At 39.3% G+C, this 128,945-nt stretch overlaps 6 protein-coding genes across 7 annotated transcripts; 4 read left to right on the top strand and 2 right to left on the bottom strand.

Moving 5' to 3' along the window:
• The first annotated feature begins 21,238 nt into the window (after positions 1-21,238).
• Positions 21,239-28,620, top strand: LOC121864278. The gene is made up of 3 exons (XM_042363365.1): positions 21,239-21,343; positions 27,742-27,816; positions 27,917-28,620. The coding sequence occupies exons 1-3, from the start codon at positions 21,239-21,241 to the stop codon at positions 28,454-28,456; spliced, it is 720 nt and encodes a 239-aa protein (XP_042219299.1). The 3' UTR covers positions 28,457-28,620.
• A 4,050-nt stretch (positions 28,621-32,670) lies between these two features.
• Positions 32,671-34,029, top strand: LOC121864215 (ATP-dependent RNA helicase glh-2-like). Its single transcript, XM_042363260.1, has 2 exons — positions 32,671-32,725; positions 32,959-34,029. The coding sequence occupies exon 2, from the start codon at positions 32,959-32,961 to the stop codon at positions 33,847-33,849; it is 891 nt and encodes a 296-aa protein (XP_042219194.1). The 5' UTR covers positions 32,671-32,725; the 3' UTR covers positions 33,850-34,029.
• Positions 34,030-39,471: 5,442 nt separating this feature from the next.
• LOC121864214 lies at positions 39,472-41,560 on the bottom strand. The gene is made up of 3 exons (XM_042363259.1): positions 41,374-41,560; positions 40,446-41,132; positions 39,472-40,385 (listed from the first exon to the last, which is right to left on the bottom strand). Exons 1-3 carry the CDS (start codon positions 41,454-41,456, stop codon positions 39,650-39,652), a joined length of 1,506 nt encoding a protein of 501 aa, XP_042219193.1. The 5' UTR covers positions 41,457-41,560; the 3' UTR covers positions 39,472-39,649.
• Positions 41,561-47,943: 6,383 nt separating this feature from the next.
• Positions 47,944-49,667, bottom strand: LOC121864293 (41 kDa spicule matrix protein-like). The gene is made up of 2 exons (XM_042363379.1): positions 49,599-49,667; positions 47,944-49,284 (listed from the first exon to the last, which is right to left on the bottom strand). The coding sequence occupies exon 2, from the start codon at positions 49,282-49,284 to the stop codon at positions 48,337-48,339; it is 948 nt and encodes a 315-aa protein (XP_042219313.1). The 5' UTR covers positions 49,599-49,667; the 3' UTR covers positions 47,944-48,336.
• An 11,784-nt stretch (positions 49,668-61,451) lies between these two features.
• LOC121864213 lies at positions 61,452-89,891 on the top strand. Of its 2 annotated transcripts, none has more exons than XM_042363257.1 (12): positions 61,452-61,579; positions 63,763-63,865; positions 66,101-66,202; positions 69,136-69,228; positions 70,770-70,862; positions 72,212-72,320; positions 75,357-75,526; positions 75,925-80,850; positions 82,014-82,143; positions 83,521-83,673; positions 85,642-85,797; positions 88,886-89,891. In XM_042363257.1, exons 2-12 carry the CDS (start codon positions 63,779-63,781, stop codon positions 89,086-89,088), a joined length of 6,222 nt encoding a protein of 2,073 aa, XP_042219191.1. In that variant the 5' UTR covers positions 61,452-61,579; positions 63,763-63,778; the 3' UTR covers positions 89,089-89,891. The 2 variants fall into 2 exon arrangements, with proteins under 2 accessions (XP_042219191.1, XP_042219192.1); XM_042363258.1 differs by lacking the exon at positions 61,452-61,579 and adding an exon at positions 61,643-61,783.
• Positions 89,892-92,928: 3,037 nt separating this feature from the next.
• Positions 92,929-126,045, top strand: LOC121864212 (histone-lysine N-methyltransferase SUV39H2-like). The gene is made up of 12 exons (XM_042363256.1): positions 92,929-93,145; positions 96,121-96,267; positions 98,302-98,467; positions 99,115-99,431; positions 107,585-107,733; positions 110,017-110,212; positions 111,342-111,551; positions 114,946-115,080; positions 116,730-116,964; positions 120,463-120,575; positions 120,812-120,986; positions 121,770-126,045. Exons 1-12 carry the CDS (start codon positions 93,020-93,022, stop codon positions 121,931-121,933), a joined length of 2,133 nt encoding a protein of 710 aa, XP_042219190.1. The 5' UTR covers positions 92,929-93,019; the 3' UTR covers positions 121,934-126,045.
• Positions 126,046-128,945: the final 2,900 nt, after the last annotated feature.

Raw genomic sequence — 128,945 nt, 5'->3', positions numbered from 1 at the left:
GTCAGTGAGGAAGAGGAGGCTGGATCAGTGAGTGGGAAGGAAGGAAGGACAAGAGTGAGGAAGGAGGGTTAATAAAAGAGTGGGGAGAGCTTATTAAATGAGGGGGTGGGGGAGGTTGCGTCATTGAATAGGAGACGGAGATTTTTTTTTTTTTTTAGAGAAAGGAGGAATGAAGGAAGATTAGAGGTGGGGGAAGGAAGTTATAGTTCGGAAATTGAAGAAATTTAGGAGGAGGTAAGAGAGGGTGGTCTGACCGCCTAGCTAAGCTAAGAGTGTGTTAGGGTTGTGTCATGGGTTAGTTATTGTCCGTCGGTACAGGCACTAGACAGCCTACCCTATCCCATATATGGGTGTTTTGAGGGCCTTATTTCATATTCCGCCGACCCTACTGGCGGATGCTGGTCTAGGGAGGTTCTATTGCCTGGCCGTGTAGATCGGGGGTGGTAATGGACCTTTTGAGATTTGGTAACTTTTTGGGAACCATGTATGGTTGTTGTCGTTATCTGGTGGGAGTCTTTGAAGGAGTTCTTGCTCTGATCATTCTATCTTTTGCCAGACTCTGCTGGCCAGGGTGTAGGGGTGAGGAAGGGAGGAGGTTCGAGAGGATGGTTTAGGGGAGATGGGAGGAGTAGGGAAGGGAGGGAGGGAAGGAGATTCGGTGGATGGTTTAGGAGGGATGAGGTGGGGGGGGGGAGTACGGAGTGACCTTGTAAGGTGAACAGGTGTTGCTTCCACCTTTCTAGTTGTCCCATTTTCTGTGTCTTTCTCTTCCACTTTGTTTCTTTCTTATCCTTCATTTCCTTCTTCGTCCCCTTTCCTTTTCTCTCTTCTTTTCTTTCTTTTATTTCTTCTTAACTTCTTTTTATTCTTCTTAGTTCTTCCACTTTCTTGTTTTATCTTATTTTATGCCACATTCCTTTGCAATTTTTCTCTCTCTCTCTCTCTCTCTCTCTCTCTCTCTCTCTCTCTCCCTCCCTCTCCATTCACGATCATCTCATCTTTATTTTCACTCCTTACGCTGTTTATTCTATTTCTCTGTGTTCATTTTCCCTCAATCTTATTCCTATTAGCTTCCCCTCGTCATTATTACCGTTTCGTCTTCCTACCGTTTCTCCTGATTCCTACGTTCTTCCAGTCTTTAGTTTCTTCCTGTTTTTCTTTACCAACTCTTTCCTTCTAGTTTCTTTTATGTCTTGTTCTTCTTTTGTCTTGTTCTACTCTTCTCCAATTATCTACGTTCCCACTCTCCCTACCCCTTTTCTCCCTCTTTACTCCTTTCCTCTTCTCGCTACTTTCTGGTAAGAGCAAACGATAGATGCACCCAGAAATATTATCAACAAAATATACTAATAATTAAGAAAATATGACAATTAAAGATAAATCTACACCTAAAAATAAATAACAAAAGTACATCATTGACACATTATTTACCTAGTGGTCACCCAAACCCTTGTTCGTCATAGTTTAGCTAGTCTCGGGCTATTTTTTAAAGTTCAGGGCTGTTTTCGATTCCAAAGCTTGTTCTGGTAGACTGTTCCATAAGTCTACATTCCTGTGTGTGACAACGTATTTCCTTAAATTCGTCTGCATGATATCTTTGCGAGCTTGAAGTTACGTCCTCTCGTGTTTGCGGTGCGTGACATCACGAAACAACGAGCCCAAAGTTCACGCTGATCATCCCTTTCAGGATTTAGAATGAGATCTGCCCTAATATATCTTATACGAAGAGCCGTTAGTCCTAAGATCCTCAGTCTACTTGAATGATCGTGATGATTTAGTTCAGGAATCATCTTAGGCGCTCTATGTTGCACCTTTATAGGGATGCTAAGTCTTTCTGGAGGTAAGGTTTGCACACCTGTATACAGTAATCTGACCTGGAACGTACGAGAGACTTACCCTACTTAAAGTTGAGGGAATACTTTCTTATCTTTGTATTTGAAGGTACGACTTTTTTAATTCCTAAACCTCGGGTGTTTTTTTTACACTTGCTGCGGGGCATACAGGGTAGGTGAGCATGACCACCGGCGGGGCATACAGGGCAGGTGAACACGACCACCGGCGGGGCATACAGGGCAGGTGAACACGACCACCGGCGGGGCATACAGGGCAGGTGAGCACGACCACCGGTGGGGCATACAGGGCAGGTGAACAACACGCATACAGGGCACCGGCGGGGCATACAGGGCAGGTGAGCACGACACCACCGGTGGGGCATACAGGGCAGGTGATCATGATCGGCGGCGGGGCATACAGGGCAGGTGAGCATGACCATGGCGGGGCATACAGGGTAGGTGAGCACGACCACCGGCGGGGCATACAGGGCAGGTGAACACGACCACCGGCAACAGGGCAGGTGAGCTCGACCACCGGTGGGGCATACAGGGCAGCTGAACACGACCACCGGCGGGGCATACAGGGCAGGTGAGCATGACCACCGGCGGGGCATACAGGGCAGGTGAGCACGACCACCGGCGGGGCTTACAGGGCAGGTGAGGCTGCACACACACACACACACACACACACACCAAAAACTACTCAGAAAAGCGCGCCATCTGTTGTAAACAGATCAACATGTTTATGAAGCTTCAGACTCAAAAGCTTAAAGATTCAATGTCCATATTGCGCCAGATCGGTGTCTACGAATTTTTTCCGCGACTGTACATTGTTTGTATACCTGCACTGTCTATTGTATGTACATTGTTTGTGTACACTCTCCCCAAAACAGTATAGGCCCCTTCTCTCGTCGATACAATGTGTCACAATGGACGAATATTTCCGATCACTAATTGTGATTCCTGCATTATGTTGGAAGGTCTGCCTTCCTAGTATCAGTGAGGTTACAGTTATTATTTCTAGCATTTTTTTTAATTATGGTGAATGACTGTGCTCCATCTTTAGTAAAATATTAAACTTATATTAATGTAGCGAAAATATATCAACGACCGTCAAATAGTGGGTGTTTTCTGCTGGAAATCCGTCCCCAACACTAGTACCTGAGACTCGTGAGAAACACAACTTGCACCGACAGACATCGTCTCGTGGAGTGTATCAGACAATGTTCCGTTGCCACATGAACCATGAGATGATACGTTATATTCATAATTGTTACCTCATCATTTGAAGTAGAAATAATATCGAAATGTAATAAATCATAATGTCATTGTAATTGGATATGGCATCATAATACACATGTAATTACTATATCATACTGTTTCATATTTCGTTCGAAGCTATTCCTTTGGAAACTCGGTTCATGAAAACATTGTAAAATTATATTCCTATTTGGCAATCCATCCCCTGGGACTGAAATAATATCTAAAGTGCCATAAATCAGCGGGGTTACTTGTGACGTTATTGGTTTTGCATATGGTATCACAATTCATCCTATTTAATTACATTATGTAGAGAATAGTTGGCATACTGCAGATACATGGTGATTATCAGGTGCTAGAAGGAAGAACGAAAGGTGTAACTCACAATCAGAAATACCAACCGAACCGAGATTGCTGTGCTCGTGTTATTGTGTTCATTTCCAAATACATTAGGCCCAGGGGGGCAGATACTTTTTTTGTGAGTGTTCCTGTACTGTCTTTGTATATTGTATACCTGAATTGCCAATATACATGAATATAATATTTATCTATCTATCTATCTATCTATCTATCTATTTGTTTGTCTGTCTGTCTGTCATTAAGGCAAGACTACGGTGGTGTGGTGTATTAGTAAACACATCACGGCGTGCTTCAAGGTGGAGGTTTACGACTCCCACTTTTTAGCTCCCGGGCCTCTCTCTCTCTCTCTCTCTCTCTCTCTCTCTCTCTCCATACCTTATCAAGACATAATTATACCAAGGTTCAAATAAACATATATCATAAACCTGGCATCAGTTGCAGATATAGGAAACTTCCTCGTCACCTCGGACGAATAAAAACAGGGAGAAAAATATGCGTAGGTGTTAAGTTTATCCTCGACAATCGTGTGACCTTGTGCGTCCTCCTCTGTGATCATCCATGAGGACGTAGGCGGAAGTCCTATGACCGAGTCTGTCTCTGAATGTGTGTATGTAAATTTTCATGTTTACATGTATATCTATGCAATTTTATATGTCTATGTGTAAATGTATGACTGCACAGATATATAAACAGTCATGTAGCTTGTACGTGTAGGTACGGTACAGTATGTATGTATGAACACATAAGGCGCCCCAGTTATCGATTACTCAACTAAGTTCTTATAGATAAAACGGACAAGACGCACAAGACGCCAACACTCATGCGTACGACAATCACGAAGTTACCAAGTGAATAGAATTTTACGGCTGCACGAAGGTCAAGGTCACAACGTAAGGCCATCAGAACGTGTCTCTGGATACAGTTGTAGTTCAAGGGTAATGAAGAAAACAAAACAAAGACGTTTAACGATTATTTTTATCTGAATTCATGAAAGTTACAAGTACAGAACGAGTGTCTCTACGTGTGGGTCAGTACAGGTCGATTAATTATCAGTCATAGAAGTGTGGTAGATATATTAAACAATGTCTTTAAATTCCATGTGACTCGTTATCTTGATATCGTCAGTGTTCAACGAGCACTGTTAAGGTTAAAACTGTCACTATGTTTACAGTCCAACTCTCAATGTTGTTAGGATGATTTACGATGCATCTCACTTGTAATTTTTCTGTGTTCTGTTTTTACCTTATGACTGACAATTTTTATGGTGTCTGAGAGTGCGTTATTGTCAGGGGCCTAATATCTATCCCTCCAGAGTGTGTTTTTTCAGTGGTCTAATCTCCATATCTTACGAGTGCGTTGTCAGGGCTCAAACTTAAAAAGGTTACCAGACTCTGTAGTGAAAGTTTTAACGGAGACATTTTTTTTTACTCGTTTGACTCATAAACATTATCATTATATAACTGACTTTCTCAAACTCGTTCAGTTGTGACATTCTGATGCTTAGTTCTCATGTTAATTGTGAGTGATGTTGACACGTCTATAATGTGTGATGTGTTATAGGTACTGATACTTTTTGTCTTTCCGTCCGCTGTTCAATCTATAATTTCGGTTTGTGATCGGTAGGTGAGTCAAGTTCCCGTGTTAAGAGAAAAAAGAGTTAACTGGATCAGAAGAAGTGTAAGTGAAGTGTAAAGAAGAGGAGAATGTGTCATGGAATTTAACATAAGCAAATGTTACTCGAACACTTTAAAAATCACCAAGTGCTCCTCCTCTGTCTGACCCTAGTGCACAGTGTCGCCTCTGAGCTGAATAAAAGCGGCGTCCCTGCAGTGAAGGGGATAGTGGAGTGTATAACAAAAAGCATTAACTAAAAAGTATTCTATTTAAGGTAGTCTTCTCATCTGCTATTTTGAATGAACTTTGACCCATTGACCTTAATCGTTGAAAAATCTTGACCCCAAAACACAGAAGTCTCTAGGGAGAACCTTCAGTATTAGTGGAGAATTATAAAGCAACATCTGAAAGCGATTCTCAAGGTAGAATGATAAACCTCCACAGTAGTTCCATTATCGTGATGGTCAATATAACAATCTTGACCTTTGACGAATGTCGAAACAAAATTGGGTTTTCCCGGATGACCCTTCCTAATATACTTCGATACTCTGAAGGCAAGAGGTCCAGGTGTTTGGCGGCTGAGAAACAAATATGTATGATGTTAAAGTAAGTGAATAAACGAACTTTACTACTAAATCTCCTATTTATGTAATTTACGCCAATTAACTACATAAGTGTGGGAAGTGAAGACAACAGACGGCCGTGAAACATCTTACCTGCCGGAAGTATACTGCCCTGCACTCGACAACTTTCACTTGGTAAATCCCGAGGGTGGCGGCGGGCAGGGGCGACTCAGGGGAGGAAGAATGTAATATAACACCACGATTAACACTTATACAGGTGTTGTGAACCTTTTGAGAAGTTCACTACGAAGGTGAGTGAGTAACAAGTGCATGGGAGGTGTGGTAGCAGTAAGCTAAGTCGGGGGAACAAACTCTGACATTTGAGAGTTTCTGTCCTGCTGAGCTATTGTTTATACTTCTATATGTACTTAATACTACAGAGGTCAGGAGCCTCTGTAGTATGGGGTAATTCGTTAACATATTCCTTTACGCTGCCGGAAACAACTCAGAGCAAACAAACAAATAATTTAAACAGTACTGTAAATATACTAGTACCTAATAGTCTGACAAAAGGGGTACGGTCATATTATACATATTGTTATTAACTGATTTGTAATGCATTAATTTGTCCTACGTGATTCCGCCTCGTGGTTATAAATGGTTCATAACACAGACAACACGGTATCCTCTCTCATGCCAACCACCTCACTCCTGTAGGAATTGACAGACTAAGTGTCCTTATATCAGTCTTTGTGTCTATATAATCATAGAGAGGAACACAAAATGGACTGTACCGAATAATCACTTACCATCAGCAAGTCACTAAAACGCCTCAGGGTAGGTACCGGGCCTTGACCACAACACCTATAAGCTTTATTGACTGCCGCCATTGCTTATATAACTTACTAGAAAATACATGATGAATCAAAATTGCAAAGTTTATTTTTTACAAAGACTCAAAATTTCATAAATATCTATACGTATGAAGAACCTCAACTCTTCTACAGCCCTTCTCCCGCCTTTAGTCTCTGGTAAGTTAGCCAACACCCCACCACCTCCGTCGTTAGCCCCACCCATCCCACCCCACAACACCAGCCTCCTCCCTCCTTACGTGGCCTCAGCAGTGTATCGTCCCAGCTGCGTATCGTCTCAGCCTGACTTGTACCTCACGGGGAGAAGAGAATGATCGATAATGCTTCGAAGGAGGACATTGTACTAGCAACAGCCTCCAGGCAGGTGTTGGGCCTCTCTGCTTCCTGGTAATTATAATGTATCATCCGGTTTTTCTTTTATATCTGTCAATGCAAATACCCAGAGTACTAAACAGTTAACTTAAAGTATATTCATAAGTGTTTACATAAGTGATAATGTACCGAAGTAATATACCTAAGTAACTATTCCTACTGTATTTGTATTGTATTCATATTTGTCTAACTGGTACCAAGTGTAGGGTGATGGTGAGTGGTGGTAATTATAGTTATGTGGACATTCTGAGAGAACAAGAAATTAATTCCAGTTCTATCCATGTCTAACTAAACTAAGACAAGAATATTAAATTTAAGTCATCCTAGACAAACTCAATCAAAAGAAACCTGAGTTACTGTAAAGCTAACCTGGTTTAACTTTTTACTTCACTTTCCTTATATTATCTCGCTCGCATATGAAGACAAATTCAGGTACAGTCCAACAGTGTCAACAAGCACGACATCACTACATCTAGCCTGTATATACAGCACATCAATAAGCGTAGATTGACTATCATACCTTAGCTACGAACGACAACTCTGAATCTAGATTTTCATATTATACGTCATTTTTCCCCTTCAGTGAAACTCTTTGACGTACTTTTACAATATCAGTTACGCGAAAAATTCTAAGTTACGAACCATGGATTAATATTTGGCGTCATGGGCAACTTAATAAGAGAGGTTGACGTTCCTTTCACCGTTCATACATTGTTGTGATTTTAATGCTGAACACGAAGTAATCTAACGTGATTACAAAAACCTCCTTCCAGAGTAAGATTGACATTTACAAGGTATATTTATGGCGTAAAAACCCAGACCGGAACCAGATAAACAGAGGGTAGTCGGTCAGCTGAGGCAACGTGTCACTAGACCTGTGTTTATCATCATCCGAGGGCATCTTACCTGTCTATATTGATAAACTGGATTATATAATATATCAATTGTATTAGATAAGAATGTTTCATATATCAAGTAGTAATATATATAGTAATACAACAACAACAACAACATGAACAACAACACTAATAATAATAATAATAATAATAATAATAATAATAATAATAATAATAATAATACCTCTGCTACTAAAGAATATCTCCATGACATATTCTTAATAGATAAATACAAAATAAGGACCAGTTGTTCATTCATACTTATCTTAGGACGTGCAATAAACAAGATCCTCAACAATATAGAGGAATAAAGTCTGATAATTGCGAGGCACTTTTATGCTATTCACAATATGATAAGACTCTTTCAGGCTTCTGTTTATTGCAAGTCCTAAAATTTAATAATTATTTAAGGTTTTAGCATACAAATAGTGACCCTTTAAAAGTACATTACAAAATACAGAAAGGATGTAATTGTACTTGGTGTATTTGTCAAGATACAGCTTTAGGATGACTGGCTGGCCTAAAGGTGGTGAGGTCAAGAGGGCTGAGTGTATGTACTTGTTGGAAAGAAAGAAAGAAAGAAACGAAAGCAGATGAAGCAAAATGAATAAAGAAAGAAAGAAAGAAAGAAAGAATATCTGCTCTCCACTTAGGAAGAAGCAAAACAAACCTAACGAAAGAGGAAATGGGAAACAGCATAAATAAGACATAAATCAAATTAAATGAGAATGGGGAAGAGGTAGTGAAGATAGAGGGCTGTAGTTGGAAGAGAGGATAAGGAGGAAGATTGTGAGTTGAGAGTGAGGAAGGAAACTGAGCAAGATGTTGTGGGTTAAGAGTGAGGAGGAGGAGGAAGATTGAGCGCAAGACAGGGAGGAAAATAGCGGAGGTAATTAAGGTCACGTGGGTTCAGGTAAGTTACTCGGGGGGAATGGATCTTGGTACCTGTGAATGTTATTTTCCATTATCCCCCGCTGGACGTGAAGATTAAATAACCAGGTAATTACAATTTGACCATGACACCTTAGAGAGAAATGGGGGGGCAGCAGCTAAAGGGATTGAGTATTCACCTTCAAACCCATTGATCGCCGGTTTGAGTTCTATGCTGTCGAAGGGGTAACTTTATGGTCAGGGAAGTGAAAGGTAGTAGGGTACAGCATCGCCCGGTATACTGTCCCCTTGTGTACCGAATACTTAAATCTTCAGTCTCCCTAAAGAGCCGCCAGACCAATGGGACTTATTTTCACTTTTAGCGCTATTTGACATCCTCGTTTAGGTCGTAACATAGGTTGATCCCTTTAAGTCTGTTTCCTCGTCCACCGTGTAACGACCACTCCGCCTCCTCCCTGCCCCAGAGCCCATACATTTCCTTGTGTGTAGCTCCAGTGACCCGGAAGAACCTGTGGCAGGCTATAGTCGTCTACGTGCGAGAGTTACCACAAACTTCAACCACGACGCTCTCCTGCCCCACACCTTCCCTCTGTCGGCTACTAAAACCTGTCCCTCACCTCCGGCCACCACAACCGCTCCTCCAGGTGTGTGTGTGTGTGGTGCCATCCGACCCTCCCACATACACTCACCTGCTCCGTAAATCAATAAAAGTACCTCCACGAATCTTGCACACGTTTTCTTCGGAAACTTTTATTAGCCGGACAGATTTTATGTATTCAGTGGTGACGCCATGAGATCAGTGGTGGCTCACAACACTACGTGACGTCATAAGGTTGACACTCACAAGGTCATGTAACGTCATAACACAGCCGACTCAACACTGTGACGTCATGAGGTTAGTGGTAACACACAACACGAGGAGACTCAGGCAACACCTGATACACAGCCACGATCTGCATAACATCACGTCCTTTCAGAAACCTAAGTATAAGAAGGCATGTACGGTATGAACTTGGCAAGGTTCCCATTTGAGCGTCTCATACCTATGGAGGGCTCAGCGCGCGGCCCTCATGATGGACGACGCTAAGGAAAGGTTAAGTGGATGAGGGTAAACTTACAACTGTTCGGGGTCCGGTTTTTAATCTTCACACATGTACAGTTCGCTCACACACGGTCCATATTTTACTGTCCAAATAAACATACGGAAACACACACCTACACAAGGGATCAATCTTTATGTCATTTATATAAATACACACCAACACTTACGGACTCAAACAAGTAAACATCCACACACGAGCACACCTACATACACAGATACACATACAATTCTTACCCTGAGGACATGTTCATTCTGCAACACACACACACACACACACAGTACGTCATTATCTTAACTAATGATTATTACTCGATTAAATGAATGTTTCAATACTCCTTTTAAAATACCAAGACGTAATCATTTTTTTTGGGCTTAATGCACAAAGTAAATAACATTCCAACACCACTACACCAGTTAGTACAAGATCGAGTTAACATCTTCCTGAACAATAACGTCAGATCTACTTGAACTTGATAATTGAGTGATCGTTCAGTTCTTATACTATTTATAAACGCTGGATGCTTCTGAAGAACATAACAGTGAGTTAATCTTACCTTTGTGAAATTCAACTTCCTACCATAAACATCAATGAATGTTTTACCATTACATTAAAGACAAGTTTGTTTTGTGACCTTGAACTAACGGATAACATTTTAATTTAGGTTTTGGGTAATTTAACCTGTGTTGAAATATCGTTTTACTTCACCTGAAGCTTTTTGTCTGAATAAATAGCGGTGGAGGTTCATGTTGGTGAGCCTTCTGTCAACTCTCTAGGATAAAGGTCTTGTTATCATTCAAGAGCGCTAGTCTAAACTTAATACCCAGGTGCTACTTTATTTCGTGTTACCGTCACCTCCAGGTATATTTGATCTTAATTGACTGAATACTCGTGATCTGGTCGTGTCCTTCAACCTGTCCTGACACACTCGACCCTATAATCACTCACCTATACCAGCACACGTTATAACATTCCAAAACATGTATTCCTTTTTTCCACTAATATTAAAGTTTAAGTCTCCATATTCAGGAAATTCTTAACGGGGAAAAGGTTACACGGTAGGGATAATACAGGTACCCTTTGTCAGTAGTAAATTATAGGGATTTTTATAGATGTGAGAAAAGGTTCAATAAGTGGATCTGACGTTGACAGGCAAACTGGAGGGAGTTGGAATGTGTTTATGTCGTGTTTATGGAACTTGCTTGAAGTGTTTCGGTGGTGGCCCTCGTTATTATTATTATTATTATTATTATTAGTTTGTTAGACATGTCATATTAAGATTATTCCACGGGTGACCAGGTGATGCAGAGTTAGGTGGGTGATTAGTGAAGCAGGTGAGGAAGCTGGTGGTAGTGTGGAGCTTATAATAGACAATGTAATCATAAGTAGGCCCCCTAATGACTCTCTCTCTCTCTCCCTCTCTCTCTGGTCTGGTCTGTTCTGGTCTGGCTCTCACCTACCCGTAAAACCTTCAGCTAGAAGTTAATCAGGTGAGGGGGCGGGGGCGGGGCAGGGCAGGTAGACGCACTTTGCTCTAGTTCTTAATATGGACAATGAGTTGAGTACTAAATTAAGACTACTTTTTATACCATCACACTGACGTAAAGAGCTGGTTTTAAACATTCGCGTGTTCAACTGCAACAAATCAACACCTGACACACTAACATTTACTCTATATCGAAAAATGTGTTCACTTGTTCATTAGTTAAATTAATTTAAATGGTAGACAACAGCTTAGAATCTTTCCCGCAAATAATATAATAATTTTCCAAGGCACCATTTTTTTTCCATGTATCTAGTTCTGATTTTTAACTGCATTGAGTTCTTCGAAAATTTCCAAAGGTTGAGAATCATTTGGTGCTATGGTCCAGGGCCTAGGCACCAAAATGAATCACATCTGAGAAAAGTGTTCACGGATGTCACCTACAGTATTGTAAACGCACACACTCACTCACTCACACACACACACACACACACACACACACACACACACACACAGTATAGACACAATTACGTGTTTAGACCACTGATAAAACCTTAAATCTTGTATACTTTTTCCTTTTAGATAGTTTGAAATATTTCGCATCGATGGGTGTAGTGAAGAAGTGTGTGTGTGTAGTATACGACAAGTGTGTGCGTAGTGAACAAGTGTGAGTGAAGTGTACGACAAGTGTGAGTGTAGTGAATAATGTGAGTGTTGTGTACAAGTGTGAGTGTAGTGTACAAGTGTGACTGTAATGTACGACAAGTGTGAGGGTAGTGTACAACATGGCAGGTTTAAGTCAGTTGGTGAGAATATCCCTCCTTGAAAACCAAACAAGTTATTCATTATTTTCCAGCCCTAAGTTAGTCTCACAGGAGGAGGGAGTCAGTCGTGCCCGCCAGCCTACACTCACACCGAGTTATCTCCACGACATCTAGGACGGTGTGTGATAACTACAGAAAATAACTACGAATTTCTAAAATACCCGTCATGAAAACTCAAGAATGGATATTAACATTTACCAAAGACACGTAATAAAGGTGTACCGTTCAATATATTCTTTATAATCTCAAGAACAGAATAATGTCATCTGCTAAAGACAACTGCCTGTTTTGATGACACCGGGCGTTACACTAGACCTCCAGAAAGAAGACCAAAGAAAAAAATCGCTTAATTAAAAAAACAAAAACAAAAAACAGGTAATCTAAACAAAACTGGATTAGCTACGACAAAATATTGAAGGTTACGTGATGTGGGCCTCTACTCCAGTCAGGGTTGATGGTTAAATAAGACCAGTTTTCAGAATTAACAATAAAATGGGATAATGAAGAATAAACAAAACTACAGACACAAAACATGTATAGAAATAGGAAGACAAGATCCCTCTGTCTACGCCCACAACCTCTACCTTGGGCGTTTACACCACGATCCTCAGAGTTCTGTGTTTGTTTTGAGTGTTGACATTGTGTTCTACGGTATCTTTTTATGGGGGTGAGAGAGAATTTAATACACACACACACACACACACACCAGCAGCAATTTAAGGAACATATCCATAAATATTGTGTTTCCGCGTGTGTTACGTCCCACATGCCGCCTAAAACAGTGTCCAGTTAGATTTTTGTTGTTTAGGACTTCCCGCCAAATACCACCTGTTTACCTTGTACCGCCTAGTATCGATCCATTACTCAGGACACTTCAGCTTCCTGTCTCGGTCACAGATCAGATGTTTCATTCATATCGAGTTCTGAATACACCCGTGGGTTAATTTTTACCCTTATTGAACGCATTAGAACATGTCTAAGTTTGTTCCTTAATTAAAATCTAACTTAGTCTCTGCCGTAAACTAGTTGTGTCCCGCCATGCTAAGTTATAAGAGGAGAAATGAATGTACGACAGGTTGAGAATTCGGCGCCTGGAACTGCATAATAAGGGTGGACCATCACGGGAAAAGGTCAGAGTTCAGCCGAGCATCTTCACTCTGTATTTGACTACGAGTGTTGAAATGTTGGTCGAGTTGAGGAGAGGACCAACACCCGGGGATGAACTCATGTGTCTAGTAACGCTGGCCTGTATTTAGGCCTATAGGAGGAACTTGAATATTCTCATTGTTATTTTAGACCTATGGACAAAACCCACCCTAACAATACCTGCAGACAATCTAACCACAAGAAAAACCCAAATATCATTGACGTAATCCTACCATTTTAACCTTCTTAGAGCTTTAGTGTCACGTTGACTAGTTTAGGATACACAACACTAGAATCGATTAACTTATAGACGTTTGACACTGCCTAAACAATGTCGACATTTCAGTTTAGCTTACCAACAGTTACCTTCGTTCCATGTTGGCACTATACTTGACACTCAGTACAGTTTCCTTCTTATAAACACGTTTTAAGTAATCCCAGTTTGTATAATTACTGCAGGAGCTGGTTAAAGATTTGCTTGTGCTGAAGGGTGAGGGATGGGTGAGGGTGAGAGTGCAAGGTAAAGGGAAAGGGTGGAGGGTGATAAGTATAAGGAGGGTGATAAGTATAAGGAGAGTTAGAGGCTGAGAGTTGAGTGTGTGGGATCAGGAGGTGGATGATTGTGGGTTGACGAAGGGTTTTTTTTTTCTTAGGGTAAGAGATGGGGGGAGGAAGAATGATAAGAAGGACAGAAGGAGAGTGATGATGAGAGAGGAGGAGGGAACTGGTGAAGGATGGATTCTTGCGTATATGTCAAGCAACAAGTGCATGACTGTAACCAACTCGGAGGTAAACGTAATAAAAACATAATAACCATAATTCTGCCCCGTGGTCGAGGTGGACTTATAATAGATGGTTGCAAAACAAAGGTCAGTGTGAGAGGAAATAAGAGAGAGAGAGATAGAGAGATAGAGAGGAATGTGTATGTGTGCGTGATGTGAGCCGATTGGACTCTGGTGTCGGTTCCTAACTTCCTACCTGTTTAACGTCTGGCAGCGCCGTCACCAGAGGTCAGCTGATCTAACACACTTGACCAGTAAGATCTGAGGCAACCATCACTAACATTAACTTATGCATATCATGTATAAACCAACTATGTCATTACTAACTGTTAGTCGAACGTTATTTCTGGTGTAAACTGTGTTAACCAGTTTACCTTAGACTTAGTAAGTGGAACTTTTGTATGATATTGTTGTTGTTGCTACAGGAGGAACTAGCTGTGTCACGCTCTGGTGAAGCCAAACGCAGCAATAATTACCACCAACCTTGATGGTGACGGGGCGTGGCGGAGGGACGGGGAGGAGTAGACTAACCGGGAAGGGAGGGAAGAGTTCTCCGTTCTCTCTCACAAATGACAATGGAATAATCTTAGACGCTTGTCGTAGCACTAGAAATTTGGTTGTCTGATTAGTGAAATTCCACTACTGGTTTACATATATGAATCAAGATTTTGAAATGCAAGAATTCTGGACGAAATTCCTGAAGAAAAAGGGGATTTAATGAAGATTAGGGGTTCCTTAATCTTCGTGAAATCCGCGAAATTATTAGGATTATACTCATGAAAACCCAACACCAACACGAGCAGGTAACACCGCCTGACGTTCTTGAATGAACACTCACTCGCCTTCTGCCAACACTGGAACTCTGGTATGGTATGAACATTTGACAACAGTAGTGAAGGAAGAGTACCTGCAGGAGTGAAGACCAGGGGCAGGAGGTCAGGATGACGACAACTATAGACAGTCATTCACTAAATAACTCCCCGTGAAATTAATGAAACAAATGACACCCAATGCTTAAAAAGAATCAATGGAGGACTGACAGCCACGAAAAACAATAACATGGGAAAATATATTAAAAAAAATAGAAATAGAACTAAAACATTTAAGGGGAAAAACTACCTATCCCGGGTGGCCCTAAAGAGGAAGCCACCAAAATAACTAGTCCCTAAATTGCCACAGACCCCGAAATAGGGAACCCGGAAGACCAAGATTTCGTAAAGGGAGAATCCATAATAGGGGAGGGGAGGAGTGTGGAATAATTACGACGAGAGGAGGAGGAGGAAGAGACAAAAAGAGAATCATTAATAACACTCCAAATTACAGTACGGAGATGGCACTGACCTAAATTAATAACGAAGTGAATACGAAATCATCTCACCTTGTGTTCTATACCACGAAAACAACGATAACTTGAGGGCATATGATGCACTTTCTCTTTCACTATCATTCCCGCTTTTCTTTTCTTTTTTTTAGTATTTCCTGGATACCTGTTGCATTTGGCTGGTTTAATCTATCATGTGGTTTTAAGTGTGAATGTTTGTCGAGTGCTTGAAGGATGAAAGACACGTTTGGTTTTGGTTTGATATACTGACCATAGATCCTAGTGTGCTTCTTGTTTGATGCCATAATTGTTTACTTCCTGTTTCGTTGTTTGTTTACTTTGTGTTTGGCGGTTTGATCTTCCACGTCTAATTTGATAACTTTCTAGGAGTTATAAAAGTTTGATCATTACGTCTACGAGTTAAAACTTTTTGGTAATATTACGTCTACAGGTCAGAAACGTTTGAGTAATATTACGTCTACGAGTCAAAAAAAGCTTAGTAATATTACGTTTCTGTACTAAAAAGTTTTTTGTGTGTGTGTGTTTCTGATTGGATTACGATGACCCCATAAGAAAAGTCGATATGTGTGTTATGGATGGCCGGCTGAAGTCACCTACTCTGGTGCAACGACGATTCCGTACAATGTTTGGCAAGGAACCACTGACCCGAAGAGACCTGTGCGCATGGATGAAGCAATTTGAGAAGAATGGCAGTGTTCTATAACAGCATGATGTAGGAAAGCCCAGAACATTGATTACCGTTGTTTTGTGACTTAGTCCGTGGTAAGAATGGTGCACATGTTGATTATCTACCCTAACGTACCCTAATCATACGTACCCAAACACCAAGTATAACTCAAGCATACTAACTATGAGCTGTGTGATTATTCGTTTGTTTGCATTATTCAATAGAGAGTTATACGGTTTCAAAGTTGTTTCATTTCAATGTTTTTCACCCTGCGTGTTCTCTCATCACTTCCCTTGCCTCTGTGGGAAGAATAAAGACGAATAAAAACAGTAAATAGAAATATAATTATCCCGGTAAAGCCTTTCAATGTTCACTAACACTTCAGGTAATGCCCCTGGCAGAGGTCTTCATGTTACCAGAGCGTATCGAGGTGTGGAGCAACCTCGGCATGGTTCATGTCCACACCGGCTGTTAGTGCTGTAATACTGACGGGGCGCCAAGAAGAGAGGCAGAGTTCATCGAGAAGGCATTTCACGAGATCCCTGGCAAAGGGTTCCCTAGTATCCAGGGCTAAGGGTCCCCTATCAACCAGGACTACGCGTCCCCTATCAACCAGGACTACGGGTCCCCTATCAACCCGGACTATGGGTCCCCTATCAACCCGGACTACGGGTCCCCTATCAACCAGGACTACGGGTCCCCATCAACCCGGACTACAGGTCCTCATCAACCCGGACTACGGGTTCCCCATCAACCAGGACTACGGGTCCCCCATCAACCCGGACTACGGGTCCTCATCAACCCGGACTACGGGTCCTCATCAACCCGGACTACGGGTCCCCCATCAACCCGGACTACGGGTCCCCTATCAACAGGGCTGCGGGTCTATCAAGCCGGACTGCAGGTCATCAACCCGGATGGGGTGCTCATCAACCGGACCGGGTCTCTAACCGGACTGGGTCCTCATCAACCAGACTATGGGTCCTCATCGCCCGGACTACAGGTCCCTATCAACCAGGACTACGGGTCCCCTATCAACCCGGACTACAGCGGGTCCCCCATCAACCGGACTACGGGTCTCATCAACCGGACTACAGGTCCCCATCTAACCAGACTACGGGTCCCCTATCCTTCAGGACTACGGGTCCCTGTCCTTGAACTGCAGAATTTTCTGTTGTAGATTCCCCATCGCTTGGCTACAGGTCCCCCATCAACCGGGACTGCGGGTCTATCAACCGGGACTGGGTCACATCAACCAGGACAGGGTGCCTGTCAACCGGACTGCGAATTACTATCAACCAGACTGTGGGTCTATCGCTTCCAGAACTGATTACCTTGGCAGACTGCGGGTCCCCATCGCTTCCAGACTGCGGGTGCATCAACCGGACTGCAGATTACCCATCGGCGGTGCTCATCGCTTCGGACTGCGGGACCCCATCAACCAGGACTGCGGGTCCTATCGCCCGGACTGGTGCATAACTGGGCTGGGTTACTCATCAACCGGACTGCGAGTTACACGTAACCAGGACTGCGGGTCCTATCAGCGGACTGCGGGTCCCCCATCAACCGGACTACGGGTCGCCCTTCAACCGGACTGCAGGTCCCCTATCAACAGGACACCACGATTCCCCTATCAACCCTGACTACGGGTCCCCTATCAGCGGACTGCGGGTCCCTATCGCTCGGACTGCGGGTCCTATCAATCCGGACTGCGGGTCTCATCAACCGGACTGCGGGTCCCCCATCAACCAGGACTACGGGTCCCCTATCGGCAGACTGGGTCCCCCATCAGCGGACTGCGGTCACATCCTTCCGGACTACGGGTCCACATCAACCAGGACTGCAGGTTACCTATCAACCGGACTACGGGTCCCCGTAACCCGGACTACGGGTCACTCATCCCAACCCAGTTACGGGTCTATCAACCAGGACTACGGGTCCCCTGTCAACCCGGACTGCGATTTTCATCAACCCGGACTACGGGTCCCCACATCAACCCGGACTGCGGGTCCCCTATCAACCAGGACTGTGGGTCCTATCAACTTCAGGGACTGCAGATTCACTATCAACCCGGACTACGGACTGCGGGTCCCCTATCCAACCCGGACTACGGGTCCCCTATCTGGCAACCAGGACCACGGGTCCCCTATCCTTGGACTACGGGTCCCTATCAACCTGGACTACGGGTCTGTCAACCCGGACTGCGATTCCCCTATCAACCCGGACTGCGGGTCCCCTATCAACCGGACTACGGGTCCTCTCAACCCGGACTACGGGTCTATCAACCAGGACTATGGGTCCCTATCAGCGGACTACGGAGTCCCCATCAACCCGGACTACGGGTCCACATCAACCCGGACTACGGGTCCCCATCAACAGACTGGGGTCCCCCATCAACCCGGACTACGGGTCCCCATCAACCGGACTACGGGTCCCCATCAACCCGGACTGCAGGTCCTATCAACCCGGACTGCAGGTCCTCATCAACCGGACACACGGGTCCCCATCAACCCGGATACGGGTCCCCATCAACCGGACTACGGGTCCTCATCAACCCGGACTACGGGTCCCCGTGCTCAGGAATACAGGTCCCCACATCTACCCGGACTACGGGTCCTCATCAACCGGACTACGGGTCCCCATCAACAGGACTGCAGGTCCCCCATCAACCCGGACTCTGGTCCTCATCAACCCGGACTACGGGTCCTCATCAGCGGTTGCGGGTCCCCGCTCAACCCGGACTACCGTTCATCAACCGGACTTGGGTCACTGTCAGCTGGAACTACAGGTCCCCCATCAACTACGGGTGCTCATCAACCAGGACCACGGGTCCCCATCGCCCGGACTACGGGTTACATTAACCAGGACTACGGGTCCCCATCAACCCGGACTACGGGTCCATCAACCCGGACTACGGGTCCATCCAACCCGGACTACGGTTCACATTAACCAGGACTACCGGGTTACAGCCAGCCCGGACTACGGGGTCCCCATCAACCCGGACTGCAGTTCCCCATCAACCCGGACTGCGGGTCCCCATCAACCCGAACTGGTCCTCATCGCCCGGACCGGGTCATTAACCAGGACCTGGGTCCCCATCAGCGGACTACGGAATTACATTCACCGGACTCGCGGGTCCCCATTCACCGGACTGCAGATTTATCAACCCGGACTGCAGATTTTCATCAACCGGACTGCGGGTCTCATCAACCGGACTGCAGGTCTGTTCTTAGGGTACGGGTCCCCGTAGCCGGACTGCGGGTCCCCATCAACCGGGACTATGGGTCTTTACATCGCCCTGACTACGGGTCCCCATCAGCGGACTCGGGTCCCCCATCCTTGGTTCAGGGTCCTCATCAACCAGTTACGGGTCCCCGTGCAACAAGGACTACGGGTCTACATCAGCGGACTACGGGTCTACATTCACCGGACTACGGGTCCCCATTCACCGGACTACGGGTCCCCCATCAACCGGACTACGGGTCCCCATCAACCGGACTACGGGTCCCCCATCAACCGGACTACAGGTCCACGCCCGGACTACGGGTCCCCATTAACCAGGACTACGGGTCCATTAACCAGACTACGGGTCCCCATCAGCAGACTACGGGTCCCCATCAACCGGACTGCAGGTCCCCATCAACCGGTTCGGGTGCATCAACCCGGACTACAGTTCCACGGGACTACAGGTCCCCACATCGGCGCCAGACTGCAGATTCTCATCAACCAGTTTGCAGTTCCCATCAACCAGGACTACGGGTCCTCATCAACCCGGACTACAGGTCCCCATTAACCAGAGCTACGGGTCTCCATTTAACTTGGACTGCGGGTCCCCACGATCTAACCCGGGCTACGGGTCCCCCATCAACCAGACTACGGGTCCCCCATCAACCCGGACTACAGGTCCACATCAACCAGGACTACGGGTCACCATCTAACCTGGACTACGGGTCCCCCATCCCAACCCGTACTACGGGTCCCCATCAACCCGTGCCCTGGTCCGCATTAACCAGGACTACAGGTCCCCCATCGCCGGACTGCGATTCCTCATCAACCAGGACTACGGGTCCCCATTAACCAGGACTACAGGTCCCCCATCAAGCAGTTCTGGGTCCTCATCCCAACCCGGACTACGGGTCCTCATCAACCGGACTACGGGTCCTCATCAACCAGGACTACGGGTCCCCCATTAACCAGGACTGGGTCCCCATCAGCAGACTACCTGGTCCTCATCAACAGACTGCAGGTCCTCATCAACGGACTACGGGTCCCCATCAACCGGACACGGGTCTCATCAACCCGGACTACGGGTCCTCATCAACCGGACTACGGGTCCCCATCAACAGTTACGGGTCCCCATCAACGGACTACAGGTCCCCATCAACCCGGACTACGGGTCCTCATCAACCGGACTACGGGTCCCATCCAACCAGACTGGGGTGCTCATCAACCAGGACTACGGGTCCTCATCAGCGGACTACGGGTCCTCATCAACCAGGACTACGGGTCCTCATCAGCGAACTCGTTCCTCATCAACCAGACTACAGATTCCACACATCAACCAGGACTACAGATTCCCCATCAGCAGTTCACAGATTTTTATCAACCCGGACTACGGGTCCACATCAATAGCAGGTTGATTCCCATCAACCGGACTACGGGTCCCCATCAACCGGACTACGGGTCCCCATCAACTTCCAGGACTACGGGTCCCCATCAGCGGACTGCGATTACATCAACCGGACTACGGGTCCCCTCTCAACTTGACTGGGTTCCCCTATCAACCGGACTACGAGATTACCTATCAACCCGGACTACGGGTCCCCATCAACGGACTACGGGTCCCCTATCAACCCGGACTACGGGTCCCCTATCAACCCGGACTACGGGTCCCTATCAACCCGGACTACAGATTTCTATCAACCCGGACTACGGGTCCCTATCAACCGGACTACGGGTCCCCTATCAACCGGACTACGGGTCCTCATCAACGGACTACGGGTCCCCCATCAACCCAGGCCTTTACGGGTCCCCTATCCCAACAGGACTACAGGTCCCCATCCTTGAACTATGGGTCCCCATCCTTGGACTATGGGTCCCCATCCTTGGACTATAGAATTTATCCTTGAGACTGAGTCCCATCGGCAGACTGGAATTTTATCCAACAGACTACGGGTCCCCCATCCTTGGACTACGGGTCCCCTATCCTTGGGCTAGATTTTCCTCTTGAGACTATGGTCCCTATAACTGAGACTGCAGATTACTATCCTTCAGACTGTGAATTTTCTCAGCCGGACTATGGGTTCCCTATCAGCCCGGACTGCGGTCCCTGTCACCATGTAAACTCTCTGTAAAATTGTTTGAAACATCGGATCCGAAAGGTTAAACACTAAACTTCTTCATCAAAGACCAGTTGAACTTGCCCTTAACTCCCACTATTAATCATTTGTCTAACCTAATCTTTAAACACATTCCAGACCTAGCTAAATCCATTTATTTGTCCTTCTCCAGGTAGAGTTAGTGTTTAATCATCAGTAAATAAACACAAATTATAGTATATCATGACCTTTAGATCTTCTTTATTCTGTATTGAATACAGTAAATATTTAACTTACATCATACGAGGTTGTTTCCATTCATTTTACCATTAATATATTACCCTACCTATGTATTTAGTATTTCTACTCTCCTCTGATTATAACACATGTGATATAATTATTACATATCTAATCTGAACACACAAGCAATATCATTATCACTCCTGTAACATAATTAAGACACTTGTAATATCACCAGCGTCACGTAATTGTGTTATCTATACCGACAAACACTCTAGCTTGTATTGACGTTCCCTGGTGTTGCCTCTGTACCAATAATAATCACCTGGTTCACTAGTTAAGTTGCTTGTGACTGTCTTTCTTTACATGGTCGTAAATCTTATAATACTAATATAAACTATCTTAACATATATGCTGTGCTACTGTACTTACTGTTTTCTTCTTGCCATTTCTGAGTCTTGGCTTGGTTACGGATGGTACTCTTGTATTGCTTTAGCTTCGGAATTGGAGATATGTTGTGGGTAGTGTTCGTCACTTCCTTACAAACTAACAACCCTAACAACAGTCCACACCTACTGTAATTAACCTCTTATTAATGTATTCGGTTTTATAACAAAGAACACACTCACACCAAGAAGTAAATAATTATTGCAAAGAATCATGTCAACGAAATTTATTACTCCAAGAGGTAATTTCAGCCTGTCTCATTTTCGTTGAGGTTTTGATCGAAATGAACATGAGCAGAACATTTCCTGCGCGGTACAATCCCAGCACGCCTCACTGGTGAACGGAGAGCGGCGTTAGCAAACTCTAATTTTAATACATTAGCTTTTAATTACTATATATAGAATCCCTCTTCTGACCAAAAATAAATAAATAAATAAATAAATACTGAAGACTCGTGAAAAAACAAAACATTACATGGAAAGTTGTACTATAATTCGACAACTTAGGTTACACAAGGAGTATCACGATTTCAGAATAGTTTTGTGAACCCGAGCGAAGGTTTAAACCAAAGATCGAGCTAAGATTGAAGATTACTGGTATTGTACGGTGGCTTGACCCAGTTCACAGATTGGTGCACCGTTAAGCTATGAGTTCAGTACTTGTGTTCAATGTATTGTACCGTTAACCCTTCATCTAACGGACTATATGGTAGAGGGTAATCCGTTAGATCGAGTTTCGTTAGATGTGAAACCTCTAACGGAGTCAAACGAGCAACTGTATATCCATTTGATCGAGGACCGTTTAACTGAGTTCGAATATTATTGAGGCAGGAGAAACTTATGGTGTCATGAGGAAGAGAGAATATATTACCATAAGGAATGTTTTTCAGGTTATTAATATGGAGCGAAGGAAGGTAGGAATAAGAGCTGAGCCTCGAGGGACTGCAGCATTGATGGGAGGAAAGTCGTCCGAGTGTGAACCAACGATAACATTATGGAGGTGGAGATGGATGAAGGTTGAGGACGTCTGGGAAGTTAGGAAAAAAAAAAAGAAAGTTGTGAGGAAAAACCCGACACCAGACCTTGTTAAATGGTTCATAAGTATCAAGAGCAACAAGGTAAAATTCCCCGAAGTTATTAAGAGCACAGTCAAGGTGTAGTCATTTTACCGTGATTTAAATGACTCGGACTGCTCGAATCAGAAGCTTACAAGCGAGTGTTATCCTGAGTCTGTTAACGTAGTGACTGCTAAGTGACGGGTCGTGTGTGATGCTATCTATAAAGTATCATGAAGGTTACGTTATGTTACGTTCTGAACTATTTCCATTAAGATATTATCACCAGTTGTACACTCATTTAGGACCACCTGAAGATTAACCACCCTGCATATGTCACATTAAGATTAATTACCCGAACGCAAACCTAACCTTACGTAACCTAACCTAACCTAACCTAATTTAACCCACTGGTGGCGTCAGTTGAAATAAACTGGGGTGGCTAATCTTTAGGTGGTGCCTTATTCCTTCTAAATATCTTCCGGTCTCCGTATCCCCGTTTTGAAAATCCATAAAAAAAATTACATTTATTGATTTATTTGGATGCTTATTCATAAAATACTTTTCAATAGTTATGTTTCTATCTGTCTTTGGAACTTTTATGGGTTACTTTTGTATGGCAACAGTGTCTTGTTTACATCACACAGGAGTAAAGATGCCTCTGTCCACAGCCTCCTGTAGTCTCACGTCTCTCTATGGTCTGCGGATGTCTGTACCTCGTGTCATCACAAAAACAAATAAACCGAATAAGGGGAATCTGCCTCAGTCTCAAACGTTTACTATATATAACGCGCCACACAATTTCCTCTGTGTGCAGGTAAGGTCCACCGAGGCGGGCACTGCCTGAGGGAGGGTGTGACCATGACCGAGCCAGGTGGTGGCTGTGGTGGGCGGCAGGGTGGTGGTGGATAAAGTGCGGGGCTTCCCAACTTTCACCTTCCTTCTTCTGTCGGGTTAGTCCCGCATTAGATTACATTAGATTCAAGGATACACAAGGAAGCTCTCGGCCTTACATGAGTGCAGTTAAAGGATACACAAAGAACCTCACGCGTTACACTACAGTTAAGGAATATACAAGAGTACTGAACCCCCTATACTACAGGTGGGTCCCATAGGCATGAGAACCAGTTATGTGCTTTGCGGTTACAGTAAAAGGCAATATGGAAGGCACTCTACTTAACCCTTATCACTTCTTCTACTGTAAAGTCGTGTACCCATTCGGAGCTGGGTCGAATGAGGATGCCCTAAGTGTGAACCAGCGACGATTAGAACAGAAGGAAAACGCTGGTCTCCTTCAGTCACCTCCCATAAATATCAATCACATCACACTACAAGACACCTATTATTACATTATACACTGTTCTTGTACCTACAGCTCAACAAGGAGTCATAATATTAACCTATACCGTCATTTGAAGTGTTCTCATCCGTCACACGAATAGTAATCTTACAAACAACAAATTTTTCAGTGACCGCCAGGAGACGTTTTCCTATCTTCTCTCTCTTCCAGGAAAGGTTTGTTTATGCCATTTAAATATCACTGCTCTACCAAAAATAATATAAAAGTTATTCTTCTGTTAAATTATAGATAATGTCTCAGTGGGGTTTTTTTTCAGATACAGTTTCAGATAATTAGTCACCGTCACCGTCACCCATACTGTGACGTAGTGTTTCGTTCAACATAGGAAAACATGTAATTTGTTTGATACGGAGAAAGAGAGAACTGGAGTGATTAATGGTTATGCCTGGAGAGAAACTAAACGAGTATAATGTGTTTCTTATTTCATCTTATATTCTCTTGTCAGTCCACTAGGAGTTTTCTTTAATCAATTCGCTGTACAGTTTTTAGTCAATTGTTTTGAAATGACTCCACGTTGATGAATGCATGACTTAACTGTCCATAGAGAAATAGCTTGCACAATATACAGCCTCTAACAAGTGAGATAAATAGAGCAGAGAATGATCTAAAAATGAGCAGTGAGAAGTGAGAGTGAGGGACGAACTGGTGGGGGAAGAGGAGGGGGAGAGGGGAGGAGTTGTTTGGGTCACTAGTCAAGGCGCGAGTACAACAGCATGTGGGCGCAGTCGAGTGTTGCTGTCACTGTGTTATGATTACTCTCTCTCTCTCAAGCACATCACCACCTATAATAAAATAACTAAGTGATATTGTTTATAAATTCTATTAATATGTTGCCCATAAATGATATGCAAAATTCTTTATCAATCTATTAAGTAAATATTTTATTCTGCTTAAACGTGACGCATTTTTTCTGCTGCTTTGGTGGTAATAATAATAATAATAATAATAATAATAATAATAATAATAATAATAATAATAATAATAATAATAATAATAATAATAATAATAATCCCTACTGTTGAAAGAGTCTGATAATCACACCAAAAACTGAATCAAAGAAGGTTATTTTTTTATGTTTAGTCATCTTAAATAGCAAGTGTGTTTTTTATAAGGGAAAATCTAGCAAGAGTAATCCGGTCAAGACACCTTGGCATAAAAACCTAATCCCAGCCAAGTGTGTAAAGCTGCAGGTGTGGTACATTTTAGCTGCAGGTGTAGTAGATTTTAACTGCAGGTGTGGTAGATTTTAACTGCAGGTGTGGTAGATTTTAGCTACAGGTGTGGTAGATTTCAACTGCAGGTGTGGTAGATTTTAGCTGCAGGTGTGGTAGATTTTAGCTGCAGGTGTGGTAGATATTAGATGCAGGTGTGGTAGGTATGGTAGATATAATCGACAGGTGTGGTACATGTGATATGTTGGATAATAGGTGTGGAACGAATAATAAAGGTATGGGAAATATGACATGCTTGTTCGCAGGTGTGGAACATGTGACTAGATGTATCACAGGTGTGGAACATGTGACTAGGTGTATCACAGGTGTGGAATACGGTTATCCCTACACTGTTCTGTGTTACTGAGGAAGTTTAATGGACATAACAGCGTCATTGCTCCACATTAGAACAGTGCAGCATTTCTTATTATATACTGCGCCATTATTAATACTGAAGCATTCCTATTTTACCATTAGAAACAGTGAAGCATTTCTACATTACAGTAACAATTAAAACAGTGAAGCATTTCTACATTACAGTAACAATTAAAACAGTGAAGCATTTCTACATTACAGTAACAATTAAAACAGTGAAGCATTTCTACATTACAGTAACAATTAAAACAGTGAAGCATTTCTATCTTACATCATAATGAAGCACTTTCTTCTTAACGTGGAACCAAACATCGCTACAAGTGAGTCAATAGTCCAAGACGTCATAAACATAACCATGATCATGACACAAGGCTTCAACCTCGAGAATCCTCAACTTTCCCTTCTGACACTTACATGTAGGTGGAAACACGTTTTTGAATGAACACTTAAGTGAACGATACTTTATTTGTTGCATTGGCACTTGAGCGTGTAACACTTTACTTATTGTACAAACACTTAAGCCTTAAGTGTTAAGGGAACAGCACTTTGTTGTATGGACACTTACTGTAGGTGAACATCATATCATTTCTCGTATGGACACTAAAATGACGAAATTTTTGTTTGCTGTATGTACACTTAAGTGACGATTATTTTATTGTTGTATGCACACTTAATTGGCCAACTCGTGTTGTGTGTACACTTACTGTAAGTGGGGGCAATTTATTGTATGAACACTTAAATGACAACATTTTGGGTACACAAAAGTGAAGACGCTTTTTTATTGAAGAGACACTTAAGTGACGACACTTTGTTTGCTAGCTGGCACAACATGTTTTAAATACAAGTGGCAATAGACGAAATCACTTCATTTAAACCATCATGTTTTGATTCTGGGCTGGAGTGAGCGTCACAATTTAAACACAAACTGCTATTACTGATACCAATAACATAAAGAATTTTGTCTCTGGAAAAGATTTATATCAGGAAAACTTAATATGTAGGTAACGAGGGAGTGAGTCAGACGAACGTAGTGTTGCATATATCGTGGCGGTGGTGGTGGTGGTGGTGGTGGAGATGGTGGTGGAGATGGTGGTGGTGGTGGTGGTGGTGGAGATGGTGGTGGTGGAGATGGCGGTGGTGGTGGTGATGGTGGTGGTGGTGGTGGTGGCGGTGGTGGTGGTGGCGGTGGCGGTGGTGGTGGTGGTGGTGGTGGCGGTGGTGGTGGTGGTGGCGGTGGTGGTGGAAGGGTCAGGTGCTTCCTGCTCTTGCCAACCAGGAGACTATTGTCAAGGGCATCCCTCAGGGGGTATATAAGGCGCCTTACACCGCGCCTCCACATCAGTTGGACACTTAAACCAGCTTGGGAAGGTAAGATGCACTTGATTTAACGACCTATTGCAAGATATTTTTTAAGTACTTTGTCTCTAACACACACACACACACACACACACACACACACACACACACACACACACCTGTACATAATTATATACTGTTTCTCTCATATATTTTTTTCAGAAGTATTTAGACAACTGCTTCACTTACATTGATCATAATCACATCTGTTAACATGATAAATCCTGCCGCATCAACTTCCACTGTGTACTGTTCTCAATAGCAATGAAAAAATAATTTATGTTCGGTTATGTTTAATTTTCACACACATACAAATTTAATATTATTTTCAGTACAGTTTCATACAAATATATTACGCTTTTGTTTTATCTTACAGATGAAGTTGGTGTGGTTATTGGTGGTGGGTGTGGCCAGTGTGGCGGCCGACAAGAAGGAGAAAACTGCAGCCAGGGTTGAAGGTCGCACTAGGGGGGCAGGGAATACAGGAGCCACGGGCAGCCAGAGGTTCCTTCCAGGACTATTTGGTGGAAACAATTTGGGAGGTGGATTAGGCGGAAATCCAGTTGGAGGATTTGGGGGTGGATCTCCAATTGGTGGATTTGGGGGTGGACATCCAACTGGTGGATTTGGGGGTGGATTTCCAACTGGTGGATTTGGGGGTGGACGCCAATTGGTGGATTTGGGGGTGGGGTGGATTTCCAACTGGTGGATTTGGGGGTGGACATCCAACTGGTGGATTTGGGGGTGTATCTCCAATTGGTGGATTTGGGGGTGTATCTCCAATTGGTGGATTTGGGGGTGGATTAGGAGGAGGATCCCCCGTCAATCCCCCAAGTGGCTGCCGCTACTGGTGCAGGACACCCAAGGGTCAGGCTTATTGCTGTGAGAACGTCAATGAACCCCAAAGCTTCGCTGGTGTAGTCAAGCCCGGACAATGCCCGCCTGTCCGTCCCGTCTGTCCACTCGTCAAAAGTTTTGGTCCCCCGTCATCCTGTTCTAACGATGGTGCCTGCGGAGGAGTTGACAAGTGCTGCTTCGACACTTGTCTACAACAACACACCTGTAAAGCTCCTTATGGGTTCGGTCGCTGATGGTACACTTACTACCAATTTTCTACCTCAGGGACCAACACCGATCCGCCACAATAGATAATATTATTTACTGTAATATACTGTCTTTGAATAATGTTATATGTTCCTATGCCTATATAAATTTTTACTCGAATTATTTAAGATAAATAAACTACTTACTCTTACAATTTATTACTACTCACCTAACATCTATTTTCATAATTATATTTTGGTTGAATACTACTGAGGCAAATTGCTGAAAGCTCTTCATTGATTCAGAAGAATGAAGGAACACGTGTTTGTGAGGCAGAGGAGAGACATAGTTATGAATTTATTTAATTTAAACTTTACTAGATTAAATATTTGGCCTTAATATTGTACTTCCTTTTGTTTTTTGTAGTAAAGATAAAGATGATTTATATGAAGCGACCAAAATATATAGATCTACAGCTGTCTACAGATGACTAATTCACTATCTTATGACTTATTCATCATAATAGGAAATGGTACAAAATAATACATGAATAAAAATAATGTCGGGGGTATATATGACAAAGATAACCCTGGACAAATTTCAACTCAGAATAAAAATTAGTTTAGAAATTGTTTTACTATACTCGCTGGATGAAGGACTGAAACAATTGACACTCAAGACTTTCTTCTCATAAAGCTTTATCCTCGGCTGGTAACTGATAGAATCTTAGGTGCTCTTGGCTGGGTCGGTGAAACACAATTCACTTTGACCAGCCAATGGAACACGGCATAAATATTGATGTTAAATGGTGTTTCTTGTGGTTATATTTTGTCTATGTTTTGGAGGTTGTTTTTTTTTGTATATCAATAGGAGAAAAGGTTAAAGTTATGTTATATTTGGGTGATTCTTGTCACATGGAATGAACCACCTAGCATTAGCGGCAATTATCCAAATATAGGTGTACAGTGGTGTCTTCTGTGTTTATATTTTATATTTTGTTATTTTATTCTAATTGTTTATAAATGTGAATAGGAAAAACAGTCATGCTATATTTGGGTTGATGTTTGCTGGATGGAATGAACTAGTGAACGTTGCTATAATCAAGTGTATAGTGCAGCATGATGAATACATGTACAATAGGATACATATCTAATATACTATAGGAATAACCGTGTGTCTGTGTGTCTGTCTGTCTGTCTGTCTGTTCTGGGCAGCCGAAACGGCACAATCGTTTTTCATCAAACTTGGTGGAAAAATCGCAAAAAATTCGTATAGTGGAACAAACCTGGTCCCATGTCGATGGTTTCTTTAGGAAGGCATTAATTAACCATTTTATTTACGATGAAAAACAATGTAAGTCTACGGACTTGGCGCACCTTCATTCGCTGTACGATGTCACGAGCGTTCAAACTTTCACCCGGCACAAAGGGCCCGCGATCACTTGTATATACTACAGTATATATTAGCATGACTATTGCTTTCTATTAACATTTAAAACACAGAGAATACGAAAAATACAAGAAAAAAACATCATGGTATAATCACAAAAAACAGTTTTTTCGGGTTTAGGTAAATGGTGAAATTGAGTTAGGAACTGAATAAAAAGGAAATTTATACTGGTTAGATATAGGTTACAGCCTGTAGGACCAGTACAACAGTTTACTGCTAGCAGTTATCATTGTCATGGCTGGTGTTGACAGTTTGGTTCGACGAGCGAGGGTGTACCTATATTTGCGGTTACCTACAGTACTCTCTACCCAAATTACCTTTTATAGCGTATTTCCTTGCAGAAAACCTTCTACATATAAGCCATCGTCATAGGTCATCAACTGCATTGTCTTCACAGAACAATTTAAAATCTCACAAAATAACACACCTGATAACCCGGTTTTCTCCTACAATGCATTATGGTAGACAAAGGGTGACAGTTATGCCAGGGAGCTATCAGATCAACATTATTATGCTCAGGCAGCAAAAAAGGCCACTTGCGTCAAGTTGACCTCCGGTAAATCATTCTCCTTCCATTATTATTGTCGATCTGCATCAACAAACACAACGCAACAGGCCAATTGTTTAGCTATAGAAAATAAATGGGTTCACCCTAAAGATTAACCACCCTAATGCCAGCCTTAACTCACCTAGGGCTAATATAACCAAACCTAACTTAACCTAACCCATCGTACCGTAACATAACCTAATCTAACCCAACCAAATAATAATCTAACTTACCTCATCCTAATAAACCTAACCTAATCCCCCAGATAGCGTTAGGGCTTTTAGTCATCAGGTAAAATATTTGGGGGACTTATCTTCAGATGATCCGGTAAAATTAACAAGCACAAACCATTACGTTGAGACAATAGCAAGTTTTTACGATGACCATAGTGCTGTTTGTACCAGGAAACACTGACGAGGAACACCCATTCCTTTTATCTCTTCAATTCAGTGGTATGACATTTGACAGTCTTGGAAACTTACATTCATACTAAAAAAAAAAATCCTTATATATTGATTTATTTATTTTCGTAATGTGAGTCAGATAGTTCTAATTTTAATTCATTATTTTCGCAGTGTTTCTAAGGATTTTATTAACTAAGTACTAAAGTAATTTATTTTTTTATTTGAATGCTTTACTTCTATATTTACGTCTCTCGTGTTGACTTGAAGTGCAATGTTTATTGTTGGAGGTAAACATTCCTCACATTTTGTAGGTATTAAAGAAGAATTGGTTCAGTTTCCTACAAGAGGTGACTTCTCTAGGGCACCGACTATAGTGGAGAAAACCGGGAAGACGGCAAATTGGTAGACAGGTTGACTAGTGGGAAAGTTGTCGTGTAGGTAAAAGGCAATCAGACAGGCATACATACAGACACACGAACAAAGAGACAGGCTGACAAATAGACAGAATGACAAATGAACAGTTAAGTAAACACACACAGGTTAACAAGTAGAGAGGTAGACAGGTAAACATGCTAGTAAACACAGACAAGTTAACACGTATACAGGCACACAGGTGAACCCAAAAGTAAATATAAATAGACAGACAGACAAACAGTTAAAAAGTGACAGGAAAAGTATAAACACCACAAGACAGTAACACTTATTTACCTATACAACTAACAAATTCGCATCGCCAAAATTTCTTAGCTTTCTCAAAATGTTCATAGGTTTACATCGACTTCATGTGACAAAAACTCATCTTTAAGAGGCCCCAATGACTACACTACGTCTTTCTATATCTGACAAGGACTTTCTTTATAGTCTTCTTAGTATATAATAACTTACTATGTCTTACTAATCACCTATGAATTGTCTACTTAGTGAGGATTTTGTGTCTTGTCTAAATTTTCAATGTTCCTACTACTTTCTGCGTTCCTAGTACTTTCTGCGTTCCTGGTACTTTCTGCGTTCCTAGTACTTTCTGCACCCCTAGTACTTTCTGCACCCCCAGTACTTTCTGCGCCCATAGTACTTTTTGCACCCCTAGTACTTTCTGCGCCCCTACTACTTTCCGCATTCCTGTTACTTTCTGCCATGCAAAGATTTTCTTCTGTGCTTCTACAACTAATAATTATATGCATTTTTACGCTATGACTATGTCCGTTTTACCTAGCCTAACCTAACTTAACCTGACCTAACCTACCCTAAGTACCACGTATAACACAGAAAAAATAGACTTAGGGTGGACAATTAAGCTTCAGTATTCCTTGAGACACTCAGTGAAATATTCTTGGCTTCGTTAAGACAAATTCTGGCACACAGTTACACCTCATGTCGATTATTTTTACTAAAACCCCACAAGATTTTTCTTTTAGTATCCTCAAATATCATGAATATATCGTATAGCGTAACCTAAAGAAAAAACATAAAATAACAACCAATTATATTCAAATTGTGTCTTAACTAAAATGTAATGTTAAGCTATAATATTTTCACCATTTACAAAGTGACAAAAATTCTTTATCCAAAATAATGGCAACGTAACTTACCTACTCACACTAATATGTCGATGACGTTATTAAATTTCTGCCAATAGTTTACATTGTCATTATGGGAATACTCAAACCTTTACCGCCATGACAGAATTCTCATTTAAGTAGTTCTGGAACGGCTCTATACCACATCATGAAAAAGTAACTTACCTTCTATGAAGAGTATAGGTCATAGCAGCCTTGCATGGACGAGGAACGCTCGAGGGGTCAGCTGCTATACGGAGGAAGGCGACCGTCAAGGAATCCAACCATAGGTACGAGTATATAAGGCGTTGCTCACCACACACATTCAGCTCAGTTGAACTCCAACACGTCCCTGCAAAGGTAAGTTGTTTATCTGTAAATAAGTTCAATATACAAGAAAATTTTGTGGGAATGTTGTCAGCTCAGTGAATTAGAGTTTCCAGCACAGTGGACGTCTGGCTTCCTGAGGATAAAAACAATTTGTCTATCAGATATACAGGTAAATTTACTCACAGTTTTGAAAGAGTATAGGAATTAAGTAGAGTTCACAGCAAAATGCAAGACATATACATCACAAATCTTTCCCGTGGCAGATGAAGCTGTTGTGGCTACTCCTGGTTACTGTGGCTCTCGTGGTGGCGGAGAATGGCGACACAGAGGATGAACTTGAAGATACCAGAGCTGAAGACGCTACTGAAGTCGCTGTAGACCCCACTGTAGACGTCATTGGAGTCGCTCTTGACGCCACTGCAGACGCCAGTGGAGTCGTTCTTGACGCCACTGCCGACGCCACTGGAATCGCTCTAGATGCCACTGAGGTCGTTGTTCAAGGCCGTACCCGCAGCAAAGCCAAAAAGAACAAGGGTCCCAGCACAGATACAAAGGGAAACCAGCGGTTCTTGGGGATCGGCGGCGGATTCGATGTAAATTCAGCATTTGGAGGTGGGTTCGGTGGCAACCCAGCTTTTGGAGGTGGACTCGGTGGCAATCCAGCTTTTGGGGGTGGATTCGGTGGCAATCCAGCTTTTGGGGGTGGATTCGGTGGTAATTCAGCTTTTGGAGGTGGATTCGGTGGCAACCCAGCTGTTGGAGGTGGATTCGGTGGTAATCCGGCATTTGGAGGTGGATTCGGTGGCAATCCAGCTTTTGGAGGCGGATTCGGTGGCAATTCAGGTTTTGGAGGTGGATTCGGTGGATTAGGAGGAGGATTCCTTGTCAATCCCCCAAGTGGCTGCCGCTACTGGTGCAGGACACCCCAGGGTCAGGCTTATTGCTGTGAGAACGTCAATGAACCCCAAAGCTTCGCTGGTGTAGTCAAGCCCGGACAATGCCCGCCTGTCCGTCCCGTCTGTCCACCTGTCAGAAATTTTGGTCCCCCGTCATCCTGTTCTAACGACGGTGCCTGCGGAGGAGTTGACAAGTGCTGCTTCGATACTTGTCTACAACAACACACCTGTAAAGCTCCTCTTGGCTTCGGTCGCTGAAGAAATCCCCTAAATTTCATCAGTATTTACTATCTACTAAAATCACACAATTTTTTCCTAGACAACATTCTTAATTAAAAATCTGTAAATATTGTAAATTGTCCTCTGTTACGAACCACGCCATCTATTGTCCTGATCTACCTACCCAGCACCACGAGCAACGTCATCTAGGGACGAAACACGAGTATGACCCGCCTTAGTTACCACTCCGGGGTTTCCCTTCTCCATATCCTGGTTGTTGCGTCACCTCCTCAAAGTCTTCTTTGTCAGCTCCAATTCGAGGAGAGAGCAGTTCACTCTGGGAAGTGATCACAGGATCACCTATCCTGGAAACCTACGGCACAGTGACTACCTACCGTCTTCTACAATACTCAGCCTTACTCGTCAGCCATCTCAGCTCTGCACTTAAGTATTTGTAATCTTATATTGCCTCCCCCACGTCCACTTGCTTCAAATTATTGTATGTTGTATAAATATGTATATACTGTTAATGTTTAGGTTAAGTATGGTTAAGGGTAAATTATAGATAGCTGAATATTTTGTTAAGGAATTTATGGTACTTTATTATACACAACAAAAACTCGCATCCTTTGTCTACCCTTTTATAGTCCGATTGTCTTTGTTTTTTTTATTGTTGTTGCCTGTTGGGATCTGGGTAGACTTTTTACTATATTCTAAATCCCCAACTCGTAACAAATTGGTGTCAGGAGTGGGATTCTTTTACTTGGCTCTAAAGAGCCAAGTAAAAGAATCCTGGACAAGACTTGTTGTGGCGAGACGAAGGATCTTATCACTGAAGAAAACAGAATTACGTGATGAGAATTTAATCTCAACGAACCAGACTCCTTCAACTGACACTGTGAAGCCCTGACACACAGTTACACTTCACACTGTTTGTTTGTTTTTTATCTCGAGACAAAGTGAATAGTTCCACAGGAGCCATAAACACTCGAGAATACATTATGATGTGTAAAAACAAATGCTCGTTTAATCTGCGAAAAAAATATTACATAAGATGGTATTTCTAATTAATCAATGACAAGGGTAATACAGTTAACTATTCCATCTTGAATAATTGTTTTAAGGTCTCGGTCCCGTAAATATTTTTTTTATTTATAATTTTCTGAATCATTGTCAGTTGGTGTAATAATAATGGTGAACTACAAAGGTTTCTTATAGGTAAATTAGGAGCCGGGAACTCCGAAGACCGTGAGACGACTGGGGAGGTGGAGACGAAAGCAGGAAGCTTTGACGGATGTACATTGTACAGTACTGACGTTTGCTTTCCAGTTCAGTTTGTTATCTATTTCAAGGCCGAGGAGCTTGGTGGATCCCACAACATGAAGTGTGTTGGGGCCCAGTGTAATGGAGGGAGGTGGGACAAGGTCAGTGAGGTTGATGTGTATAACCATGGTCTTGGTATGGTTCATGGTGGCCCAGTTTTGGAGACCGTTCACTATATTCCGGAGGGTGCTGTAGTCAGGGGCCGGGCTGTTCATACTGATACCAACGATGGAGTCGTCAACATGGGGGACACCACAGGTGAGTGACTGAAAAGTGGAGACAGCCCCTCCGAAGCGTACAGTCGTATGTGTGTGTGTGTGTGTACACATTAGTGAATTACAAATTAGACGAACATTCCACTCATCTTGTAATCTTTAGGGAGTTGCTCAGTAACTAGATCATTCAACAGAACAATTTCCTAGTTATATAACACAATGTGAAGGTGACAGAGTGACTCGGTATTGACTCTCCATAAAAAGTTTGAAACCACTTTTTCCTTTGTCTACCTGTGGCGCTCACTGTAATACATTATTACTCTCCTTAACACTGTCGGCCTTCAGGATGATAACCATTTGACCAACATCTCCCCCTATGTAAATATTGGGCGGGTGATCCTCTCCCTCCCTTCTCCTCCCCCATTCTACCCTCTTCTCTCTCCTCAAAGTAAATTAAGTACTGTGTATATGTATGTGGTAGTACATTTTGTTCTTTCTCGTCATCGCTACTGTACTGTGGTGGTTGAAGGGAAACATATTGCATTTGCTTATGCCCTCAGTTTGTATTACTTAAAAAGAAGTTCATAAATACCTCAGAGGACATTACTCAGTCGAGGGTTCGTACCTAGAGCTGGCGGATGGCCGTCTCACTAAAAGTCACAGCTTAAGGTTGAAGAAGCCACAATTTCAGAAAACTGTCAAGGAAAACTTTTTTGAGTGAGAGTTGTGAACTGTTGTAATGTCCTGCCTGAGAGTGTTTGACGGCACCGAGTGTGAGTTCATTCAAAACCAGTCTTGACCAACACTGATGCAGGTATAGATACGTTTCGGCCTCAGTACATGCCCAGTACTTGCCAACAGTGTGTAACAGATAGCCAGTGTTGCCGCCCATTGAGCGACTGTGGGTTAATGAGACCCTTACACGTAGGACTCGATTGTTCTTTATTCGGTCAAAACCTGCAGAGTACAAATTACATATGTTACGTATAAGATAATTCATTCAATCGTATGTTCCATCACTATTAGCGACTACATATAATATATTTGAGTAGAGTGGGGTGTTAAACCATATAAAACTTACGTGTTTCGGGTCTAAATGTAGGACTTATTAACTCCCTGACTTGATAGGTCACTGGACGGATCGAGACTGCCTTCGATCTAGTCAGCCGGAGACGAGGGCCAGCTGTTCACACTTCAGCAAAGCTCGTTGTCAACACTCCCTCTGTCTTTCTCCTGCCCCCCCCCCCAGCTCTCTCTCTCTCTCTCTCTCTCTCCCTCTCTTCTAGTTTATTCTACTGGCGGTAACAGCCAGTACATGCCCAGTACTTACCAAGAGTGTGTAACAGAGAACCAGTACATGCCCAGTACTTGCCAACAATGTGTAACAGAGATCCAGTACATGCCCAGTACTTGCCAACAGTGTGTAACAGAGAGCCAGTACTTGCCCAGTACTTGCCAACAATGTGTAACAGAGAGCCATTACATGCCCAGTACTTGCCAACAATGTGTAACAGAGAGCCAGTACATGCCCAGTACTTGCCAACAATGTGTAACAGAGAGCCAGTACATGCCCAGTACTTGCCAACAATGTGTAACAGAGAGCCATTATATGCCCAGTACTTGCCAACAATGTGTAACAGAGAGCCAGTACATGCCCAGTACTTGCCAACAATGTGTAACAGAGAGCCATTACATGCCCAGTACTTGCCAACAATGTGTAACAGAGAGCCATTACATGCCCAGTACTTGCCAACAATGTGTAACAGAGCCAGTACATGCGTAGTACTTGCCAACAATGTGTAACAGAGAGCCAGTACATGCGTAGTACTTGCAAACAATGTGTAACAGAGAGCCATTACATGCCCCTATACAAACTCGGCCCGGTTAGGAAGTTAGGTAAGGTTAGGTAGGTTTGATTGGTGCTATCAACCACAAATTACTAATTAATTAAATTATACCTAACCAACCAAAACTACCTAACCTTACCAAACGTTCAGACCCCCGGCATATTAAATATCTCGGTTCAAAGTCGTTTGCGAGGGAAACGTCAAAGAAGGAAAGTGTCTTAGATTTGTTTAAACTATTGTTTGCAAAGAAAAAGAATCACGAGATTTGGTTGGTGGCAGTATATGTAGTAATAGCTTAGAACTTTTCCAGTAGTTTTCTGATTTTCAAGTCCCAATATCTCGATTATGGTTTAAATGTGCCAAAAGTGACATGGATGAAAATCGTCTTGTTTTTATTTAAAATTATCATTCGCACCAAAAATAAAACGCAATATGGAATTATGCCATGTATTATAAATTGACCTACACAATGATAATCTATAGTTGAGGCCTTACAATTTCCCGCCAATAGACCTCGTGGGTTCACAAGAGGAGGCCGAGGAGGCTTGTTACACCTGCACCAACGTTGATAGAGGGCGGAACAGCCTCAGCTTTGAGAGAAAAGAAATCACGACAAAACCACGAGAGATAGACCTGACCTAACTTCCTAACTACTGGACGTTCTATTAACTTCTATCAACGAATTATCAACATGTAAGTTTATATTAAGATGTGCATATCAAGGCTTAGAACTCACCATGGCATAAATACGACAAAAGGCAGAGTAGCATTTTATACTATCTAAACCTGCCTGTATTGTGGCTGGTGTTAATATGCAGGTACACTTCAGATGGAACAATAGTTGGGCCAAATCATCTTATAGTGGTGTAGAAGAACACTCGTTATAACATGTATTATTAAGACGCGACATGATCAGTTGTCCATAACGGCTAGTAACATGGTTTAAATCTTATAATGACTTTGTTATTTATTTATAACAGGATATACCATTGAATTAGTGCATTGACTACACATTTTCTAATTATTAAACAGCAGTCATACGTAATCTTCCAGAGTTTTGATAGTGTAGCCGTGGTAAAATTTTAACTTCATTGGAGTAGTCTCTCATATTTTTCATCCGCATATTATAATGGGATCTGCAGTCGTACCACAAACTTGAATGCATAAGCGACTATTGCAAAATTCCTGACAATAATCTTCCCTCCAACAACTGTTATCGTTTTTTTCTGGTTCCATTATTACAACGTCCATGGGAATTGCAGGTCCTTGTTCCAGAAACTGTCCAGTGAAAATTATAAGAAATTTACCTTAACCTCTGACCTCTATGGTAAATTCCGTTGGCAGTTGGAATAAAGAGCTCCAAGAACCTGTAAGATGTTGAGATGATCATAAGATTCCCAGTGGCTAGAAATTATCATACGTGAATTTTTTGTTAAAGAAGGGTGACGATGCCACGTTAACCGAGGAAATTAAGAACCAAACGGACTGTTAAGAAAGATCTGTCAGCTTCAGAAGTGGCTAAAGAAATGGCTGTTAAAGTTTAATCTGTGATAAATGTTTCTGCTTCACTTTCTGTTTAAACGACAAACATCATAAATCAGCCTGTTGTATTCTTCCACTGATAGTATAGCCTAATATATTAAGTGATTGATAATATATTTCTTACAGTATACTTTTTTATATTTTTGAGCTGAAAATAGAATGACTCGAAGAATATAGTTTACAGCATTTACAGATAATTATAACAACGAATTTCATCCTCAGTCGACTTTCAGCCACCGAAGTCAAGAGGATCTCTTCATGTGTGTTGTTGAAAAATGTCGAAGCAGCACTTGTCAACGCCTCCGCAGGCACCGCCTTTGGAACAGGATGAAGAGGGACCAAATCCATCTGACAGGTGGACAGGCGGGCATTGTCCGGGCTTGACTACATCAGCGAAGCTTTGGGTTGATTGACGTTCTCACAGCAATAAGACTGACCCTAGGATGTCCTGCACCAGTAGCGGCAGTGGGGGATTGACGGGGGAATCTTCCAAATCCACCTCCAAATACTGGATATAAACCGAAACCGTCGCCGATTAGATACTGACCATTGAATGCTCCGACGGGCCCAACACCAGGAGTCACAGGAATACCTCTGAACCCCAAGATCTCTGGCTCCCTTTGTGCCTCTATTGGTACTTTGTTCTTTTTGCCTTTGCTGTGAATCACTTAAAACATTCAACCAAGGTTTACAGAAAAAAGGTCCAAATACTTTAGAGTAATGATAATAGATGGTTACAGTAAGAATTTTTATTTTATGTTCTACTTTGAGGGAACAACTTACATATAAAGAAGTAGTTTACATAATTTATGTATAAAGTCAACAAAAAATAATAATTTGTACCCTACCAGCGGAGATTTGCTGGGTCTCAGGTGGCTAAAGAATAATTTAGAAAAATATATAATTAAACCTTTATCGACCGAAGGCAAGAGGAGGTGTACAAATGTGTTGTTTTAGACAAGAGTTGAAACAGCACTTGTTAATGCCTTTGCAGTTACGATCGCTGGTGCAGGATGTTGGGCGATGGATTCTTTGGAAGTGTGGACAGACGATTTGGATAGTTGGGCAAAACCCTTGCTTGACAACATTAGTGAGTATTTGGACTCGGTTGGACTCCACACAGCAAGCAACCGGTCCCCGGGGTGTCCTGCACAAGTTGCGGCAGCCTCTTACAATATTTCCTAATCCACTACCAAGCGATGGATTGACAGGGGCTCTACTTACAGTTACTGGATTGACACCAAATCTGTTTCTTGATGTTGGAATAACACTATGTCTGGTAACTGAATTTGGATTGACACCGAAACTATTTGCAGATGCTAGATTGAATCTGGCCACACTTCTCGATGTTGGATTGACACCGAAACTATTTCCAGGTGCTAGATTGACACTGGCCACACTTCTTGATGTTGGATTGACACCGAAACTATTTCCAGGTGCTAGATTGACACTGGCCACACTTCTTGATGTTGGATTGACACCGAAACTATTTCCAGGTGCTAGATTGACACTGGCCACACTTCTTGATGTTGGATTGACACCGAAACTATTTCCAGGTGCTAGATTGACACTGGCCACACTTCTTGATGTTGGATTGACACCGAAACTATTTCCAGGTGCTAGATTGACACTGGCCACACTTCTTGATGTTGGATTGACACCGAAACTATTTCCAGGTGCTAGATTGACACTGGCCACACTTCTTGATGTTGGATTAACACCGAAACTATTTCCTAATATTGGATATAAAAGGAATATATGTCCAGGTATGATGCGGGTTTGGTTCACTTCCTCAGCTTTATTGTCGTTTGTCAGTTCATCGATGTTTTCTGTAGTAGGTACTGTCATGAGATTACGTTCTGCCATGACATCACTCTTTACCATGACTTCACCCTCTGAGATGACATCACTCTTTACCATGACTTCACCCTCTGCCATGATATCACCCCCTGAGATGACATCACTCTTTACCATGACTTCACCCTCTGCCATGACATCACTCTTTACCATGACTTCACCCTCTGAGATGACATCACTCTTTACCATGACTTCACCCTCTGCCATGATATCACCCTCTGCCATGACTTCACCCTCTGCCATGATATCACGCTCTGAGATGACATCACTCTTTACCATGACTTCACCTTCTGTCATGACATTAGTATGTGCAATGACATCAGTCTCTCCCTGAGCATCACCCTCTGTCATGACATCAGTCTCTCCCTTAGCATCACCCTCTGTCATGACATCAGTCTCTCCCTGAGCATCACCCTCTGTCATGACATCAGTCTCTCCCTTAGCATCACCCTCTGTCATGACATCAGTCTCTCCCTTAGCATCACCCTCTGTCATGACATCAGTCTCTCCCTTAGCATCACCCTCTGTCATGACATCACCCATCACCCTCTGTCATGACATCAGTCTCTGCCATTTCTTCCCCCTCTGCCATGGCATCAGCCTCTGCCATGGCATCAGCCTCTGTCATTTCTTCCCCTTCTGCCATTTCTTCCTCCTTTGCCATGGCATCAGTCTCTGCCATTTCTTCCCCCTCTGCCATGGTATCAGTCTCTGCCATTTCTTCCCCCTCTGTCATTTCTTCCCCTTCTGCCATTTCTTCCCCCTTTGCCATGGCATCAGTCTCTGCCATTTCTTCCCCCTCTGCCATGGCATCAGTCTCTGCCATTTCTTCCCCCTTTGCCATGGCATTCGTCTCTGCCATTTCTTCCACTTCTAAAATGACACCAGTCTCTTCCTCCTCTGCATTTTCTCCCTCCACTGCCTCCCCTTCCTTCTCTGCCTTTTCTTCTTCCTCTGCATCCCCTTCCTCCTTTGCCTGCTCTTCCTCCTCTGCCTCCCCTTCCTTCTCTGCCTTTTCTTCCTCCTCTGCCTTCCCTTCCTTATCTGCCTCTTCTTCTTCCTCTGCCTCCTCTTCTTCCTCTGCCTCCTCTTCTTCCTCTGCCTCCTCTTCTTCCTCTGCCTCCTCTTCCTCCTCTGCCTCCCCTTCCTCCTCTGTCTCCTCTGTCTCCTCTGCCACCACGAGCGCCACCGCCAAAATCAACAGCCACACAACTTTCATCTGTAAAGGTGAGCTTTTTATTCATCCGAAGTTTTGCTGTAAAGTTAATGATAAATAAAAAAAATATGTATAAGAATGCGTATACAGGTAATATATAATTATGCAAATTACTCAGCTTACTTCTTTTTAAGATTGACTAACATTAATTAAAAGGCTGAATTTTTTTATGAATACTTTTGGTCGGGGATGGACACAAGCTAAGTGGCTGCACCCATATATATATATATATATATATATATATATATATATATATATATATATATATATATATATATATATATATATATATATATATATATATATATATATATATATATATATATATTATATATGTATGTATATATATATCTTGATAAAATCACACGGGAAAAGGGAAACAACGGAGCACCTTAGCTTTCGTCTTTATTCAAGACATCTTCAGTTGCCTCTGAAGAGTGGGCCTAGTACTGACCCCTGGGGAACCCCACTGGTTACACGGCCCCACTCAGATTTAACACCATCTACGCTGACCCTCTGCGTTCTATCGGTGAGTCATGATTTTATCTAATTTAAAACTTTCCGCTCGATACCATGAGCCTTAATTTTTCTCAGAAGCCTCTGATGCGGTACTCTGTCAAATGCTTTGCTAAAGTCTAATTAAATAACATCGTAATTTTCGTCATTATCTACTACCTCGAAGACTTTCCTAAAAAACGTTCCCATTGCCATATTTCCGCAGTATACACCAATACATGAATTCATGTCATTTCACAATATTGCTGTTTAGAATATTGGTGTCTCATATGCAACGGTTTAATTGCATTAGTAAATTGATAACCTTAGTAAGCAAAAATGTGAATAACTTTGAATAAATGTGATTTTACTCTCTTAAAATTTAGTATTGCAGATGTATTTTATAAGAAACATATTTATTGTAAGTACATCCATGAGTTAATATTAAACAAATTTAGCTTGGATGTTTTTCACCATCTTATTTGTAAGAACAGTATTTTTCATCATCTCTTTTATAGGAATATATTTATTTATTTTTAATTTTTTCTTATTCTATGCTTATTCATATTTTCTTTTACCGCCTACATAGCTATCAGTATGTTTGAAACACCAAGACTGAAACAAGATGCAATATCTTCCACGGATCCTGTGGTTGTGCAACGCATTCAACCAATCACGACGATGGATCCATCAGCTGGGTATCGCAAATGTATCAATCGTGTGTAATATATATATATATATATATATATATATATATATATATATATATATATATATATATATATATATATATATATATATATATATATATATATATATGTGTGTGTGTGTGTGTGTGTGTGTGTGTGGTTATCTCCAGACCATTGCAACCAACCGTAGTCTATGGCGCTCCACCTGTACCCAAGGCGTCAAACATCTCGAGAACAAGTGAATAAGACCAGATGTTCACATAGATAAAGGAGACACAATCGCACTCCCAGAGACCTCCCACCCAACCTGGAGCTGCCCTGCCTAATGGGCAATAGAGTCTGCGGGTCAAGGATCGGACTCCACAGCCACATCCAGTGGCACCGCCGACAATATCCCTAGTTCACCACTCATCATCATCATCATCATCATCGATTTTATAATGAAGCAGAGTCGCCGGCGGCTACGACGGACAGCCATAAGCAATTAAGTAACCAAAGTAAGGTTATCCCCATATAGTGTAACATATACTCATATATATAAGCAATGAAGTGGCTCAAGATGTTTTATTATACCACTAGCTGGGATACCCGGCGTTGCCCGGTATGGTTTTGACGACGTAAGGTTAACAAAAATGGAGACAGCCACATAGCATATGTTCATCCTTGACTAAAATTAAATGCACATGCAAAAATACCCATTCCAAATTTCAACTCTTATCAAAAACTGTGGTCGTGCACAGGGTGGCTCTCTTTCTTAAGAAGTTGTGGCCGTGCATCCCAGGAAACAAAAAAAAAGTGTTTTAAATGATGGGATGAAGGGATCGGTCACTGAGGGCTACCCCCAAAATTCCACTTTTGTGACACTTTGGGGGCGCGTGCGCATATCCACGCCACTCTATATCTTCAAAATTGTAAACGTGCATATAGCGAACACCCACACCTCCTTTTTTTTCAAAATCTCCAAAGTTTTACTGAGTTTTCTGGCTATTTATTCTTTTGTTAGTTGTGTTCTTGCCTCCAGAGAGCGCATGTCTCAGTGGGTTCAAACTTTCGATTTTCACCTACAACTCACCTCCGACTGTTCTCTGCCACTTCTCGACTTCGACTGAAGTGATGACCTTTATCACGCGCCTTTTTATATACCCGAGGACAAGTCACAAGACGAGTTTTCATCAGCGCTTTGAAGGAGATAGTTAACCTTCTGGAGAGCCTTGTACCAGAAACAGGCTTCATTAGTCTGACGAACTGGTTGGACGCAAGCCATACTGTAATTGTGGGTGTGTGTATATATATATTCGCATTTAATGTTTAATGAATTCATAAAACTGGTTCACGTGATTGGACAGACTAGATCATAAGGTTTTAGTTTCATTAAAATGAAGATACAATAATGTTAATCTAATAAGTGTTATTACATTATTAACAATAAACACTTCATCAATATGATAATTCTTTCACAGAAGTTTATACAGTTATCAGTGTTCTTTAGGTGATGTTGTTTAGCAGTGTGTTGGGCGTCATGCAGACAGTAACTTTGTCTGGTTATAAATAATTTGCCTTTGAATTTCAGTTCACTCACAGCAGATACGAGTACGAAACAATAAACGGAAACAGAAAATCTCAAAATAAAGTTGTCATTATAAAAAGTAAAAGACAGGTAACATTTTCTTCTAAGTGAAAGGAATTTCAAAGAAGTTAGAACAATTGTCTAAATTAAACAGTTAACTAAAAATCAATATTTCATAATCGCTGTACTAACTGAACAGTTTATCATTCTTTCACACTGAAGGTAAAGTCATTCTCCTGTTTAACGTTTTGTTCTGTTTGTATGATATTATGTTATATTATCGTTAATTTAAGTCGTGTTAAATTATCGTGGGATTTTATTTAATCCACAGACATCAGCTTAACCTTGGCCTGGCAGTGGCGACTTCGACAGGGTCAACTACTGCTGGCTGCGTTAAGTGACTCATCCACAGATTGACACTTGACACTTACTGGCCAAGATAAGACGCAGTTGCTGATCTAGATTCGGAACCCTGTAAAAATGCAGAGGAATATACATACAATTTCAAGCATCGATGAACAGGAAACACTATACTTGCTTTTAGGTAAGTGTAAGATTTTCTGGTGATAAAAAACGTAAAAAAAAAAAACGATTAAAGTTGTTTTTTGCAATTAACAGGTTTGCAGATAATAATTAGTTAGTGAGTTTTGGGGTAAAGCATCACAATACTATAACATGCTGACCTTCTGTGTCGCAGGTGTAGCTACTGTAAGTGATGATGTTCCGAAAGTGGGATCACGTGTGGTGGTGGTGGTGAGACAGGTAAGACTGATAAAGATACCACAGGTGAAGACGATGCTGCAGGACGATCTCGTAGCCGAGTCACGAGTACCATAAGGTTACTTTTTTTGGAATTTGGGTGATATTCCTGTGAGACATCCAATCGAGGTTTATCCGGTGGATTCGGTAAATGTTCAAGAACCATAAATGGATTTTGCCCATTTGGGGAGGAGTTGGAGAGTTTCCATCAAATCCCCCAAGTGGCTGCAGCTACTAGAGCAAGACATCCCGGGGTCAGGATTTCTGCTGGGAGGACGTCAACCAAGCCTGAAGTTTCGCTGGTGTAGTCATTTCGTTAGTCCAACGTTCAGACTCCTTGCCATCTGTCTCAGGTTAATCATATAGTTGTTACCGTTGAATTTCCTAATGTAAACAGGTTCTGTATATAATTAAGGTATGAGCATTTTCGTTCAAAGGTCTTTTTACGCGACAGGTGTCAGAAAATGACCACTTCATAGTATCTTGCGCATGACGTATATATATGGTGTGATTTGGGTGATTGTTTTTTATTTTACTTAACTTCCTTTTTTATGGGTAATAGCTCACCCGGACACAGGTCATCGAACCACAACGGGGCCATCCATCATGACTAGGCCGTCCACTTGCTTATTTTTGCGTATTTATAGGTCAAAATCATATAGTCTCCCATACTACAGTAGGTGAATTTTCACATTCATTATATGCTTTTAGCAATATTTTTTCTATCGGTATCATTCCATGTGCTGTGCAGCTTTTGGTTGTTATTTCAACTCATTATTTTAGTGAAATTGGATTCGCAACCACTCAGATGCGTGTAAGTCACAATTTTGAAACACATAACTCCTCCAACAACTTTCTGTTTCTTTAAAGAGAAGATCGCTCACTTGTCTACCCATTCACGAATACAACCCTTTATTGTAACAATTTCATCATGAGTGTTACTGAACAGTCCCGTTATTGTCACGTCCAGTATATGGCATTCACTATAAGGCCTTGAAAACTTGAGTGTCAGTTGCTGTAGTTTAACCCATTCAATGCTCTCGACTCTTTAGGATTTTATTCTGGCTCCCGACAGACGATTTTATTCAGCTTCTTTCAAACATCCAGCACCGAGAGGGTTTTTTTTTAGAATTTGGTCCACGAGGGGGCTAGTTTATTGGGCACCCCCTTACATCCAGTGCCAGGTGAGGTGCAAAAGCGTTTACAGCGCCCATCTGGGAAGCAAGCGTAGTTCATGCTTGCCTTCATGACTCATGCATTAAGGGCGTAAAAACCTGAAGGGACATGAGCTGTGTCAGCAAGTTACATAAAGTGACAGAATGATGAGTGTGTGGAGGGAAAATTCCCGGTACAATTCATCTGTTTATGGTAAAGTGTGGCAGGTCCCTAATAATGTCGCTAGGAGGAGAGATATCTGGTCAGGGAGGGAAGAGGTGTTGGTAACGGCTGGGGGATCTACTGTATAGGAGGAGGTCATAGGGCAAGTGAGGATATAGTGATGGAGGGTGTGAGAGTCGGGTTTACCACAAAGTTTACAAACAGTGCGGCCAGGCTCAGGGTTGCCAATGTACTCCCATAGGTACCTGTACCCTAGACGCAGTCTCATGTATACAATCTGTTGGGATCGTGTCACCGTCTTGTGGGACGATGCTCCAGGGGTTACATTGAGTGACCTCTAGGTCGCTAGAGAGGTCACTGGTATGTCTTGCTGTTGGGCTGACGCAACCCTTGGCGCCGGGGCTCCTCTCTTGTGCTGTCAGTGTTTCAGGTAACAGGCTGGAGGTCCAGTAGAAATAAAATAGAGTAGCCAGAGAAAACCTGCACTGTTCGGGAAGGTCACACTAAACAACACTCTTCTCTCATCCCACCCAAGCGAGTATCGTGCGTCTCTGTTATAAGTTACCGGATGTCCTGATAAGTCTACTGTGTAGTAAGTACACTGATAATTCAGGTAAGTTTTACTATAATATGGACATATTTCAGACTTGAGAACACCCTTTAGAAATTAGATGGTGACACGAAGAGAATTTGACAGCTTAAGTAACACTAAACTTTGGGAACTTTGATCATTTAACAAATAAATATTATATTGTTGAATAAATCTTTATCCGCCATCTCATCTTACATATAAATGATATCTTCCAATACTCAGTTGGTTAATATAAGATTATTTCTTCAAGAGTTTTGTTTACTTTACGTATATTATAATGCGGTAAATTTTTTTTTTTCATATAATAAAAAAAAAATCAAGAGATACATTTACTAAAATATTGTTTTTCTTACTTAATTATGAAGTCTCAGCAAATGTATTGAGTTATAGAACTTTATCCATGATTTAACACACAAGGTAATCACTTTTTTTTTTTTTACTATTTGCATTTGGGTAACTGACGATACAGAAGTGACCCAGACCCAGTACCTGCGGCGTAACAAACAACTCCTTTCTTACAACACTATATCTGGGTCACAAAGATTAACACCAGTAGATGAACTCACCCCTGCCCTCCCATCCACCATGAAAGAAGTTATACAATTATATGACAAATAACTCCCAACTCAGAAATACATAAACACTTAACATTATTGGTATTTTGCAGTTAAAAGTGGAGTGTGAAAACAGCTATTGAGGAGATCAGTAAATACGTTGGTAGTGTTTTATTACATGTCCCATAGCCCGATTAACCTTACTCTATCACCATGTACTTTAAAATTCTTTGTTTCATATATCTGAAAATATTTCGTCATGACTCAGAATTACGACAGCAGCAACACTGAGGATCATGCTGGTGCTGGTTAATGGACACGTCGTAGTGTTCTTGGAAGAGTAAATACATAGATTTTTTATCATTTTCATTATCAAACTACATAAATATAACTTACATAATACACGAGTTATTGTTAAGGAACATAAATAAAATTACATAAAGTATTATAAGCATTTTACACTAAATAAATTATTTTCGAATAAATATTAATTCGTTCTTCAGGAGATAGAAATTAGCATAAAAAAACATCATTAGCGACCAAAGCCCCTAGGTGGTTTACAAGTGTGTTGCTGAAGACAAACGTCGAAGCAGCACTTCTCAATGCCAGAGCAGGTACCGTCGCTGGAACAGGAAGAGGGGGGACCAACGCTTCTGACATCTAGACAGGCTGGCCGGCGAGGCGGACACATACCAAACTTGATACTGAAGGGACTCTCAGGTTCACTGGCAGTCTCACAGCAGTATGCCTGACCCTTATCTGTTCTGCACCAATTGCGGCAACCGCTAGAGGGCTTCACACCGCCTCCTCCTACAAATGGTGGTATTCCTGCATGTGCTGGATTTATATTTAATCCACCTCCCAAACCTGGTTGTCCAAATCCACTTGTCAATCCTGGTTGTACAAAGCCTGGTTGTCCAAATCCTAATTGTCCAGCTCCACCTCCAACTCCTGGAATCGCAAATCCACCAGTTCCACCTCCAAATCCTGGGTTACCAAATCCTGGGCGTCCACCTCCAAATCCTGGGCGTCCACCTCCAAATCCTGGGTGTCCACCTCCAAATCCTGGGCGTCCACCTCCAAATCCTGGGTGTCCACCTCCAAATCCTGGGCGTCCACCTCCAAATCCTGGGCGTCCACCTCCAAATCCTGGGCGTCCACCTCCAAATCCTGGGCGTCCACCTCCAAATCCTGGGTGTCCACCTCCAAATCCTGGGCGTCCACCTCCAAATCCTGGGCGTCCACCTCCAAATCCTGGGTGTCCACCAGTTCCAACACTTGGTGATAATCCAAGAGAAAGGCCAAAGGCCCTTTCGTTTGGCTTGTTGCCTCTGGTGCGTGCTTCAACAACGTTTTCAGTGGCGGCGGCATTTCCGGGGTCCACAGCTTCTGCTGGTGGTGAGGCGGTACTGGTGGTGGTGGTGGTGGTGCCCCCTACTGCCACCACGAGGGACACACCCAGAAGCAACACTAATTTCATCTGGAATGCAGAATATCAGCATATTATATATAGACTAACACCATCTGAACAGTCAATATGGTACAAGGTATAACACAACTTTATGAGATATCAACATCAAATGGCAGATATTAACTACTTTAGTCAAACAAACGTCCTGTTATTTTTAAAATACCCTTCCCCTAAGAATATAATTTCCTCAGAATCATGATAAAATAAACTATCTTCACAAATATATATCTACAACTTGATTATTTGTAAAATAACAGTTTTTATATACAGTACCTACTTGAGTACAACCTCATATAACAGTCAAGCCATTGAATGTATCTTACCTTCAGTGGAGGCTGCAAGTATTCAACTGACGTGGTAATGTAATGTAAACCCTTATATGCACATGGACACTGCCCTTGATGCCATCTGTACTGGATGGAGCAAGTGGCAGCTGACCCTTCCAAAGCGACTTACAGAAAAAAAAGTGTTATTTGGCTCTTGTATACTAGAAGGTCATAAAAGAATTTTGACTCGCTTACAGCCTAATTAATTTGTCAGAAACAAATATATCTCACAACAACTGATTATGTCTACTGTTGTTACATGCTCTACAGAAACCGTTGCTTCAGCAGCTTAGTCGAAATTAGGGAAACTATAAAATATGTAATGGTTGTCCTGCATGACTGTGATACACAGTTCATGTATCATCTTTACCAGTACAGAAATATTCCAGAAAAGGACACATGCTACATGACCCTCGTGTAGCTGGGAGGAAGTCACAAATACCCTAACAACTTTTGATATCATTAACTGTCTTGTTGATATCTAAAAATCAAATCCTTGAGAGAACTAAAGAAGTCGCAAGATTGTCCAGAAGTTCTCGCGGTTTACCTTCCCATCTCCAGCTTCTGTTGGGTCTCATAATTACTTTCTACAAAGCAACCATAACAAAAATTCAGATAACTTTAGACATTTCGGCCAACAATCCAAACAGCTCACGATGGCCGGTAGAAAATAGCTGATGCCCTCGTCAGAGTGACAGAGACGGTTGAGCGAGCCTTGGTACTGTATAGTAAACTGACGGCGAGGCGTGGCGAGGCGCACCAGATGTAACACTCCGATAACTTTGTTTTCTACTGTTAAGTTAGTTAATTATATATTTTTCTCAGTTATGAATTACTTTTCAACTCTGTATAGATAATTAATTAGCTGTAAACACAGACTTTAACAGCCGGAAACACCATGGATAAACCGATACAATATATGTAAACCTAACCGCCAGAGACAAAGTTCAGCAGCTAAACCAATATTTGTTTTCATCATCTTCAGTAACATAAGTCATTTACTTATCAAGGATGAGAGAAAATTTTGAGAATTTCGCGTCAACTTTCGGTTACAGGAAAATACAAAATATGTGTTAGTTTTAGGTTGTTACACACAGGGAGGACAATGTTACAGTGTGGGACAAGTTGTCACACACTGGGAAAGACATTGTTACATATTACGAAGCGACTTCAGATTGTTACGTGTCAAATGTCTTGAAATTAAGTGTTGGGATTACACTCGTTTGCAGGCGATGGTGTTGTGGTTTTCTTCATTGTCATTTTCATCACACAGAAACAGCAATAATAGTTGGCACCATCTCTCCTCTCCCCTATTCCATCTTTCTTTCCTCTGTTACCGTCCTCCTTTCCTCGGTTCCGTCTTCCACCCCTCAGACCTTCCATTTTCACCCTCCCCTTAACATCCTCTTCCCGTCTCTTTACCCCTTTCTCCTCTCCTTCATTTTCACCTTCTTACTTACTCACCCACTTTCCATTTATCTTCCCGCTCACTCTAGCTTAAGGAAGTTTGGCAGCCTCAGCAACGTAAATATAACGTAAATGTAACCAAAACGTAGAAGTGGCAGTGTGAGAGGACCACAGTTAACGAGAGGCGAAGTTCTTATAGTTATACAGGTGGTAGGAGTAACTTGATGGTGTTTTCCAGTTTACTGATCACCCCATAGATCCTGGGATACTCTCCACTGTAAGGAAGGCAGATGAAGGAGGCTTTGTCATATAGGTTACTCTTCACGTGTCTACACCTCAGGCGAACTCGCTTAGTGTCTTAGAAGCCTTATTTATTTGTAGGGGATATGTTCTTTATTTTTCTTTGTATTGGAACAGGTCGCTAACCCAACCACAATCTCAATTACTTAGAGACGAACCGAGCGTTGACCGAGTGACGCAGATACTGTATGTCATAAGAAAATTATTATTATTTCAAGTGTTCATCTCAGTCTTGATATTTTAGATTATAAATGAATAGCTCCAAGTATTTTTATTTTAAAACAGCTGGAACGTAAAGTAACTAACAGTAGAGGACTCCCCACACTTATCCAACAACGTTTGCGTTTACAATTCGGTTCATCAGAAAATATCACACGACTAAATTCACTTGCGTTTGTGTCTCAAGTATGTATTTGTCATATTAGTAATGGGGTGATATGTTTAGACCAGATACAGTATGTTTAACGTGAAAATAAAATTACACGAAAATAATACAATATAAAAGGACTGTGGTTATAGAAACTCAGCACATCAATGTTCTTTTTTTAAACAGTAATCACTGGTTTTTAGATTAACTTTCAGTGACACTCGCCAGTATGCATCCATAAGCCTTACTGCAGATGATCTCAAGAAATCGATCTATATTTCTCATTCAGTTCCTAAATGACATGGAATCCTATCAGGTGTTGCGCCCTAATTATAATTAGGGCGCAACACCTGATCTGATTTTAGAGATCTGATAATTATCAGATCTCTAAAACGAGAACTGGAAGATGACCTCGTGTTATCGCTTTATGACAGCCTGGAGGTCAGTAAGCATTAAGTAACTTTCAAAGAGATTCAATAAATATTGTCCAATAACATTTGTACAGTCGCTATCTGGAGAATGGTTAAGTGAGAGGGTTAGAGAAAGACAAGACGCCCTCCGTAAACTCCCGGAAAGGATCACGAAAAAAGGATGAGATGGTGGCTCACATCCTCACTCAGTACGCCTCTATGTGGAAGACTGACATCCTCACCTCCACCGAGCACCGCTCCTGTGCCAGATACGAGAGATCAAATAAAGTCGCCCTCGTCCTGAGATGATCCCCCCAACACACCCAAACAAAACGCTTCCGTGACGCTGGACCCCAACGTCGGTACACCCATTAATTGTTGAGGTTGACAGTTCTCCCTAAACACCATCTTGTGAAAGTATAAAACCAGGTGATGATGACACCTGTCTGTTACCTATATTAGCAGCACTATATATATAGACAGAGAGACAGTATGGTCTCCCCCTATCAATCTTTAGTTCGGACGAAGAAGTTAATTGCAATTTAAGAAACGATTTCCTTTCATTGGGACGAGTTTTGATTACTTACAGAACAGGTATACAGACAGGCTGAGGCTAAACAACTTCATGTTGCGTATCGTGAACGTATTTGAACAGCCTGCGTGAATTGGTGGTCACGTCTTCAAACGCGATGATCTTCGTGAGAGAAGCAACCGGTACTGTATACTCGTATGTAGCAGCGTCATGAGGACGTGGACACACAAGCCTCAAGCCTCCGTCCAGAATATCCATCAGTGAATATGTATCACAAACTCTACAACCGTGAGTGATCGAGACCATGACAATAACCCCCCCCCCCTCTCATCTCAGCGCATTATTGAAACTCCCTTAACTGTAACCACTATGCCCTGAAGAGTGTAAATTTGTGGATTTTAAAGACATGTAAATATGATGATGATATTTTTTTTTAAGAACTGAGAACGAAACTTATCAACAACTAAATTATCAAAGAACATTTGCACATAGCTATTGTGAGTTATGTGCTACACAACACGTTAAATGATAACTGATTGACTGTCAACTTAACTAAGATGAAATCATTTACCTTAGTTGACCTCCTACTCCTCCTCTACCCCGCGACCATCGACACCCTTAAGAGCCTCATGCACTTACGGCAAACTAATCACCAGTGAGAAATGTGGACCTAATAGAAATAGTAATTAGTAAATGGGTCTTTTACTGAGTCATACAGACACACACACACACACACACACACACACACACACACACACACACACACATCTATCATAAAAACTGGCACGTGTTTTTTTAAATCACTTTGTCGCAACCAAAAGCTTAAATCGACAAATTCATTTAAATATATCAGCGAGAAGTGATGTTTACACGCTACTGTTATCTCGTGATGCTCCTCCTTGACCTACACTGTCAGCCTCGCTCACGGACACAACATCTGAAGGAAAAATTAAGAAAGTTTGGTCGCTCCGGAAGCCTGGTGACTCTGCATCGCCTGATTAATACACCTGTGACTAGTTTTTCTACTTGAAGGTCAAGACTGTTGTAGGTTTATTAAGTGTTGCAGTATTGTAGGAATTATCACTTTGTTTTTTCTCTCTCTTTAGTTGGTATGAATGGCAGTATCTATAATATCGCTTGAAGACACACGAAATCTCAGGTGTTGAGACACATGTAGTTTACCTGAGAATCGGGCGCCCAGCCTATTTCACCTGGTGATTAAACACTCTAGCGCTACCTAAGGGATTAAAACTGCGCTAGATGAGCAGAAGCGAATAAAAAATAATCATGGGAGAAGGTCACATGATTCAGATTGCCACACTCAGATGCGCTTGGATCTTGGCAAGACAAAAAATGTAATTTTCGAATACAGATATATTGAAAGAAACCTTGCTAACAGCACTGGAGGCCCTTGGGTCTGATTTGAGTGAAAAGGAAACGGAAAAAAATTACCCAACGAGTGATGATGATGCCGACTTATGACAGCTAGAATTGTATATCAGGCTGAGAACAGTGAAGAAAAATGGAAAAGGAACTAAACTCCCGCCTGGCATTTGGTTTTGTACTTGATGATTCCAGATTAATGAGACACATCACAACTGTGCATCTAGATTAGACTTATCGCTGAAAACTTTGAAGCGCAGGAAGAATTACTAGCCTCGTCCCTATTTAAAGACCGTACTCAAAGTTGTGATATACTGAAAGCTGTCAGTAAAGAATTTCAAAAGTTTGGTCTGAACATGAAAAGCTGAGTTTATTTGCCTCAGATGGGGCACCTGTAGCAATGCAAGAGAAAAAAGAGGGTTTTAGAAGTTTCTACAAGTCATATGAGAAAGTTGGTGTGCCCAGCTTCCACTGCATCATTATCAGGAGAGTTTGTGCTGTGAAATATGCAACTCGAATTCATGGTATGGTGTGATGGAAGAAGTGATCAAGATTGTGAATTTTCTTCGTGCCAGTGCCCTTAACCATCGCCACTTTATGGGGCATTCTGAAGAAGTAGAAACAGAGTATGGAGCTTTAGTTTATTTTAATACAGTCAGACGGCTAACTCGTGGAAACATTTTGAAGAGATTCACAGAGTTACTCCTCAAGTCAGAGACTTGGAATTTAAATGACTCCGAGAGACCCAACTTGTCGGACCGCCAGTGGCTCACAAGAATGTAATTTCTTACTCCATTTATTTCCTATTGCTGAACTGCCCTGAGCTCAGTAGAATCACATATTTTTGAAGAATTGCAGAGCTACTTGGTGGAAATGAAGTCATAATTTCAGAAGATATTCACGGATTTTGATGAGTATGAATCATGCTTTATATTGCTGCCTTTGGGGTACAAACCTCAGGATATATTGAATTATCAACCATCTGCACTATCAGTGTGGCTCAGTTTCAAGAGGAACCGAAATGTGCTGTCTGTTAACTAATGTACCTGTGTTCTCATTATCATGATAAAAATTTATCAGTGACTAGCACTAGGTTTTGTACAAATAAAGTTGATCAAACTGTTTTGGGGGGATGGCTTTTGTGTTAATGTTTAAGAAAATCCATTTTGTTCAATAGCTAACAGGTTATACTTCACCACTGGTATCAATAAAAAAATCATACCCCCCGCACATATGAACCTTTGATCACGTGACAACATTACCGAAAAAATTGGACACCCGTGGGTTAGATTAGGTTAGGTTAGGTAAGGTTAAGTTAAGTAATGTAATGTAAGATTAGGTTAAGTTAGCCTTGAGATGTTTAATCATCAGGTGAAATAAATTGGAGAGTCTAATCTTCAGGTGATAGACTTAAAGGTATTACCATTGCTTTTCTCTGACTGGGTAACAAAGTCTTAGGGAATACTGTTGAAAACATGTGATAAAAGGTACAGTATATCATTAAAGAATCTCAGAGAAGAGTAGTGACCTTTAAACTACAACAGTTACAGAAAAGATTCATTAAAAGTAAATTCACAATGAGAGTTTAAAATTCATTGCGTAAATCAGGGAATCTTACAGTAAGATTTACTTTATGTCACCTAAGCCTTCAATCCCCCATCCTCTTCTCGGTTAATTTCAACAGAAGATTAACTACCCGAATACTTCCTTGAGGAGGGGGGGGGGGAAGGTTAGGTCAGGTTAAATTAGATAGATTCAGGCTATGGTCAGCTGAAGTGATTTCTTGGTATAAATGCAGTAAATTGATTTCTGTCGTTAGTGATGAGTGTATCTAAGACCAGAAGTCTTGAGTTGTCGCTAAGTGAATAAGTGAATTTTATATGTTCATACTTTTAAATTAAAATCATTGACGAATTTTTCGGTGGTGGGATTCGTTTACACACCTGCACCGAAAACAGAGATTTATAGAAAGTGCTCAATTGTTCAGCTATACAGATCCAAGGTGACATAAAACTGCATTGTTTTGGGCTATATTCAAGTGACTAATTTATTCAAAGAGCGTCTGACTAATGTAAAGTAGTTACTAAGTTGAACAGAACAATATAATATTATTCTCCCCACGATAATAAAAACTGACACGAGTTGATAATAATTGACAAAACCGACTCATTAATTTCACGACCAGAAATTTGTATAAAATGTTTAGGTCAATGCTGTCGTTTCCAGCCCTGAGCTACCTTGTTGACGACCCCGAGACGGTGGCGTCTGGTGCTGTACGCTCTGTGTGTGTGTGTGTGTGTGTCTACACCCCTGTCTACTACCAAACATCTACCAGGTAATGGCTGATGGATTTTTAGGTGTGTGACATCACAAGTTGGCATGCAGGTGTAAACACTACCTCCGGCACGAATACTTTTCATAGTCAACAGAGAAGAATACTCTGAGAATAGAGAGAGAGAGAGACAGAGACAAACAGACAGACAAGTAGAGAGAGAAAGAGACAGAAACAAAGATATAGACAGACAAAGTGAAAGAGAAAGTACCAAATATAACAATAACCTTGATAATTATGACCTCAGTGTGATAGCTAAATGACTTATTACATTAACGTGTCCTAACTTTCTTTTCGATTTCATTATTCTGCTCGCCATCACTAAGTCTCAGGAAGTCTTTAACAATGTCTAGAAAACATCCCTCAAGGTTGACAGGTGGACGAGAAGAGGTGACGGCCGCTGACAGAGATGTCTTAACACTGCCTTCTGCTTGTGTGGTGATCAAGTATTTCATTCTATTCCAAATTTTAGATCGGTTAGTGTACAGCATCAATGAACATACGTCACCTTAACAGTTTAGATTCTCACAGCAAGGGACTATCAATCAATTTTTTTTTGTCAGAGATAACATTCAAGTAAGTTAAAATTAATAATATACATTTTATATCCCATCTTGATTTACCTGAGCATCACCTATCACCTCCACGTGTACTAATGAAGACAAATTTTTCCCTCGTTCTTCTCTATCACGTGTTACCTGGGGGTCAGTCCTGTTCTAAGTATGTCGTCACTCGACTTTCAACCATTCTCACATTCCTCACCTCACTCATCCTCTCTCCCTCTCCCTCATTCCCCTTCTCTACACCACTCACCCCACTTATCCCCTCTCCCTATCCTCCATTCCCCTTCTCTGTACCCCTCACCACATTTCTCACCCTACTCATCCCTCTCCCTCATTTCCCTCTTCCCATCCTTCTTCCCCCTCTCCCCACCCTTCTTCGCCCTCTCTCCACCCCTCTTGCCCCTTTCCCCAACCTCATTCCCCCGTCTCACCCCACCCCTCTTCCCCCCCTCTCCACCCCTCCCCCCCCCACCTCATTCCCCCGTCTCACCCCACCCCTCATCTCCCCACCATCCCAGTGATATTAGTCGTGTATTGAGAGATGGTGAAAGTGATGGTGACGTTGTTGTCATGGTGTTTATGGTGGTGATGGTGAGTGATGGTGATCCTGATGTTGATAATCTTTAGGGTGGCGAGAGACAGGCAGACAGACAGACAAACAGAAAGAGACAGACAGAGAGACAGAGACAAGGCGGAAACAAGAAACTGCGCTACAGACGAGAAAAGATGTAAACAATGACTCGACAAGTATGACCAAGGTATAGCCAAGATATCAACCTTCCATTACTATAGCTGCTACAGTAAGGGTCACATCCCACCGCCTTGTAGAGTTAAAACCATGTCATCCCATCACTAAGAAATGATACCCCACCTTTAGAATGTGTGTAGACATCTAGTTATGGGATTTTAAAGGAGTAATTTAACGCTGTGTGTTGCTTTAGTCTCTTCTCTGTGTCTATCAGTGTTGGTCAAAGTCAATCAATATCAGTGTTGGTCAGAAATTAAATCATTAAGATGTTACGAATACATCCCTGGACAAAGTTCGTGGTTAATGGATCAGTCTGCAACATTTTGAGAACTTTAATCCCAATAAAAATTTTTTTTTTTTACCTGGCCAAACACCGACTCACCTGTCTCGTTTCATTAAGATCAGTCAAATATTTGTTTCTGATATTTATGTAAAGGTTAAGGTGACTTTTAACACGTGATTGAATGTTTTGTTTGCGTACACAATATATACAGCTGTATATACTATTTACACGTATACTTTAACGGTTAATTGACCAAAGAAAGATGGTGAAAGTTACTGTTGGTGAAAAAGTTTGAGAATAATAGCAACAACAGTTCTATGAGATGTAGGATAAAGTATTAACATTAAAATATAATCACCGAACTTTTTGCCATATTTAAAAATGTTTCAACGTCATTAATTTAGTGATACAAGATAAGTTGTTGATAAAGATGATATTGATACGAGTTGTTCATCTCGATATTATTAAGACCGATACTTTGAATGAGACAATGAACTGATATTATAGACAATAAGTGACTTTGGACAGGACTCCAGGGGCTCAAAGACTAGTCCAACACAGCGGCCTGAATGAGACAATGAACTGATATTATAGACAATAAGTGACTTTGGACAGGACTCCAGGGGCTCAAAGACTAGTCCAACACAGCGGCCTGAATGAGACAATGAACTGATATTATAGAAAATAAGTGACTTTGGACAGGACTCTAGGGGCTCAAAGACTAGTTCAACACAGCGGCCTGAATGAGACAGTAAAACTCGACCAGTCCACAACGTCCATAAACCCTCCCACCCAACCCCCGTTCACGAGTCAGGATCGCGACACACAAAAACTCACCCCGTGTGATTGGGCAGCAGTTTTTAGTAGATAATGAGTATTGCTTCCGAGACAACGTTTTCTTCATTTCCGATACATGTTTTTCTCGTCAGACAATGACGACAAAGCACGCCAGAACGAATAAGTAAAATAAATACCTTTACACGTCTTTCTTAGTGATTGATTTTGGGTACCACTTTCATTATTACTACGCTTTAACAACTATGGTCTTTTAATGCGTCATCAAAAATAAAAATAAAATAAGAAAAATACTTGTCTCTGGTTTGTGTTAGGCTCTCATGAGGAAAGACCGACTGTTTATGTAAAACTTCATGGCATTTTAAGTGGCAGATCCACCGAGTTCCAACTGGTGGTGGTGGTCCAGTGACCACGCTCAACCAACTTATTTAAATGTACGATAAATATCTCATATGAAAACGTTTATATGTAACCTTCCTCAATTGTGGAGAAGACACACACACACACGCACAAAATACTACTACTACCACGACTATTACTAATGCCACTACCTGTTTCCAGTGTATGTATGTACGTATGTATGAATGTTCCTCACTTTCGTCAGCAGCCAGCACTATTAATGAACCCAGCACTATGAACCCAGAACTATTAATGAACCCAGTACTATTAATAAACCCAGCACTATTAATTAACCCAGTACTATGAACCCAGAACTATTAATGAACCCAGTACTATTAATAAACCCAGCACTATTAATGAACCCAGCACTATGAACCCAGAACTATTAATGAACCCAGTACTATTAATAAACCCAGCACTATTAATTAACCCAGTACTATGAACCCAGAACTATTAATGAACCCAGTACTATTAATAAACCCAGCACTATTAATGAACCCAGCACTATGAACCCAGAACTATTAATGAACCCAGTACTATTAATAAACCCAGCACTATTAATGAACCCAGCACTATGAACCCAGAACTATTAATGAACCCAGTACTATTAATAAACCCAAAACTATTAATTAACCCAGTACTATAAAGCCAGCACTATGAGCCCAGCACTGTTAATGAACCCAGCACTTATATACAGGAAGTTAAGGTTACACAAACATGGCCGCAGAAATCGCTTATGCAAATTCATCTGGATTTTGGACCAACACTGGCACAAGTTCAGATACATTCTAGGGCGAGTACATCCCCAATACTTGTTAACAGTGCGTAACAGAGACGTAACCGAAAACTCGAGTGGCTATCAGGCCGATTAGTCACATCAATGTCGATAACGAAGAAGATTACGTAAAGTAAAGTATGGCATCTTGAGCCACCTATTGCTTTTCTAATCTTTTCTTGGTCAACTCAGGCAGACCTGCTCAGGTAAGTTTAGGTTTAGGAGGGAGATAGGAAGAAACTGGTTCACAAATAGGGTGGTGGACGAGTGGAACAAGCTTAGCAACTTTGTAGTAAGTGCTGGAACGCTGGAAAGTTTCAAAAGGAGGCTAGATAGATTCATGGATGATAGAGAGTGGTAGTAACTCTCGACAGGAGCTGCCATGCACAGGCCAACCGGCCTATTGCAGGCTCCTTATTTTCTTATGTTCTTATGTTCCCCTACAAACGCTGTTTGTCGCTGAGTAGCCGACTCCACCAATTCCCCAGTGTATGCCTCGTGGTCTAGGTCAACCAGCGCCGCCATACATCACGGAGCGGGGGTCAACTACTAAGCCACGCCTACCCCCGCTATTTAAGACCTGACCTCGTGGTGACCTGTCCCTTTCTACCCACACCAACCAGCCAGCAACACCTCCTCCTCCTCCGCTGCCTGGCGGCCCTCGCTCCTCCGCCTGCCTGGTGGTCCTCGCTCCCGCCGGCGAGCATGGCGACCCACCAGCTGTCCTCCTCTGAGCATTCTCACCAACCAGCTCTCTCTACATCACGCTTGTAACCACGCTGCCACTTCCCAGCACCAAGCTGAACATAAGAACATAACATAAGAAAGTGGGATACTGCAGGAGGCCGACTGGCCCATACAGGGCAGATCCCTTTCACACCCATCCCAGCACTTCCATGTGCCTATCCAACTTCGTCTTGAAGCTCCCTAGCGTCCCCGATCCTACTATAGCACTCGGTAGTCTATTCCACATATCCACAACTCTATTACCAAACCAGTGCTTGCCTATATCCTTTCTGAATCGGAATTTATCTAATTTAAAGCCATTTGTTCTAGTTATTTCGTTATTACTGAGCTTCAGAACATCTTCCATTTTACCCTTGTTAATCCCACTTACCCACTTGTACACCTCTATCATATCTCCCCTAACTCTACGCCTCTCTAATGAATGTAAGCCTAAGCTTTTCAGTCTTTCTTCATATGGAAGGTTTCTAATATTATGCATTGTACATCCAATACAACATGTATACAGAGAGCACATTGTGAGTTTCCTTTCTCCACCCCATCCTGAGTGTGAACCAAACAACTTTAACCCCACAACTGAAGTGATTTTTTGTAAGTGTAACGTGTTTTACAGCCAAGAGCTTAAAACTGCTTCTCATATTATGAAATGTGATGTTGAATAAACTTGATTACACATCCGTTTTCCTGCGTCTTACAATTTATAATTATTTCAATACAACAATTTTAAGGGTTAGATCTTTTAAAGCAACACTATTCAAGAACTTGTAATAAGGTTTGTGATTGGCTTGAATTTGCGGGAGCTGACCAATAAGCGTTCAGAACAGGTTATTACCTCGGTGACCATGTAAACAAGGCGGGAATAAAAATGACTTAGTGTGTTTATATTCCGGTACTAATATCCAAGTTTTGTTTACCTTGGCACACTAGTTAGGTATATAAGGTAAGTTTCAAGGAACGTTTTGTAGCATTAAGTTGAATATAATTGGTTTTCTGGCGACTGATACTTTGGTCTAAGAAAAATAAGACGTGACCTCATCCCTTGTTAATACGACATCACCAAACCCACATTATACCAACAGACATCACTACTGCCATATCAGGATTTAAACCCACATAGCTCAGATGACAAGCAAGAGTGATTTTGGTTAGTTGAGTTAAGCCTATTTATTATAATGGACTATAGCAGTGATAGGTCTGGTTCAAATGACCTTCACTTATTCTTGCCAATTGGATTATTTGGGTTCATATACTGCAGGCTGTTAGTATCTGTTTATGTCAGGATATGTTTTTCTGATGTGTCTGTAATCCTTGCATATAACTCGGGGATGTGTAAACTACACCCATATTATCTAACTTATTGTTGACTTTGATATGACATTATACTGTGTGATTTTACCATATACAGGGTGTTCCGTAAATACCTTTCATAATTCAGGGGGTGTATTCCTGAGACATAAATAAAGATGAATTACTAAATGACTAAATTGTCAATTCTCAATAGTTTCGGAATTACAGAACATAACTTAACCTAACCTAGGTTAGGTTAGTGGATGCTACAGTGAAAATGTCCCGGTAGACACAACTCCAGCTCGGAAGACTGCATACTAAAGTAGCACCATTTTTTGTTACCTAATAATTACTGGGTAGTATGAATTAGGTGTCATATGTTGAATAGTAAATTATTTATTATACATCGATTTCAAAGTACAGGTACTGTACAATAAACATGAATCTTAGAAAAATTATTTAAAAATTGGAAAATATATCCTGAATATCTTGCCCGGCTGCATCACACTAACACAACCAATGTACTCATCAATGTGTGTTTATTACTCAGTGCAGACGTACCTGTTCTCTCATGACATAATAACACACATTCACGTTATTAGAACAATGCCCAAGCAAGTATGTTTGGGTTTTACCCAAACGAGCAGAAAATGCCTTACCATGAAGGATTAACTTGAAGTGCTGGCCATGATCAACAATTAGGCAGTGGATATTTTGCCGTGGCTGGCTAAGTTCCCATTAACGCTATTTTACCGTGAGTGCGCTAATCAAATCAAAACTACAATGCACAGAACCTATGAGAACCTCACCTAACCTCACCTCACCTACCTACCTACCTACCTAACCTTACCTAACTTCCTAACCTGTGCATTGTTGTTAATATTTTCCTTCTATAATCCAAACAACATCTCTAGAAAAAATTAATGCAGTGGATATTTTGCTGTTTTGTTCGCCAGTAATGGGCGATTAGCCAATCAGAGTGCGCTCACAGTAAAATGGCATTACTGTAGTAGGAACCTAGCTGGTCATGGCAAAATATCCACTGTGCAATAATGAACACCAGGTTCCCAAGATAATGCAAAAATTTGGAACTTTGAATTTAGTAAAAAAGCATATGATAAGTGTGGTACACTTCATATCCACTGAAAATGATAGTGGATCCCATACACACCTACATTATCTTTACTACATAACACGTCGCCACAGTTGTGACAATAACATTAGTTATATGAGCAAGTGCAGGTGCGATAACATTGGAACAAAGCTCTGAAGTGAGATACGCATGCTGTCAAGCAGCGTGCAAATAGGTGACCTGCACAGAGGATGAAAAGGCAGTTTTAGCACATAATGCCAATCTTAAATTGACAAAGTCAAGGGAGAGATGCACTTCCCCAGTGTTTACATTCTGCCTCATCAAGTTTAGCCTGTTGATAGCTATCAGTAATGTGGAATTTACTTAACAAACTAATGAGAGGATTTTAAAACCTAACAAACGTTAACATGGATTATCATAAATTGGGGGATACCTTTATTGTATTTTTTCAGTGTACTGTACTGTAAATGAAAGGGTACTGTAAATATTTATAGAATGTTTTGAATGCTTACTTCAAATGACCACAAATTCTTTTTTACTGTATTGCACTGTATTTCATGACCTGGTAAACAACCGTGGAAAATTCAGAAAGCTATATATCTTGACCTTGTACAAGGCACTGAAATCTAGACCCACTGTCTTCCCCAATTAGTCCAGTTTAACATGGTTTTCCTGTACATAAATTGTTTTGTATACTCATCATTTGTCATTTTGATAAAAGTTTGTGTCTGGTCTACTTACAGATACTCAATAACTAAGATGGATGACACTCAAGAATTGGAGTGTACACAAGTACTATCTGATAACTGGGATGATGAAGGATCTGTCTCAGGTGAACCCTGTCTTGTAAGTTATTAATGCACTACATTTTTTTGTAGGTAAACTCTTTTTTTATTTTTCTGGGCTGTTTTATTGTCCTTTAAAATTATTTATCTCCCTAACTATGGAGTAGGTGGGTTTTTGTACAGGTACTGTACTGCTTAGTACCTGTAATTGTTTTGGCACAGTGTAAGATGACTCCTGTTCTGAGTTAACTCACATTTTATTCATTTCAGTTTTGTGGAGTTGATCCAAGGCCTGTCTTTTGTCTTAAAGATTGGTGCTTAGTTTCTAGGGTATCCCCAGTTGACCGTGCAGTAAATGGATACAGTATCTGACTCAAGTGAGGGAGTGTAGGGTAGAGTTCAGGGCCAGTTGATATGTTCTTGGGTGAGTATGTACAGATTGTTCATCTCTGATTGCAGAAGAAGTGGGAGATGTAATCACCTGTGAATTTTATGACTTGGTGTCAGGTATGACGATTGGTGGACTTAAGCTCGGATTCCATTCACACGATAGTGCCAAAAATAGATCATATTGAAATGTACACGGTTGTTTCCATTGGCACGGTTGCGTTAGCAGTAGCGTTGGCATTATGTGTTTGCAGTACACTTCAATCGCTCCCTGTAGTGATTGAAAATGCAACCGCTTGGAAACGGACGAGGAAATCCCACACTGTGACGTCTCTAGTTCCTGTTTCATACACTTACTCTCCTCACCCAAACATCAGATATTCTTGCCACAGCTATGCATTTCACAAATATGGAAGGGGAAATGTGACCAACAGAACAATTTCATTTTATACAGTATTTATCTGATGTGTTCTTAGAAACTTAGCAACTGTTTCATCAGCTCACTCAGTGTATATCCCAACAAAAATATCTATTTTTGTAATGATTTATATTATACGTTTAGACACCTAGCAAGTGTTATTTAATCAGGTAATTAAGTATGCATCACTCTTTATATATCATTTTACCAGATCCATACATTTTTTACACATTTGTCTCTAAAATGTAGGTTCGTGGTCTCAATAAAAGGTTTCTTTGGAGTACAAATGAACTTATACAAAACCAGGATAATTAATAGCAAATCATCCTGTTCATATAAATAGCGTAGTAGCTTTGATGCGCTGGGAGCCATCCTTCCTGTCCTGCAAATGGAAACGGGTGTCCATTTTCCAAGGCAATTTAACGCAAACGCATACTGCAAACGAATACCGCAAACGCATACAGGTACAGTATATGGAATCCTAGCTTTATGGTCTGTGTTCCACGACATTGAGATAATGTATCACAGGGTAGCTGAGGTGGTTGGGAATGGTTTGTGTGGAACTGTTATATGTAAAATGAAGGTCAGAGAGTTTCTACCCCTTTTATTTGACTAAAGTACTGTATAGAGAAGTTATTCACATGAAGATGTAGGTAACTGTTGGTCAGCCAGGGAACAACAGTGGTTCATTCTTTCTAGAGGTTTAAAAAATTTTGTTTGAATTAGTGTTATGTAATGCAAATTTATTTTGAATTTGCAGTAACCCTGAGGATCATAGAATGATTTTTAAGTTGTTCATATTATTTTTGGCTGTCAAAGTATCACATTTTCATCAGATTTTAAAACTGGGTGTTTCTTAGAAAAAAAAGTATGCAGTTTTCATTTACTCAGTATTTGTATTTACAGTCCTGTATTTTGTATTTATTTTAATATGAAAATCATGTTGCTTTTTGATGGACTATACTGTGGAGTAGCTGCATTAATTTCTTGATGCACAGTACTTCTTTTGTTGATTATTTGTACGTTTGTAAACTGCTGAAAATTTTCCTCCTCGTTGATGTGCATTATTGTTTATTTTTCCAAGTACAGTAACTATTGTAGGCTGTTGTTGTTGGTTGTACAGTATAGTTAGTCAACTCAAAACATCAGCATCATCAATTGACATATAATAAGACTTTCCTCAATTTTGTTGCAGCGGCAGTACAAAACACCATTTTCAGGTGCGCCAGTAATAAACACAATATATTGTACTAATTTGGGATGTACAGTGCCTGGTAACTTTATTTTATCAGATGTTATATACTGTACATTACAATACTAAAATTACTCACTGTGTAAGACTTTCAATTGTTGCCTTACATTCATGGTATTACAGGATACACTACATGTATAGCACTTGTATTATCTTTTACAGTATGTTCTCTTCAACCTTATATTTCTTAACCATTCCAAATAAATATATATGACTGTACTCTACTTTATTTTTGTTAGGCTGGTTGGCTGGAAGTTTATGGAATTCGTCATGACATTTATGAAGGAGAAACTAAGATTGGGCGTGATGCAGCGTCGTGTAAGATAGTGTTACAGCATAAGGTGAGATACATTGAAGTTTTTGTACTTTATTTTGAATTTTGATGATATTATTGATTTGTCATACAGTATTGTGTTTTCTGATTGGAGTCTTAATTACATAAATAGACTCATCAGAGGTATACAACTAGAAACATAGAGATTTGTGTACAGTCCTGTACAGTATTCCTTTTACTGTATTAACTGAAATTAGGGTAATTTTGTATGTAAGCATTCACTGACTTATGTTGTGCCAAACAGTGCCATTTTGATTCAAGGGTGTTTAATAATATAAATCACTGATGTCTGATACAGTGTCATTTTGAATCTCGTGTGCACCAGAGTGGTGCCTGCCTCACTCACGCATTCCCAGCCCACCAAAATTTAGTCTCACGCTTTCTGCCTTGATGACAACATCTTCCAAACAGTCCTACTGGTATTGTACCCAAGAAATACCATCTTTCCATCAGTTTAGATGTGAAAATTCAGGAAATGTTGAGTCTGGAGAGAGAGAGAAAGAGGCTGGGGACAAAGCAGCACCTGGGAAGACAGAGGCAGAGGAGAGACAGGCTGGGGAAGAGAGTAACCTTTACAGTCATGTAACAGAGGAAAATAATGTTTCTTTAGACATACAGTAAGCCCTTGATAATTTGTAATTCGATATAACTCGGAATTGTAGTAAAATATTCAACTATAAATTATTTTTAAACTACGTACTGTATTTTTTTACACAATTCACAATATTCCGAGATATGATGACACAATCTCAGAATGGCTTAATACCTGCAGCCCACGTGGAATGCATAGGAGGCTCTGCCCAGCCAGCTGTTCAGTTATGCGTTGGTAGGCCTAGTGAGAGGATACCCACTTGCAGTCGCTCTACTTATTTTCACGTATTTTGTGCAAAGTGCTATTCCACCCAAATTGAAAATTTTGATTATACTGTACAGTATATGTACAATACAGTGGTATTTAAGTGAATAATAACATTTAAAGTTGGTGGTGTAAGTGCTTACAATACAGAATTGTACTAAATATACTGTACTGTAGTGCAGTGAGTCCCCCATCACCTGTGACACCTACCACATGGCACCCCAAGCTTGAATTATTCTCATGCTTTGCCTGCAGTGCTGGTAAGTGTTAATTTTTTTGCAAGTTTTCAGATTATGTTACAGTAGGTTATTTGGGCCAAAAAGTTGGCTGTTGGGGTGAGGCGAAAGACTGGGAGGAAAGTACCTTGATAACTCGAAATAGTTAGAGCCCCATATACAAGCAGTATCTCTGTTAGCTGGAATCCCTCAAACCCGGAACTCTCCTATAGCCGGAATTGAAATTTGTTTCTGTAAATTGTTCCCAAAGCTGGAATTTTACGGAAATTCCAAAATTATATTCCGGTACCCAGAAAATTCTGGGGATGATTTTTTTTTTTTTTTTTATAAGAGAGAGAGAGAGAGTTGTCTCGTTACCCGGAAATCTCTCATTCCCCGAAGTGCTCTACACCAATTGTTCTGTCTAACGGAGATATTATTGTATTCAGTGATATCTCCATTAGCCGGGTAAAGAGACAACTCTTTTAAAGCTGGAAAAAATCCCTCATCCCTGGAACCCGAAGCAGTAGACTGATGCATTATTCTGTCCATAAATGCTTCGGATTCAAGAGTCTGAATCTCGGGGTTCATGGTTCGCGACAGGACTTTTTTGGGTAACTGTACCTTTATTACTACCTCCTTTTTTTTTCTTTTTTTTTCTGTCAAATATTCATAATTCACTGTTGAGCGCCAGCTACCACAGTATATATTTACACAAGATACCATAAAAGTTGTGGAAATATAATTTCATAACTTTAATTTGACTTAAGAATAGAACAAAATTAATATAAATATCACTTCAATACTCTGATGAAAATATAATATAAAACTATAAAATAAGAAAAATTAAAAGTTGTACAGGTTTGTGAATTGGGTGGAGGACTGGGCATCCCTTCCCTCTGCTAACCCCCATTTCTGAGCCAAGCGCGCACCTCTAACTTCATTAAGACAACCTTGTGTAATTTCACCATAATTCCCATATTACAGGTACAAGTATTTTGGTTCATAAACATTATAGTAAACTAATCAGTTTTCACAAAAAGAAAATCATGAACTCAACCTCAGATGAGTTGTGTGGTATTAAATCCCTGGTTCTTTGTTAACATAGTATTGGCATTACCCACACAAAATTATGGAAAGGGAAGGAGCTGGTAGTGTAATGTAGAGCTACTTTTTGTACAATATCAATGTGTTACTGTTTTTGTTATTATAATTATGTACGATTTTTAGTGTTTATTAAGGCAGTTTTGGACCAGTTTATGGATATTTCTTGGCCTCTGAAACTAAACTAATTACAGTACAGTACAGTACTTGTATTCCCATTTAAATTGATTAAGCTATTATTCACAATGTCTTCTGGTACCTCACCCATGAATTGTCAAGACTCCACTGCAATGTACTGATCATTCATCATATGAAAAGTGAACTGTGAGATTCCCTCCTACAGAACACTCCATGGCAGAGTCTGCCTATTCCAGGGGTTGGTACTGTACTGTATTTTGAGGTAGGGACATTGATCTTAGCAGATCAGTGCTATGGGATCTTAAACACTTACTCTTCTGGTGAATCGGTATTTAGTGAAGGTGTCCTGGGTTCAGTCCCTTTTCTGGATTAGATGTCCAAAGTGTAACCCTCCCAAACATTGAAGGTTTTCTGCTGATGCTCTAGTTTCCTCCTGGACTAATATTGGGCAATGAAGGTATAACAAAGAACAGGGTGACTGACTGAATGATTAATAAGTTGATCAGTGTTGAAATGATAAATAAAAAAAATAAAAAAATAAATAAAGATAAATCAATCAAGGTGAACAGCTACTGTAACATTCATGCATATGTTTAATCTGTGGTTAATTGAACTTTTATTTCTCAGGTTCTCTCCAACCAACATGCTGTCATTGATGTTGAGGAAGGCCTACATACCATTGCAGACTTGGGTAGTAGGAACAAAACCAGACTTGGGAAGGTGAGTTTTGGATCCTTTTCTGTCTATGTTTGTAATGTCTTTATTGTACGTAATTATTTTACTTAGAACACGTTGTACTTGTAACTAAATTTTTATCTTCATTTTTTTTTTAGAGAGAATATTACATTTCTTTTATAGTTGTACCTTTGATAAAAATATTGTCACATGTATTGCATTGTGAGATATTTATTTGTGTAAAAATGAAAGCCTTGGGGATATAGAAAACAGGTCCAATAAAAATGATAGAATGGTGTTTGAATCTTTTGTATATAGAGCTGCCCTTGAGTATAAGTGCAACACTAAATCTTTGGATGTTATCCAGTGTGACCTTACCAAACTTTGTAGGCTTCCTTTTGTAGTAACACTGGACAGTAAAGTTCATAACAACTTAACAAAGAACAGGCCAGTGGCTTGTAAACTAATAAGTGGTAAAATGAAGATTGAATGGTATGTAAGAGCTTCCATACATACTGTTATTCTTTAAAGTCTTTGGTGGATTATGTTAAAATGAAATTTGTATTGTTAAGTGGTATTCAAAGTGTTGAAGTGGCAAGGTAATAATTGAATCTAAAACATTGGTAGTCACTGAAATCAATATCACTTATGATAATTCATTTGAGAAAATAAGCCACTGTGTGCCTACCAGACTATCTAAAATAATTAAGTCTCAACATGTACAAGATTATCCGATGATATTTAATTAGCTGCCTGAAAAAATTATCACCTTTTCCTACTTTTCAAAAGTATCGATCAGTCCTCCACATTTCTTGTAAAAATTTTCTTCTATGATGCTGAGTAGCCAGAAACGAGCAAACTTAAACTCCCTGCATTTGTTGTACGGTATTTTGATTTACACTTAGTTCTTGTAAAATATGTATTTCTCTATAATGTTCCCCATCCAGAATAAGAAACCAAATAATATTTTTTTTTCTCCCTTTAACTATGCAACAACTCATCAAAATTAGGTCACAGTGACTTGTAAACTGTTTACTTTATCTTTGTCACAGATTCATCATCTCTTAAATAATTATCATGAAATACTGAAGTAAAACTTTGTCGAGTGCTACAGGTCATGTTGTAGTGGCTGCCTATACAGCTACTCCCCAACTTACGACCTACTCGACTTACGACCACCCGGACATACGACCTCCTCAGTCGTACCAAAATTTTGTCAAATTACGTATTTTTGAGTTCCAACGTCAGTGATTGCGCTGTGTACTGACAAAATTTTTGTTTATAATTCACTTTAAAATGGCTGGCATGCTTAAAAGTGAGAGTTTTGTGGTGCTGAGAAGAAAAAGAGACACCCATTTTAGATTTTCTATGTAGTGTATTATTTAAACATTTTCGACTTACAACCATTTCGACTTACGACCTGGATTTGGGTCCCTAATCCCGTCGTAGGTCGGGGAGCAGCTGTAGTGTCAGCTGTTTATTTTTTACATATAATATACTGTACTATTTAATGTTTCCTGATATGTGTCGATAATTATTTATGGGTTTGATTTGTTTACATACTGTATGTTTTTATTGTTTTCTAGATGATACTGAAGCCCAATGTACGGTATGCCTTGCAAGGTGGAGAAACTATCACATTTGGGAATGTACAAACCAAGTACATAGTTAAACCAAAGGTAAGAAATGGTATATAAAACTTATTCATGTCAGATTATCACCTCATTATTGTACTCTTAAAATCTTTCCCCCGATAAGAGAATCATGAAGAAGAGATTTTCATCCTGGTAGCACCAAACAGTTTGGTGACCCATTTACTTGTCATGAATGAATAAATGCTTTTTATTCCTCTAAAGGGCTGAGGATGGAATTCAATACCAAGTGATTTTACATCTAACAGAATCATCTGCTGTACAGTGGCCTTGGTTTATTTTGTGATTTTTTTTCATTGTTTTATTTCAGGGCTACCTAAATTGCTACAGTACAGTATTATCATTTTCCTAGATATCACAAGAAACTTTATATTGTGGAAGAAAAACCGGGCTGAAGGCATTTCAAAGCAACCACCGCCTCAATTCAGCTGCTGCACTCTCAATCAGATGTCACTCAGCCAGTGCTCACTTAGTTAACGACATTTCCTCTTACTTAATTCCACAATACCCTTTGATTTTACCACATGCACAACTTACCAAGATGTCTAAATGCTCAGCAGCTGCTGCTGCTTCTCTTTCCAGTTCAAGTGAGAAGAAGTAGAGAGAGAGAGGTTTAAGTTAGAGGCAAAAATTAAAATCTTGGGTGAACTTGATCTTGGATTGAGTGCATCAATTTTAGTACTGTACTGTATTTCAAAATGGAATAAATTAAAGCACGACTAGATTCGAACAGCATATATACAGCCTAGTATATCTAAGACTATTCAGCATTCAAGGCACCAGTGTATGAAGAAATAGAGACTGAAAATTTGGATAATGAATATGCAAAGATATACGGCATGCCCTGATAATTCTCGGATTTTTAATTCCCGGACCTCACTTATTTGCGGATGACATCCTGGATATACCCAAGAATGTCTGAGGGTAGTTTTAAAGTTGCTGGCTTTTTCGTGGCTGGGACAGGGAGCCATTCGTTTTAGAAACAGTTATTTCTTATACCTGTATTGTATACAGTATATGTGTGTGTGTAGACACACACACACACACACAAAACACATACAAATAAATGATAATGGGATAAAATCCTCTCACAAATAATCAGAAACAAAACAAAATATGTTAAAAATGTGATAGTCTACCCTCAAGTCAACTCCGTGCAAGCCAGCTAGTGACAATAAATTCACAAAACCTTTACTGTTTATTTTGTTTTTATAGGCGTGTTGACATGGACAGACTATTGTGGTCACTGATGCCAGATCTGTGGGATGCTTAGTCATTTGTAGGCAGCAGGCTGGATTCAGAGTTGCTTAATCCTGACATGGGTTGTAAATGGAAATTCCTGGGTACGAAAGACAGTAAAGTTGCATTTATTTCAGGAGGTTCAGAACAATGACAGTGGGTCAGAGACTGGATCAGAATCTATGTTTTTGTTGGATGGTTCTGAAGACAGACCCACCTCACCTGTATCCACTCATCGATTATCAGGTATTTGAATATGATATTTTTAGTGATTGTTCTCATTGATAGATGTGCAGCAGGTTTGGTGTTGTTGGTTTAATATTCCTCCAGTTTCAAGATTATTTTTATGGTGCTTTAGGTAGTGTGGCTTGGAAGAATTACCCCAGGTGGATGGGGAGTATCAAGTCATAATATTTTCCCTGCCTTATCTTGGAAATTATTGTTGATCCACTGGCGATGAATATGGAACAGTGGGTATGCTTTTTGAATTCTGTAATCGTAAAACTAGTTTCAGCACATTTATGGCATAACACCTTTGAAGAGAAAATTTTGTCATGCTTTCATGAAGACCTTCATCTTCACCTGAATAATAAAAATAACTGGTACGGTACAGTACAGTTATATGTTGCTTATATTATGGCTTTTTCCTGACCACTGGGGTTAGTAATACAGACTTTTTGCTGTGAAAAAGCCATGATATAATCAACATATTACTGTACTCAAATGTACTACGGTAAAAGAATACAAAATTTATCTCCTGTGCAAAGTATGAGATGTTTATAGTGATTAATTTTAGTATAAACATCCCATAGTTTGCACTAGAGATAAAAATTTTAGTCCTTTACCATAGTATATTTGAGTACAAATTGAGTACAGTAATATGTTATTCAAAATTATGGCTTTTTAGTACATTTGAGTACAGGTTATGATAATTGTAATGATTTTTCCACAACGTTGTGGATCTGCATGAGAGAGAGAGAGAGAGATCGTGTGTAAGCCTACCCAGCCTCCTCTCAGTGGAGAGGTTTGGGTGAAAAAATTGCCTTATTATCTGCCTTGTCATGTAATGTTGATGTCAAATTATATATAATATTTTTTCTCTCGTGTTTAATATTTTATATTATTAATGATAAAACATACACCAGCCAGCCTCCCTCCCTCCTTCCCTCCCCCCTCTCTGCCTCCCTTCCTCCTTCCCTCCTCCCTCCCTTCCCCCTTCCTGCCTCCCTCCCTCCTTCCTTGCCCCCCTGCCTCCCCCCAACTCACAGTGTCTCACACACAAAAGACTTTAAACTCTAGATGTTGTGTGTGGGGTGTTGGGGTATTAATAATAACTGGCCTAAGGTTAAAAATGCTTTGAAAGCATTTGAGGTGGCAGTAGGTTAGATGATCAATGGGTCTCACGTTTTTGACCTGACCTGTTGTTATGTCACCCATTTTTTTATAAGCACTTCTTTCTTTTGCAGTGGAGGTGGTGTGATGATTAGTGGATCCCATGTTATTGACCTGACCTGATGTTATGTAAGGTCACTCATTTTATATAAGCCTCTCTCAGTCCCTGTAAATTCAGTTGGCTCTGAAGATTTCTTGAATAAGGACAAAAGCTAAGGTGCTCCAGTGCAGTTAGTTGATCGAGAGGTAACAGTGAACAACACACTCTGGTAACAGGACACAGACCGAGCAGATGTAAACAAATCTGATGTGCCAAGTGACGTGTGGTGCGTTTGGTGCAGAATTTAGTGAAACACGGTAGTTTGGTAAATCAAATGAAAATAACGAAAATTTGATTAAGCGGAAATTTTGATTTAACGGAAAGGGGTGACTTGAATTAGTTCATTAAATCGATAAAATACTGTACAATAAAGATCACAAAAGTGACAGATTGTATTTATCAGCATGTATTAAATAATATTGCAGTGGATTATGCATCTGCATATCCCTTGTTTATTCATTAATCAGTTGTCTAAGTGTACAAGTAGTTAAATTGCGCCATCATGGATCATTCAAAGGTAAGAAATAACATTGTTAGGAAGGTAAATCCACATCAAATACTATACAGTATGTTATAGTAACACTGTTGTAAGCTGGTTTGCTGAAAGCTCTCTTACAAACACATCCTGGGTAAATACCTTCCGATTTACTCATAGCTTATCCTTTTATTTTCAAGTTAAATTACAAATTCAGGGGCTGATCCAGGAATATCAAAAGGAGGGGTCCTAGAAGTTGTGGGTGGGGGAACATGGCGAGCATAGCAAACCCTCACCCAGCTGGGGGGGTTTGGGAGGGGTGCTGTAAGCCCCCAGAAATTTGTTTAACTCGACCAATATCTTGGGCGATTTGGTGCCAATTTGAAGCCGTGTGCACTTGATATTTGGAGGTAGTCAGAGGTCAATAATGATTACTTATTACTATACAAAAATGCCTGAGTACAATATTACATTAAAGAAAAAATAATGGAATTTTTTTGATGAAGAGGAGGGGTCCAGACCCCCAGCATCCCCACCCTGGATCTGCCCCTGAAATTACATTTTTTTTTTCTATTATTGAAGATGTTATATTAATCATGATGAATCATACTCCATATGGGACTGATGATACAAGAATATAATACACTAAATCAATAAATAAACCTCCCCCCCCACCCTCCGCAATCCCCAGCATGATTACATACGCAGTGTCTTAGCTCTCATTAGGCCTACAGTAAATCTGATTAAACTACTGTACATATTCAGTGAGCAAGTGTTGTTCTTTTTATAACTTTTTTTTTTAACCATTTCTTAAAATACTGTATATACTCAACATTATTTTAACCTATTTCTTAATACCGTCAAGTTTCTCCGCTAAAGATACTATGTACTCTACATAAAAAGTTCACGTAAATGAGTGAAAGTAGCGAGGTGTGGCACACTAATATTATTCATATGAAGGCAGGACTCAGACTGAGACATGTGCCGTGTGACATCCATGCAGACATTCAACTGTATGTATGAATACACAAACCGTCTGAACTGTTGCTGTATTTTCTGGACTTTTTTCAATATTTTTTTTTATACATAGCTCAGCTATTATAAAGGGAGTTTATGGGAAAATGTGATTTGATTTACGGTCACTTTATGTAAGGTTTTTCACGAATGGAACCCTTTAGTAAATTGGGAGTGCCTGTACCCGTACAGTACTTGGAAATCACAAAATTACTACTCTTTACTAGAATTCTTAATGTTTATTTTGTCTTTGGTAAGTATGTAAGATTTCAGTGTTTTATTAAAGAATATCCTTTTCTAGACATCATACCTGCGACCCCTGCAACTACGAGGGCACACACAACCACAACCGGCAGTGATGGGAATTTATTTGTATCTGAATCACCATCAACGTCACAGAGTACACCCTTTCCAGACAAAAGTACCAGGATGACAGTGTCAGAGTCTCCAAACAATTTATCAGCTATACGGGTCATTATTTTAATTTTGTTTGTATATTTTTGTTGACAAAGGAAATAGAGGCAATTGTTACAGTAACTTAAGATATACCGGTATTATTTGAATGACTGGAATTCATCTAAATATGATTGCAAGGAGCCAAAAATTTAGTACATTGTGTCCTCCATTTGTGATATGCTCTATACATTCTTGTCATCCATTCTATTGATTTTCTTCTCATATTGTTATGACCCCCTCTAGAGTAGAACAACAGTGGTCCACAAAATTACTTGACATGTCCATTTAATTAAATTTTAATATTAATCAAAAGTTTCCACAAGCCAAAGGGACTAACACCCTAGTTCACAAAGGGATTACATTCTTAATTTAACAATAATGCTGTCATCTGAATTAAAACTTTTTTCTTTCAGAATTTGGATGAGGATAAGGATGGCAGCTCGTTCTTCTTTGAACCCTCTCAACCTCCCAAAGCGAAACCAACCAACACACCTGAATATTCAAATGCTAAACCTGGCAGGGTTAGTTTTGAAAAGTCTGAAATTGAAGAGTCCATTAGTGATGCGAGCACTGATATTGAAGATGATGAGGTACCACCGCAGCTGTTTGGTGAGAATGAATGTCAGAATGTCTCTAATACTTCTCACACAACAAGCAGGGATAAAGACAACACTAAAGAAGGTAGTGAAGGAGACTTGCCAGATTCTAAAGTAATGGGTGCACTCAATGATAAGGATAGTGAAACTACAGGTGATTCTGAAGAGACTAAGAATAATAATTCTAACACTAATATTGAGGAAGACATTTTCAATCAGCCAACTCAAGCTTTCTCCATCGTAGAGAAGTCTCCAAAATTGGCAGGAAATATCAGTGACAGAAGTAACTTATCACCTATTCAAAAATATATTGACTCTACACAGGAAATTATGGAAGCTTTTGAACTTACAGATGAAAAAAATATTGATGATGATGATGATGATACGGATGATGAAACATTACTGCCCACACAGCCTTTCATTGCAAGTCAAAGTCCTACTTGTAACAAATTTCAAAATGTGGATGATGATGTACCCACTCAGTTGTTTTTGGATAGTGAAGATTTTGTATTTAAGAAGCCTTTTGCCACAGTACCCAAATTAAAAAACAAAATTGCAGATTCTTCAGCAACTGGAAAGGATGATGACATTCCAGATGAATTGCTTAGTGAAACTACCAATGGTGATATTTTAGATACTCCCACTCAACCATATTTATATGACGACCAACATGAAACAGCAAAATGCAATGACAGTATTCTGGATGCTCCAACCTTGCCTTTTGATGACACAAGCAGGATTTTACAAAATAAAAAATCTGACGAAGATGATGATGACGATGATGATGACATTGAGAGTATATTCAATCAACCTACTCAGCCTTATTCAGCTATTGATAATGATACCTCCTGTAATGAAGATGCACCCACTCAGTACTTTGATCCAGTACCTGAAAATGAGATATCCAGAGAAGAGAATAAATCTATTAAAAGTGAGGATGAGTCAGACATATTTAATCAGCCTACTCAGGTATATTCAGCACCCAACGATGATACTGATGTAGATCCCAATGCTTTAACTCAGCCATATGCTGATGAACCAGAAAACAAAGGTGTTAAAGAGAGCGCATGTGCAAAGAGAAGGAGCATCACTTCTAAGCAAATTTTATCCCCAGTTCCTACTGGAGAACACGTTATGGCAGACGATATAAATGATGATTTACCCCCTACGCAGATATTTACTGTACATTCTCCAGTGACTGAAGCACCATTACCCGCAGCAGCAGATGATAATGATATTACCCCAACTCAACTATATGTACTTGAAACTGATAAAAATAAATTATTCCCAACACCTACTGGAGCACATGATATGGCAGACAATATAAATGATGATGATGATGATGATTTACCCCCTACGCAGATATTTACTGTCGATTCTCCAGTGGCTGAAGCACCATTGCCAGCAGTAATGGATGATGATATGGTCCAAATGAAACCTACTCAAGTATTTACTGATGATAGTAACAAGAAAGTTGATGGACCTCCACATTCAACACCTGGTGACACTAGGCAACACAGTAAGGAGCCACTACGGGGTATTTCTCAGACCTGGGGTAAGTTGGATGCTGAGGTAACACAGGATATATCCCTTGATAGTTTGTCAGGCATTAAGGAAACAGGTTCAGACCCTAGAGAATCTAAACTAATGTTGGAAGAAAAGGATAAGTTTAAGGATACTAACTTAAATGATACTTTTTCTGATGCATCTGAAACATTGTTGAATGATAAGCAAATAGAGGATGAAGATGATGAATATCTCTCAGACTTAAAATACAAAAACGATAATAATGCTTCTTCATCTTCCAAAGGCAATTTACTTTTTAAAAGTGAATCAGAAAAATATGACCTTGATCAAGCAGGAAAGAAGATAGAAAATATAATGAAAGATGATGAAAGTGATAATATAGTTTGTGGGATGAAAGAACACATAAACAAGAATAGTAATGAAGTACCAGTAGTTGAACAAATGAAGGAGGATTATAATTCAGATGAAAGTACTGATATTGAAGACGAAATTTCAACCAGACATAAAATTGTAAAGCTTATTTCGAATGCATCTTCAACCCCAATGAAAGAAAGTGTAAAATCATGTCCAGAAACTGCATATAATTACAAAATGACTTTTGAGTTTAAGCGAGGGTCAAGAATGGCTCCTGTTGCTGTGGCATCAACAGCAGCTAGGCACTCAACCCAGGATTCTGATACCTCAGTTGATTTAACATATTTAAAGTTCAGTCTTCCTGATAGTGAAGAAAATGAAAGTCAAGAAAATTTTTTTGAAACTTCACAAACTCCAGGAAAAGAGAGGAAAGTTACTGGCCCTCACGACCCACAAGCTCTTAGCAGTAGTGATTCTGAGGATGTTGGGTGGAACATCTCCCAAAGGTTATTCGAATTATCTCCAGAATGTGATGGTGTAAACAATGAAAAGGTAACTGATGGTGAAAATACAAACAAAATTGAAGATAATGCTTCAGAGAAAGCTGAAGTATTCAGGAAAAGTTCAGACATTGGTCAAAAACATCAAGACCAAGAAGGCAATACTACTTTATTGAAAAGGATAGAAAAGGGTAACCCCAAAGAACTAAAAAAACTACTTGATGCTGGAGAAATAAACAATGAACCAAATAATAGCATTAGGAATGAAACTGTGTGTGGCAGTGGTTTAGGAAATTACTTTTCTCCTATAGTAACTCCAAAGAGAGTAAAAGGACAAAGGCCAACAAGAAGAATACGATCATCTTTATCATTTGATAATGTAAGTGATGATAAGTTTGATGCTAAAAGAAAGACAAAAAGAAAAACTTTATATAATGATGAGTCGGGGAGTGATATAAGCGATAAATTTTCTGGATTTGATGAATCCTCTTGTGAAAGACAAAAGGAATGTACTACAGACAAGGTAAATGAAGAAAAACCAAAATCTGAATCCAGAACAGTACAGGAAGTTATAACAAAAGCAAGAATGAAAGATGATGAAATTTCGTCAAATGCATGTGAGGGTAAATCTTCAGAAGCGGGGGTGACCACTGCTAGTGATGATTATGTGGAAGACCAACAGCAAATGAAAGACAAAATAAAGGAAACAGAGCCAAACAAAAGTGATAAGCAGTCATTAACCGGAAGACAGACTAGGAGAAAAGAGAAAGAAAATAAAGAGGGTCTATTGCCTGTAAGAGTTCAAAGAAAAAGTAGTAGAGTTATGAAAATTGAAGTTGAAGAAAAAAATTCACCAAAACATAAGACAAGGATACAGACCAAGGAATCAGACTGTGAACCATCAAGTAAACAATTCTCTGCATCTAGGGGCAGTGTGGCAGGAGTAACAATAGATGATGTTCAAAGCTCTCGCCGAAGTGGTCGTAAAAGAAACAATTCTGATGCCAGTAATTTAAGTCACCTCAGTAGCATCAGTAACCAAAGTACATCAAGGAGGAGTATTCCACACACAAGGTCTTCAAAAGATCATGTTAAGGGGGGAAGAAGTCAGGCACATAATATTGATGAATGTAAACCTGTTGTCTCATCAGTGGAACTTAAAGAAGATGAGAGTAAAGTTAGGGAAAGTAAGATGGAAGTTTTAGGTAATAGTCCTTCTGTTACTGAAGATAATAGAGAGCCTGAAAAGAAGCCTGATTCGGCTCTGGGGGAAAATAGTGCAAAATCAGGTGATAAAACAAAATCTATTAAAAAGCAGACACGTAGAAGCAGCAGGAACCCTGAGCCTCTGGTAATAAAAAGTGGCAAAAATAAAGCAAGTAATAAGGAACATACAAAAGAGGACGTTCTTAATGAGAATACATGTAGTAGTAAAATTATAATACAGGAAGATTCAAATGCAGAGTTGAAGAAACCAGACAACTTGACTGAAGGACTGGCCAGGACAAGTAGAGTTCGCAAGGTACCAAAGAGATTTTCCCCAGGTAAAGATGTTGCTCATGAAACGTCACAAGCAACCTCAACTAGAAGTAGAGGACGGCTTCGGAAATTGGATATTTCAGAAGTTTTGCTTGAATCCTCGACTGAAATATTACCAGCAAAAACAAGGAGGGGGTCAGCCATACCTAAATTGCATGTATCTACTGCAACAGAGAACTGTGAGTTAGAAATATTGCCAGCAAGGCAAAGAAGTAATACAAAATTAAGTTTAGCCACTGATGACACTGAAAAAACAAAAAAATCAGCACCAGTTTCCAAAAAGAAATGCAAATCTACTTCAAAAAATCCCCAAAATCTAGAAGAGAAATCAGAAGCTACTCAACATGAGTCTACAAATCATCAGAGCAAAAAGAAACAGACACAAACTGCTCGTAAAGCTAGAGCCAGTATCGCTACACCCCTTCTTACTTTTAAAGAAGATCCTGTTATTCCAAAGAAACTAAGGCATAGTATTATTGTGCAGCAGAAAATAAATGAAGATAGTAAAAATATTGCAGAAGTAAAAAATATACAAACAAAAGATAAGAAAACCAAAATGAGTGCCAAGGAGAAAGTTACACTAGAGGATAAGAGCAAACCTGCAGCAGCTGACCAGTTACACATTTCTAAGAAGGAAATCCTAAAACAAGGACAACTTAAAAGAGGAAATACTAATGACAACTCAGAAGAGGAAACCGGATCAAGTCAGTCAAGTGATGATAGTCACGTTTCACTGAGATCCAAGAGGATGAGAGGCAGTGGTTACTCCAAAGCCCCGTCATCGTCTTCTTCCAGATCTTCAAGGAGTGGGAGAAGTAGAATGGTGAGTTCATTCCTCGTAATATTACCCTATGTGCTGTTTTCAGGTGCAGGGAAGTTTTCTCACTTTGTTATATCAACTAGATACCTTATCTCTCAGGTGCCTTAGTATTTGCATTTCTCCCCAACGTATTCATTCTCTTTGTTTATACAGTAAATTAACTGTGTTCTTTTTCTTCTCTTCTCCATACTATTTCTCTTGTAATGAACGTTGGTGATTCATTAAATAACCACAGAGCTATAAACCAAGTTATCTGTGCCAAATTATCTAAAGAAAATAAAAGGAAATGTTTTGCTAAGATGAAGTGCAGAATACCAATTTCAAGTTAGGTCAAAGGTTTAGGTTTATCAGTACGACACCTGAAGAAATGTTAATCACTGTGAGACCGAAGTTAATTTGTTGATGGGCTGATAGCCGCTTGATATTACTTGCATTGTGGGCTGTCTATCAAAATTTAAGTCAGAGGTGAAGAGCTTTTTGACTGTTCTTTATGAAATTTTAGGGAATGATCCAACTTATTGCAATGATGTGCACAAGACCAGTTCAAGTCTAATTCATAGGTTAAGGCTATAGAAGGGTCAAAGGTCCAATGTTTGTCACACATTTTGTCAGCTGGATATCACAAGAATTAATAGTCATTGCCACACCAAGTCTGACTTATAATTGCAAAGATATCAGCTTAAGATCTCATTGCTTGGAGTGTAAGATAAAGTGAAATATAAAATAAATCTGGTTGGTAATACATGTGCTACAGGTATAATAGAAAATTAAACTCACGTTCGTTTAAGTCCCCTACAGTTTTCACTATTTTTTTTCCTCATACTTGAGTTAGAGGGATGTAGAAAGCATCTTAAAATGTTTAGAATCAATTGCAGTGAGTATGGTGATGCTGGGAGACAGAGCTAACCCACACTTTATGGTTTGGCCAGTCACTTCATGTTGTGATGTGCAGGTGCTTACCCTCATTTCACTTCATTCCCACGTCTCTCAGTACTGTATTTCATTTCATTGCTCCTTCCTTAAATATCATATAAATATTCATACTACTGTCTTGCCATTAGTATCTAATTCTCATTTTCTTGTCCAATATTTTCTCATTGTGTGTTTTCTGTATAATAATTTGATTTTTTAATTTAGTATTTGAGATTCACTTGTGTGTTTGGCAGGGTTCACCATCTCAGAAGGACATATTGCTGTGGTCACCATCCCAGAGGCAGCAACAGGCCAGTACTAAACCAAGAGTTCTCTTCACTGGCTACAAGGATACGCTAGATGAAAAAATTGTTACTGACTTGGGTATGATATGACACATACTTCTGGATAATTCTTGGCCGTGTTCTAGAATATTTTGTAAAATGTCTCTGGGTTATACGAAATTGGGCCTGTGAGATTACTAGCCTGAATATCCTCAAGGAAACCTGCCTCTTTCAGGGGTTTACCTTAATTTTTGAGGCAGCTGTACTGTCCTATTGGATCTAAACAATTGCTGCATAAATCACCAATTGCCCAGTCAAACCAGGGTAATGAAGTAAACCCTGACCCAGATCTGAGGATTGCTGTGTGGTGAATCATTGGGTACAGCATGCCCTTAAAATTTGCGGGGTTTAAGTTCTCAAAATGGTCGCGGATAGCCAAATTCGCGAATAACATTTGCTGACCGGGGGTGGGGGGTACATTTGTACTCGTGTGCAAAGAAATGTATATTCTTTTTATGTGTTTTCCCTTAGGACAGTTATTTCTTTTACCTGTATTGTATATATGTGTGTGTGTGTGTGTCTACATGCATATACAATACTACAGGTAAAATAAATTACCGTCTCTAGAACGAATGGCTCCCTGTCCCAGCCGCGAATAATCGAGGTCCGTGAATTGTCAGGGCATGCTGTACACTAAGATAACTCAAACCTTACCTTACATGGTGGAAGTCCAAGTGAGGAATGAGTCAATAGCGTTAAAAATTATTACCTCCTGATTTGCTTCGTTCACTCATTACATTGTTCCTCTTAGGGTACATCCTCACCACAATTCCTTTCCAACCCTTTTTCTTATTCACAAGCTCACAAATCATAAAAACCCTTTTCTCTGTAATTTCTTGTATTTCTTTTTTGCATCCTCATTTCCTAACTGATTTACGCCCGTATTTTTAAACAACATCTTCCCTTGAAGAGGGTTGTCGTGTTTCAACCCGAGTTTTAAACTAAATTAGTCCTGGGGGACACCGCAGTACTGTACTTAACGGGATGGTGTGGCGGTAAAATTTACTAATTCCAATAAAATTTATTTATAATCTTGGAATTGGTTAATTTTACCGCCACACCACCCCGTTAAGCAATGTACTGCGGTGTCCCTCAGGACTCATTTAGTTTAAAACTCGTGTTCAAACACGACGACCTTCTTCAAGGGAAGATTTTGTTTAATAATACAGGCATTAGTATCTGACTCTACTAAAATTAAGTAATTGCTTCACATTTCTTACATTTCATAAATGATTATGTACTGTATGTGGGTCTGACAAATATGTTAGTGAATGAGTTACCATTATTTATGCCTGTACCTTCATAAATTTAAATACTGTACTACAAATGAATTAACAAAATGTTTTGCATTCATAATAAGCAGAACAACCTATCTTATTTTGCCTATAGTATCTGACTTTCTACATTACATTTCCAGGAGGTATGGTTGTGGAGTCTCCACGAGAGTGTTCTGTACTTGTCACTACAAATGTACGGAGAACATTCAAGCTGTTGGCTGTTATTGGCAGAGGTCTACCCATAGTTACTCCTACTTGGATCTCGACTTCAAAACTAGCTGGAAACTTTGTTGGTTAGTAATTATCCCTACTTAGTATTTTAGTAATTAAGATTTGGCATTTTAAAAGCTAAACCGTTCAAGAATGATGAGAATCTACCCCCCTTGATTACTCATCTGATGTCATATCTCTTTGTTTGTACATCAAACATGAAATAAATGAGCTCCTTTAGTGTTTGAGGATATCACTGATTGTTTAAGGAAGCTTACCGTGGGAGTTAGAAAAGAAGAGTAAAATGAAAAATATAAGAATAAAAGATTTTATTGTGATCAGGAGCAAATGAAATTTGACTTTACAGAAGACCAGCGCAAACTTTCAGATAGCTCACTTCACAAGTCATCCACCCAGTACAGTAGTAGATTATCATAAGTGCAAAATGGACAGTTGCCTCAGGGCCTCCAGATGTGAGGGGCCCAAAGGCCCCAAAGATGAATTAATTAAATGTACTGTATATTCCACCGCTTTATGTCCCAGTAAAGAAATGACTTCTTCAGAGCCCTTGTTATCATGTTGACTTGTATGCTGTAATAGAAATATGTTGGACAGTATTTGGCTAATAATTCATTTATTTAAATAATAATTTTTATATTTAACTTTGTGCAGCCAAATAAGAAAAGTATGTTACATTTGGATGTAATATATTGTCTACAAACACCATAGTAACTTTTCAGTGACTTGCAAATTCACAGGTTTGTCATTTTCATGTCAAATTGAGAATATTTAGGTTCTATTATTTAGCATTAAGAATTAGCTTTAGCAAAAAGTCAAAATATAATCAAAGGAAATTTGGCACCCTTTTAGCATACTGTATTTCTGATTCAGGGTATGAAATTGAAGGACTTGAAGGGCAATCATAGACAGAAACATGTCCCATGTTACTATTTGGATCACAACCAAGATTTTTTTAACATTTCAGGCTACTAATCTCCAGAGAATGTAGCTAACTTCACAAGTTCTTACTTAATTAGCTTGCAGTGAACACCTAAAATATCGTCTTCACCAATATGAGTGGTATTCATAGATTGTATATTTTGAGAAAAATAATAATGACAATTAGACTCAACAGTGCATTTGGATTATCATTAATATAATTGTCTATAGGAGAAGTAAGCAGAACCCCACATGAACAGTTTCATGTGTATACGAGTACATACCTCATCACTATTGACAAGCTCTATGGCTCTAAGCAGTCAACTCATTGCTTATATTGAAGTGACAGACAGATATGGTTTCTTGTCAAGACTGAGAACAATAATGGGAAGAAATTGCATGTGCTGCTCAAAATCTGTAGGACTGTGTCAGTTTTCAGCTCTTTTGACCACAGATTTACCAAAGGATCGGGTGAGAGATTAGGGATTTGAAATGCAAATATATGCAGCTCGCATCATATAATTATAAGTAAACATTTCAAATTTTTGACAAGTTTACAATGACAGTATGTCTTTGCCTCAAAGTTTCAAACTATTAGAGAATATGCTAACTCTCCTGTCTGTTGATTATGAAATTCTATGAAACATAGACTCTAATTTCATTATCCATGATTTTGGTGCTGAAGTGAAAGTGAGAAGCGAGCTATTACCTTTACCATACTCAGCATTTTCATTTTAGTAATGTGTGTCATGCTCAGCATTTCCAACTTAATTTGTGTGTAACTTTTAACTGGTGCAAAGAATTTTATTCAATTGTTCTAGATGTTGATTTTGTTTAGTTATCTGAAATTGCATTTGAAAACACAGTAATGACAAATTTTATGCTTTGCATTGAAGCAATTTTTTTAGCATGCTGAGCTGTTTTAGTTCTGTAATTTGTGTGCATAGCTATCCTATTGGTAAGAATAAAACTGTAATAACTATATAACAATTTTTAATTGTGGTGTGTAATTAAACATTAATAATGTCATTTAATATATTGGAGGGGACCTCTTGTTACTAAAAAGCCCCAGGAACCCACCTGTTCTTAATCTGCCCCATCATCCACCACAGATCCTTGGAAATATTTGGTGAAAGACACAGAATCTGAGAACAAATTTGGATTTCAATTGAGCCAATCCCTAAAATCTGCAAAAACAGTTTTGCTCTTTGAGGGATTGTCAATTCATGCAACTGACTCAGTCAAACCAGCTCCAGACCAGATGAAAGGTAAGATGATTAAAGTATTACTGTATATTGTATTTTATTTATTTATTTATATATTTCTGCATGCTTTTTTCAGGTTGTCCATTTATATGTTACTTTTTTTTTGCAAAATTGATTATTTTTCAAAATCCCCGGCATGCATATTGGTAATTTTGCAAAATAACTTACAAACAGGTTAATGAAAGTTTTTAAAAAAAAAAAAAGTTCCACTTAACTGTATCAATCTACATGAGCCATCCTAACCTAACCTAACTATAAGGCGAGATTAGTTTGGATTGTCTGTTTGTAAGTTAATTCTCAAAATTACCAATATGAATGCCGGGAATTTTGTAAAATAACCGATTTTGCAAAAAAAACGTAACATATATACAGGCTGTACTGTAAATTTTATTTTACTGTATAAATATGCCGCATATTACAGTAAACCCTTCCAATGCCGGGCTATTTCATGTAAGCCTTGTCCAGTATTGAAAGGTTTCCTTTTCTCCACATTGCGACCATCAAAATGTGACATCTTTTATGGAAATTAATATTGTATAATTGTATAGTACTGTACAGTACAGTATACAGTATAGAAATTTAAAGTACCTTTATTGTATAACCTAAACACATTTTATGAAGAAAATTATTGAATGTATTTTAAATTACTACAGTATTTTCAATCGTGACATTTCAAATTAACACCATTTTGAAACATTCTAAATTTGTACACTGCTATAAACACTTTCAATAGCCTTTATAAACTGTATCCTATACCATATCAGGTAAGTTTTATGTTCTGTTCTTTTAGCACAAATCATATTTGCATGCATAAATAAGGCTTTGTTGAACTTGCTTTGTTATTTAATAAGAAAAGTGAAATACATTGCAGTAAACCCTTCCCGTTCGTGGGTTTACGGTTCGCGGTAAGTAGCTGGTGGCTCAGGTGGTTAGCATGCGAGCCTTCTCCCTCAAAGCAACGAGTCACCCCACATGCCCACAACGTCTCATCTCTCTCTGTTTGCCCTCGCCCAGTACCCATGACAAAGCATCTCGTGTCATACTCTCACATCTTTCGTGTTTCTTTGCGAAAATGGCCCTGAAAAGACTGCCTAGTGTCAGGCTAGTGGAGTGAAACATAAAAGGCAAAAGTCAGTGATGACTCTGGCAAAGAAAGTTGAATTATTAGACAGTTAAAGGAGGGGATGAGTGCTACCGTGGTTGGTCGGTTGTTTGGTGTGAACGAATCCACAGTGCGGTACAAAGAAAGAATGAATAAGCAATTCGTGATTCTGTTCAAGCGAGTGCTCCTGCAAGTGCTAAAGTGGCGCAGGTTGTTCGTGACGAGAACATAGTGAAAACAGAGAAAGCTTCAGACTTCCACATACTTAAGGTATTATATATGTGGCTGTTAGAGGTTTTGTCAATTCACCCCACTTCTTGAAATCTATCCCTCTTGAATGGCAAGGGTTTACTGTATATCCTCATTAATTCAACAAAAGAAGGGGGCTCTGGGTCACTCGCATTATTGAAAATCCAGATTAACCGAGTTTGGAATATTTTAGCATTCAACAATTTCCATTTTTTTTTTATTATTATTATTAATTATTCGTTCGTTTTCTGTTTGATTTTAGCACCTTATTCGGATTGTTCCAAAGATTGTTTTTAATTTTTCAAATCAACAAACATACCAGTACAGTACTCGGTTACCATGTCTTGGCTCCCACATAAAATATTTTATTTGTAATTACTGTGCAAACAAATATTTTTTTTTAATGTACAGTCTCACCCAAAAGTGCAGCAATAGCTGGCTGGGAGAGTTAACGAACTTATGGGTGAGACTGTACAAACAGTATTAAAGTAAATAATACAATAATGAATAATTGTAATGCTTACTGTACATTACAAGGTGAGCTGATATTCCGAAAGTGTAATGGTCAGACTGGCAAATGAAGTAAAAATTCACATTGGAAAAATAAGACAAAATCTTGAAACTGGTATACTGTACTAGGACCCTCTTCAACCAACTAACAGAACAAAGCAAGGGAGAAATACTTAGAACAAAGGAATCACGTCGCATTACCTGTCTCCTGAGTTGAAGTTGGATGGGGATTAGGGATAATCTTGATGACAGTAATTCAGGGTAATATTTAAAAAAAAATAAATTAAAAAAAATCTTATGAAAAGAACAACACTTTCTCACCAAATACTGTAAAATAGTCTAATCAGATTTGCTGTAGACCTAACAAGAGCTACTAAAGACAAAAGCTAAGATATTGCATATATAAACAGGCTGGGGGTTGCAGAGGGGGATGATCGGGCAGTGCTGCATTTGCCAGGTTTATTTATTAATTCAGTTTTATATTACTGTATGATCAGCCTCTTATGGTGTGTGATTAATGATGGTAAATATAACATCTTCACTAATAGGAAAAGAATAAAATATACTGTAGTATACATAATGCAATTTGACTTGAAAATAAAAGGATAAGTTGTATCAGAAGTTATTCACTCAGCTTGCAACTATAACATTTTGTATAGTATTTTATATGCATATACCTTCCTAACAACATTATTTATTACCTTTGAGTGATACATGACTACTTGTACAGTACGCTATATATATAAGCTTTGGGTAGAGTTCCATTAACTTGGCTTATATATAAATAAGTTGAGGGGTTAAGTTACAAACCCAAAATGGTCTTTTGCCCATGTATTTGTAAAACTATATTGGTAACGGTCTATCAGTAGATGCACCGTAATTAACACTATAAGCTGTGAGTATTATTTAAGGATGGGGGCTCAGCTTGACTGAGCTAGGTCACCCGTCCCATTCTCGTGAGCTTCAAGTGAGGACTGGTGTCTGTGAGGGGAGCTCTGAAGGAGAGGTTGGGCTAACCCTACATTCTCAGGGTCGGCTTACTGATAGAGGAATTTTCCCTCACGTGAACAGCACATTTCATCTCACAGCTTATGGAAAATTACAGTGGGGTGAATGGATTATACAAACTAAATGTATTAACCCAAATTTATATACAGTAATTGTTATTGCCATGAGACAGGGGCTAATACATGTACAAGCAGATTTTAATGAGGAAATTTTCTTCAACAGAAATTGTTGAATGCTCTGGTGGGGAGTACCTGGATATGCCCCCAAAGAAATATGCACCACAACTGAGAATAGTTTCCTGTCTGGAGGATAAACACCAATGGACTTCTTTCAAGAAAATGGGAATTCCTATTCTAGGGACAGAGTTCATCCTCACAGGTTTATTGCGTCATGAGCTGCTTCTGGATGACTTTTATTTGGAATAGAAAGACAAATTTCACCATTATATTACATAATGGCACTGTATTAGGCAACAAATCTCTTGCAATGTACATTTTTATTTTTACATTATATATGTGTACTGTATTGGAAAACAATGTTTTTTGAAGAAATATTGTTATCTACTTGTAGTATGCCTCAAAAGAACTGTACCTGTTTACCTCTTGTGTTTTAACCTTATAAATTATGTAATTCAATGCTAAATCAATCATTTTATTTTTGAAGCTTACTTTAAAACTTTTTGTTTTAATGTAAGTTTAGCTGGAGTCTTTACAGTAATCTTTTTGCCATGATGACATACTCAGTTCATCCTAGGAGGCCGAGAGTGGCCAAAATTAACTCGGGATGTAATGGGAGAAAGGCCAGGTTTGTCTATATCTGCCTCGATGCTTCCACAAAGTCTCATATATGCTGCTATGAACAATATTAGACATCCACCCACTATAGACCCAAACAGTGATGTCTTGACCTCCTGTGGGTTCCACAGGAGGCCATGTCCTCAGAAGTGGAAGGGTGTTTTGTGTGATGTCACAATATTGTAGTAAATATGGCAGAGTCATGGGATATTATTGAGATTCAAGAGGTTAAGAATATATTCCCAAATTAGAGCAGTGTGAAGCTGGAGCACATCATGAGAAACCCTCAGGTGATGGTGTTTCCCAGACAACGAGCGAAAATTAAACATTTTCAGTTACAATAAATATATACTGTACAATCACATATTTACTGTATACATGTAATAATAATAAACGGTTTATTAATAAAGTTGCAGTCGGTGGCTGAAAATATACACTTACATTTGATTTAGACATACTGATAAAATATGCATTGAATACATTTATAGGGCTGTACAGTACATAAATCAGTTGTTGTTTACTATTTTAACAATAGATGGGATGGTGCTGTTCTTATGTATGTATGTAATATAAAATGTTGAAGAGGAGAGGTCACCTCCCAGAGATGCAAAGAATATAAAATGAATGAAAAAAATTTATAGCTACAAGTTGCTGGGATTTCTTAATGACAAAGGAATGACAATGGTCAGGTATTCTTCCCGTGCATGAAAGGAATAAACTTGCTTAGTAGTACACACACAGTTTATTAAGGAAAGATCAGTTTAGGTTCATAAAAAGATGGTGAGTGGAAAAAATATTTTCATTAGCTCTTTACCAAGGATGGTGGTATGAATGTGGTATGGCTGCAGGGCCTATGGTACAGTTGCAGAAATGTGTTCCTACACCCTCCAAATGGCCAATCTATGTGACCTATAGCAAACCTATCCACCAATCACAGCCATCGTTACACAACCAATACCCATTCATTCATAAATAGTGATACTACTACTGCGACGGTGCTGTTTGGAGGCACAGGTTACCACAGGGGGCATAGAAACACATTTCTGCAACTGTACATCCCTTTAAAATTTATGTCTCCCAGCCAGCTGAAGTTTTGTTTCAGATGCCAACCCTCACCTGGACAGAGTGATCCAAGAAATAGCTTTGAGATTTCAACAGCTTCATGAACTTGCTGAGAAATATGCCTTCCTTACCCCATTGAATCTTTTGGATGATAAATATGAGTGTCAAATAGATCACGATCACGACGACATTGATAAAGAGGAGTTCCTCGTTGAGAGAAAAATACTTCAGCATTTTGTTGCTGTTATAACTATTAAAGACAGAATACAGACGTGGAAAGAAGGCCCCCTTGAACTTTTGCAGTTTATTCAAAAGTATAACCTTGGGAACTCGGTTCCAAATATAGTAATAATGCTGAGGATTTTCCTCACAATTGCTGTTAGAGTTGCTACCTGTGAGAGGAGTTTTTCGAAACTAAAACTGATCAAGAATTACTTAAGATCTACTATGAGCACCTTGCGGTTGAGAAATCTTGCCATACTGTCTATAGAGCGACAATTGACAGATGAAATAGTTTTTGACAATGTCATTGAAGAATTTGCCAACAAAAAAACAAGAAAAGTTACTTAGTAGAAAGTTGTAGTTTTCATTTCAGAAATAAAGATGTTCCTAATTTTTTACACTTACTTTTTTCCCTATCCTATATGTCGTTGTTGCTTTTTGTTTAACTGTTACTTATAAAGTTTAAGTATGTTTGGGGTGTATTTAAAGCATACTATATTTGAGTATGTGAAAGTACAGTAATATTATAATGGTACACAAACTATTTAATATATATATATATATATATATATATATATATATATATATATATATATATATATATATATATATATATATATATATATATATATATATATATATATGAGTCACTGTGCAATATGTATTTTTTGTGGGGGCACGGGGCGGCACACACTCTAGCTACGCCACTGCTCTGAGCACCCTCACCAACCAGCTCTCTCTACATCACGCTTGTAACCATGCTGCCTTCCCAGCACCAAGCTGCATTGTACATCCAATACAACATGTATACAGAGAGCACATTGTGAGTTTCCTTTCTCCACCCCATCCTGAGTGTGAACCAAACATAGCGTACCCCACAATATTACCAATTTCAATATTAATAATTGGTCTTTTTCCTGTGAACAGTTTTGTGTAGACTTAGTAATTTTTAAGGGAGACTGCAGTTCACAAGTGTGTTTCTGTAACCCGGTGGTAATCTGCCTGCCTTTTGCTTTGTTGACTGATTCCGATTGTCGGCAAATTACCGGAGACTGGCGGGACAGCTGATGGTAATTCGACGACACTTGCGATATATCTACTGCTTCTTTATGTACGACCTGGCCGTTGGTAACCAGTGGTGGAAGCTGGTTAGCTGCGAAAGAGGCTTGAAACAATAAATTGAACCACAAATAAATGGAGAAATGAAAAAATCAAGAATGAGAAACGATATATATCTTGTGTTGTCAAAAGAGGCCGTGCAATTGTGTGTAAATGAGGAAGAAAGTCAGATGAGCAACTTGTGATGCCATATGATATTGTGGGGTACGCTATGTTTGGTTCACACTCAGGATGGGGTGGAGAAAGGAAACTCACAATGTGCTCTCTGTATACATGTTGTATTGGATGTACAATGCAGCTTGGTGCTGGGAAGGCAGCATGGTTACAAGCGTGATGTAGAGAGCTGGTTGGTGAGGACGCTCAGAGGAGGACCAGCTGGTGGGTCGCCATGCTCGCCGGCGGGAGCGAGGGCCGCCAGGCAGGCGGAGGAGGAGGTGGTGTTGCTGGCTGGTTGGTGTGGGTAGAAAAGAGGCAGGTCACCACGAGGTCAGGTCTTAAATAGCGGGGGTAGGCGTGGCTTAGTAGTTGACCCCCGCTCCGTGATGTATGGCGGCGCTGGTTGACCTAGACCACTAGGCATACACTGGGGAATTGGTGGGGTCAGCTACACAGCGACAAACAGCGTTTGTAGGGGAGAAATCCACTACAATAACAGGTCGTCCACTATACAACACTATGCTTCCAATATCTTCCCAGGCGGTAATACCTCCCTGCGTGACTAAAAATAATATCATTTTAAAAACTGTCATTTCCTAGAATAAAATTGACCAAAACTGCATAAAAACTGCATAAAAACTGCATGTTTAGTTATCAAAGTTTTATAAGATGACGTTCAAACGATGTGTATATAAATATATTAAGAGATGCGAGCCCAAAGTCTTTATCTGATTGGTACATTTATGAAGAAAAACCTTTTAGGTATTAATAATATTAAATATATAAATATGCATATACTATATTTATTATTTAAATTAATATTATACCGATATTAGCATTGAATTATTAGGGATAATCAACATGTTATAGGCCACCAAACGCTGATGTTTTCCCGCCGTTAAGCTTGTTGATGTTTGGTGCAGCGGGAGGAGGGCCGAGGCAGTGGAGGAGTTTGAAAATAATGGATGTTTGTTGATGAACTTTTGAATTTAGCGAGATCAGAATGAGTGTTGAATACAAGTCTGATGTTCTTAGACAGTTAAAGGATTTACCTTTAATTAGTAATTCCACAAACACCGTGAAAACGAAAGGAATCAAACACAGTAGTAAAGCTTATCAAACAAAGTTGGTAAGTATTACAAATTGTATTTGGCTAATGAATGTTTACAAGGTAACTTAAGAAACTAGTGAGATGGAGCGTGAAGTTCTTTGTTACGGATATAATTGTTGAGGTAAGGGGCGTCAACCTATCAGTTTAACACTTCTTTGGTGATGAAATCAAAACATTGCATTTGAAGGTTTTGCCCTCTGGAAATGTGGCCACTCCAAGCCCCATCTCGAAAAAATTTGGTTCAGGTATATTTTAGTTTTGCACTCAATATATCATTTATGTCTGTTACAGTCCAACTTGGACCATCACATGCCAACCCGGCCCATCTCAGATAACCATCTCGGACCACTTAGGTTAACGAACTTGGAATGAAAAGTAAAAGTTTCCACTTTTTAGCACTGATCGGCTCGTTAGCCGCCTGGGCGATCGGTCACGTCTCTGTCACGCACTGTTGGCAAATATTGGGCATGCACCGGCTCCTGAATGTACCTGAGCCTGCTCCAGTGTTGGTCAAGTCTGGTCTTGAAAGAGTTCACACTCGGTGCCGTCTCAACACTTTCTGGTAGATTGTTCCAAGAGTTCACAACCCTCACTACGAAAAAGTTTGCCCTCACAGTTTTCTGGACTTGCGGCTTCTTCAATCTTGAGCTGTGACCCCTTGAGGGGCGAGCGTCCGCCAGCTCCAAGTAAGGACACTCGACTGAGTAGTGCCCCTTGAGGTGCTTATACACCTCAATTAGGTCACCTCTTACCCGTCTGTAGCATAAGCTAGGCAAGTTCAGGCGCTCCAATCTCTCAGGGTAGCTGAGGTGCCGAAGTGCAGGCACCAGTCTGGTGGCCCTCCTTTGAACATTTTCAACCAACTGACAGTCCCTAGCATATCTCGGGGACCAGACGGGGTGACAGTACTCCAGATCGGGAAGCACTTCACTCTTGAAGATCGTTACGAGGGACGGACCATCTAGATATCTGAACGACCTTCTCATAAGACCCAATAATTTATTTGCCTGATTTACCTTTCTTCTTGCAATGGCCTGAGAACTTCAGCTCATTGTCAAAATACACACCTAGGTCCTTCTCACATTCAGTCTCAAATAGTGCACTTTCTTTATCTCGTTGGGACATATGATACACCTCCTTACCGTTGGTACGCCCTAGGTGCATCCTCTTACACTTCGTGACATTGAATCTCAGCAGCCATTTCTTCGACCATTCTTGGCGCTCACAGAGATCCTTCTGCAGCTCTTCACAGTCCACATGGTTCCTGATTTCCCCAAATAACTTTGCGTCATCTGTAAACATAATTGTGAACTAAAGTATTTCGAGTTGGTATTTGTTGGGCCGAGTTGGAGGTGCACCATTTATGTCAACCCCTAGGGTATCATGTCCTAAATTAAAAATTTATCATTATTTAGGGGGCTTTTCACTGTAATGTTTATTTAGTGCATCTAAGAATCTGATGAAGCCAGAAACAAGTTTAATTACATAATTACATAGGAAGCGACCAGTGGGCCGTGTTGCTGTGAGATTGAGATGTTTATATTCAGGACATTTTGGGGTAAATATTCGTCCATTGGCTGTCCTGAGGTTTTGATACAAAAATATTTTTTGTGTGTATTATGGTGTGTTTTAGTCAAATCTGACCTTCATTTTGGTAAAGTTTGGGGGATTTGTAATGTGTAATTATTAGTTTTATTGTTTTTAGCTTATTAGGTTACTTAGGATTGCCAGGTGCCCTGCATATGCACCTCAGAGGACATTACTCTGTCGAATGTCCATACTTGGAGCTCATGGATGTCTACCTCACTAGAGGCCACAATTTAAGTTTGAAGAAGCCACAAGTTGAAAAGATTATCAGGATAAACTTTTTCAGAGTATACTAAACATCAATAACAAACACTGAGTTTATTAAGCGTATATGTTTACAAGTACAGTATACAGGGGTACTTTACATGTTTGAGTGCTTGATTATTTATGTGCGTAGGTGTGTGAGGTAAGTCTTAATTGTAGACATCACAGAACCTCATCACCTTTGTAGCCGTCAGTGGTGTTGCAGACACGGCCATCTCCTTGATCTTGTCGGCGCTTTTAACTATATAATGCACCGTAGAGGGAGCCAAGCCGTGCACGATCCCAATCACCGAAGTTCCTTCTCCATGTTTATGTCTTTTTACGATATCCAATTTCACATCCAACGTAACTGCCACACGTGATCTCTTAGCAATTTTGCTGGGAGTTTTAGTAGCTGGTCTCTTAGGCATTGCGAGATCACACAAAACACACGCCAGCACGTGTGAGACTGAGGCGAGCGGGAGCGTATGGCGGAGGAATACATACACACACACTGTCCTACGCTACGGTTGAGGCACGCGGTTCAAAATTTTTGCTCGTAAGAATTTGCGAATAAATGGGGCAACCATTGCCAATAGTGGAAATGGGTAACAATAAATTGATTGCGGATAAACGGGGTTACGAATACCGAGGCTATGAATAACGGGGTTTGCCTGTACAGGGTATTACCATTTAGCTATAAGGCTAAGAAATGGTTTGGGAATTTGTGAAAAACTGAACATATGGTATTTTGGACACAAACTTGATAAGATTAAAGACGTTTCTTTGCCACAAAGAAATAATAATAAAGCAGTTTATGCTAGAGTTACCAATTTAAAGTTATTCACATTGAGAAATTGAATTTACCCAGGTTTATGATTTTCATTTAAAGTAGTGAGATCAGTTGTGCTTAAAAGCATGAAAAAGAAAGTTGAATAATGGAAATGTAAGTTGGATGGGTAAATGGTGATGAAAGTTAAAGAAGATTGTAAGCAAAAGATAACTACTGTATTCTACTGGTGGTATTGAAGACCTGAATCATTTGAGAAATAGAAGTAAAAGGTTAATGAAGAGTTGCCATCCAGTAGAACTTTGGTACATTTATTGAAGGTACAATATAAACATTGGGAGATGATTATGCAGTTAATAATTTTTTGTTCCAGGAAGCCCAAGATAAACTAAATGTTTGCTTCAACGAGTTCCACGAAGCACTCAACAAGACTAAACAAGCCTTCCTGGTGTATAAAACAAAAAGTTTCTTCTTCTCCGATGCAGAGTTTACCAAATCATTTGCAGAGTCCTTGAAACGGGTAAGAGTAATAGCATGTCAATCCTCTGCAATAAATATTTTGTATTTATTCTTAGTACTGTACAGTGTAATTGGGTTTGTTGTATTGTACTGTACTGCTCACTGGGGAAAATATATGGAAAGGTGTGTGTTTGCTATATCCTGATGCCAGTTGAAAAGGACCCATGTATAATGCACTGCCCAAGCTTCCAACTTTGGGCAAATGAAACCCTAAACTAAGGCAGCCAAGGTTTAAGCCAAAGCTCAGCCTCCTGCCCCATGGCTACCATAGCCAAAAAAAGGGTATTTGAAGCTTTGGCTGCTTAATTAATTTCAATATGTATTTCCAAGGGGAGTCAGTTTGCCAGTGAAATATGAAAAAGGTAACTATTTTATCAAGGAAAACCATTAGGTTTCCACATCTGGGAAAAAAGTATTTATGGATTCCTCATTTTATACAATAAAAATAGTCTTCATAACTGTACAGTACATTAAATGCTGTCAAAAGGTCTTGAAAAACATTATTCTGACATCAGAAGCAAAATATTTCATATTATTACTCCAAATTATGATAATTTTTTACATTAAATGCTTTGTCAAATGTAATTAAATATATTTTACCATGAACTTTGATTTCAGGTAAAGCAAAGTAAATATTACAATGCCGTTTTTCAGTTTTTAGTTACTCCCTATACTGTACTATGATGTAAGAATAATATTGGGAGAAATTGTGTAATGGGGTTTAGATGGATGTATGCTGTCAACTCATAAACATTCATCTTCATATATGCATTATTATATGTAACATACATTTCTACAGTATACTGTCCCGACGTTATAACATATATACCTTACCTAATAATGGTGAAAACAAAGAGAAAAATAGGATACAAAGTTAAATGAGTTGACATGGATATTGCAATCAGCTGAGTGAGTACTTTAATTTTTTATGAATGAGGTTTGTCTGCCACTGTGTAAATGCAGCACGTTCTGTGATTCTGGCTCCATATTATGGTTGAGAAGGGTCGGCAAACCGTGTGTAAAATTCAAACTTTTTTACAGCTGTCAACTGCGGGTGTATTTTACAGCGAGAAGGAAAATTGTTCAATACAACTTTAGTTGTAATTCAGAGCCAAAGGATTACCGGCTGGGAACCTGATGACTTGTGAAACCATGCAGCATTTTGTTCAATCCATTCCTCATTTCATAGACCCAGTTCCAATATAATGCAGGCTTGCCGTACCAGCCGTGAGAAGGCATGATTTACGAATTTATGCAGTAATATTATTTTGATAAGGAGCTAAGTGCCTGGTTTCATATACTGTATTGTGCATTGGGTCATTTGGGATGGTGTAGGCAGGTCTCAGTGTTGTATAAAGGGTAAGAGTTTTTTTAATTATTTTTATTAATTTTGGAAATATTTGTGTTTGGTAAACAACCTAACTTGGGTGTTGATGAGTAAAGGGTGTCCAAGAGACAGTAACCACTTTTTTCTTTCATCTGACCTGACCATATTTTACCTGTGTGTATGTGTGAGTGTGTCCACAAGAATTTCCATGTCTTGCATGAAGTTATTTTGTGAAGTACAGTACCTTGTACATGGCACAAATTGCATGAGATATTCAATGGTGGTGGAAATGTGTTTTAGTGAGATGGCCCTAACATATTTAGCTAGTGGTAAGTTGTTCAGTATTCTGCAAAACTAGAAATTTTTTGGAGAAAAATGTGAATTTGTTCGTGCCTTTTAAACTTTTCATACTAAAACCCTTCATGTCCAGCTTAATACACCAGGAGAAAGATATTTTTTTGAGATGAGTTGTGAAATATCTTTGTCCCCCTATCTTACAAAACCAGTCACTCAATAATGTGAGATTTGCTAAAACATTCCGTAATCCCCAAACAAAATATTTTTATTATTAAGTTAGAGGCCTAAAGATATAATTTATGAAAGATTTCAGTTGAAATTAAATACTTAATGAAATGAGACTTAACACAGGTAGAAAAAACATGATGGTAATTCACCCTGGAACTGCTCTGTACATCAATCTAATTGCAGGTTGAGGGTGAATTAGAGGCAATGGGAAGCAGCCTCAGGAAGTTGATTGGTAATCAAGTCGGAGCTACTAATGCACAAGGGAAAGTCTCAGCACCAGTGGTAATATCTAAGACAGAGACTCACATGCTTCATAATGCCTCAACTGATCACACACCAGAGCACTCAGGTAAGTTATTATTTTGTGATTTACTCTTTTTGCAGGTTATCCTTTAGGCTTTATTTACTGAACTGTATGTCTATAGTGTTGGAAGAAAAGAAGGAGGAAATGGGAATACTGTATTGGTAATTTTGAAAAATTGAATATAACTATGAGAAAGGCAAAGTTTTCATGTTTAGAATGTAGAGGTATTGTGTCGGAAAAAGTTGAGTTTGGGGGTCGGGCCAGTCTCTATTGGAATTAATCCCATATGTTCTGTTGTTCACTTTACGCGGTACCCTGTGGGTTCAATTGACTGCGTAAATCGGGGTACTACTGTATATATACTGTGTGTGTGTGTATATATATATATATATATATATATATATATATATAATATATATATATATAAGATAAATCTTGATAAATAGGAAAATGGATAATTTTAGCTAGTCTTTTTCAAGACATCTTCATATATATATATATATATATGTATATATATATATATATATATATATATATATATATATATATATATATATATATATATATATATATATATATATATATATATATATATATATATATATATATATATATATATATATATATATATATATATATATATACAGTATATTGTTTTGAAATAAATATTCCGACATTTGTGATTTTCCCAGATACGCTGGTGAAGACCAATGGAACTGCAAGTATTACTCCACCGGTGTCTGAGGCAGACAATGATGATGAAACTTTGGCATGTGTGCTTGACCAAGGAGACCATTTACAAGATGTATCTGGAAAAATTAGATTGAGTTTAGACAAAAAAAGAACGCATAAAAAGCTATCAGTTAGTTCCTCCTCTTTTATGGCAAAGAGACCCAGGAGGAGTTTGTTTCAACCCTACAAGGAGCAGGAAGAGGACTTGGAGAACTCTGACATAAAAGAAGATGTAGAATATGAAGTAGAAACCATCATAGATTTTAAAAAAAGTCAGGTATGTGTAGAGTATACAGTAATACTGTCCTTCCCTTTGCATTAAATATGAAATAATTTACGAGATACTACAATGATGACCATCCTGCTGTGATAAGATACAGTTGACTAGAGTTCCTTGCTGCTCACTCAATTTCATGAAAGATTCTTTGATATGTTGCATTTTCTTGAAATGTGCTTCATAAGTCATATCTATTAGATGTCCTGTGTCTTGCTCAATGTAGCATAACCTATTCAAATTAGACTTACACTGTGGACATATATAAAAGATAATAGGTTAAATGTTCTCTCCAGTTTACTTTTGAATAATTTTTTTTTTCCATTCGAACATATAATTTGAACAGACATAAGAGCTGCAACATACGTATTCTGGAATTATATTTGGTCATTGTTTATTGTTTTATTTTATTTTATTTTATTTTATTTATTTTATTTATATACTGTGAATTCTCTATTTAATTGACACTATGGAGAGGGGTGTTTGTTATAATGAGCGTCCCTTAGATGTGAAAACGGACTATTATACTGTACAGTATATGGGGAGTGAAATCCATTAGAGTGAGAAACGAGATCTTATGAAGTGAATTTAAATGGAAAATAAAACAGTGGAACCTCCATGTAACGGTTATGTCCATTAGATGGAGGTTCCACTGTGTTTTATTTTAAATTTATTTTATTTTTATTGTTTTCATTTGAATTCATTTCATAAGATCTCTTGTTTCCCATTCAATGTCACATACTGGTTTGTGTGTGTGTGTGGGCAAACATTAAAGGTTAAAAGCTAAAACAGTTTCCTGACAATATACTTCACCTTAAAGCCAAAATAATGACTGATATCTTTAGTGTTTGGTAATGTATTAAAGGAACTGGTTTATTATGATATCTATACAAAAACATGCCAATCTAAAATAGTCCCATTGAAGAATATTAACCTCCCACAAAAAATCAGATTTTTATAATAACTGCTTTGACTCATTACTGCAGTAAAATCAAAACATATACTGTACATACTGAAATCTTTATTAATTTAAAATGCTTCTGTGAAATTTGCTCTGTATTACCTTTTATAATTTGATACTGTATATTACTATGTTAATTTTGTGGGATGATGATCAGGCTAATCGCGGTGGGAACTTGACTCTGTTGTTAGACTTCTTGTGGACCTCTTAACAGTAGTGGGAGGCCAGCAATGGGTGAAGGTGTCATAACACTTCATGTTTGATACTACAGTATTTGTTTATGTTTAATATCTGTAATGCTCATTCTATAATTCTACTATACAGTAACCCCTTAGGTAAGAGGGATCTCTCTCTGTGCTAAATAAAATCGTCTGGAGTTTGCCAAAAAAAGTAGTAAATCGATGATTTGGCCAGCAGAGTATTTCCTGAGCCGGTTCAGATTGTACTGTAGGTTAGAAAATTAAGTAAACAGGTGCACTTGATCCCCTCAGACCTGTACCAGGGAAGCATAATAACCTCACATTATCCCTGTTGATAAGGAAGCCACAGAATTCTTACTTTAGGTCTACAGATCATTATCAAGTAACTTGCAAGATTCCATATCAGATAGGAAAGGGATGGAGGTCATAGTATCAGCTGTACCCACAGCAAGAAAAGTATCTTTGCAGCTGGGTATGATGAATATCAGAATGGGCATTATGGCTGTTTTCTTATTGGAATCTTTGGTATGCCTGATTGCAAAGTGGATTTCTTAATACTGTAATGTTTTAAATATGTTTGTAGCTTCTGTTTGTTTCTGTTGGAATTAAATAAATAGGTTGCAATATAACCCCTTGAAACCAAGATAACGCAGTTTGCTTTGTTTTATGCACATTTATACACAATTAATTCAGGAGAAACATTGTCATATAGGAATATAGCATATGGAAGGAGGCAAGTTGCCACATAGGAATATAGCCTATGAAAAGAAGTGCAACTGCAACAAAATGGTTGACATATGTTAGAATTGTATTTGTCAAACTACCATTATAATGCAGACTGGCAGACTTTTGTTCTATTGCTTACAGTATAATGCTAATGCGATCCTAAACTAAACACACCTGTTATTTGTCCTTATACTTGCTGTTACAAACATACAAATCATGTTTTGAAGCATATGATGAACTCGACTGCAAAAAGTGCCAACTCCACTTTAATAATTGGCAAACCTCAGCCATGTTCTTCTTGAAAGGTTGACTATTGCTTGTTACTAAGAGTGGTGTTTTTGTTTCAAAACAATTTGCCACCTATAGAACACCATCTAAGTCAATTCCAAAACATTGCGTACAACCATTATCACTATTCTCGGCAAGGGCCTATGCGTATTTTAGTTAGGATATGATATACATTCAGTGCATGTAATGTAAATCTTAAATGCACTGCCTGGCAACTTTATATGTACAACATTTTTGTTTACTCTGTGAATTGTTCAACTTGTTTATTAACATGTCCTGTTATGCAACTCTAACCACCACAAAACGTATTCTACCATTGTTTCATAAATTATTTACATAATATAATAACAATGTTTGTTGTATTATAAAGCAAGTGACAGTCAAAATGAGATTATATTAATTATACAGTGATATCCTCATTAACCGGAATAATTGGTGCAGAGCACTTCTGAGATGCGAGATTTCCGGCTAACGAAACAACTCGCTTAAACCCAGAAAATTTGAAGATCTCAGGAATTTTTCCATTTACTGGGAAATTGTGCAATATTTCATTATTAGAATTTGTTCCCAGACCTGGAACCAAAAATTTGGAGGGAGTTTCTGGAATTTTCCAGAATAGTATATTATTTCATGCTTGGAATTTGCTCCCAGACCCGGGGAAAAATTGGAGAGAGTTTCTGGAATTTTCCAGAAAATGTATCTTGAGTTTCAACCTCAGAAACTCATTCACTGACCCAGAATGGAGAGTTTTCCTGGAAAAATTCTGAGTAAATTTCAGTTCTAGGTATTAGAGTTCTGACTAAAGGAGATATTACTGGTGCTTACATACAATATATACAAATACTGGTACAAGTACAAAGAAATGCGAGTCACTGGCATATCCACATTTTCTCATGTACAGTATGGGAAAATGAGGGTTACCAACATGGCTCATGATCAAAGATCTTTGAATACAGGTATTCCCGGAATACAAATGGGTTAGGTTCCCCCAAAAGCGTTCGTTAGGTGAATTTACTTCTTTTTTTTTTTTTCTTCTTTTTTTTTTACGGGAATTAGCCCACCCGGGCACAGGTCAAACGACCCACAACGGAGCCTGGGGGGCGAAAAAAAAGAACGGAAAGAAATTGAAAATATAGAGAAAAAGGTTATACTGTATTAATCTACACCACGAAGATGCCAGAAAACCAGCTTTTTAAAGTGAGACAGATTGTAAGAGCATGGCAACACAGAAGAAGGCAAAGCATTCCACAATTTGGCTGTGTGAGGAAAGAAGGAGGTACTATAACGGGTTATTCTCGTGTGACCAACATCCACAGAGAAACGGTGGGCACCTTGGGCAAGACGTGTGTTACGAACCCACGGCCTTGCCGGCGGTACACAGGATGCCAAATCCCCTGAACATTGCCCGTTAAAGTACCTGTAAAAGAGAGAGAGTGAAGCAACATTGCGGCGAAGAGAAAGGGGAGCGAGATTGTCGACTAAAGGAGGAGAGTTAATAAGACGAAATGCCTTTGATTCCACCCTATCTAATAGTTGGACACAAGAAGAGCCACCCCAGATATGAGAGCAGTACTCCAAGTTAGGACGAATGAATCCCTTATATACTTGGAGCAACTGCTCAGGAGTGAAGTAGCTGCGGCATCTGTACAGCATTCCCAACTTTCGGGAGGCAGCTTTAGTTATACTAAGGATGTGTGATTTCCAGGACATATTGGAGGAAATGGTGAGGCCTAACATATTTATTTCAGAATTTGGGGGGATGATAGCGTCCTGAAATGTAATTGGTGGGAGATCGTCTACTTTACAAAGTGTAATTGGTAAATATTGAGTTTTGTTACTATTGAACTTAACCAAGTTTGTATCTCCCCATTCAGAGATGCTGCACAGATCCGCGTTGATAGAAGTAATGATATCAGTTCTAGAAACAGATCTAGTTTGAGAGTTAGGAGGAAGGGGAAAATGTGAGGAAGAGTGAAGAGTAGAATCATCGGCGTAAGAATGGATAGAATTAGTTGTAGTGTGAAGTAAATCATTGATAAAAAGAAGAAAGAGAGTTGGTGAAAGAACAGAACCCTGTGGGACGCCACTATTGGTAGAGAAAGAGCGAGAAATCGATCCCTCGACAACAACTGCCATGGATCGATTCTCAAGGAAGCTAGAGATGAGAGAACAAAGTGGGGGAGAGAAACCAAAAGAGGGAAGTTTAGATTGCAAAGACTTGTGCCATACCGTGTCAAATGCTTTGGAGATGTCGAGGGCCACGACAAAAGTTTCCCCATAATCCCTAAGAGAGGATGACCAAAGATGGGTGCAATAGGAGAGCAGATCACCAGTAGATCTTGCCTGGCGAAAGCCATACTGGTGATCCGACAAAAGAGAAAGGCGTTCAAGGTGACGGAGAAAATGGGAGTTCAAGATAGTTTCAAAAATCTTAGAGAGGGATGAAGTTAGGGCAATGGGGCGATAGTTAGAGGGATTAGAATGGTCACCCTTCTTCGGGATGGGCTGAACCAAGGCATGCTTCCAAGAAGAAGGAAAAGTTTTGGTTTTGAGGCAAAGGCGAAAGAGGCAAGCAAGCACAGGGGCCAGGGCTTCAGCACACTCCCTCAGAACACGAGGGGGTATTCCGTCCGATCCATGCGCCTTACTCACATCCAACCTGGATAACACACCGGCAACCCTGCGAGTGGAGATTATAGGAAAGTGCATAGGTTCAGTAGGAGGTGCAGGGGTAGGAGGGGTAGAGTGGGAATCGTCTAAGGTGGAATTAAAGGAGAATAAGGTGCCAAAGAGGTTGGCTTTTTCAGGGGGAGAGTTGGCTATAGAGTTATTGGGACGGAAGAGGGGAGGAAAAGAAGGCGTGCAGAAGTTGTTACAGATGTTTTTAGCTAAGGACCAGAAGGATTTACTAGAGGAAGAATTAGTCAGGACAGCAGTCTTTCTTTTAATAAAATTCCGCTTGGCCCTAAGAAGAATAGCCTTACAACGATTCCTAGAAGTAATGAAAGAGGTGTGGGTAATAGGAGAAGGAGATAGTTTCATAGCTCGATATGCCCTATCTCTCACCCTGCAAGCAAGAGAGCAGGAGCGATCAAACCATGATTGTAATGTGAAAGTTTTGGTAGAAGATGGGATAAATGCACTCATACCGCCCTGTATAACCCCAGCAATGCTGTCAGCACATACTGAGGCATCCCGAGTGGAAAAGCAACATTCATCCCAAGGAAAGTCGGTGAAGAATTCTCGCAAGGATTGCCAGCTTGCCCTCCGATAGTGCCATAGTTGACGTTTAGAGGGGGGTGGGGGAGGTGGTCGTGCCCAGTTTGATTTAATAGAAATAAGGTTGTGATCAGAAGACCCTAAGGGGGCAAAAATTGAGTATGAATAGTGTGAGGGGTTAGAGGTAAAACAAAGATCAAGAATGTTAGCAAGTTGATCGTGTCGATCAGGAACGCGTGTAGGGTGTTTGATTATTTGTTCCAAATCATTAAGGAAAAAGAGAGTGCCTCAGCTCCACCTGGGTCATCCCTTGCAGAACCAAGCCACTCTCTGTGATGTACATTGAAATCCCCTAGGTAGATGATCTCGGTGTTGGGGTGTGTGGATAGCAACGACTTAACACGAATAGAGGAACACATGGAAAAAATAGGGTTTGGTTTCCCAATGACAAAAACACCAAGTTGGTACACAAGAACAAAACCTACTTAACAAATGATAAATAGTACACAACTACTGTACTCTAATTTACTACCTAACACATGAAAAAAGGGCTGTTCATCTTTGGTACATTACCTTATGGGAGGGCATAACATGTACGACCCACGCGGGATGTGCGGAAAGTTTGTGTGTGGAAGAACTTATTCTTTTTTCATAAAATAGTATACAGTATACGTACCAGCGAATGTGAGGAATAAATAAAAAAAATAATAATAAATAAGAGAAAAATACTGCGTTGTCATTTGGCAGGAGACAGTGGACCATTAAGTGAGAAGGGTGAGGAAATACCAGGAGGTGAGCAGGAGTAGGCTAAGTAAGGGCCTTACTCAGTGAGATGAGGAGGGTTGTCTATCTCATCGCTATTGTCTGCCAAGGACACCATAGTCCTCATCGTGCTTGTAAATTGTGGCCACAGTAGAAGCAGCCAGACCAAGATCTTCCCCAATTTTGGTAGGGCCATCAGCACATACATGACACTCAATTATTTCCAACGTTGTCTCAAGTGTCAGCCTTTTGCATTCCCTTCAGTGTAGTATGGGTAGCCAAGATTCAGCAGAATGCTTGGATGCCACCATAACGAAAGGATGGCACGAATACACACAGACAAAGAGAGATCACTTCATGCACACTATGAATGGTGGGGAAAGGATGTGCGCTTGTGGGAAATGCAGGAGGGAAGGGGGTATGATAGTAAGCAAGAATAAGTCTCTGCACATCTCTCCTGAAGATGGCTGCGTCAGGTGACTCCTGTGGCGAGTGATTTGAATTTTTGTCCTGGCCCAAATTTGTATAATCGGGGAAAGCTTTGTATCTCAAGAAAGTGGTGTCAATTTATGAAATTCGTTTAAGAGAATTTTCATATTTGCAACGTTCGTACCACAGGGGATACCACTTTTTTGTCTTTTGTGTCATTATATGACACTGTAAGTATAGTTAGTTTTTTTTGCTGTGTGCACATTAAAATGCAAATTAAACTTAAAAATGCTTTACTCGTCAGTTGAATCACTTGTTGTCTCCCTTCATTTGCTTTCATTCATTCTTTTTTAATGCCATGACAGAAAAGTTCTGCAGTGAAGTTCCCATTCCACAACAAGGCTAAAGATGTCCCTCTGATTTATCCATGTCATTTAACATACCTAGCAGGCTGGCACCAACCTGGTTGGTCCAACCATCAGCAGCATTGTACTTGTTGAAGAATCTTGAACATTTTACCATGAAAGAAAGTTTCCCATCTTTGGTATCCTGCAGAAGCGTGTCAATGTTTCATACTCTGGGGAGAGGCTATGGGTTTGTCTCTTGGTCCTTAACTGAAATGGGTTAGAGTTGAGCCTAAAGTTTTATAAAAGAAAAAAAAGAAAGAGACTTCTAGTTTGGGCCTGAGGTATTGGTTCTCGCCCATGGAAACAATATTGGGTGATATCCCGTTTGTCCCGTAAAAACATTTCAGAGTTACTGTCAAGTTACACTCACTTGATAGTATGAGTTGTTAGTGTATCATGGTAAAAGCCATTAAATTTACTCAGTTGGATTGTATCTCCCTTGTGCATGTTCTTAGAATGTTGCATCTTCCTTAGTTTCTCTTTTGGAGGTTCACTTTAGCCCACACTTTGAAAAGGAGAGTGAGTGTCAATGATGGTGCTCATATCTGGATACTTGATGAAATTACTGTGTGATGACTGTACCTAGGAACCAGTAAGGTTAGTTATTTTCTAAACTGGCTAGTGGTTACAGAGGTACAAGGAGCTAATGTGTGGAGTCTTTCGTCACTTTCTTCCCCCTTTGCTAGTAGGCTTGAGTGTACCTGAGTGACCCAATCCACTACATCAGTTATGAATTGGGGATTATTTATGAAATCCCATTTCATAACCAAGCTTGGATCAGGGGACTCAGATCCCACGCACCTCCCAGTGGTGATCTGGAACTGAAGGATAGTAGAGTCTTAACCATTTTCCAACCTGCATGGGTCACAATGCGTGTACAAGTACTCATTAAGCTCATGTGTTATTGCCAAGCATTCTCTTTTTATGGGCTACAGTTAAATAGGGAAAATCATTTTTAGATTTCTTGTTTGTACTGTATTTCTAACGTAATCCCAGTCACACAAGTTAGGGTTTGGAACCATGGCGTGTCAACCAGGATACTTGTTAGTGCCTCACATGAGTTGCATGATCCAAACTTTGCTGTAAAATATTTTTTTGTTCTATTATTTTTTCCTTTGTACATAGGTAGTATTCCTGCTTTTGACCACTTTTTGGTGCTTTCAGGGAACTTATTTTTATAAAGTGTCATGGCGGGGCTATGGTCCTGATGAAACCACCTGGGAACCTTCTTCAAACTTGACAGGATGTGAAGAACTGCTTATAGAATTTTACAAGACAAGATTACGAGAACAAGAGAATACTAAGACTGATGAGTAAGTACAGCAACCAGATTAGGTTAGGTTAGATTCTCCTCAATGAGTGACCTGTGAGATTAATTCCATTAAAATTTCCATAGCAGAGCCTGCCTTTACCCAAAGAGCCTTGACATATTTAAAGACATGTTACATTATCTAGGAGAACAAAGTATTGTACTACAAATAGCTTATTACCCTAATAAACCAAAATACGGGTATCTCCTGATTTATGATGGGGTTATATTCCTGAAAAACCCACTGCAAGTCGAAATATAAATTGGGATCATTATAACATGGGGTTCAATGGAATACGCTCCCAGCCAGTTTGACAACCACATGTATAACCAAAAATAAAAATCCTACAATAATAATATACTTAAAACACAATTAAACAACACTCAACACATCATTAAGAACAACCCTGGTTGTCATCATATGGCCCCTTCAAGGCTAAGGGGACTCTTGAATGTGGGTGGAGACATAACTCTGACTCCCACACAGCTTCACAATGTCAAGCTTCACTGCCACAGACACAGTTTTCCTGGGTGCCTTGGTCTTCCCAGACATTTTCAAAGTTGCAAAAAATGAAAGGGAAGATTTCCAAGCTCAACCTATTAGGATAAAACGTGTAATGGATGAAACTAGGGTTCCTCACATATTGTGTCCAGTTAAAAATCTTCAGGAATGGTTAACCTGATTCACTAATAGAGGCCCTTATGTTTTCTCATCAAGGGATGGTAAGAAATTATCTCCTAGTCAATTGACAAAATCCTTATCTCAATTAGTGAATCAAGCAGACCCTGGCAAGAAATTTTTGGCACATGACACTAGGAAATATGCAGGGTCTGTGGCCTTTCTGTGGCATATGAGTCTCAGTCAGATCAAGGAAATGGGCTTTTGGAGATCTTCAAAAACTTTCAAAGACAGCTATCTTCATTTATCTCTGAGAGATGCTTTAAATGTGGTGGTGCTGGGTTCCCCTCCCCCATCTATTCAATCTCCACTACCAAGACCTTCTTCCTCATTAGAATAAAGTGAGTACCTGTATCCTTTTTGAATAAATTAACATTTTCCCTTCTGGTAAATGTTCCTAATTTTGGAAATGTTTATAATATAATCAGGACCTCAGTCAGCGGAGCCTTGTATGCAAAGTCACCTCCCTCTCTACCTCCTACTCGGGTATTCTTGCTGAGCGTCGCATTCACGAGCTTGAACTAAAAGCCGGTTTTTTCTAAAAACCAGTTTTTGTGATATAGCTCGAATGCAACGTCCATAACCCACCCATCTCCACCCCTCGAGAGTTGACTTTTAATTACTGCTCTCTCTCTGAGGCAAGAGATGAGGTTCGTAGTGCTCATAGTGGCTAGATGAGGGAAGGACTTTGAAAATAGCAATTAAATGCCAGGTAGCGACGTGTCCTCCTAATATTACTTATTAAGTAATTATTAGATGTTTTAATTGCCTGTATGTTGGCCTGGCGAATTGGCTAGGAATTAACATACCTAGGTAGCATTTGCTGAGCGTCGCATTCGAGCTACAGTATATCACAAAAACTGGTTTTTAGAAAAAACTTTTTTTTATGGGGAATAGCCCACTCAGGCACAGGTCATCGACCCACAACAGGTCCTAGGGGGCGAAAAAATAAGGGTAAAAAGAAATTAAAATTGGAAAAGAAAAAGATTATATTAATCTACACTGCGAAGATGCTGGAAAAACAACTTTTTGAAGTGAGACAGATTATATGAGTATGGAAATGCAGAAGGCAGAGCATTCCACAGTTTGGCTGTGTGAGGAAAGAAGGATGTACAATAACGGGTTATTCTAGTGTGACCGACATCCACAGAGAAACAGTGGGCACCGCAGGCAAGACGAGTGTTATGAGCCCACAGCCTTGCTGGCGGTACACAGGATGCCAAATCCACCGAACATTGCCCGTTAAAGTACCTGTAAAAGAGAGAGAGTGAAGCAACATTGCGGTGAAGAGAAAGGGAAGAGAGATTATGGGGACCAGAAACCAGTTATAAAGGAGTATTAATTCCCATAAAAATTAATAGGAATAGGGTCTAATTGGGACGATCACACTGTGACACTCATAAAGCTTAATTTTATATCTTTTAATAGTTATGTACATACCTTAGAAACATTTGTTAAACATTTTATTACACATTATTTTATGAAATTATTCTAGCGGGCTGGGCTGGGGGTTGTGTGGACCTCCTGTACATGTATTATAATTTTTCATGTTTGACTAATGCATCTTATTATTTTCTGTCTCCTATCATAATTCTTGAATCATTGCAGTTTGAATTACCCAGTGATGCCTCATGATCCCAGTTCCCAGAATCTTATTCATCAAGCTTTGTTAGAGCACATTGATCATCCCAGCCAGGAAGACTATGACAATAGTATAGCACTCTTTGTGTCTTTAAAACCTCCTGCCTTGAAAACCCAGAAGGAAATACACGATCTGATTGAGAGAGCTTTGTCAGTGAAGAAGGTGAGGTTTAAAATTAGTTAATTCAATTCAGGTTTATTCTTGTTTTTATTTGTTATTGTTTTTTTATTTAATTTTTATTTTTTATTATTTTTATTAATATTATTATTATTATTATTATTATTATTATTATTATTATTATTATTATTATTATTATTATTATTATTATTATTAATACTATTTTTTTATATTATTATTAATGAGGAATAGCCTACCCGGGCACAGGTCATCGACCCACAAGTGGGACGAAAAAATAAGAATGAAAAAATAAAAATTATGGGAGAAAGGGGTATAGGTAAACCTTGATAAACGATGGGGTTAGGTTCCTAAAAAACTCATTGCTAGGCGAGTTATCGTAAATAAGGAGCATAATAACGTGGGATATGTTCCCAGCCAGTTCCCAAACACACATGTATCACTGACAAAACAATTCCTACTATGTTATTCTCAGCACAAAACAATTAAACAACACTCACCACATCCTGAAGAATAAGCCTGGTCATCATCACATGGGGAGTCTCATGCTGTTTAATAATGTCAAGCTTCACCTCAGAGACACGGTTGTCTTGGATATCTTAGCCTTCCCAGACATTTTCAAAGTTACACTGCTCACCTCACAGCTACAAAAACAGAGCGAATGAAGATAACAAAAACAATGATAGCAGCCGACACTGTTCACATATTCAAAACAAAAGAGTCGGCGCACGTTACAGTCACAGAAACACAGAAAATATCACTTCATAGTCACCATAACACAGTTCAGTGTGAATGATAGTGCTGTCCTCTCACTATAGAACAAAAAAAATGCTGATGAGAAGTACAATGTATAATGCTGGCCAATAATTGTGGAGCCATGTGATGGTGGGTTTATGATTGACAAAGAACCAAATTTGCTGATGACACTAAAATAGGGTGTGTAATAAAATCTGTTGAGGACTCCACAAAACTACAGGAAGAGCTGTAGTACTGTATATCCTTAAAAAAATTTCTTTAGTCAGCAGGAAACAGGTACCCCAGTATATCTTAACTGGGAGATCGAGTTTTGCATAACACTTACACCCTCACAATTATATGTACTCTATATCTATAAATCAGAAACTGGATTAAAACTGATTTCCTGTTTCTTTTACAGAAGAGCCGATTCAATGCAATAGCGAAGTTATTGATTGAAGATAAGATTATGAAGGAATCGGAAGGTAAGCGGAAAAAGCAGCTCGCAGAACTTCGCATGTGGGAACGCAACATAAATTCCATCTGCTCTGACCCTGCAAAACTCTTTGTGGAAAATTTCGTTGACCTAACATTACCACCTATGGACTTCATCTACATTAATGAGTGCAGAGTGAGTTTATATTAAAATAATTTTATGTTGAATTTTATTTTATCTTTTTTTTGGACTTTGTGTAGCATATCTTAGAATAAAACATTTCTCATACCATTGCAAACTGAGACACTATTAATTTTGTGTTTTTGAAGAACACAAAGAGCTGTTGCCTTATTATCATTGTCTGGTTTAAGTTTATGTTTTGATATTGCAGGAAGCTAAAGCAAGATTGACTGAAATTGATGCAGTGTTTGTGGTTATTTTAGTCACTACTGTATTTTATTGAAGGCATTGCTGGTTAATTGAACCTTACTCTTAAGATCCCTCAATAAATCCTACATTGCACAATGCTAAAGGCTGTCCTCACAAATTCGTGTCTCAGGAAAACGGACTTCTTTACCACTTATTCCACTCTATATAAGCGATGTGGCTTAGAAACAAATAAAATGTACTTCCATATAAAATAAGAAGAATTAAGAGCATGGGTGTGTACTGTATGTGTGGGAAGTGGAGGTGGTGGGCTGTAACTACGTTGTTGACTCGCCAGTCCAGCCGCCTTGTATATTGTTACTTGTAATGAAACTAGAAAAGTTGAGGAAAAATCATGACAATACTCTAATGTAGCTTAGAAATAAAGAAATGAAAATATAAAACTATAAAATAAGAAAAATGAAGAGCATGGGTGTATATATGTTAGAAGTGAATGTGTGTGGTGGCAATGGGTTACTGGGCTGTAACTGTGTGGCCGCACTCCCTCCTGATGTGATGTCACGGCATACACACAGCCAGCGCCAGTCACACATCCATAAGTCAGCTGGGTGACTGCCTGAACTGTGTCATGTTACGTATATCTACCCAAAAATACGAGTTGAAAAACCATAACACCTCACAGATTGGCCCAGTAGCCTCGTGGTTACAGTGTTGATCTAACCTAGTAACAATGCCTTGATTAATCACTATCAAACACTATTCTCTCAGTAAACACTAATAATAACAGTAAATCCAATGAATTATGGCAGGGAGTGAGGAGAGTTACAGCTGCAAACAACACCCTAACTAGCAGTCACTCACTCCCCTTTCCCGCTCCCGTTGCCAGGTGTACATATGGGAGAAATGCGTAACCTTCTTTTCTCTCTAAACTTGTTTGGGCACCTTCCTGCTACTGGATGAAGGTGGTTGAGGGCGTTTGGGAACCATCACAAGCACAAGGAGCACAGTTGTTAAGAGAGCAGAATAGCAAACACGCAAAACAAACATGTGATTAACCCTGACTGACACTGAGGCGGAGTGAGCACATATGGCCCAGCATCCTGGGACAAGATAGGCAGCTTGCGGGATGCCATAAAGCTCCCGGGCTTCCCGTCCCGGTCGTGAAAATGCAGCCAACTTTAAAACTACCTGCAGACATTCTTGGGTACATCGGGGTGTCATCCGATAATAATCGAGGGTCATAAATATAAAATCCGTGAATTGTAAGGGTGTGCTGTAACTATTTCATTCCCTCTTCTGTAATAATAATAATAATAATAGCTAGTATTTTGTGTCTCAAAAGTGCCAGTTTTTCTAAAAAATTTGCTAGTGCTCGAAACACTACAGAGTCAAAGACTTCAGAATAAAAAAAAATATTGTATGTACTACAATAAAAGATCAGAAAAAGTTTTAATACTTCTTATACCCTGTAATTCTCCATTGCCGTACTCTCTTTAGGATCAAAATCTTTCAAACGAGAAATGCCTTAAATTTTTTAAAGGCTTCACAGAAGTCAGCTGCTTCATGGATGCAGGCAACCGATTATACAATCTGGGTGCTGCACAGGAAAAGGATCGGGCAGCAAAAGAACATTCCCGTACTGCTCTCGGCTCCTCAAGGCGTGAAGGATCATCACTACGATGCAAAATCATTTCAGAATGTGTAGTTAGAGGAATTAGTAGGTTGGCCAGATACTTAGGCTCACCAAACATTAGTGTCTTTAAAGTCATTAGACAGTTTGAGCTCTATCCTTGCTTTAATTGGAAGTCAATGTAATTCTATCATTAATTGGGTAGTGGGAGTCCTCGGTGGAAGAGCAAAAATAAGCCTCCTGGCAACCCTGTTCAACACTGTTTCAACTTTCTTCAGTAGATAATTAGGAAGGCAGATCCTTAAAGAGTTACAATAGCCAACTTGGGATAAAATAAGTGAATGTAATGGTGTCACAAGACACTGTCTATCCAATATCGAATATGAAAGTTGCAACTTTTAACTACTGAATTTATATGCTCTTTAAAATTCAGTTTCGAGTCAAAGTAAGCTCCAAGCTTGCAGACAGAATTGACAAGACTGAGTTGTACTTCCCCCAAAGTTTAAAGCACCAAAATCATCTGCTGTCTCCCCTCCTATTTCCTTGGATGGCAATCTCGGTTTTGCCATCATTCAGCTTAAGTTTTCTCCTAGCCATTCAAGTCTTAATATCAGACATCAAAGATTTCATTATCTCCTTAATATCCTCAACATTTATTATTTTCACATAATGCTGTGTATCATCAGTATAGCATCATGTTCCATGAGCATCCAGTAGAACTACAAGACGACTGGTATAGACTGTAAACAGAAGTGGTCCCAAAACTGATCCCTCTAGGACTCCAAACTGCATCATTTACACTTACACTTCAAATATTTTCTCTGATGCTCATTCCTCATGTCAGTGTAAATATATTTGAAACCGAGGCCAAAAGAGGGCCTGGTCAAAGAGTTCAAATGGAAGGGATGTGATGACAAGATGGTTTTATTACAACCAAGAACTGTATAGTAAAATCCTCTAAAGATTATGTGCTTTGGGACCAAGTGTATTTTGTTGGGGTGGATTTTTCAAATATTGGCAGTAGAGTAATATTTCACTTCACTGGTTTAATTATTGCATAACTATACAGCTGACTACAAAGTAAATAAATTATATTATCCATTAAATTTGGCTTTAGCTTGTACAATAAACCCCCAGTGAAATTGTATTAATGGAAAATAAATGGTGTGATATTTACTGCAGTGAATGAAATAACCTGTGTATAAGATCCAACATACTGTCATTCAGTTAGCTAAATGAAATATTAGAAGTGCCATCCCCATAGTGAAGGGGTTAGAGGAGATAGCCTACTAACCACTTGTGTGTAGGGTCCCCTCTCAACTGAATAGAATGATCTGGCATTAGCCATATAAAATATTAAGAGTAGAGTCCCCATAGTGAAGTATTTCAATAAAAAATTTATACGATATGTCAACATTTTTTTAAACACAAACATACTTGAAACTATATTAATGTAATAAAAATGCCAATGTGCAGTCCTTGATCTATTGTTTAGCATGCTGTGGATCATAATGTATCATTCATTATGCTCCCCCAGTATTCATTTTAGTGTGAAATGCTTTGTCTCAACAGGCTGGGGAAGGTGTAATGATACCATCAGATCCGTTGGTTGGATGTGAGTGCACCGACTGTGCTGTTGACCATAAATCCTGCTGTCCAAAGCAGATGAACTCGTGGTTTGTCTACAATAAATATGGTAGACTCAAGGTACTGTATAGTAATTATATTATTATTCTCATATCTTTTTATGCACAACAATGATTCTTAAGTGTAAGCATGATGATGATAATACAGGTATCGCTCGCTTAATGAATGGGTTTGCTTCCTGGAAATTCATTCATGAAGTGAATTTTCATATCTTGAATAACAGAACATGGGGAACACCCGGTAATTGGGTTTATTTCCCCAATGACAAGAAAATCACAATATCATTCCAGCAAAACATGGTATCGGTTCAGGAACAAAAAAAAAAAAAAACCTAACTTATGTAATTTACTACCTATCACATTAAAAACATTAATAAAATATTATTTTAATGAAAATATGCAGTTAAAAGCATTATGGAAAAGCTAAATGAAAGTTTAACACAACCGCCATTTGCATAAGATGCAGCCGCATTGCCTCAAACCTCGCCATAGCAACTCGGCCCAGCTGGGACGTTACCTTCTGCCCCCCCCCCTTCCCCTCCAGCTCCCTCACTCAGCATGCTAACTCGCATACAAAGAAATGTTTATTCCTTTTATGTGTTTGACCATATGATAGTTATTTCTATTCATTTTTACAGATTATGTATGTTGAATTGTGTGTCAATATAACCGAATAAAACGAGTAAGAAGAAAGTTATGTTTATCTCTCCCAAATTACGAGGTGAAAAATAACCATAACATAAATCCCCCCTCAGCCCACTAACTCGCTGGCACACGAAGAAATGTTTATTCCCTTTATGTTTTTGACCTTGTGATAATTTTTTCTTTTATTAAATTTTTTTTGCACATTCTATATGTAGGATTGTGTGTGCGTGTAACGGAGTAAAATAAATATGAAGACAGTATTGTATATCTGCCTGAAATTATGAATTGGAAAATAACCTTTACATAGCTCACACCTCAGGCTGATAGGGAGGGGGGTTATGGGAAAGTGGCCGCCCCAATTGACTCCTGCAGGTGTGCGATTTGAATTTTTTGCTTGGACCAAAATTTGTATAAGCTGGGGGAAGCCTTCATGAAATGAAAAAGAATTGTTAATTTAAGAAATTCGTATAAGCGAATTTTTGTATCTCGAACGTTCATATAGCAAGGGATACCTGTATTTAGTTTGTTTAAGTTTAAAACCATGTAGAATTAACTGAGAACAACTTTAACATTTTAATAGTAACCAACATCGTATAATGCTTTCTTATGGAATGGCAGTAGACATCAGGAAATTGAATTACAATTATCTTTAAAGGTCTCTTTATTGGTAAATAAATAGTGAAAGGACCCAGTCGATTGAAGAAAAACTAATCGTACATACTCTTAAAAGTTACCATATCTTATTTGCAGATGATCAGTTTTGTGATGCACCAGTACTAAGCAGAATGATATAGTATTGCATAGATAAACAACCTGGTGAACCTGAAACTTGACTGGCTCTCAAAGGCCTCACTGGGCTAGGAGAGTGAAGAACTGTTTTAACTGTGGTTTGATGTGCAGGAGCTATGAAATAATTTATGTTGATCTGTCAAAGTAGTGTAATCTGATACAAGAACATTTCAGACACTGGCAGGGATGTTTCATTAGAAGTATCTGACTAGCCACATGTCATTTTCACTCAACTCTAAAGTAGGGTTTTGTGCTTTAGTGTTTTATATTTTACAGGTATCACTGGGGACCCCAATATATGAATGTAATAATCTCTGTAAGTGTGGACCTAACTGCATGAACAGAGTAGTGCAGAAAGGCAGGAGCATTAGTCTGTGTATCTTCCGCACTGCTAATAAACGAGGCTGGGGAGTGAAGACAACGGAGAATATAAAAAAGGACTCCCTAGTAACAGAGTATGTTGGAGAAGTCATCACATCAGAAGAGGCAGAACGCAGGGGAAAGATCTATGGTGAGTTAAATATCTAATACTTTAAATACTAATTTTCTTTTAAGATTTTCTCTATCATTCTATGTTGTTCAGATATCAGTTTAATATAAGTAATATACCTGCAGTTACCACCCCCTCTACTTTTTTGTGATTTAAGATAGCATTAGCTTAATTTCAGTTTTACTACTATTGGCTTGAAAATTTTTCTTATACAGGGGGGCCCCCCAAATTCGCGAATAACATTTGCGGACTGGGGGGGGGGGGTATGTTTTTACTTGTGTACAAAGAAATGTACAATATATTCCCTTTATGTGTTTTCCCTTAGGACAATTATTTCTTTTACCCGCATTGTATTTATGTGTGTGTGTGTGTGTGTGTAGACACACACACACACATTCAAATAAATAATAATGGGAAAATATTCTCACAAATAATCAGAAACAAATTTATTAAAAATGTGAGTCTACCCTCAAGTCCGTGCTTTAATAAATAAAGCACAGACTTGAAGGCAGACTCACATTTTTAATATATTTTTTCTGATTATTTGTGAGAGTATTATTTCATTATTATATATTTGTATGTGTTTTGTGTGTGTGTGTTTACACACTCACATATTTACAATACAGGTAAAGGAAATTACTGTCTCTAAAACGAATGGCTCCCTGTCCCAGCCGCGAAAATACTGGCAACTTTAAAACTACCCTCTGACATTCTTGGGTACATCCAGAGTGCCATCCGTGAATAATAGAGGACCACGAAATAAAAATCTGTGAGTTGGGGGCCTCCTGTACTACAATAATACTGTAGCAATCTCCATAACACATATTGCCAGTCAATTCTTAGATGGCTATTCACATTTCTATTGTTACATGTAATCAATCAAAGAACCATCCTCATATCTGAGGGTTGACGACCACAGTCCTTCACTCTAAACGTTTTTGGGCGTTTTTTTTTTTACCAATCATAGGGGTTTCGATTAGGGAATCCGGTTAACCATTCTTGAAGATTCCAACTGGGCACAATATATGAGGAATCCTTGTCTCATCCATCAGCTGTTTTATACTGATAGGTTGAGCTCTAAAATCCTCTCTTTCATTTTTTCTTAGAATCTCCGTAGAAAAAAGGGTGACATCTTCCTCAGAAAATACCAATAATGATGGATTATTGGAAATTGATATCAGCTCACTCATTCTCATATCTGTTGCTATTGCGAGAAGGAAGGCTGCCTTTTGGAGCAATCTGTCCCGGCTCAGATTTATATTGTAATTAGGCCCCATAAGAAATTTAGTAACTTTATCTAGAGACCAAGGTGGGATTCTCTTAGGCCGAAGGATTCTCGAAGCAGGAGAAAGAGGGCAAGAACGTAGCAATAAATACGCACTACCACTTGAAGCATTATTAGTGGCTTTCTTCCTTAGCTGGGCTTTTAGTTTAGGGTTTTCAACAACATTTCCAAAAATGAGTTGTACAGGGATTATGGAATCCCTTGTATAGCAGCAGCAAAACATGTGTATACTTTTGAACTGTCCTCATAGTCCAGCACCAACTTAGTCAATATCTGACACATCATAATTGCAGACCAAATATTTGCTGCCAACTTCCTAAATTTAAATTCTTCAAGCAACAGTGCAGAAGCAACTGGTTTCAAATTTATTTCATAACTTATATCAGCATATTTTGGAGCTGACAAATACTGGGAAAGTTCATATAAGGAACTCTTTTTGTCATTAAATTGGAACTTCAAAAAACTAAACTTGTGAGCATTCCTATCTGCGGGAATGAATGTTAAGACTTTCAATATTTTAGCCCAGACTTCATCTAATTCAGAGATCATAGTTTTTAAAGTTGTCTGAGGACCCGTCGCGACCCTACTGAGGACACCCCACGACCCTGATTTGGGCGCGACCTGAGGTTGGGAACCGCTGGTCTAAACTAAGCATCTGGCATGGACAGACACAGAGCTGTACTTATTTGTGCAAACACCATTGTACACATACATTATATTGTAAATAAATGAAATATTCTGTGCTAGTATTGTATACATTATACTATATTTACCAGCAGATGCTGTAACCTTGAGCTTGTGAAATAGGCAGGCCAAATGGTGATACAGTATAATGACACAGGATGGTCAGCCTTTGTCTTGTATCATCTCCTGTAGCAGGATTTGCTGTCACTCTCCTCTCCCTCCATGAAGGGGGGGGGGGGGATTGTACACTCACTGTTTACTACTGTACATACACCCTCTACACACTAGCCTATGCCAAGCATACACTGTCCATTCTGCTATGTACAGTACTGTACACTCACGCGCCATAGTTTCGATGCACCCTCTACCCCTACTCCTGACTCGATGGAAGTAGTAGCCTTGGCTTCATACTGAACGTCCCCTCCCCCACTCATTGTTCAGTGGTGCAATGTGGTAGCTCGAAGCTTCGCTGGATTGTACGAATAGCAATTCATGATGTAATATTTGAAAGAATATATGCACGATACAGGTTTTTTTAGTGTCTTCACAACACTTTATTTACCATTACTATACAAGAGGGACCGTTCGGTTTGCAGCCCTGACTACGACTTCCCTCGAGCCAAGAGTAGGGGTAGAGGGTGCATTGAAACTGTGACAGTATAAGTAACTAATAACTTATTATGTTTTAACGGTATTCTTGCTGATTATATGCTAGTACAATAATGTACAGTACTGCAGTACTGCACAACACAGATCATATGTCTATATTATATATATATATATATATATATATATATATATATATATATATATATATATATATATATATATATATATATATATATATATATATATATATATATATATATATATATATATATATATATATATATATATATATATATATATATATATATATATATATATATTGGGATTTAGTTATTATTTATATGAAAATGCAATTGTAATTTATTTGTTATTCTATTTACGTCGTAAATACAAAGAAAATGACTGTGTAAATTGAATTGGGTCCTAAATTAACCAAGGTCTTAAATATGAATCGTCGTTAGTAGAACCGTCGTTATCGGAGGCTTTCCTGTACTCTGAATATCATATGGATTGTTTTAGTCAGTTCAAAGGTTAGATTTATGGCAAACAACAGAAGACTATGCAATGTTTTCTGGTTTTGAGATGAATGAAAGAGCTAAACAAAATCATGGGTGTTGTAGGTGGTTGCCAAGTGTGATGTACTGGCAACTTGTCTGTCATCTTCTCTAGAATTTACTGGATCATGGATGTATATGAAATACTGTAATGGAAATAAATGTGCCAAAATGGAAGCCAAGGAACATGAAACTTCCACCATCTCTACAAGTAACTGATGTGACTACTGTTAAAGGGTTAAATGGCCTTGTGTTAATTGTTTGAGCCCCCCCCCCCACAGTCTCATAAATGCTTAATTTTAAACCCTGTAGCATAATTTTTTTTTTCCAGATCTTGCAAATACTGTAAGGTACTTGAATTGAAGTTACAAATACTTTTATCCACAGATGCTCAGGGATGCACCTATTTGTTTGACTTGGATTATAACAGAGGTGACCAGAACTTGTACACTGTTGATGCTGCGAAGTGTGGCAATGTTTCTCATTTCATCAATCATTCTGTGAGTTCATGGCTTTATTGTAAATTTCTTCAGAATGTTTTCTTTATTGAATATTTTTTTTGTAAAAAAATTATACACTGCACCCAGACATTGATATTCCAGTCATGGGCACACATATATATGTTAGCTATGTAGCTGCCTCTTATACCGTATTACCTCATAAAGTTATTTCTTCATATTTATCATTACCATGTTCATTGGTAATGGCAATTGCATTCTTTCGTTCTATTTTACAGTGTGATCCCAACCTGGTTGTCTTCAACGTTTGGGTGAATTGCCTTGATCCAGATCTTCCCAGGTTGGCTCTATTTGCTGCTCGAGATATTCGAAAAGGGGAGGAGCTGACATTTGACTACAACTCTGGGTTAAAATCAGAGCAGATAATTGATAGACCTCTTTCCCAATCAACAGGTTGTTATTATTATTATTATTATTATTATTATTTTTTTTTTTTTTTTTATTATTATCTGGTATACAAGTGAAAAATATGTATGGTTACAAATTCATATTAGAGCCTATGAGATGTACAGTTGTGCAAATGTGTTCCAACACCCCCATGGTAACCCGTGTCTCCAAACGGTGCCGGCGCAGGAATAGTATCACTATTTATGAATGAATGGGTATTGGTCTCGTAACGATGGACGTGATTGGTGGATAGGTTTGCTATAGGTCAAAAAGGTTGGCCGTTTGGAGACACGGGTTACCACAGAGGGTGTTGGAACACATTTGCACAACTGTAGCACTGTCAAGCTTCCACTCTAGCAAAACTTGCCATTACCCATATTTTTTTGGCAGATGCAGGTGATAATTGTAATCTGTATAACTTATTTATATATTATTTACTTAACCCATAAACAGTGGCCATAATCAGTGGAAGTTAACTGTAGGGGTGGCTGCCATCATCATGTTCCTTGAGTTCCATTTTTACACATATGGTTGATGGGGGGTGGCAGTGATTAGGAAATTCTAAACCACCAGTTATGGGTTAAGTATATTTTGTAATAATAGTCTGCTATATTTAATAAATTAAGGTTAATAGTATGTGTTACCTGACCACATTTAATAAAAACAGTATTGTAATCAGGCGTAAAACCCATTACCACACCCTTATGTGATAACGGAGCCATATTTTTGGTAATGATACTGTACCTAATTTTTCCCATGGTGGACTTATGTACTTTTAACATATTTCAGAGGAAAATGAAGAGTCTGTCTTTACTCCGGTGAAAGGTGAAGGAGCGAAAGATACTTCTTCCCCTGAGTTAGTACTGAAGACACCAAAAGGAAATAGGGGCCTTCAGTATGGTAAGACTGAGTGTCACTGTGGTGCTGCCAATTGTAGAAAATACTTCTTTTAACATTTTCTTCCTTGCAACTCATCCAATCTAGATCATTGCTGTTTGTCTGTTCTAAAAGACATGCCTGAACAAATTATCAGCAAGGAAATAAAACTTAAATAGGGTTATGTATATTAGGGTGCACCAATTTCCACACGTAGCCTATACTGCCTCTGCCTTACTTTCCATTAGACTTCATACTTATCACCCTAACTGACTTAAAAATAATATTTGAGACTATTTGCCAGTTTTAAAATATAAGGTATCAGAAATGATACTGGTTACATACTATAGTTAATTGGATACTTTTAGACCACAAATAAATAAAATAAAAAAGGGGAGGGGGAAATGTACTATACAGTAGTTAGGACTGTATAACCAACAAATTTGTCCCTTATGGTTAGTTCTTCAGAATCTGGTAAATGTCCAACTATATCACAAGGGGTGCAGGAAGGTAACGGTTTATTGCTAATGATTCTCATCCTCTTTAATAATCATCATATTCCATAACTTGAACTTTCTTTAGCACATCATTGATTATCAAATAAAATTTTCAGCTCTTTAATTCTTATATATTTCCAACCTAAATCATTATGAAGTATCTACAGTATGTTTCACTTATGTGTCAGACAAGTTGCCTTTCAACATAAGTTCCTTGTAATTATTTTTTATTAATTCAGCATTTCACTGGCTTATAATTAAGTCATTTTCTTTATGTTAAGCTTACCAAGATTAAGTGAGGCTGTATAAGATTGACTAGATTTAAGGGAAACTGTAGCTGTGCCTCAGAAAATTTGGTCATGTTGATATTCTTCCGACAGGTTGTACTTGTAACCAATTAAGAAAATATCCTGTCATCTTGTTTTAGAGCAGGGTCTTGAAATCTTTTTCCTGTCTTTGAAAAGGGGACTTTGACTATATTAACCCTAACTGGCAGCTCAAGCTTCTCTATTCCACCCCTATATGCACAAAAATGAAATGTCCACTGATGATGGTTGCCATCCCTGTAGCTAACTTCCACTGATGATGGTTGCTGTAGTATAAGGGTTAAATGATGTCCAGAGGAAACAAGTATGCACAGTTATTCAAAATACCATACTGATTACTCCAGGTTTTTAAAGCATTTAAATGGAGACTTTTCATTTTAAGTGTTTTTGGGGGGATAGACATGTTGCTGATAATTGTTGCCAGATTGTCAGACAATAGCAGAACACACATTACAGTAGTAAGAATGAATGAATAATGGCCATCCAGCATTACAGCAGGAGGAGGCTTCAAAGAGTGATGAAAATTTTTATTATTTTATTTATACTAAGCTAAACCTGGTATTCCTTTAGAGCATAGAGGTTATCACTATTTTAATGTATCAACACCCAAAATAACCACAAAACCATTTCCTGACATTTTAATGTACCGGCACTATTTTCCCTTGTTGACTATTCCTATAAAGTATATTCCGTGATAATCAGGCCTCATAGTCACATTACCCATGCTTCATTCACTCTTTGTATCCAGCATCTCCCCAGATCTTGACAGTATTTGCCTTGGTTGGCAGGTGGTTGTAAAAAAAAGAGAGTGAGAGAGAGAAGTCAAAGTTTGCCGCAGCACTAAATCACAATGTTCTTGCTAACACATCTTTCATGTACATACTCCTCCTTGCTGATACCTCTCTCATCCATGTACTACTTCATACTGACAACACTGTTATTCATGACTTCTCCATGTTAACACCCTTCTGAACCACATAATACAGCTCCTCCTCGACTTAAGACGGGGTTAGGGACCCAAATCCAGGTCGTAAGTTGAAATGGTCGAAAGTCGAAAATGCTTAAATAAAACATAGAAAACCTAAAATGGGTGTCTCTTTTTTCTTCGCAGCACCACAAACTCTTACTTTTAAGTTTGCCAGCCATTTTTAAGTGAATTGCAAACAAAAATTTTCTCTGTGTACTGACGTTGGGACTTGAAAATACGTAATTTGAAAATTTTTTGGTAAGACTGAGGCAGGTCGTAAGTGCGAGTGGTCGTAAGTCGGGGAGGAGCTGTACCTGTACACCTTTTTAAAAACCCTTTCATCCACATATTCCTCCATCTTAATACATTTGCCATCAACCCTTGTCTAGCTTCCAATCTTCCTTCTACCCCTCCTATCAGAAGTAATTTTTCCAGTCATAGTCCTTGGTAATTATAAATGGCAATGGTCTAGATTAATAAGTTGACTCCTCTCCAAGAGATTCAGTAAAAACTTATTTTAATTGTATAGGGATTTATATATTTTTTATTGTGACACTTTCATTTATACATATTTATTACAAACTTCATCTCTTTCCACTAAGGAAACATAATCATAAGGACATATATCTTGGCTTTTACTTGTGAGTTTCTTTTTATTCTTTATGTTAATTATAATTGTGTTGCTTTTTCCCATATGTGATATGACGATGTACCTTTGCAACATGTGCACGTGTAAATTGGTTTTCTTCATTTAAATACAAATATGACAAATCTGATTTGTGACTAATTTATACATGCCAAGTAGTGGGTTAAAATTAAATTTTGATGAGGCACATTTATTTTAGCAAATGTTATTAAATTACAATGATTCACAGGCATCAAACTTAGTGTTAATGTAAATTTTAATTTGTTGTGAAAGGTTATTCGATCAGGACAAAGTTTGATGTATGAGATATTCCTCTTTTATGGCTCCTGGTAATACAATTTATTTATTTTCTATCCAAAGGACGACAAACTTTAAATAAATCTTGGCATTTTTTTTTAATACATGCTTTAGGAAAACTTTGGCACATCTAATACAGCTTATTGATGTTTTCAATAGAATAAGTTGATTTTTGGATGATAGTCATGCTTATCTAGTACAAAATGGATAATTTGAAGAGAAGAATGTATACATCAGTTTTTAATAACATAAACAAATTGTGATAAACTTGTAATGTTTAAATGTGTTACTGATGTAAAATTTAAGTTTTTAATAGCTGTTTGTACTGCTCTTGAGTAAACATAGTACCGGTATACTGGATTTTGACATTGAAATGAGTTCGCCTATTGAGCTTTTGAAGGGTGGGAAAATGTACAGGTACCAAAGTTAATTGTTTATACAGGGTATACATATTCCTTTCTTTTGGGCACCTTCCGTGCTGCAAGAAGGGTCTGTTAAATGGCCATAGTGACCAGATGTGTATTGCCTTAAGAACACATCAAAAGTCTGGGGAACTCAATTGGATATTGAATTTCTTAAGTTGTGAGGATTGGTAGTTTTTCTGTCAGAATTATGGATATTTGTAACTTAGCAAATTTAAAAAAAAATCTTTATTGTATGTTTGAGATAATAGGAAAATAGGACAAAGCTACAAGTATTTTAAACAAAATCTAAAAAACTTGTTTGCTATTATGGCTATCACACCTGTGAAACAGTGCCTTCTAAATGTTTTAACATTAAGCAGATTCTACTCGGATTATACAAGACAACTAAATAAATAGATTTAAAAATCGCAGTTCTTATGTAACTCTCTATTGGCCACTGGCAACCTATTCTAATGCAGAAATATCTCCGTTAGCCGGAATCCCTCAAACTCGGAACTCTACGATAGCCGGAATTGAAATTTTCTTGGAAAATCATTCCCAGTCATTATTTTCCGGAAAATTCCGGCTTTGGAACAATTTTCCAAGGGACACATTTTCTGGAAAATTCTGAGAAATTTTCCTGATACCTGGAAAATTTCAGGGATGAGGGATTTTTTTCCAGCTTTGAGAGATGATGTAATGGGCAAATTCTGGAACTTCAAAGAGCATTTTTCCATTAACCAGAAAATTCCGGGGATGGGGGATTTTTTCCAGCTTTGAGAGTCGTCTCGTTACCTGGAAATGCTCTGTACCAATTGTTCCGGTTAATGGAGATATCACTGTAGTATGTTATGTAAGAAGACAGCTCATGGTTTTGTATTTCTTAGGTTTTTTTTTTATGCAGTAGGATATACTACTTACCTTGAGGTACCTTGAGGAATCTTTTACATTTCCTTGTACAAAAATTAATATGCATTGAGCAAGTGGGTCCAATGTTTGATTTTAAGTCCGTCATTATCTTTTTTATTGTAAATAAATAATATAGAAGGTGACATCTTTTTTCTTTTTTTTTAAGTTTCTCCTTAAAAAAAAGTTAGAATAATACTGTAATTGATATTCAGTCAATTTGACCAATGACAGCTGACAAAGCCATGAGAGGCTTGGTTCCAGTAGAGTCTTTATGCTAGCAGCATCTGGTGTTCTTAGGGCCAGGCAGTTGCCCATCCAAGTACTGTATTAACCAGACCCAACGTTGCATAACTTCTCTGGTCGGACAAGGGCTCGTATTCACAGTCATAACACCTCCCGACCGATTGGAAGCACCGTCGTTTACCGTTATTGAGAGATGCCTACAAACCTGAAGGCAGTCCCAGTGGATTGGATTTCCTATTGGAATTGTTGAAATAATTCATTGGGAGGGGGTACCTGCCCTATGGCACTGCCAATAAATAAAACTTTTCGCCCTCCAAATTTTATTGAGACGATACAGTATTACCCCGTGTTGCTTTACACGGTTTCACTTTCCTTTCCAAGGATTTCTCATTTACGTGGTACCTTGCCAGAACTGGACTTTCACTTTCTGCGGTGCATCTACTCATATACGCGGTGAAGTATAATTTATTTACAGTATTTTTTTTTTTTATTTAGCTCATAAAATTCATACAAATTACCCTGCCAGAATATAATTTATATTGCTGGAATTCTTACAATATGATGATCATTTGAATATAAACATCATGGATTTTGCATTACATACAAATTTTAGATCTAATGTAATAATTTGGTTTGCACAAAGCAAATATTTTATCGTTTTTGCAAAATATATGAAGTTTACATTCAAAATATTCCCTGACCTGCAAGGAATCTAGGAATGTCAATTATATTAACCTAACTTTAGTCTGGGTTATTATTTATTACTAAAAATGTAAATACTGTCAACCCTCGCTTTACGCGGTCCCACATTCTCAGAGAGGTAGGAGCTAGTGAGCTGGGAAGAGGGGGGGGGGGATTTGAGTCCATTATTTGAATGGACATTAACCTGGCGACTGTATTTCTCTTAAATATTAATTGTGTGAGCATACCATCATGAAATTTAGATGTTATTTTTACTACAACATAGGTATTGTGTCGGAAAAAGTGGAGTATGGGGGTCGGACCAGTCTCTATTGGAATTAATCCCATATGTTCTGTTGTTCACTTTACGCGGTTCTCACTTCGGGTACTACTGTATATTGAAAACTGAAAGGAAATGAGTTTATTGTTTCCATATAAATTCAAAGATTGTCAGTTATTTACAAATGTTAAATAATCTCAGCTGATCGTGAGCGTGCAGCCTTGCATCAACCAACACCGCGCCACCAATACTCAAGTCTTGAATACTGCAGGCATTGTCTTAGAGAAAAAATGGCAGCATCTACTTGTAGAGAACCCCTTCAAGTAGATCTTGCCTGTATAATTAGAGATAATGCCAGGGTTATGTACTTAAAAGTTTACATCTGTATTAATTTACTTTGCTGGAGACAAACTGGTAAATATATCGAAAAGATGGAGTCATGATAAAATAAGGAAGTGGCCACTTAACCGAGAGTTCCTGGCTGGTCATATTGGAGGCTACGTAGCCAGTATGTAAGGTTGGTTTAAAAAATCACGTATCAGGCAGTCCCCTAATTACGAACATAATTGGTTCTGGAGGTCTGTTCGTAAGTCAAAATTTACTTCTATCGCTTGTACACAATGTGTTAAATATGAAAAATACTTTATGTGCAGAATACCCACAGCACAGTACTCCATCATAATTTATTATATGACTTACCTGAGAAATATACAGACAAAAAAATGCATATTTGTTTTCCTAACTTGGAAATTGGACTAACTGGGCTTGCTGGCACTGACTGGCATAAGATGGTGATGAGAAGTTAAGCGGAGGCAGTGGAAAAGGAAGCTGGAGCATCAGAAATGGCTTCAAAAGTTGCAGTAAACCTGTCTGTAGATGTGGATGCTACTTGTTTTTCCTGTTCCTCTTGTGTCTTCTCCACTCATTGTAGATCACTTTGTAGAAAAAAGTTGCATCATGGACAGCTGCTGATACCTTTGTGAACCTCTCTGAGTTTGGGTCCTGAGACTCAAATAATGACAGGGTTTTCTCAATGTCATGGGTTGCACTGGGCCTCCCGCACAACCCATCCCAAATGTTTGTTTAGGTAGAGATTAGGTACCCGGCCAGCCGATAGGGGTCATCTCACGCCTCAAAACCACATTTTAGAAGTGGGCTTTAGATCTTGGTTGAGAGAAGACCTCCTGCTCCGCAGACTTACAATAGAACGGGCCATACAGTCCTACGAGTCTGTGTGTGCAAAATCCCGAGATTGTTGTTAAGTCCAGCTAAAGTTAACACATGCTGTAAAGGAAGTGATCACTGGTGAGGGCCTGTTTGCTACAAGAGCACTCCAGGCCGGCTTAATAGATCTAACAATTAATTCTCCAGGTTGACAAACTCTCCCTTATAACTTACGGTACTGTGGCGCAAATGTGAGTGACTGACCTATCCATGCAAATTATAAGTCCAGTGTATGGAATTGTGCCAAATAAACGTAAGTGCAATTATCTGCCCGTATCTGTGACCCCTCTATTATTATTATTATCAAAGGTAATGACTGAATGGTTATGACATAGTATAACCAGTAACTTAGATGGATGTTGGAAGTTAATGGAATTCATTAAATCATCATTTATCAAGTACACAACACATTGAATGCCGGAAGCAGAGTGAAATTCTACGTAGTGATGCAGCATAATCTCCTGGGTGAGTAATCAGTGTGAAGGTATCTGAGTTCTACAGTAAAAAAACCACTTTCTTGCATTTAAAACCTAACACTCAATTATACTGAACGGTTCAGCCATCTCCTTGGTGTTAAATCTTTTAGGTTTCTGAACCTCCTCTTCCTCTTCTGTG

Source organism: Homarus americanus, unplaced genomic scaffold (genome assembly GCF_018991925.1).
Source record: "Homarus americanus isolate GMGI-L3 unplaced genomic scaffold, GMGI_Hamer_2.0 scaffold26351, whole genome shotgun sequence".
Taxonomy (NCBI): Eukaryota; Metazoa; Arthropoda; class Malacostraca; order Decapoda; family Nephropidae; genus Homarus; species Homarus americanus.
The sequence above is the reverse complement of the archived record's forward strand: the minus strand, read 5'-3'. Positions and strand labels throughout refer to the sequence as shown.

What these genes read in the sequence shown, in the direction of transcription:
- LOC121864278 (XM_042363365.1), top strand. Translation starts at nt 21,239, where the DNA reads ATGGTCCCTATAACTGAGACTGCAGATTACTATCCTTCAGACTGTGAA. An exon ending in ACTGCGGTCCCTGTCACCAT is followed by an intron (nt 21,344 to 27,741) that starts GTAAACTCTCTG and finishes TTTATCTTACAG; the next exon opens with ATGAAGTTGGTGTGGTTATT. An exon ending in AGGAGAAAACTGCAGCCAGG is followed by an intron (nt 27,817 to 27,916) that starts GTTGAAGGTCGC and finishes GAGGTGGATTAG; the next exon opens with GCGGAAATCCAGTTGGAGGA.
- LOC121864293 (XM_042363379.1), bottom strand. Translation starts at nt 49,284, where the DNA reads ATGAAATTAGTGTTGCTTCTGGGTGTGTCCCTCGTGGTGGCAGTAGGG.
- LOC121864212 (XM_042363256.1), top strand. Translation starts at nt 93,020, where the DNA reads ATGAGTGTTGAATACAAGTCTGATGTTCTTAGACAGTTAAAGGATTTA. An exon ending in TCACACACCAGAGCACTCAG is followed by an intron (nt 98,468 to 99,114) that starts GTAAGTTATTAT and finishes TGATTTTCCCAG; the next exon opens with ATACGCTGGTGAAGACCAAT. An exon ending in GAGAATACTAAGACTGATGA is followed by an intron (nt 107,734 to 110,016) that starts GTAAGTACAGCA and finishes GAATCATTGCAG; the next exon opens with TTTGAATTACCCAGTGATGC.
- LOC121864215 (XM_042363260.1), top strand. Translation starts at nt 32,959, where the DNA reads ATGAAGCTGTTGTGGCTACTCCTGGTTACTGTGGCTCTCGTGGTGGCG.
- LOC121864214 (XM_042363259.1), bottom strand. Translation starts at nt 41,456, where the DNA reads ATGGCAGAGACGAATGCCATGGCAAAGGGGGAAGAAATGGCAGAGACT. An exon ending in GGGGAAGAAATGGCAGAGAC is followed by an intron (nt 41,133 to 41,373) that starts TGATGCCATGGC and finishes GAGGGTGATGGG; the next exon opens with TGATGTCATGACAGAGGGTG. An exon ending in AGTTTCGGTGTTAATCCAAC is followed by an intron (nt 40,386 to 40,445) that starts ATCAAGAAGTGT and finishes TGTCAATCCAAC; the next exon opens with ATCAAGAAGTGTGGCCAGTG.
- LOC121864213 (XM_042363257.1), top strand. Translation starts at nt 63,779, where the DNA reads ATGGATGACACTCAAGAATTGGAGTGTACACAAGTACTATCTGATAAC. An exon ending in TCTCAGGTGAACCCTGTCTT is followed by an intron (nt 63,866 to 66,100) that starts GTAAGTTATTAA and finishes TATTTTTGTTAG; the next exon opens with GCTGGTTGGCTGGAAGTTTA. An exon ending in ACTAGCTGGAAACTTTGTTG is followed by an intron (nt 83,674 to 85,641) that starts GTTAGTAATTAT and finishes CATCCACCACAG; the next exon opens with ATCCTTGGAAATATTTGGTG.